General features: G+C 40.3%; 3 protein-coding genes across 7 annotated transcripts; all 3 read right to left on the reverse strand.

Moving 5' to 3' along the window:
- Positions 1–18,423: 18,423 nt before the first annotated feature.
- On the reverse strand, positions 18,424–31,305 carry SMPDL3A (sphingomyelin phosphodiesterase acid like 3A). Of its 2 annotated transcripts, none has more exons than XM_088161866.1 (8): positions 30,877–31,305; positions 29,190–29,403; positions 27,950–28,094; positions 24,915–25,011; positions 23,492–23,670; positions 22,136–22,316; positions 20,102–20,226; positions 18,424–18,937 (listed from the first exon to the last, which is right to left on the reverse strand). In XM_088161866.1, exons 1-8 carry the CDS (start codon positions 30,965–30,967, stop codon positions 18,626–18,628), a joined length of 1,344 nt encoding a protein of 447 aa, XP_088017992.1. In that variant the 5' UTR covers positions 30,968–31,305; the 3' UTR covers positions 18,424–18,625. The 2 variants fall into 2 exon arrangements, with proteins under 2 accessions (XP_088017992.1, XP_014732204.1); XM_014876718.2 differs by lacking the exon at positions 30,877–31,305 and adding an exon at positions 30,605–30,805.
- A 2,191-nt stretch (positions 31,306–33,496) lies between these two features.
- FABP7 (fatty acid binding protein 7) lies at positions 33,497–37,043 on the reverse strand. The gene is made up of 4 exons (XM_014876732.2): positions 36,887–37,043; positions 36,094–36,266; positions 35,338–35,439; positions 33,497–33,874 (listed from the first exon to the last, which is right to left on the reverse strand). The coding sequence occupies exons 1-4, from the start codon at positions 36,957–36,959 to the stop codon at positions 33,824–33,826; spliced, it is 399 nt and encodes a 132-aa protein (XP_014732218.1). The 5' UTR covers positions 36,960–37,043; the 3' UTR covers positions 33,497–33,823.
- An 11,079-nt stretch (positions 37,044–48,122) lies between these two features.
- Positions 48,123–100,194, reverse strand: PKIB (cAMP-dependent protein kinase inhibitor beta). 4 transcript variants are annotated; one of them, XM_088161872.1, is made up of 3 exons: positions 100,039–100,194; positions 52,614–52,788; positions 48,123–48,981 (listed from the first exon to the last, which is right to left on the reverse strand). In XM_088161872.1, the coding sequence occupies exons 2-3, from the start codon at positions 52,759–52,761 to the stop codon at positions 48,896–48,898; spliced, it is 234 nt and encodes a 77-aa protein (XP_088017998.1). In that variant the 5' UTR covers positions 52,762–52,788; positions 100,039–100,194; the 3' UTR covers positions 48,123–48,895. The 4 variants fall into 4 exon arrangements, with proteins under 4 accessions (XP_088017998.1, XP_088017999.1, XP_014732210.1 ...); XM_088161873.1 differs by lacking the exon at positions 100,039–100,194 and adding an exon at positions 99,581–99,709; XM_014876724.2 differs by lacking the exon at positions 100,039–100,194 and adding an exon at positions 99,418–99,538.
- Positions 100,195–116,488: the final 16,294 nt, after the last annotated feature.

Consider the following 116,488-nt stretch of genomic DNA (forward strand, 5'->3'; position numbering starts at 1 on the left):
GAAAGAATTGCTTATATCTGTTGTGCAGGTGTTTTTGCCTCAGGAATGCAACAAAAAAATGCAGAAAATTTTCAGAGTTCAGAAACTAGAAGAGTTATTAATCCTAAAATAAGAACATAATTATATTTAATCTAATGTGTAACTAGCTAGTTTGCATTTCTGTTGTTGAATGTACCATTAGCCATAACTTAGGACAAGAAAAAGTGTCAGCTGAAAAAGCTGAAGATCTTTCTTTCCTGGAAAAGGAAGGCTGAAACAAAGTTCATGGCATTAGGCTCTACACCTTTGTGAGGAAGAGCAGTGGAGCATTCCAAAGAGCAACTACACAAATCATGAATGATGAAGGGGAAAGGGAAACAGATCACATTTGAGAGCTAGACTTGACCTGGGTGTTATCAAAGACCTTTAGGGGCTTCTGCCTTGTGAAACTAAGTTTGGGTTTTCCCAAGCATGTGGCTCAAAAATAATGTCTCTCTTCTAGAAGAGCAAAATTCTGAAAGCAGAAAAATCTAGCAACTGAGAGAGCCTAACTCTTTCACAACCACTGCTGAATATCAGTATATTAGTTTTGTTCAAGCTCCTGTGTGAAATTTCCTAGCTTCAGGCTGCAGCCCAACAAGTCAAAACCACTTCTTGACAGAAAAGAAAGTAAAGCTGCTTTTTGCCAATATAAATCAACTACAATTTGAAAACTTGTTCCTGTTAAAAATTCAAAGAGATTGTAGAAGCAGGATAGCCTAAGAACCCTACAGCTGGAAATATGCATGTTCCCAGTAGAATTGAGGAATCTAATTTGTAAATCATAACAGCAAGATATTTGCATACTTAGAAATCTACAATATCTTCTACACTGCCTTCCAATACATCATAGTCATCTGCTGAGATTCTGGTTAATCTTTCCTGCTTTTCAGATGGAGTTGGAAAGTGTAATGGCTGTGACTCTGAATTCTGTGTGCTGAGACTCTGGTGAGGCACAGGCAATGGACGTTTTTGCTGCTTGCCATTTACTTTTCCAGCAGTATAGAAACTTACTCCAGTTCGGTAAGGAATGCTAATACTACACAATTCATATTATTTCTGGATAAATACAGAATTGTAACCTATCTCTCCTTCCAATAAAAGATGATGTTACCTCTTTCTGGCCTGAGCAGAGATCCAAGAGTCTGAGGTCTTGTGAGTTATTTCAAATGCAGGAGAAACTGCCAGAGGCCAGCATATGTTGGATATAAATTAGCTTATTACAAAAAATGTTCAAAGTCCCCTTTCTTCAGTGCAAGAGAAAATAAACAAAGGCACGTTTTTCAGCAAACAGGTAAAGGTTGTCCCTTTTGAACAACACTTAGAAATCTCTCTCTGCTTTCACCCATGCCTGTTTATAATTGTCTTTTGTAGACTTTTCTCTTGGTTATTTCTGTCACTCTGCATCTCACAGATTTGAACATCATCACATTGCTAAACTCATTTGTGCTGTGTCTTTTTTAGATAGAAACTATTTTCGTTTCAGTTTTCTGAATACCTACAGAAGCACATTCTTTTCTTGCCTTTATCCCTCACACAAACCTGTTGTCAAACCTAGAAGCCTTTAATGACATCTACCCAACTGTAACAACATCCTGGTTTTGAACGCTTAGCAACAGCTACAGAATTTCTCACTGCTGCTAACAGCAGCCATATCCAGCCCTGTGCCCCAACATCTATTTCAGCAAAAGGCAGGTAAAGATAAATTACCCTGGTGTTTGGAGATAAAGAAACAGCAGCATAATAGTTCTCATATGTTTTAGTGCTTCAGTTTCAAAGAGGTGCAGTGACAGAAAAGGAATTGGCTCAGGAGTCACTACGGACAGACAACATAACAGGATAAGCTGGGTGCAGGAGGAGGGAGAGATCACAGTAGTGCTGCCTTTGGAAATCCTGTCAGTCTGTGAATGCTGTGAAATATACAACTTCCAAACAAGAATATGGATATTGAAACATGGTCTTGTCTTTCATGCTGCATTTCTGGAATACTGTTTTTGTTTTGTAACAACACCCACTCCCCTTTTCCTAATTAGGATTCTCTTCTCATATCTGAGAAGAGAATGCACTCTTCCTCTTAGTTTTGAACAACTATGGGAAGACATCTATCTAGATGTCTGTAAGTGTGTCTGCAGTGCATGTGAAGGTCTTGAAGCCTTAATCCTAAAGTGAACTCTATACAGGAAACAAACAAGCTTTTTGTTGGATTTCAACTGAGACACACAATATTTACAAAAATATTTACAAAACTATTTTGAAATTTAAAATAAAACCCATGAGGGATTTCAAAGCAATGTTTAAAATTGATTTGGATAAGCTCAGCTTTTAGGATTACTTCCTGCTACTTTTAAAAATAACTGGATTATCTGAAGGATGAAGAAATCTTTGACCTATATATTCTAGTTACTGTCTCTTTCTTCCATTTACTTGGTTTTAAAGCATATTAAGACAAGCTAACCCATATAAATGTCTTGTGGGACATTAGATCCAATTTTAGTCATGCAAAAAGTACCTGTGTACTATAGGAAGACAGATGGACAGACTCTTATTTTAGCACATATTGCATGGCAGAAGGAAACCGGTGGAAAGCAGGACTTGAATTTCTCTCTACGCCAGAAAATTACAATCACAGAATTGACCCAGAAAATTATAATGAAATAAGATAAAAGAAAACTAACAACAACAACAAAACACCCACCAAACAAACGAACAACCCCCCCCCAAAAAAAAATTCACAAAACCACCTTCATGCTGCTTGTATTGATACTTCTCATATCAGTGTTGGTTACATGCTCATCATAGCTACAAAAGCTACATATTATCAAGGAGAAAGGACAGACAGGAATGTGGCAACTTAATTTATCAGTGAATTCCAATTCCTGCGGGGAAGATGTGACAGGCAGATGAGAGATGACATTAGGGAAAATTGTTCTTTACTAGGAAGGAAATGAGATAGATATTATGTAAGGAAATATTATTGAAGCACTGGTCCAAGGGTGTGAAGCAACAAACTTTCTCCAAGCAAGGACCACAGCTATTTCAGATAACATCTCCCAAAAGTCCAAGGAAATCTGAGTCTCTTGACTGCACATCAAACCTTCTAATTCTTGCATGGGACTGGCATAGAGTAGTACCCAATGAGGATGCAGGGATGTGGTCCCAGGGCAGAGAGGCTGTGGAGATGCTGCCCTGGCTCTCCACAGGGCCAGTTAAACCATGTAAAAGTATGGATGAGGTGAGTTTCCTGCATCTGCACACACATTCTCCTGTACACTGGCTCCACCACCTTTACATTCATTCTTTCTTTGAGCAGTGTGTTGATTTAGATAGCACACATAGCACACCTGTCCTCCCTTTCATCCAGGAGAAATGCACACAATGCTCAGTGCTAAATGACCCACATGGAAGAATATCTGACTGACCTAGAGAGCGATAAGTTTTACTGTTAATTTTTTTAAACTGTTAATTATTTTTTCCCACGTGCCTCTCTGACATACTTCACTGAGAAGTCAATACCATTATGACCCCTGAAAAACAATATGCAGAACAAAAACATGGCACATGCACAGTCCTTTGGTGGTTTTGATTTCTTGTTCTCTGAATAAATGAAATGCCCCCTTCCTCACTTTTAAGACAAACAGATTGATTTGAGAGATAAAACAAACAACAGTAACGTTTCAATTTAGTAATAAACTCACAATATTATTTTCTTAACCATACTTAAACAGTTTCCCTACCAAACACAGGCATTTCCACATTGGGACAGGGGAGGGCACTAAAGAATTATACATAGATCTGAAAGCTGAAGCAATGCTTTGTCCAACATGTAAATTGGCTCAACAATGATTTCAGGCTCAGCATGTACACTTCTTGAATGAAAAAAACCCCTTTGATACAGCCTATTTTAGTTGCTTGAACCGCTTCCTTAATCGTTGGGAAAAGCTGCTGAAGCGGAGCTTTGCTTTTGTACTTAATCTAATCTTTCAGGCAAGTAAGGAAAAATACATCCTAGTCAATAGTTTTCTAAGAATATGTTGGACTCTGAAAAAAGTAGACGTGGTTTGAACAAGACTAGTGTGTTTATGATTTAGTTTTATTTGTCTCTAGTCAATCAAATTAAGTTTTAGGATAAAAAAAAAAGTTTTAAGATCCTTGTTCTACCTGGGCTAATACCATTGCAGAACGGACACAGTTCTTGGATAGTGTCAGTTTGGACAATCAACTGCAACCATTACTGCACAGTCAAGAAATCTCCTGCAAGACTATTTGCAAACTTACTGCACTTGTTAGCTCCTTATGGGAAGCAATGATTCATCTTCATGTGCATGTGTGTTTTATCGACAGAAATTAACAGCATACAACTATTTACATAATTAATTACCATCAAGCTCAGAGTAGCATATGAAGCTGAGACAATTCTTTCCATTTTCTGCCTGTCAGAGTCCACTATCACAGCTCAGAACATGAACTGAGGTCTTTCTTTGTACAAGCACATCTGAACGGAGACTCTTTTAATTATAGCAACTTCTTTTTAATTAGTGGATAATTCTGTAACCAGTGGTAACATTTGTCATGGTGCAAGGCTATAATCAGATCTCATGCACTGGTGGATGAATTTCTCACTGCAGAGATCAGGAAGGCTTTATGAACAGCATTCAATAGCTCAACAAAGTACAAGTTCTATATTTTTCTATAGACCTTTTTTTTCTATTTTTCATACTATGCGACATGTAATAAGGCAGGAGCAAACCTGGGTGTATTGGTCAGTCACGGGAGAGTTATAAGGCAAAGGTATGCAGTGCACACAAGGAAAAGAAACGCTAACAGAGATGGAGAGACATAAATGCCACTTTACAGGTCAGTGATACAGTTCTGGCCCACTGTTCTGGTCAAACCTGATCAAAAATATAAAATTTTAAAAATTGAGCAGAGATATCAGAGGAAGACTGTTAAGCAGCCCTGAAACTTTAGAGTTGATGGATGTCTTGTATGTAATGAACACATATGTAACAAATCCTAGGGTTTGATTATGATATATACATCAAATTCTGCATCACAGTTTTCACTTAGCAACTCCAACAGATGCTCTAGGGTAAAAGGGAGTCCTCTAGCCATCTGGATGACATCCTCCTTATTGACATTTTAGAAGGAGTATCACATGCAGCAGAAACAGAACTAGGGAACAAAGAGAGGCGTGGAGGAGAATGCCAGCCTGGAGAGTCCTTGAAGACAGCCCATGCAGAGGTGTGGTGGAGGAGTCCAACAGCAGAAGTCCTCCAAGAGCTCACCACGCCATGGCCAAGCTCTGCTCTGGTTTCCAGAGAAGGGCAAGCTTCTGCCTGCCTGCACGGTACAGAGAGACAAGTCCCCTAACAGCTCACAAAACTTGTTTTTCTCTCCATGATCACAGTTTCCCATGACAACCGTGTTTTTTCTCCATAGGGACGCTATGCCTGGCTGCCAAGAGATGGACTTTTGTGAGCAACAGAATTTTCACAGAAGCTGGACCTGTCCCCAACAGATGGAAATGGTTCAGGTGCTTATGGTGCCCAAAGTATATACAATGTGAATCCATTTTTCCACCTTTGAAAGAAGCAACAATGAAAACCACATTGCAAACAGAAAAATTAAGCTTCTTTTGAATTTCAAAACAGAGCAAAGAAGGAATCACTTTCTCTTAAGAAAACACCAGGAGCTTGCAAAAACAAGGACAAGCTGTGCGAATGTACCCATCGTGACTTTGTGGGTGTAATAGAAAACTGGAATCATAAATGCACACCATGTGTTACAATATTTTTTTTTGAAAGCGATCTGGCTGCTGTGCTACCATATTGACACAGACTCTCCAAATCAATTGTAAGGACATCGCCATGAAAAACAGGATAAAGGGAAGTGCTTGGTCTTCCCAGGAGCCGCAGCGGGCCCTGCGCTGGGGGTTACTGGAGGTTATTTCCTCCACACACTGCGCTGCCTTCCCCCGTCCTTCCGATTACACACCCGGCTTTTGTGTGTCCCGGCTTGCCGGGGGAGACAGCTCCGTGTGTTTGCGGTTTTGTTCCCTTCATTACCATGCAGACAATATTCGGCTGTTCTCAAGGAAGGTCTGGGATCCCTGCGCTTTTCCCAGGCTTTCTTCTTGCCCATGAAAAGAGGAAAAACAACGAGGAGCCTGTTAGGCTGGGTGTCGCCAAGCCATGGGCTGATGGTGATGTAACCAGCAGCCCGGCGGTGAGTGGCTGCAGCCAAACTGGTCATGCTCTGTCCAGGCATGGCGTGGCCAGCGCCTGGCAGCCGCCGCACAAAGGCTCCGGGGGGAGCATGCAGCGGCCAGCAAAGCGCCAGCCAAGCATGAAGTGGAAGGGGATCTCCCCCGGCACAGGGAAGGCTCCCGGCTCCCAGGCGAGCGCCTGCCCGGAGCCCGCCCGCTGCCCGACTCCCGCAGGGCAGCCTGCCCGGGGCGCGGATGTGGTGGTGATGGTTATCAGCCGGGGGAACGGGATTCGGACAAACCGGGGCTGGCTGGGGGACCAAGCGCAGAAGGAACAAAATCAAATTTGTTCTCGTTTCGCAGGTCTCAACCGATGTAAATCAGCATAGCCTCGTTGCCTCCAGCGGCACATACATAGATCAGCACAAAAGCCGATATCAGATAACTGAAGGCAGCTCATCTCTACGACTGCCGCACAATTCCTTGGGCATTTAGTAAGCTAAATGTCTGCTAGCATACATCTAAACAAAAGCATTAAGGCAGGAGGTTTAAAACCACTTTTCATTTTCTTTGTCATTTTTGAAATTTCATTTTGCCTAAAAAATATTTATTATTCTCAATGAAAAAAAAATCCGTAGTCAATCCTTTGGTGATTGCTTGTCGTCTTTCCAGTTTTAATTTTGAAAATGAGTTACATTATTACAGCTAGAGATAGGCCACAGAAAGACAATGAGTAATTCTCAGGCTTGTTGTGTCATCTTTCCAGAAACCCAACACAGAATGCTAACCCTCAAATATTTGGGGTTTCTTCACAGTAGAAAGTAGTGAATACAGGATTTATCCTTGCTAGCAAACTTGTTACCTGGCTCCAATTTTTCAGTCTTCATTCTGCCTTCACTCTGCCTACTAAAGACTGACTCCTGGGGTGACACATTCAAACACTTCATGTCTCACAATACTTCCAGCCTCTTGACATCCATAAGGAATGAAAAACAGTGGAAGTTTGCAGTGTTTTCAGAGGGGCAAGACACTGAAGGCACATAGCCAAATTTTTATGAGAAAATACTAGACCTAAGTGAAAGAGGAGGATGACGAGTGGGGGGAATTAAGTATTCCATGTTATCCAAAACATCTCTCACCTAAATATTTGATCAACATCCAAAGTACCAGTTGATATACTTTTCAGATGCAACTTCTCAAGACATTGTGGTATCATTTAAACTTGCATAAGAGGTGTCAGACAGCATGCATATTTTACATGTGTTCCAGAGCCTTGAGTTTGAAACCTGCTGTATTTAAATTCAGCCAAATTATAGGTTGTAATTTAAGTAATTGTTAATTGTAATGAAAATAAGTGCCCAGGTAGCTAACCTGCATGCCTTTATACTCATTAAAACACAAAGAAAAAATAAACAAAGAAAAAAGTAAAGCCTTGATTATCACCCAGCAACACAAATATTCATCAAAAAAACCTCTCCCCTCAAGTATGTAATCAGATTTTTTAAGTGCTTCACAATACATTTGAAATTTTCTATCTGCTACATCCATTTCTCAAGAGTAGGCAGGTGCTGCCTGTTTCTGCAGCTCAATGACATACAGTGCATGCACAAAAAGTGTAATGAACATTTTCATCTGGGAGATCAGAAGTTGTCTTGTGGGTAGTTCAGTCTCTCATTGGCATTTGGAGACTGACACATAAAAATATTGGTGCAAAAACTGAGATTTACAGCAAAGCCGTGCACGTACCAGGACATTCAGGGTCTCTGTCTCTTTACCTTGGTCTATCTCATACATCACACACACAGATGTTTATGACAGCAGGAATGTATGCAGTAGAGGGACTACAATTGCACTAGTAAAAGCAGAAATTAGAAGTGCTTGGAAATTGGAAATTATTTCTGTATTTAAAAGTAAAATTAACAATAGCTGGTGAATTCCCTGAGCCTACCACTGTATGTTGTTACAGAAAACTGAACTGGGGAGTGTTTGGGGTTGATTTGTTATTGAAAGAAAAAAAACCTAAACAACAACCTAAGAAATTTCAGTCTTCCCCCAAGCAGTTTTCTTTGCTAATTAATTTGTCTTCATCATTAGATTTTTTTTCTTTCCCATAACAACAAGCTATGTTGTATGACCTCACCCTTTTCCTTCATGATACTTTTCATCTCAGAGCTCTACTCTCTAGCAAAGACTACAATTCACACAAGATGTTACTTGCAGTCCTTTGCTATTAGGATTCTCATTATCACTTGGCAATTCACAGTTCAACCTGATTTTACCTCACTGCCTGTAATTCCTTCCCAAAGCCACCTTTCAAATATGAAATCTGAAAAAAACTAACAATGATTTCTCAAAGGTTAGTCCTGTTCTGGGTGTTATCCAAAGCAATGGCTTCTGGATGTAGATGCTCCATCCCTGGCAGTGTTCAAGGCTGGGTTGGAAGGGGCTTTGAGCAATCTGGTCTAGTGGAAGGTATTCCTGTCCACTGTAGAGGGGTGGAACTAATGAGCTTTAAGGTTTCTTCCGAGACAAACCATTCAGTGACTCTATGATCTCTTGTATTTCTCCAACCACTTCCTTTTTTTACTGGGTCCTCTGAGCAAAGTCAAGAATTGCTTGAGCTATAATTTTTAACATCTAAACATTTCAAGCGACATATAGAAAACGTGTCTAGGAAGAGGAAGGTGAGGCCTGTGAACAAAGCACATTGCTTTGGTTTCATTTACTTTGTTATCATGCTTACAATTGTATTGCAACAGGTTTTCCGAGGCAAAAACTACCCAGTGTTGATACTGATAGTGACTGAAAAGCAGCAGAACAAACAGAAGGTAGTGAAAATATTCAAACCACAAAAGATAACTAGGGCACTATGCCACTTGAGAATCATGGATTGCTTTGACAAATTCATAAATTAAAAAAAAAAAAAGTAAAACCTACATAGCCCTCCAGAGGAATAATAAAAAAGAAGAAGCCATCTATCTGTACTAATATAAATATGTGTTTGGTTAGTTTTGACAGCAGTGAGCTCCATTGTAGGGAATAAGCATATCTAGTTCCAGAAGGGAAACCTTCACACTTCAGAAAGCAGAAGAGGCTTTTCATTCTGCTGTGAGATGCTGGGTTTTGTACTTGTTACGTGTATGGAGACCCAAGCTTTCATGCCCATGGGGAAGTAAAATAGTTCTTTATGGAGTATTTTATAAAGGACTATCAATCATTCCAGTATGAGTCTGAAGCAGAGGGGAAGCAAAGGAGAGGTCATGCACAAAAATGGTTGTGTTTCAAGCCATGCAGTGAAAGATTTGACTGTGGGAAAGCAGATTCACATTCATGCAAACCCTGAACTTGGCCTTACCGAGCGGATAAGTGCTGCTTGTGCCTGCAGTATCCTCTCGCTGAGGTCTACCACCTATAAAATAAATCCTGTAATGAAAGCAGATCACCTCATAATGCAGTCCTGGAAGGGGCTGATTCATCCAATATCTCTTGCTTACAAATGTACCACGGGGTTACCATAGTTCAGGCAGCCTCATTAAAAGCAGTGCAAAACACGCAGAGCCTGAATGGAGATGAAATAAAAGCCCTATAGATGGTTGTTACACATAATCCATTTATTACTATGCTTCGGGCAAACAAAGGAGCACATTGTTTATAGAGCTGCTTTCTGCCAGCAACAGAACAAATTCTTGTATGATTCTAGTGAATATTTTACAACACTCAACAAAACGAAGAGTGTGCCTCCTTCAAATGCTAGTAATTCATAACTGGGAGAGGGATGAAGGCAGAACAGAGAGTGTGAGAGTAAAATAGTGAGATCAGGTAATTTGTAACAGCTGTGCAAAGAAACCAAAATTATTACTGAGCACCTGAAGACCTGCACTGGCAAAGAGATGGAATTTTTAATTCTTTTATATGCATTGCATATAGTATGTATAAAGTTTATAATCTCTAACCACTAAATTCAATGGTTGATTATTTTGCATAGCAATGGGTGAAAATATCTAAGTTCAGAAAGGCAAAAATAAAAGGATATTCTTGAAATAAAAGTTGGCTAGACACTAAAAACCACAATTGAAAGCATTGAATGAAGCAACGAATTTAACAAGTATAGGACCTGTCTAATTACACAATAAGAAAGTTTAAAATATAATTGCTATTTCTAGTTCTATATTTGGCATGTATGTTGAAGGTTTATTTTCAGCTTCCAAATTATTGAAAAACATAGTTTGCAGTCTATGTATTATTTGCTTTCTCATATCCTGGGTTAAATTATGTAGATGATGTAGATGCAGGCTTCATCCTGACCTCACTGGAGTTGCACCAGACTCTAAACATGCCAACCTAGTTGTCAGCCTAACCAATTAGCACTGGTTAATTCACATTTTTCACCACTTCTTATTTTGTTTTTCAAACTGTCTTCAGGAATACACTTTCATTGTTCATAAACGTGAGCAAACAAAAATTCTCAAAGTTGGATTTCTGAAAGGAGGCTAAACACACCTTAGGCTGGCATAAACTGAGAGGTGGGCCTTATACCTAAACAAAGGAAATGTGTGATTATTCTTCAGGCTGAGCATGCAGTACACTATACACAGTGTATAACCTTTTGCAATTTAGGCACAGGACACTGCTTTGTCTCCACACCTACAAACAAAGTGTTAAGAAAATATTATCGCCTGGAAAAAACCTAAGAAAAGGGGTATCAGAGACAGAGCCCCAAAACCCTCAAACCTATTGTGAGGTATTATTTAGCAGCTGTGCAACTGCATCTGAAGCAAGAGATTTTCACCCCTCGTGGTCATAATATAACTTACCCTGCCTTAGAGGAGAAGGGGCAGGTCTCTCTCAAATGGCCCTAGCCTCCTTCGGGGGGGAGGGGAAAGCAAAGTAAAGAGACCCTGAATGCAGTTAGGGGCCTCAAAAAGGGAATCAACGTATCTGCAAGGAAATGGCACACCATGAGGCCCTGGCTGTTAATACTATCTTTGTCCTGTGAAGAGAAGTGGCGGCAAAACATAGCCTGGTGAAAAGACGTGAAGACAGCACTAGGGCAGATATGCAAATTTCTGTGGGAAAACATCCCCTCGGAGGCATTGAGAAGCACTGACATGTTTTCACATAAATCATTAAGCAAGACAGGATCCTATTTTCCATCCAAAAGGCACTCCAGAGGCAGAGGGCCACCCCTCTTCCATGCACTTGCCTCTATCCAGCTGCTCACACAGCAATTGCTTTTCTGTATAACTACATGTAAGTAGCAAATACGATAAGGGTTGCAAGGAGTTGATTGTTTGTGTATGCATGGTAAATACTGATAATTGGGATACAGGAAGAGCCACGTTCAGATTTTTCAATTGCTGATTTTCTGGATTCTAAGTGTCCAAAGTCATTCAAGGCACTATGACACTGTTTGTATCAGTGCAGCTAATATATTCAATACAAACTCCAGTGAGATGGATTTTTGCTGCAGCTATAAGGTATTATGGACTAAGTAAGCAAGTAAATGCAGTGAGTGAGTGGGAATTTTTGGACTGTTTCAATGGATCAAACCTTAATTACAGACATATTCTGAATGCTAGACTCCCCCGAAAACTTGATACTATGCAAAAAAACCCTAACAAGTAATAGCTGACATTTAGCAATTAAATAAAAGAGGAAATATGACTGGGTGAGAGAGAATGTTGCTGAAAGGAGCTGTGGCTACCCCATCCCTGGAAGTGTTCAAGGCCAGGCTGGATGGGGTTTTGAGCCACTTGGTCTAGTAGAAGATGTCCCTGACCATCGCAGGGGGATTTGAACTAGATGATCTTTTAAATTTCCAGCTAAACCATTTCATGAATCTATGACTGGGGAAAACCTAGGGCCTTAGAGAAGTGACTTTAAAATCCTGAGTGGAGGGATGGGCTTAGGAGAGGAGTGGAGGGCTCCCAGGGAGCTGCTGAGGGCAGGGAGCTAACGTTACTGCCATGAGCAGTGGCACCTACTGAGCAGCACTCCAGCCCCAGCACCTGCACCCGATGGAGAACCGCTGAACAAATGTCCTGATGATCCCAGTGAGGGTGTTCTACTCTGCCCTGCTGCCCCACCAGCCTGCCTCTGACCCACTCCCCTGACAAACTCCTTGATCCTAATCCTTCTTCCCCTGGCTAGACTAAAGGGAAAACCCCCCCATTTCCTGCTGATGGGAATGCCTCCATCCATCCCTAGTCTCACACACTGCAAGTAACACACTCTACTTCCTCCCATGGGTCACTTTGATGGGAGCTCTTCACCCATACAAATATTTAGCAACCATTTTCAGCAGAAAATTCCCAGCATCGCATTGGATGAGACTGTGGGCTTGGGGCAGTGCAGTGATTAATGGGTCCTCTGCAGAACAAAACCTCCTCAGCTCTGTCACAAGATAGTTGCTATGGTTTTTTGACATTGCTTAGCAGAAATTTGCTTTGGCCAGGGGATTGGAGGAGGGGAAATATAAAAAAAAAACAACTATAGAAAAGCCCTCCATTGTACGCTGGCAACTATTCTGAGCAAATCCCGTGCCTGTATAGAATTTCAAGCTCTGTATAAATAGTTTCAATTAGATTTAAAAAACAAAACCAGAAAAAACAAATGAGGAGACTTTGCTAAGAACAGACAGCTTGAAACATGCCTTGTTAGCTATCAACAAAGTCTGTTAGAAATGCTAGAAGGTTTCAGCTGGGTTGATGCAAAAACAACATCAAATATCCTGTGAGAGACTAAATTAAATGTTCTTTGCAGTGACTCAGTTAAGGACAGGTAAGAATGCACACTTCATTGCAATTAGCTGCAACAATCTCAAAATTTTTTAGTATAATATTTTACCAAGGTTTCAAATTTCAGCTGGCTCTGTGGCAGATGGCAGCCTTCATAGGTGTAAAATGTTCTAATATATCAGACAAGTTCTGCCTAAAACACCCAACGAAATAGGCATGAGAAGCTGGCCAGGGAATGTTTTTTAATGTGTTTAAAAATTGATGCTTCCCATTTTATACTGCATAAAAAGGCCGGAGAAGCATGCAAGAGTTTTAAGGCACTCTGCCCATCTGGAGAGGAGTCTTTCTGCATATATTTTGAGTGACATAATGACAGGCTTGTATCACCACCCCCACTTGAAGGAAATTCCTGCTAGACTGAATACTGGAGATTTGGGTTTCAAAGCTTATATAAGATCATAGAGAAACTGCTATTCTTCACCAGCCTTAGGCATGCTTAAACTGTCTTGCAAACTCCAATCCACAAGATGCAGAGTGCCCCACCTCCTTAGAAACACTGTATTAGGGTGTTCCATCTCTAGTCAACAAACATCAAACCAGAACATCTGGGAACACAATTCATTTGGGTTTGTACACTTAAGTCTGTTAGTATGTATCTGCATGTCCTAAATCAACATTATACAAGCAAACATCCAGGGTAACTTGGAAGGGAAAGCAGGACGGCTGTATTATCATGTCACTCTGGGCTACAAGGGGAATTATTCCAGGAAAAGCAGTATACTGACACAGATACTATGCTACTGCTACCTGAGTCTGCTTATTCAGTTCCAGGAAGGACTGCATTATGTCACACAGAAATACTTTTTAGGTGTATTTGAAAACCCACTCCTGAATCTCAAATAGCATTGTTCATTTCTTTATGAATTCATCACTTTACTAATTTCAGTGCTCTGAAGTCAGTATTTACCAGCTTATCATCTGATGTGCACAAAATATCATAAATCTTAGACTATTCAGGACCAATAAAGCTGCTGCAGCTTTATTGTCATCCATTGGCATGTACTCTGTTCTGACATGGACAGGCAAGATGTCAAACATTATAGCATGTGGGAGAAGTTTTGAGAAGTGGTTAGCAGTTTCAGTGGAAAATGCTGCATCACTATCAGAATTTTTTATATAAACATAACAGTCCCAATGGAAATTTTAATTTAGAAAGTTGTTCAGTTCCAGGGTAGAAGGAGAAAGCATAGTCAACACCATGACAATGCAAATGCTTGAGGGGGAAGGTGATAGGCTCAGGTGCAAATCCTCACTTTGCATTTCTCCCTGCCTAAAACCTTGACGCAGTCTTGGTTTCATTCCAGTGGGAATACTGAAATCTCAGGATGATTTTCAGGATGGGAGAAACTTTTTCTGCCCAGGTCCACATCTGCCACTTCTCCAGCTCAATTATTCCTGATGAGAGGTTGATTTCAGATCCACCAGAGTTTATAGGGTATGAGAAGGGTGTCCAATTTTCTTACCCCGTGCAAGCTAGAAGGCATGATGGGGAAATATTTCAGTAATTAGCTGTAACATATTTGACAGGTAGATCCAGATAAATTTTGATTAAATTTTATACAAATGCAGGAATAGAAGCAATTTTCTAGATGTTCTATAAATACAGCTCTATCACTGAAGGCAACGTAAGTTGAATTTGAAAAGCTGCAATTTAGCCACATCTGTGCTCTTTCCACTGTTTCACTAAGTCTTTGAGGCTGAGGTTGCCACATTTCCAGTAGTTTTCCTTTCAGCATTTTTTTAGTTGATTCCCTTGTTGTATTTTCAGTCATCTACCTATTTACTGCATGTTCCATCCTACATGTAACCATGCTCCTGGTACCTAATTTGGCAGGAATTCATATGCAGTGATCAGTAGGACAATAGCAGTGTTTAGAATGATGCCTTCACTACTCCCACAACCACCAGAAACTAATTAAGCATACATAGAGTACTTTAAAGTTTTTGTTATTTTTTTTCTCAGCATGTTTGTTTGGATTTTGGTGGGTTTTTTTTGAGGTCCTACCGTTATGATATTCCACACACAGTATAAAAACAGCATTCACCTCACACTGGGGTTCTTTGCAGACCAGGAAACAACTAAACTGGTGGAATTCCTAGGTAGGATGTTCCTCCAGCAGAACAAGAAACCTCGGGCTGACAAATAACAAATGAATCACCTAAAGTGGTAATTTTTTGTTGAAAGCTCTAGTGATAAGCAAATAGAACCTAGTCTTCAGCTTTTGGAAAATAAGGAAGAAAAGCAATCTTGAATGCTCCTTTCTTCATTGACATTGTCATAGTTCCTTTTGACTGGGCATGAGAGGGATTTCCACGAGTTTTATTTTATTCTTAGACCAATGTAACAACTCGCCTTCTTGAGATTGCTTTTCCATGGAGGGAACTTAAATACTGCATTAAACTTGATAGTTATCCTTGGAGATGCTGTGTGCTCATCATTTGTCCATTTCACCACAAAAAAATACATGTACTTAGTTACCTACTTCTGGTTTTAGATTCATTAGTTTTACTGACATAATATGTCACTCACAAATTCTCCAGTCCCATCTCCTTTAGTCATTTCATTTCTTCACACTGATGAGTGAAAACAATAGAAGTGATGAGATCACATCCAGACACTAATGAGTGCAATCTAAAGCAATTAACATGTCCATCTGGATGCACCTTCACTTTGGTTTGGATCAGAAACACACCTTTGTACATAGTTTACTGATCACCCTCACTTACTGTGCCTTTATTCGTGTTGCAGAGTGCTCTTTCAGATGGAGCTGCAGCTGGCAGCTGCATTTCCAGGGTACATCTAACATCCTTCAACTGCTACTGAAATGTGCAGCAGTCAGATCAGCTCCTCAGCACCAACTCTCCTATTAAAGAAGGCACTCCTACTAGGCAGCAGTTCCTGTTAATGTAGACATAAGCTTCCACAGGATTCCCTGTGGAATTCCATTCAGTTCTTCCCTGGATGGGGGCTGAGACCAGTACCTACTGCAGGTAGGTACCAGAATCCATCAAGTGATGTGGCCTCTAGAAGCCAGCAACATTTAATACCCAGAAGAAGTGCAACATGGCACTACTGCTACAAAGAAGTACTTCTTTCCAAAACTAGTTACCTTCAAAAGCTAAGAATTAAATTCTAGAATATTTGAGAAATCCTTGTTTATATGCCTCTAGCTCAACTGCAGAAAAATTAAAACCTTTTTACTCCACTAGGTGGTGTAATTTGTCTTTCTGTCAAATGTAGCCTTACAAATATTCCTCCTAATTCTTCATTTCAAGATGGGCCCATAAAATATCATCTGAAAAGTGAAGCGGGAATCAGGTCTGCAAGAGTCAACTACTTTATCAGGTCATGCTTCTTTGATGTTTTCCATGATTTCTTACAAAAGCTTCTGTCAGCACAGGATAGCTTTCTTGTAGATCATTCCTAGATCCATGAAGGAATAAAGTAGGAACCCAAAACAAAAACATCATGGTCTCCCTCTATTTCCCCTTCTAGGCATGCTGCCTAGATATCTAACCTATCTTGGGGGATATATCCTGGCTAAATGTAACCCTGGTGGCTATAACCCTCTGTCTGAAACAAAAAAACCCAAAAAAACCTTGGCTGGTGCCATTCAATTCAACTTCAAGTGAACTCCACATTTTAAAAAAAGGTATGCCTGGATCATAGCTTGCTATTTAGACATTTGGAGGCATTCATTTGTTTATGTTCACTGACCAACATCTACTCACACATAGACACCAAAAAAAGTCATCTAGTAAGCAGGATGTCCAACATCCCATCAGCAACATATCCCTCTTCCTAGAATTCTGTAGCTGCTAAATCATCACATGGTCCAGCTCTCCCTAAAGTTTAGCAATAAAGAAACCTGTAATGGAAGAATACAATTAGATAATTTTTAGTGTTTCCAGGATGTCTTGTAGGTATTAAGCTTAAATAGAAGCCACAGAACTCACAGAAACAAACCAGCATGGTTGAAAGCTCAAGACTGAACTGAACAAAATCCATCTGGCAAATTGGAGGAAGTTCAGCTATCCTAACAGCTCCAATTGCCCTTATGCTATCCACCCACAAGTCTGCTTGCTTCCCTTGGAAAATGGGTACTGGTAACAGGAATTTTCTTAATAAACATACCCATGAGAATCACAACCAAGGGACACATAGGGAGTCATGAGATTTCAGAATAGAAAATTTATGGCACTTCCGCACAGTCTGTACACTCAGAGTCTGTACAGTACCCATGTTAATTTAGGTTATTTACATATCCAGATCCATTTGAGGCCAGCCAGAGCAGATAGCTCTAAAGAGTTTATACACTCACCATATATTCTCCAAGCATTGAATTTAAAATACAGGACTGCCTGCTGTGCACTGAAGGATTTGTTTCTGAATGCAAATTTAACAAACCAATCATTTCCTCTGTGGATGACTGATGCATGAGAAATCGGAGGTATCTGCATCTACAGTTGCCCATGCTACAGACTCCAAAAATTTATCTGAAATTTTTCTGCTGAATATTTCAAGCTTGAGTAGAAACAAACCCATGAAGTTCTGCAACAGCTGCAGTAAAGGCTTTAATCTCATTATAAAAAAAACCATCAATTGGCTTTGTTTCATAGCTAATTCTACAGCTCATCTTACTCGGGGATAATATAGAGCAGGGTCTTTGTTGTATTTTATTCACCGAAGTTTCCAAAAGTATAGCTCTTTGTGTGGCAGAAAAATGGGTAAAGGTACTTCTTGGTTATACACACACCAAAAAAAGGGCCATCTTAACAGCATCATCTTGTGCGCATATTTAGCCATAAGAAGAGGAAGAAGCAATCTCTGCAATTGTAAATTTGAACATTACTAATTACTAATGTTGATCAGTTTAAACCTGATATATGGTCTGCTTCAAAATCTCATACCAGGACATTCCTTGACAGCTGTATCAATGTAAGACTGTATCTATTGTAAAAAAAAAATAAGCACTCTGTGCTGGGCAAACATATTCTGAAAAATTAGATTAAGCATTTACAGGATCGAGATTTGTGTTCCATTAAGTCACTTTTATGCCATCATTACAAAATGCCCCTAAGAAGTGGGTTTGAGGGATTAACAGGGAAAACTTGGCACAGAGAGATATATAATACTGGCATTGCATCAACAACATAACTGTGCTCAAGTCTCAGCAAATGCAGGTTTTGCTGACTTCTGTTTGCAAATTTTGACACTCGATGGTTGAAACCTGCCCCCATAAAAATCCCATGCCTGAAACGCACGGGCTATGTTTCCACATCCTGAGAAATAAGACTTGGATTTACAAAGACATGAGTGAGTAGCTCCTATTCCCACACACTGGGATGCCTGTTACAGAAGGTACATGACACTTGAGACAACAGTAAAGTATCTGGCCACTGTTACATAGCAAATAAACTTTTATTTAGATGATAAAGGAAAACATATTTGCAAGAAGAAAGATCTAGGGAGTTTTACTGCTCCCCTGAAATGTAGAGAAGTCCCACAGGCTCCCTGTCAACATATCAGTGCTTGAGTGAAAGAACAAGCAGGTTCTTTAAATCACAGGCTGAAGTCATGATCTGCGTTAACTGCATAGAGATTTCATCTCCACATTGCCTCCTGATTGATGCAATCTGTGTATGAGGAGGAATCTAAATATTTGATTGCACATATTTGGCAGGTCTTGCACCCTTCTTCACAGAGAATAGTTTTGTCATAACTCACAATATAGTTACTGTAATACTGCTCAAACAGTGTGCTATGTGGCATAGACAACTGCTTGGCCATTTCATATAGGCTTTCTGGCTTCAAGTCTTCAATACCGTAAGTTTTAGTCAGGATGTATTCTAATTTCCAGTTCGATTCATTTTTCTGATTGGCGTCTCTGAGGTCCAAGTAAAACTGCCAAAGATCCTACAGTTAAAAAAAAAAGAAAGAAAGAAAAAAGAAAAAAATAGGCACTGCTGTATTGCTTTCTTCCCTGCTTCATTAAGTCTCTGGAGTGATATATTGATTAGGAAGCTGTCACTCCTCATTATTCACATGTGAATAGAAGGTCACGTCCCACCCCAAGAGCTGGGCTTACACCCAAAGCTGGTACTTGCAGAGCAGTAATGGTGGGGGGATGGGGAGGAGAAGAAAAAGGAGCCACAAAGGCAGCAGTGGCAGTGTTAGAGGTCTTTCCTGTCCAAACTCCACAACACTCCTGTCTGCCTTAGGAGTGGGGCAAAGGGTGAGGAGCCAAAAATTTCCTTTCTGTGGGCACTACTTGAGGGGAAGAACGGACAGGAAAAGAATGGTCCAGGGAGAAGTTAAGGAAAAGGAGGGATGTCAATGCAGGAGTGAAATCTGCACAAGAAAGGAGCAGCCTGAATTAGCATAGGTCTCCAGAGAGAGACCCCAGTCCCAATCAAGCTGCAGGGTGCATTGTCACTGTACTCGGCAGGGTCAAGATTTTATTCTGAATTACAGAGAGAAAGTCTAAACCATTCACAGCCAAAATAATTACACAAGATTCACTTTATCTCAAAAAATCACATGAAACTACAAAGTAGAAGCCTTCTACTTTTTATTTTTCTTCTAAATTTATCTAACATTTCCTATAAAGAACTCTATATAGGAAGGTGCGTGATTACAAAAGACATTACATGGTTAAAAGTGCTTTCTTCATCAGCCCTTTTACACCCCTTAGAACCATTTCATGGGCTGCATCCCAAAACTCAGGCTATTATCAGCAAACAACATTGGTATGTAAGCATGCTCAGGATTTAGGTGAACCTCTTACACCCTTGAAGAGCTCCCTGCAAATAGATTTAGGATTTTGCCCAGAAAAATACTCTTTCATCCTACATCATAAGAATATTCGACACAGAGCAGAAAGTACTGGGTAGTACTGCAGGCACAGAAAGACTATCCAAGTTCTGTTTCAGATTTCCTTCCCTTTGCCCAGGAAGAAACACTATGAGTAGGCACCAAAGTCCCATCACCAACAGCCATAATACTACAAAGGCTGACGTCTTGCTGTAATTTTTACTGACACTATGAAGTCTTAAACAATGCTTTTAAATCTTTACTTACCAGCAAGCTATAGTCAAAAAGATCATATTGATACAATCTGACACCAGGGTTATTGGATTCCATTTGCAATACACTCTTCACTGGGGTTACAGCAGGTGCCACAAACAAGGAATTGACTGGCTTTTCTGCAGAAAAAGGGAAATTGAGGAGACAGTTTCCTTCCAATCATTTCTTTTTCAAACAAATGATTTTATAAAATACCAACACAGCGAAAGCAAGAGTGACAGGCTTAAAGACATTAGAATTTTTTTTCACCTGATTTAGCTGTACCACTGTGAACTGCCATACTTCCAAGGGGTAGACCAAACCCTGTGTGAAACACTACAGAACCCACTCCAGTGCGTACAACTTAAGCCTGTGTCTGTATTAGAGGCTTCCCAACCAATTCAACTGCCTGTGCAAAACTGCAAAATGGTCTTGCCTATATGTAATGTCTCTGTATTTTGTATATCTCTACTAAAGAAATATTTAGAAACTTTAGCTGCTGTTTCCATCCTGTATTTTACATATTGCTTTATGTATTTGTGATGTTCTTAGAAACACCAGGGTCTGCTTCATCACCTGACCCTGAGTAGCCCAGCAGCTACTGTGTGAACACCCACCTTTACAGCAACTGAAACATGAGGATGTATGTGAGTTTTATTGAGACAGAATGTGCAGGTGAGCACATTGAGAAGTTCCCTGTGGAACAAAAAAGGAAGCCCTAACTATTCCCATTTCTGACAGTGTTACAGTGCTGAAATCACAAACTCAGCCTCCATATATAGGCAGAAGTTTTGAAAGTCTGGAAATCAGTAGATTCTTCTGGAGAAAATACAGCTGAGCTCTATTTCAGTACACTGGTGTTGGCTACAAAATTGCATTTATCTTGAATTTTCTGGAATTTTGTCAAGAGGAAAATGTCCTGAATAGAAGACAGTCTAAAACTGTACAATGTACAAGACAAACACAATGTGTATTTGATTACTGTTTAAATTTTGTCAAAAGATGCAAAATTACTAACATAATTGGAAAGTAGTTACTTGCACATGCAAACTTTAATGACAAATACCAAGATCAGTCTGTTCCCAGTGAAATTTGCAGTAAAGATGATGATTTCAAGAACAAATCAGACAGTGTAAAAAATATAGGTATAAGACTGCATTGAGCATCATTAAAAAAAAAAAAAAAAAGCCAGTTCTTTCACTAGGCTGGATTCTTTTTCACTGGAGATTAACATCATGTAAAAAGGTAAAAATTTGGAGCAGTATTACCTAGTCAACATTTTGGGAATTGCACATAAGAGTTTATATAAATCATAGCTGAAGAGCCATTTAACGTTCGGGTATTTTACATAGATCAAAGCAATGAACTTCTTACTGTTTATGGTGAAGACAAAACTTGTTAGAGTTATTCTGTTATTCTGTTAGAGATGTTACAAGTGCTCCATATGGCCATGCCCATGCTTAGAACTAAGGGATTTTCAAGCAATAAACAAAAATTTCAACTTGGATGATTTTCTTGAAGGGAAATTAGCTGATCTAAGAGATGCAACAGGCAGAGACTTTCTTTCCCCTACCTCCTGCTTACCCTTATCTTAATTAACTTTGAAGCAGCAGGGAACTCAGCAGAGAGGCACAGTAATGATGCAGGAAATACAAGAACATAGAGCATGTCTAGCTGGCCTGAGAACATTCCCTTTGACACATTACACAATAGCAACTGGCTGGTATAATTTGCCCATGTCACTGAGAGAGCAGAGAGGAAAGACTAGAAATTCTTGTCTAGGCATAAGCATTCATTAAAAAAAAATAGGAAGCTTGGGGAGTCTCTGTTGACATCAACAAAAAAAGACAGTAACCCTTGCAAGGTTCTCTTTTGAAAAAAAATTGGAGTGTGTGAGACTTGAACTCTTGCAAATAAATAACAGTATTTCCCAATTTCCTTTTTTCAATTATTATTTTTCACACAGGCTGACTTGAAAGAACATGCAAGAGAGTATTAATTTGCTTTCAATCAGGAAGAAAAAGTTCAGGAGCCAACAAGCATCATTACCTTCTTCATCCAGGAGGACCATGATACTATCTCTATGTGTATGTCCAAAAAACTGGCCCGCAATAACACTACTGTATTTGCGAAAAATCTTTACCAGTCTCTCATTGTAATACTCCCTGATAGCTGTAGTATTCCTTGCATATGGCAAGTATCCTACTGGGACATGACCTATTATATACACCTAAGGAATTAAATACAGAAAGCACAATTAGCACCTTCATTTGAAACTTAAAATCTCAGCTGTATCCTAGAAGTGGTTACCACAGTTTCATAATAATGCTGCCTTTAAAAATGGCATTCTAAAAGCTGTAAATCATAACCTTTTTTTAATATAAAATCCCGACAGTAAGACCTCTAAAGTTCATAGTATCAATTTTGTATCTTATTGGGGAGAAAAAAATGTTCCAATAAATCTATGCACGATTTTAGGCCTAAGGAAAATGTTATCAATTACTTTAAATGAAAAAAATAAGTTACTAGGGGAAGGCTTATAACTTAGTATCTCAAGGGGACAGAAGAAAAAATTTAGGTTTGAGTATTACAGAGTCTACACCAGAGAGGCAGTAACCAGAAACATGGATACCTGGTTAAAACCCCTCTGTCTGAAGTAGAGAATCAGTGCCAACTGCACACACCAACTAACATGTTGCAGGGTTTCCTGAGGAAGGGAAATCTCGCCTTTCTCTTGACTGTAATATAATATTCTAAAATTGCAACACTGTAGCAAAATGTAAACATGCTTCAAATTAAACACTGTTGCTCAGATGATGACCTAATCCCCATACCAATCAATCAATCAATCACTCAATCAATCTATCCGGAGCCAACAATTTAAACTTTTACTTCAAAACCTGTACACTATAAGACAAATTATTATAACACTCAAATCATAGCAATTACTGCAGCTTAGCTAAGTTTTGTGGCTGTTAAACTCTTTTCTAATTTCTATTTTTGATACTTTAAATTACATTATAATGCAAATAAAATATGTTAGTTTTTGTCTTAGGCCAAGAGCATATATTTTAAAATTAGAGGCTATGTGTAAAAAGGTCAGAAACTGACTTCTACAGTATTTTACATGGTAGGAAAGAAAAGGTATTTTACTTTATAATTTGAGAAACTTAATTCAGCTAATTTATTAATTATTGCAGTAAAATGTGTGTATTAAAGGAGGAATTATTAAATTATTAATTACTAATTAAATTATTAAAACTTTGACTTTGCAATATCTTTGGCAGCGTTATTATTCTTCTAGAAGCATGTTTATACTTTCATTATATTTACTCCTTCCTTTTTTTTTTTTTTTTCCAAAATTGAAATGAATAAGCAATGATAGCTTCTGTTCCTGATCCCTACCTTTTCCTTCTTTTGTGAAGAGGTTTCAAGTATTTCCTCCAGCCAGGCAAACTGGTTGGCTGGGTCAGTGATATTCACAGTTACCTTGTTGGGGCTGTAATACAAATTTGTGTTCAGGCTGATTATCCTGAGTGGTTGATGGCTATTACTGGATTCAAACAGCTGCGTGTAGAAGCCACCTGTGAAAATAAGACCAACATCATATGACAAATTAAAGACCTCAAAGCACAACTTCACAATCAAAGTACACCACTGACAAAATACTCATTCTTCCTCTTTCTAAAAGAATATCATGCTTATTCAAGCCACAGTGACCTTGTCATAATAGACATGTTAACAATATTTTCAGCCACATTTTACTAGAAGTTGACACTGAATTATTTATTAATTTTTGCCTGTATTATCTTTGTGTTTATTTGACAGTATTTAGATGCAATTATCTGACACACAAAAAGTGCCCTGTAATCTTTCTTCCACATTGACAGATACAGTAGTTCTTAAAGGTCCATACTTCTTGAAATACAGCAAACATACAGGCTCCTACAGGAAAAACTGTTTGAGCTAAGTAGCCTTGTACTCTGAAAGTCATTTAACTTCAGACTGATGATATAATGAAAAGTAAGGATCATATTTTTCAGTCCCTGCTCCCAGAATTCTCCATGGCTTGCTTCTTCATAGGTATAACTTCATCGTTCATGGACTTCTATGGAGCCATGGCAAAAGAAGCACAACAATATAATTTAACATAAGGTCTGCTTCTTTGAGTTTTATTATCCTTATTCAAGTTTCTACTTCCACTCTTACCCAGAGTTTGCTCTCATTCAGGACACAAAAACGCAAATTAAACTTCCAAATCCCTAATGTCTGAGTGGACTAGAAATTGGGTTGAACTTTTCAGTCATTTGCTAAAAAGAAAAATTCTAATGAGGATATAATTATTCTGCCAGATAAGTAAGTTGCACACAAACATTAATAGCATAATCACCACAGCTATATGCTATCATAACCTGAAATAAAATGCACCTATTAAGGATGCCCTGAAATACATATACCATTTAAACAGAAATGACATTTTAACAGTTTTTTCCCATCAAAGTAAAGTTTTCATGTACATCATATGACCTCATCTAAAAAGTGTTACGAGGTCTTGAAAGCAGAAAGATATATCACATGCATTGGTATAAGGTCAATAACACTAAACATGTTACAAAAAGTGATAAATATTGCATCAGAAAGTAATAAATGTATTCTGAACATAGGCATTGCCATTCAAAAAGATAAGTTAATTCTTCCAGGAGAAGCATTACAGATAATCCATCGTTCTGACTCATCCTATGAGACTTAGCTAAACAAACAGGACAAATCCACAGAAACATTAAATCTATAAGCCCTAGCTTCACAATGTATTGCTGCCATACTTTACCTTTTCTGAAGGTATTGATTGCTTCATCACTTAGCCAAGGTTTCCAGAAATCTGCTACAGCATTGTAAACTTCACTAGTAGTTACAGGAAACTGGTCCTGTGAGAGAGGAGAACCTGCCTAAGTCTTAGTATTCAGACACACAGACAAAAAAACACTAAATGATCCTGCCTGACCTCTTGCATAATGTGTAAGTGTATCCAGTCATCACCAGGAGGAATTCAAGAAAGGAAAAAAACAACTTCTGAATATCCAGTATTGCTGATCAGGAACAAACGCCTAAACTTAGAACTGAGTGCATGGCCTTGCTAATGCATTATTAAACTAATGCCAGAAATATGTCAAGCCTTAAGAATACAGCAGAATGGAAAACCATACATTCTGCAAAATTAATAAATATATCTACTGGCAAGTCAAAGTCTAAAAATAAAGTCTTTTGGATGAATATAAGTTTCTTTTTCAAGTAACTTGGGTTTCATAGAAGCTACCCAAAACTCTACTTTGGCCCTCAGGAACATTCTGGTGAAATTCACAAATGTTTTCATGATGTCCTTCTTTTCTGACAAGAAAGCATTTTAAAATATACAAGAGAAAGTTTTGTCAGTGTTTTCTCCCACTGGCTCTAATTAGGACTGTAGCACTCCTCAGTCTGAGCCACAGCCTGATGAGACCCATGCTCTGATCTGACAAGAAGATATCAGCCTGTCCTTGCCTTTCCTAAAATATCTGGAGTCTTGGTGCTAGAAGGAAAAAAACAGGGGTTGAAAAAAATTCCAGTGCATGTTTTCTTAAACATAAAATTTGACCTTTCTAAGATCTTTAAAACTATGTTATTAGAGGTTTAGGCACTAAGTCTCTGTCTAGGAGCAGAGCAATCAGATGTCTGTTGAGACATTTGCTGATTGCAGTGCCCAGACATGAGTTGTTAGGATAGCTTTGAGACAGAGGTAACAGTCACTAACAGACACAGCAAAAACATGATTCCAGATAAGAGGCCATGTTATGGACTGAAGGTGCTTTGGGCCCAGGCAAGTCAGTGTTCTCTGAACTTCTAGAAGCAGTTTGGGGATTTGTTTTAAGCAGGAGCAAGGGTGTGAAACAAGTAAGACTATGCAGAAAGACCAAGGTCACAATATATGATCTGAAAGGTATCCCAATGCTTGATTAACCTGAGAAGTATTTTAACATGTTTTGCAGGAAAAATCACCCAGGACTGTTCAGCTGTTAAGACAGACAGCTCAAAGCACAAGAGAGCAATAAAATTCTTTGGTTCATGGTGAAAGCACAGCCTTTACACTTGCTTTGGAACAGCCTACACAGTGTGGCTTGCTCCATATCACTTCCAGTCTACAGGACATTTGCCAAGCCTATCCATATGAAAAAAAGAAATGTCATAAAGAGCAAAAAACAAACACTAAAAAATCAAACAAGTTGAAATGACTCCATAGTGGGGATTGTCTGATCCCATGTTTTTCAAACAATAACTGAAAAGCATGCCAGTTCTTCACATTGGTGAAGCATGGCATTTCAAAGTATCACAGAAACACTCCTGAGTGGCTTTGTGCAGGGAGAACTAACAACAATCACCAGTTATTCCAAACACCAGCTTGTTTCAATTTTCTATTTGCTGCCTATCTGCCCCTCCTGAGCATCTTTTCTTTCTGTCTTCAGATTTAATTTCACAAACAAAATTCATATTTGTTGAAGAAGTCCCTACATTCTTTACAAGGTTTTTGTAGGGTTTTTTCTCTGTCAAAGGAGATTGCTGAATGACAATGATTCTCTGCTAAGATATTTTTTTAAATGAAACAAAGTGAACACGAAACACTGCGTGACACTTCAGTTGAGGTGTTATTTATCGAAATACTTTCCCAGTGGTTGCTAGTGAATCAACTTGTCCCCGTGTCAGTGCATATGAAAAGCCGCAGCTTTACTACCACAGTAAGAACACAAAGGACTGAAGTCACAGTTTGGTTTGTGCACTCACACTTCCAATATACATCTAGCTGTTATTTTGTCTCTCACATTTCCATTGCCCTGTCTCTCAGCACCTCTACTACGCCCCTATTTGGAAACCACTAACTCTAGCAATGACACGGGCAATCACCTGCTGCACCAGGTTGCTGTACCAACCCACACCCTGACAGGCCTAATAAATACCACAGAAAGCTGGAATACAAGCCTTGAGGATGTGAAGGGGTGTTATTGAATTCCCACAAGGAATTTTAAACAAAATACTTCAGTTGACCTGCTTCCCATCCCTTCCGATCCCCTCACATCCAATGACAGCTTTTGCTTCTGATCCATTGTGCTGCCAGATTGACCCACAACACACTTTAAAGGACAAGTGAAGCAACTATTTACTTTTGAGTATGCCAAGAACAATATTCAGCACAGTCAAAGTGAAAAAATACCATCCTCAGCTGCACATAACTAGTGAATCGTCCATGTGATTATTTCTAAATGTCCAGTGAGGAAAGAAAAGCAGACATATTTTTAATGGTAGTGGCAAAACTATGCTAACTTTACAAAAATTCTACCATTACTTTAGTTAAAAAACAACAAAATCTAGTGATGCCAGCTGACAGATTTCCAGTAGGCCTTTCAGTAAGCTTTGAAACTTACCACAGGCTCACAGGTCCATTAATGATGTCACTTCTGGTAGATTAAGTTACTGTATACACATGCATGACATACACAATGAGGAAAAGCATGTATGTATTAACTACATTGACACGTGGTGGTTCATGAGAACCATGAGAAGCCATAAGAAATGATTAGCAATAAATATCTGTGACCTCAGGCCATGTATATTCTACCTGGCATCAATGTTTCATTAGGTAAGAGAATAGAGAGTGATGTAGTTTCTGTTCTAGAGTGGAGCTATTTATAATATTAAATGCTAACTGAAAAGCTATAGAATTCTGTTTCCAGAATAACAGTTACACATAATTAACTCTTATTTTCCAGACATGCTTTCCCAGGAGTTAGGAACACACCCAATATGGTGTATGAACAAATTTCTAACTTGTTTTACCTGTGGCCAGTAGTCATGATTGCCTAAGGCTGGGAAAACCTGAAGATCTGGAAAGAAATTACGAATTGTAGAACTCAGATTACCAATTATGCTAATGACCAACTTTGTGGAGAGCTCTCTTACAGGAACATGAGGAGGGCTATCTCTGAAAAAGGAAAAGGTTTGATTAACAAACGTTTGTTAGCAACACAAGGAAGGCAAAAATGTCTGCAAACACATTTACATTCTAGCATGTAACACTACTATACACTTTAATTAAAATCACAGAATGAAAGGCTCTCTGCAAAGGCTTGTTTTTTTAAAAATATGAACAAGTAGGCTTGTTTAGACAATGTCTATCCTATGATTCATATTTATCATAATGAAGATTTCTCAGAAATTAAAGTGATCATTTTGAGCCATTGTGTAGTATGTGTTATATATCTTTCATCAGCTGCGCATCAGTTTCTTTTTTCCCTTTTAACAATATCCTGTTGAAAATTAAGCACAATAAGGTAAGTGAAATAAATTCATTGCTTGCCTTCATATATTTCTTAAGACTCTTTCCCAGCAAAAATAAGTGATATAACATAAACAAAGTTGTTCTCACACTCAAAAATACTAGTCTCTTTGATAAATTATCCATTGATATATGCCTTAAAAAATTGTGTGATGGTAGAATTGAGAATTCTGCTATGGCAAAAGGGTAAATCAATGCTACCTTTTACAAATACCTAGAAAGTAACAAGGCATTGTACTATGCCTTGATAGCACAGTACTATGAAGCTGCTCCCTTTCACAATTCTTTGTCTGGTCCCACTGCTAAGTCACACAGAGCCTCACAGGTAACATCTTTGTGAGAGAGTATTATTAAGCTCACTTTATAATACTGAAGACTGGAACAGGAAAGGTAAATGTTCTTACTCAACAGAGGCTTGCAATGAGTCAGTTACTGCCCTGACCTTTCTTTTTGCTTTTTCTACTTCCCACCCTCCCTGCACCATTTATATTAACTCACACTAATATAGCCATATGCTGAATATCACAATGAACAGTCCAGTAGTTATTGCAGAGCTCAAAGTCTGCTTCTGAGGCCTTGCATTCTCACTCAGTCTTCCTCTTAGTAGCCATACAGACAACTAAAGGGATAACTAGCATTTGAGAGATACTGAACTCAAATCTGTTGGTGCAAATACAAACATGTGAGTTGCCACACTATCTGGCTATCCAGCTTTAACTGCAGAGTGACTTGAACACTTACCCTGTCCAAATCATGAATGAAACCTGCTCTTTTGAATCCTTCATGAATGAAAATGCTGACAAAATAAGTTGATAAGGAGAATCACACAAAAAGTCTCCAAAAGGGCCTGGGTTGGAGGCATTGGCTCCTTTGGAAGAAGAACAAACTTTGGTGCGATCAGGGGTAATGTGGTAAGTTGGATCTAAATGTAGGTCAGATACATGCCAGAATTGCCCTGTTTTCAGAAAACAAAGATGAAAGGAAATGCATTATTTGCATTTGAACTGGATATACCAGGGTAATGCCAAGTTTACTCCAGTTTATCTACCGCTCCTTGTATTTGAAGTTAACAAATTGTTGATTAGCCTGTCTGATAAGTGTGGGCAAGTTCTTCCTGAGAGTCCTTCATGTAGACTGCTTAGAAAAAAACAAAAACAGAAGCAGAGGTACGGGTTTATGCTATTCACCAAAAATGAAATGGAGATCGGAAGGAACTGAAAAATTCATTAATAGCAATTTGGAAACTGGATAGTAGAGGAGGCAAGAGAAGAACTTCTCCCCTCCGCTTGAAAAGAAAGGGACCTGAATTTTAATTATTTTTCCAGACCTTCCCTGGCTGGAAGCTATTGTAAAAGGTGACAAGAAAGATGTCTAGAAAGAAAAGCAAGAAACAGCATGTGTGCAGAGACTGGGCTTCTCACCATAGAGCAGTGTGTCAGCCTTACCTACTCACTACTTTCCAGGCTGACATGGTCTCAGCCACTGTTACATAGCAGTGCACAGATAAAGGAGCTGAGAAGTATAGGAATATACTGAATAAGATGAATGAAATCTCTGTTAGACTATCAGGCTTCAAGTTCCGCGTAAAATAAGAGTAATTTATTTCTGTCAGTTTCAAAGCACTTGGTAAAGGCACATATCTATCTGGGGCAGTGGTTGTGAAATAGGCACAGATATAAATTGATTTTTCACAAGGTCACACTCTCACTCTGTGGCTGAGCAGGCACCACACGACTGTACCCCATGGAGTTTTATAGCAGGAATCAAAGACCGGAGGTGATCTTCGAAATCTGTAAAACTGTGACGCCTGCAAACAGGCGACAAGACAAACGCCGGGACACACCTGCGTGCTTGTTCCGAGGCAAGTGTGAGTAACACGGACGAGAATTCTGTGGGAAACCATTTCGGAGCACTCACCTGCACGCACGCCCCGAGCGGGGATAAGGCCAGGCAAAGCGTGTGTGTTTGCTGCCAGCACAGCCCAGCACAGCCCAGCACAGCCCAGCACAGCCCAGCCCAGCCCAGCACAGCCCCAAATGCGGTGTTTGCAGTGCGTGGCTCGGGACACTGCGCCACAGGCAGGGCAGGGCTCACCTCACCTCACCCGCTGGCCTTCCTGGACAACTAAATATAAACCCCGTGTAACCCCCCCGTACCTGAAAAGAGCCTTGTTGACTGATATAGCAGTCACGTGCGGCCGAAGCCAGTTGATACGGAATGCTACGGCAGCAGGTTATGTGCGGGGAGCCAGGGAAAGGGAAAGGAGCCGCAAGCGGGGACCGTGCAGCCCGCCCCCCTCTCCCCGCCGCGGTGCTGGCAGCGGCCCCCGGCCGGGCCTCCATTGTCGGGCCGCCGCTCACCCGCCTCCCCCGCCCTCCACGGGCGGCCCCGGCCGGGCCCCGCAGCCGCTGAGCCCCGGCCGACTCACCCACGGCAGAGCGGGGTCGCTGCGGGCCGGCCGGCGCCGCCTCCAGCGCGGAGCAGAGCAGCGCCAGCCCGAGCGCCACTCGCAGCTCCATGTCGGCCGTGCGGGAAGGAGCGCCCGGCCCGCCGACGGCTCTACCCGTGTCACCGCCCCGGCGATGGTGAAAGAGGCGAGCCTTGGACGGCTTGTGCAAGCCCCAGGCCTCCGCGGGGCCGCCGGAAACCACCGCGCCCCGCCCGCACCGCTCGGGGCCCGAAGCCGCCCCAGACCGCGACCCCGCTGTCGGACGGCGGCTCGGGCTGTCGCCTTGAGCCGGCCGTGCCCGGGGTGACCTTCAGGAGGTGCCACCCCCGGGTCAGCGCTAAGGAGCTCGCAGGAGCCAGGCCTGGGCGCTCGGGGCTGCGCAGGGCTGAAGTTGGGGCGGCGGCTGATGTGAGGGCGGCCTGAAGGAAGGCTGTGCTCGACACCTCACACCAGTCTCTCTTGGAAGGAAGGTTTCTCATGGTATACATGTAGAAATGGATCCCGGTTACTTATAAGCCTTTAAAAAACAAAACAAAACCACCCACCTTGATGAAAAATACTATCAAGTACACCTTTAATACAGTTTAAGGGGAGTAATGAGGTGTATTGTAAATATAAGCCTCCACTGGCCAAAGCTTTCAGAACTGCTGTTTATTGAAGTCAGAGCAGTTCTATATAGAGAAATAGTACTTGGTGTCAGTTTTAGATGATCACAATAATAATGTCATGGGTCCTATGGCTGCCCTGAAATGTCCCATTGCTCACTGTTCTGTTCCTGTCAGGGCTCTGCAAAGCTGTGTCAGCAGCAACTGGAAGTCCCATGTGTTACTATAATCCTCTCTTTTCCACTCCTCTGAGCAGCATCAGTTAATTCACAGGCACCACTTCTTCACTTTTCTCTCCCTTATTTAATTTGACACTAATAATGTTTATATTTAGAATAGTGGACAGTAGCTTTTGTTTAAAGGGCTACTTTTCTTCTTCGTTTAAAAGTGACTGTAATGCAAAATAGTTATCATTCAGGGTTTATTTGTAAACCAAGTCTTAACAATTTGCCTCTGCATTCATTTCCTAGTATTTAAGAAAAAAAACCTACGTTTTTAAATTCACAACCCCACAAAGCATTTGTTGCACACATAAATTACAGTATTGGGAAGGCAAGTCTGTTTGCTACAGTGAAGAGGGAAAAGCAGCTGCTCCCAACTTTCTGAGAAAAGGTGGCTGGTAAGGACAGTCATGTGGCAAATGCACCCACAGGCAAACAGGCAGCAGCAGAGGGAAGGCAGAAGAAGGCTGCATTGGGTACTGAATCTGAGGATTGTATGGATTGACAAAAACAGAGGGTAGAAGATGCTGCTTAAAAATAACTTGCACTATACCAGTGAAACAGACCAAAGCACAGAGAATGGAGCACCCCATACCACTGGATCATTTCTCTGACTAAAAAAAGATAGCTCTCAGATTTTAAAAACTATCAATGTCTAACAAATAAGATATATTGATAAAGGTTTATAATTAAGGGCTCTGTCTTCTAGACATAGTGTTTCCCACAAGAGAAAACAGACTTGAACGTTCCTCTCAAATTGGTTTTTGTGAAAAAATAGAGCTAACAACATTGAATTTTATATTTGTGTAGGGTAAGTGCTAGTTATGTGTGAACTTTTTTTTCTGATGAGTTACCCATATCCTATATCCAGGGATACAAGAAGCCTCTTCCCATATCGCATAGCAGATCTGAAGGATGAAGCGTGGGAAGCAGGGCAGGATGCCCCTCCTGCACCTCTGGCTGCAGCCACACACACCACTTACAGAGCAATGACCAGCTCAATCCACAGCTCAGCTTTGCCTTTGTTTACAAGGCTGTAGGTAGCAACGCCTCCCGCCCGTTCTCTGAGCCAGTGTGTAGAAAATATGGATGCTCCAAACAATCTCCGTGCTGCCAAAAATTTGTTTCAATTTTCCTAAGCGTAAGGCAGTTTTTCCCACTCTGGTCTTTTAGGGATATATTGTTCAAGTATAAGGGTTTAATTTCTTATTTAAGAAGCATTTTATTTTAAATTGCTCACAGTGCAAATTGTTATCTCTTGTACATCTTAGCTATGAAACTTAGAGGGAAGAGAGAGGGAAGTGCAGTAGGTTCCTGCTGTACTATTTTCCTCCCATTCCTATGGAGACTAATGTAGGAGAGTTTCCATGTTGACCCTTTCTTCCCACCCTGTGAAAGTCTTCAATATTTGCATATTAGCATAAAAATAAACAAACCCCAAACATATCAAAACAAATTAAAAACTCTTCAGCTATTAAAACCAGAACTCTACAAGCTCTGGACAATCATCTGCACTTAGTAACAAGTTCCCAGTGAAGAGCTGAAACTTACATGAACATCTCACTTCTCTGTCTACATAAACACAGTTAACTTTAGATTTCTCCAGCAAAAAGCCAAAGTTAATTTTTCATTTCCTCAAGTACTCTACAGTGCATAGGAAGGCTGCTGCATCATTGTGTACCATGTGCTTTTCTGGCCTTTAACTCAGAAAAGGGAACTTTGAACACCTCCCTCGGGACACCAAAATATTAGCTGATTAAATACAAAAGGAGCACAGGTTTAAAAAATGTTTTAATTCGTTTTATCTGCATTCCAAAACAATTCAAATATTTTTCATTTACTTTAAAAAAAATAAAAAAGAAAGGCGAGTGTTTCAGAAATTTAATGCCAAGTTTAACCTGTTTCACTATACAGCACAAGCATGCCAATTTGATGGCACAGCTTTTTTTTTTATAAAAAACACCCCCCTCCCCCCAAAGAAAAAAAAAAAATCTTTATTAACCTTCCATGCCAGAAATGTGCATTTTAGCTACGATCAATCATGGACAGGACATTAATCCATCCAGCAGAAGTAACATCTGGACAGAAGTCAGGTATACTCTATGCTTTCTCATAGTGGCGAACAGCAACCACATCACCAAAGGTGAGAGTCTGCAAGACCAAGGAAAAGACAGACATGTTAGAGGCTGAACCATTTTCCGTAATGGTTTAACACATTATGAAGTCCATGCTAGATCGAGGTTGGTTTACATTATGTAATCTACAGAAGAACAAATAGATCTAGACTATCAGCATTTTAAAGGAACAAGAAGCCAAGCCTTAGCTATAGTTGCTGTAAGAAATGATACTTTCTCCTTGCTGCTTTCATACCCAAGAAACACATAATGCACATTTACAAGGCAGCTGTTAAAAATTTAACTTACTGTTTAATTTTTCAAATATAGCATTGTTTTAATACAGGCTTAACACTTTTCCCAAAGCTTATCCCACTAAGATGTGTAATCTAAAATTCCAAGGCCTCTATACTACTATGCAAAAATATCAACTCTAGGTGAACCTTGTCTTAAAAAATGCAATCTGTACCCCGTGAAGCTAAAACTAGCAAATACTCTAGTCACTGCAGTTGTGCAGAACACCAACTACAGTGTGCATTCTGGAGGTATTTCCTGAAGTAGAACAGGGTACCTAATCGTATTCAAATTCCAAAGGACAAGATTTTCTGTAATTTTTCTTTGTGAATAGCTGCTTCAAAAAAATCAAAGCATGTGTTTTCCCTCGAAACACTTGCCATGTTGCATTTCAGTATGCTTTAAAGTTTGTACTTATTTGCAAGTCCTTGTCCACACAGATACATTCCGAAGTAATTAGGAAACAAAATAACTGGTCTCCTCCAACAACCAAGTCTAATGGATTCGTATAATTGAAGACATTTTATTTTTGAAAACTATAACTATGCCATGAAGAGTGCTTTCCTGGACATTAGCTATAGCTTATAAAATTCATTCACCCCATGGTCTTGTTTCTAAAAAGTTGGGAAAAGCAGGTAAATTTAAACTCAGAATTTTCTCCACACAATTGCTGTTTATCATAATTTTTAACAAGATAGGAGGGATGTCATGATCCACTAAACCCTTTATTATTAAGTATGAAAATGCTATTAGCTCCTGCAATATTGTCATTTTATTTTCACAGGAAACAATTTGTTCTGTGTAAGTAAATACTTTTTTTTTTTTTATGCGTGCATACATAAATCAAGTTTTTAAAGAAGTCTAAATTGCCACTGGCAACAGATCATTTCCTGTATAATCAAGAACTTTGTATCATTACAAGCTCACCAGGACTTTTTTCTTGGGTATTTACACAAAAGTCTAGAAAGAGAACATACATAGTCTAGAAATCCACAGGCTGGTCTCCTTAAAGGCACTAGCGAGTTTTTAATTGTCAGTAAAACAAGACACAAACCAAACTAAAATATTTTAAAAGTCCCTGCTAGCTTTCCTCACCAATTAGTTTAAGGGTTTGTGTCTAAGTCACACTGTTCACAAAGCTTGAGATAAGGGTAAGTTGGGAGCTTTTGCAGTGCATGTGAATGTTCAAGTGTGCTCTATACTTACCATCACCATTTTGCCATCCTTTATTTCTCTGACAAAGTTTGTCTCTTTGCCATCCCATTTCTGTACGTGCACTAGCTTCTCTCCATCCAGGGTCACAACTGACTGTGAGATACCAAGAAACACAAAGACATGCCTTTATTTAGGGTACTCGGGATTCTGATCACATATTCAGCATGCACTGTTCTATTGAATTCTCTTCAATAGATGGATGTGGATCTAGAATGATAAAGTAGTCCCAGCCATTTTAAAGCCAAGGCTATGAATTATCCTAGTTTTAAGCATGAAATCCACAATTCTTGTTTGTGTCAAAGGATGAAAAAGTTGCTTTCTTTGAATCCCAGTCTCATAAGAACCTGCTTCAGATGGGGCTTGGAATAATACTTGATGTTAAGCCTCCAAAGGTGCAAGGAAAGAGGCATCTGACTATTTTGACTGGGAAAAGTTAGGCCAAATAATATTTAGCTTGTGAGAAAAGCAGGCAACTAATACAATCAATTGACTTTGGAAGACCGGGAGCTGGCAAAGTGATACATTCAGAAAAGGCATGGTGTAAGCAGGCAGGGCAAGCAAGACTAAATCTTGTCTTTTTTTTCCTCTCCTGTACTTCGCGGTGCTGTAACTACTAACAGCAGAGTTTACAGAAGTTACTAGTAGCATCAGAAGTTTTTTTTCTTTAGACCCTACCAATGGCAGAGCCTGCTGGGCGGGGGAGGGAAGCAAAAGGGAGAGGAGACTGCAGCCCCGGAGTTCACTTACTTTGCAGTTTCTATCATCGGGAGTAGTTTCATCAAATTCCTCTCCGAGTTTAAAGCTGATTTCTGTGTTTTTGAAAGTGCTTTGGGTTCTGATCACTACTTTGTCCCCCTCACTGCTGATAATCACAGTGGGTTTAGTCACATTCCCCACTTGCCGTGTTGCAAACCCCACTCCTAGACCAGTCAAGAAAAAAGAGAAATACATCAAACTTCGAGATTTTTTACTTTTTTTTTTTTGTTCTTTTCCACATGTGGAAGTACTGAGATCTTTCACCCCACTCTACAGCTATAAGCTATCCCTGTGAAACGCTGCTTTCTGCTTCTCTCGTGCCCTTGTACCGAGAGTATCCATCGCTACTGTCCTCCCAGTTGTGGCTCCGCGCCCTCCCTCGCCGCCGGGCACGGCAGCACCGCACTCCGCCCGCGATCGCTTCCGCTGCTCAGAGTTTCAATTCCTTATCACTCCAGCATAATGATTTCTTTTTCGCTTGGTTGTTTCAAACTTATCCGCAGGCAGCACGTGCTCGTCTTTCACACGCTTCCCTTAGCTCGGGGGCATTTCCCGGAGCCTCTCCCACACAAGCACACCCGGCTCCCCAGGTGAATGACTCGCATGGAATTCGCTCCATGAAGAGAAGCGCAGCCGCCAAAATCACCCCCTCCATCACCACCACTGCTGCCAATGTCTCACCTACACCTCTGGCAATGGCGGGGAGTCTTATATTTATTTTCTTTTTCCCAGATGGTGAAAAATTCCAAGATTTCCTAAGGCGCCGCCGCCCGGCTATACCTACCCAGTGCCTTCATATACTCGTCGAAGTTGTGGCTGTCTACCAACTTCCAGGTGGCGCAGAAAGCCTCGACCATGGCGGCCGGCTACGTGTTCCGAGCACGATACAGGGGATAGCAGGAACGCCGGTGCCGCCGCGCCGCCCCGCATTTAAAGCCGGCGCCCGGCGGCGGGCCGGGGGCGGGGGGTGGCCGCGGTCCGCCCCCGACGGCCGGTGCGCAGATGCCCGGACCGCCGTGGGAGGGCGCTCCCGCCGCCGAGGAGGGGCGAGGGGTGCCCGGCCGGGCTCTCGGCCGAACGTAGAGGAGGCAGGGGTAGAGGTGCTGCCTCCGCCTGCCGCTCCGCTCCTCGCCTGAGCCGCCCCGGGGACACCCCCGCCCGCCCGCCTCGCTGCTAACGGAGCGCGCGGGCAAAACGAGAAGAGGGCACCCAGCGTGAAAGGCTACTGAGTGAAAACACAGGATCGTAATGCTACTGCAGAACACCAGCTCCAACAGTTTTCCCATGAAGATTTTCAAGGCCGTTTTGGTGCTGGCCGAATGCAGATCCCTTTACCCTCAATGGCATCTGTAGATATACTGTCTGAACTCCTGTTCCTGGCTCAAAACAGCGTCTTGGTTCCATAGTTGTCATCATTTGAAGATTAAGAATGAAGATAAAGGAAAAGAGCTTAAAACTTTTTTCTCTTTTTCTTTTCTGCAAGAAAAAGAATGTCTTCCTTCTAGTTGTTCTTTGAAAATTGTTGAAGGCATTAGGTGGTCATCTTGTGTGCTTTTCAGAAAGCAGCCTGGCTCTGTTGGACATCCCATGATGTCAGCTTTTCCTGACCTATAGCTTGGATGGATTCCAGAATAGTGAATCAAGTACTTCAGCTCTTGAAACAAAACTCAGGGACTGAGCGAAAGATAATTTACTGAATTAGGAACAAAACCTCAACAATTTCCCACCTAGTTCAGCCATACGAAATACAAATAATTAAGAATACTTTTCTAATATTTTTTAATTAGTTTTTGACCATCATTTGTATTTCTTCCAGGCTCTTGTAGTATGACACATTCTATGGTTGTAGGGCAAATGATGTTTCTGGTGGGATTTTAATTTAAGCATGCCAGGTTGGGTGGGGCATTGAGCAGCCTGGACTAGTGGAATGGTGCCTGACCATGGTCAGGGCCTTGGAACTGGATGATCACTTGCAACCCAAATAATTCTGTGAAATTATAAATTTTTAGCAATATCCTCATGAACTGGCAGTGCCTCCTCCCCCAGTACTGACAAGAAAAAGTTATCTGTTCATATAGATTTTGTTTGCAGTAGCCCTGGAGCCCCTGTTTATTATTCTGGTGCAGATGTGTGCACAGAACCTGGGAGAGCTCGTGCTGTCTTTGCTTACTGTATACAACCAGCCTCATGGACTTTGTGATATAAAACTCCTGAAAATTATTCAGTGCCACTCCTGGTAGCTGGACTCCTCAAGGACATTTCTGCCTTGCACCTTCTTCCAGACAGTGCTGCAGCCTGGCCTTTGGGAGGCAGCCTCTTCAGGATCCTTCATAATTTAAGCAGTCATACCTACACTGATGGGACAGCTCTGTTCTGCCAGGATTTCTCAATGTATTTAAATAAGACACATACTTAGTCTGATGACCCGCCCTTAAGGGGAAGGAAGCACATAAGAATTTCTTAAGAAAAATTCTTTAACACTTTGAACCGTGCTTCAAATATAAGATAGGGTCTGTTAAAATGTTCGCATTCCTTCCTAAACGGATAGGTTTCCAGAGTCCTCACATTGTGTTTTATGATGGTGAGATCCCCCCGTCTGCATTAGCAATAATTTGGGACCAGGGTAAATCAACAATAGGAAATGTTACATTATTGACTCCTTTGTCGGGTGATAAGCCACAATTAAAAATGTTTTCCATAGCATCTTATGCCCTGTGTTTGATTGTGGACCCTTATGCAAGAGTTATGCTAACATCAAAAACCAGTACAAGTCATCTTGATCGACATAAATATTTTGTTATGGCTGAAACAGAGATCACAGTGTAAGATATACTGACCTGGTGTGCATTTTAGGTTGCTGCACAAGAGACCAGCTTGGAGTTTCTTTTGTGCTGTCAGCACTTGGATGATTTTAACAGACTCTGTACTCCTGTGACAAATAGTATCTCTGGAGATTCTGAACAGCCAGGGATTCATTCTCTTTTACACTAAACCCTTTGCACCACCTGGGCAGTGTAAGTTGGCACATTTGCATTCCCTATACAAGGTCTGCTTAAAAGATGAAAATTCTGCAGCTAGATATCCTTGTGTAATGAGTAATCTTTGCTTCCAAAGGCCATTTGGTGAGACTGCTCTAACCTTCAGCCTTCAAATACAGGACAGACAACCTGCGTTTGGCTATTTTTTCCCCTGTTATATCTGTGCTTCACATGCCCTCAAACATTCAGAGAATGAGGCTGTCAGCTTCATTCAGCCTTCATTCTGTACTTGAAAGGAAAAAAAAAACTTCTTCAGGAAAAAGAAAAAAAAGAATATGGTGGGTATGGGAGGAAGGGAGCACCACCTCTTGCTACACCAATTCAGTTAAATCTCTGTTTTTTCACCATCTTTGTAGTAAAGTAGCCAGGAATACTATGTTAAGGGGATACTAAGTTATAAGACCTTCAGATAATGTAGTGATGATTGCATTATTCAAATATTTCTGGCAACTGCAGAGCATCTTGTACCCATATGCGCAACAAAGGGCAGCAGTGATACCAGGGCCTAACTCCCCTGGTACAAAAGCAAATGTAGGCATCCAGAGGCCTTTTAGGAATTGAATTCCATTGAAAGCCAACAGGATTCAGAGTCCTAGCTCACTTAGGCATTTCTTTAAATGCTTAATATTATGAAACATATAGGGGGGCTACTTTTGAATTAAGGAAACTGAAAATAATGTGCAACTGAAAGAAGTTTCCTCTACTTATGGACAGCATGCTAGGGTATTCTCAGCAAATTTTAAGCTTGTTTGAAGCCCTGCTGTGAATCTTTGTTCAGCTTTGATCTCACTGTAATAAAGAAATGAACAGAGTTTAGTCGCTATTGTGTCAGATGGGATGATGTTGTTTCAGGGCTGAGTGTGATTTCGTTTTCGGTGCTGCAGAAAAACATTATATCAAACAGGACAGTTAAATGTTCTTAACTAAAATTATTTCATATGTCCTCTAGTTGTCTAAGAGATTTGCTGATCCCTCTAATAAAAATGAATCATCTCAGTGCTGTTGGTGAGTCACAGAAAATACCTAGGTTTATTTACTCTTATCAATGGATAGCTCATTAGAAATCCCAGATTCAGCAAGAGATAAATGCCTCATGGAAAAGACACCCAATTATGCAGCTGCACAAGCAAGTGGTCACAGAATGGCCCCAGGCACAAAGTATCTGTATGAATCCAGTTTTGTGCTGTATTAAATGCCATGGGAAGGGCTTTGCTGGAGCTTTGGACCAGATGATAGGCGAGGTGCAAGGTAATGCAGGCAGGAGCAGGAAAGACATGCTTACGCCATATCCTTCCTAAGAGCATGACATATCTTAGGCAAAATTTAGGAACATGTTCAGCAGGTTTCCTGCCACTGTAAAGCTCATGCAGAATAATGCCAGGACAGGCTAACATTAGACACAAGTCATGTTAAGGTCTAATTCTGGTATTGGTTGCTAATTGGTGAAAACGAAGTTGTCTGTGCTCATGCATTTCATTCTTGTAGACTCTCTCTTACGTTACAAATTGGTGTGACATGAGATTAGGGGAGTCCTGGAACGTAAATACCCACTAATACCTCATTATGAACTATTAGACATATATTTGGATGGTTTAAGCTGTGAGGACAGCTGGTTGACAATGATTTAAAGTAAGCAAATGCTATGAAATATCTCCAGGGTGTTCTCTGCTTCTGAAAGGCATTTGGGAGGTTGTTATCTCTTGTTTAATATTATTGTGTCACTTACATTTAGATGATTCAAGCAGACATTCTCCTAAAAGAATTCACCTGCATTAAAGCTAGACACCTTCCTAGCTCCCAGTTCAATTTATTGAGGATGCAGTTAATTTAATTTTGTGCCATTAGGCCTTTGTTATTTTAATATTTATCTTTGCTTCCTTTTACATTTAAGAATAGAAAAACTATATAAAAGTCTTTAAACTGTAACAAAAATGCCTGATATTGTGTGTCACTTACAATAGCTGTCTAATTACTGTAAAAAATCAATACAAGAAATCAGCTTTCCAGCCTTACAATTTCATCATGGGCATATGTAAGGAAGAAAGAAACAAAGTTGTATAAATAAACCACCTGACTATTTCAGGGGTAATAATGACTCAGAGAAATTTAGAAGGCATGTGAATACTATGAACATACTAAATTAAAATAATTATTATTAGGAGGAATGGAAAAATAGCACATAGGTTTAAGGAGATTAGATGACTTGAATTTGACCTGTTGCAGCTGATTCTGAGAGACGTGTAGATTTGCTGTTCAGGGCAGAACAGTAGTGAAAATTTTAGTAGAGCAGAATGACCCTCTGTATTAAGGTCCAAGGACTCTGTATTATAGCAAAGGAGGGAATGATTTTTATCATCATCAGCATAAATTTTACAGTGTTAAAGGTACAAGTTTAACTTGTCATACGTCATAAATATCATTCTCTCTTTCTATAGCCCTAGAATACACTATGGGAGCTGTCAATAAGCATGACTATTTGGAATTCAGTGTAACAAATCTCAAGCTAATCAGTCTGAAGGTAAATTCTTTCAGCAAAACAAGAAACAACTATGCAATCTGCAGGGTTTGTCCATTCCAAAGCATTCCATTTTCTACAATATACTGAAATCACTCTCAGTACCAGCTGAGATTTAGGCAAGAAGCAAAATCAAGAGTTTCAAGAACTAAAGAATTTAAGAAAACAACTACTGAATCTGTAAAACAGATGCAAAGTTAAAACTCAGCTCATCAACTACCTGCTCCTCTGTTCCACAGAGCTAAGGACTGGCAGGATACAATCACAGCCTTTTGGAGCCACATATGATCTCCCAGATGCAGCTGGAGCCACACTCCTCTGGGTTTGTGCCCTCTAAATCTGAATCTCTCACCCAGAACAAGCTGTTTCTTCAGAAGTTCTAAAGAGCAGTGTTAGTGCAACTGGAGAAACATATTAATTCCACAGTCTTGATAAATAATTTAATTAGGTTATCATTGTCATGGATGAACAAATGCCTGGCATAGATCAGGCATTTGAAATGAAACCTCATGCTGGGTGACCTAGCTAGAATTACATACCTAACTTGATTCATTCAAGAGTGCAACCATATCTCTGCTTTGCATATTGGTTTGTGACCAAGCACTGACTCATTTCTGAGTTTTCATGAGTCCAAATACACAGACTTCCTGGAACACAAAATTTTAGAGCAACTTGAAGATTGCAGGGTTATTATAGCTCATAACTAGCTTTAAATAAGGACTAGTACCAAGACAAACTTGGGGAAAATTCTGGTCATACTGAATGTTGGGAGACAATCCCAGAGAAACAATGGTCTCTTCAGTCTGGAACACAAAAGCCACTCCAACCACTGAAGGTTAAACCCACAGAAATCTATATTAAAAATGAAATGCATATTAGCTGAGGAGAGGAGATTTAAACCTTTGGCCCACTTTCAAACTGCTTTACAAGACTTTTCAATCCTGCAAATTGTAAACTATGCTAACAACTACAGTTTTTGGACATGATGCAGGAAGTAATTCAGAGAAGTTCTATATCCTGGATTATGCAAGAAATCACATGAGATGGTCACAATAGAGAAGTCTATACCAGGAAACTTAAAAACACATCCCACTTGCTAAGTGTGGGTTCGTACTTTGCCAAATCGAGTCTGTTATGGGGAAAACATGCAGATATACACAGAAAGGAAAGCAGACATACAGTCCCTGCCTGGATAATCATGGGACTCACTTTGTGAACTGTAGTGCACTAAGTGCCAGTGGGAAGGTATAGATATTGCCACTATTCCTTCAATTCCATACATTCATGTGTACATGTTATGAAAGGTTTCCCTCTCAGTGTGGCAAGAGTAAACATAAACCAGACCCTCTATGGTCAAAATCATTAACTAATCTTGTAATATTTAAACAAGGCTTCTAATAGCATCTTCCTCTAGACCTTTGAAACTTTCTTGAATGACTGATCAGCCTTGTACCTAGAGCTCAAAACATCCAGAGTCCAGAGCCAGTGGAGGGTGCAGGACCAGGCTGACTTCTTCACACCATGACTGGCTCAGATGTTCTGATAAAAGAAGGGCTGTGGAGAGGAAGCGTGGTGCAACTGTCCTGCCTTTAACTCTACCTCACTGCCCTTTGTCTTCCCTCCCTTAAATATACTCCTTCTAAACATTCCAGCATTTCATTTCATCCTTCATAAATTTACCTAGAAGTTTCGAGTCACAACAGCCAATGTTAAAAAAAAAAAAAAAAAAAAAGAAAAAAAAAGCAGCAGAGTTCAAAGGCTGTCTGAAAGAAGATGCCTGGAAGAAACTTATTTCAGCACTTTTATTAGATTGCAACAGCACTTCTATTTGCATAATGACATGTTATTTGTTTTCCTTAGCTTTCCCTCTCTCCATGTTAGAGACAAGGGCTATTCTGGCCCTGGCTCATGGGTCTCTCATGAATCTGTCTGATAAAGTAAAATTTACCCAGTACTTGCGGAGAGGAACAGCAATGAGTTATCCTCCTACCATCTTATTTGAGCAAATACGGAGGTAATTAAAGAGATTAGTTTCTTGTATTGAGTGTTGAAAGCGCTAACGGTGGATGTTGAGCTTCAGGTGTGAGTGAGGCAAGGGGTGAGCACTGAAGACAGGAAAGGCGTAGATGGATGTAAGCTTTGAACGGAGTAAGACCACAGATCAAGAGGGAAGGAAGGAACGGGACAGCCTGGCCCTGCTTGGGGAGCGGCGGGAGCCCAGGGCCCGTGTGAGGGGGCCGAGCCGCCGGAGCCGAGGCCAAGGGCGCCCTCTGCCGCCAGGAGCGGGGAGCGGGGGGAGCGCCGTGCTCCGTCCCGCGGCGCTGCCGCGGCCCCGCTCTTCCTCACGGCAGCCATCATCCCGAAGGAGACCCGAGCTCCGCCGTGCCCGGGGAGCCGGGAGCCGGGAGCCGGGAGCCGGGGCAGGGACGGGGACAGGGCGAGGCGGTGAGGAAGGCGAGGGCCCGGCTGTGTGGCTGGCGCGGGCTCGGGCGCCATCTCGTGCCCGCCGTGTGGGAGGTGCCGAAGATGCTGAGGAGCCCATCCCTAGGGAATGCTCCTGCACCCTTAGGAAACTGGGTTTGTTACTGGGTAACTGTTTCTGGAATACTGCTGGGCATTGGCAGCAGTTCACATGCTCCTTCTTTTTATGTTTACACTGCTGATGTGTCATTGACAAACGTGCCCGAGGGGTCTGGAAATAAAAGCACAGTAAGTCCTACACAGCTGGGTCAAGCCATTCTCTCACAGATTTGCTTTTCCATACATTGTGTGATAAGCACTGGATTTACACCATCAATCCTTGCACAGCAGAGCCCCAGGACTAAAGCACTGCTAGGGATTGTACAAATCCTCACATCAGGGCCCTTACATTGCAAGCAATTATTGTAAATATGTTTAACACAGAAAAGTCCACAGCACAGAGGCAACCCCTGCCACTACAACAAAGAAACAAACACCACACAAACTGCAACATAAAAACCCCACAACAGCGTCCATCAAAGGTACGTCTTGCACTAAAATGCAGAGATCTGGCATTGGGATATGGCACATGCCAAGATGAAGTGATAGTCTTCAGGCTTCCTATTGCTTTCATCCATCGGGATGGTCCCCACTGAGCTGAAGAGGGAAATAAGCCAAGACAGTAGAGGAAGAGCTCTCAGTAATCATTGTTAATTACTAGCCAAAGTAGAACAACTTCAGATTGAGAAAATGAAACACAATTATCCTTAAAAAAAGATCAAAACAGTCATCTGTGGTGGGACTTGCACCCAAGCCCAAGTCGCAGAGTGGGCACCTAAAGCAAGGTAGGCTGCAAACCAGACTCAGACACCTGTTTTACAAAGAGTTTATGTGTTGAAACACAAGATGCCTCATTTTTGCAATCACACGAATTTCTGTATAGAGAGGCACCAAGGTTCTGGACCCGCAGCAAAACTCCTGCAGTGAACGTGTTGGATCAGCTAGAGACATTCTGCCTCTCACCAGCCCAGTCTGCAGCTGGGTTTGAGGTCTCTTAAACTTGTCTCCCTCCCCTGCCTTGCACAGCCTATCTGGCAGGCTCAGGATCCCACTAGATGGCAGGACAGTTTAAGCCTTTGCTATTTCAGCTTCAGAGCAAGTGCCTTGGGACGCCAGTGGGCTCAGCCCTACTGTTCTGTGCTGCCTGGACCCGAGGTCCCACACTCCCCATCTGGGGCTTATTCTCACTGAACACACATGGAGAAATCCATGGAGATTTGTTGAACAAGTCTTTGTTCTGTTTCATGGGCTTTATCACACACAGCATTAGCAGACAGAAGAGAAGAATATGAGCTAATACTAATCTGCTAGGTCTTGAAGTATTCGTCTTTTATGTGCATGATACATAGAGGATATTTAGGCTACTAATAGTAGTAGGTAAAGCGATACTAGTGGTAAAGTGCAGTTTAAGCCTCTTATAGCCGCTGCTCTCTTGTAATTTTTAAGTAACCAAGTGCAGTTATAATTTCTTAATGACATCTGGAAAACATCAAGGCAAATTTTCTATATGTGCAAACTGCGTAAAATGTTTTGTATATGCACAATAAAATTACAAAGTAAATTTCTGCCTTTTTTTTTTTCCTTAGCATTCTGAGTGGATAAGAATGGATAATTGCTTCATTATGTTCTAAAATATGGAGACAACAAAGTTACCTTTTTTTGCTTGGTACTAACATGAAATTCTTGGCTTTATAAAAGCCCAGGATAATGCTGTAAGATGATGAAAAATATGTTATTACCTGTACCAAACTTATTGGAATGGAAATTAAGATTAATATATTATAATACCAGATTAGCCATAATAGAAGTTTGCTGCTGTCATTTATCAAGGTAATTAAGTATGTACTTAATTTTAGGCACCTAAGTAGTTCTACTTACTCCTGTGAAACCCGTCTGCATTTAAAGTTAAGCATGTTTTAAAATACCCTGCTGATTCAGGGCCATATCATTGTGGCCATGTGAATCAAGAGAATGCACTGTTATCAATTACCCATTAGCTGACTAAGGGAGGATGGTATAGTCTGGATAATGGTTGACACTGAATAAATTGGCTCAGTGACAAACATATTCAGAAGCACTTCTTTTGCTCTTTACAGACTCAGCCAAAGTTTAGTAGGACAATTATCTGTCTCCTGCACACTAACAAGAAAATGAACCAAAGCTTCCCTAACTTCAGCTGTGCTTAAGACAGTAACTCTGCCCAAGCCCCAGAGTACTGGACAGCATGGCATAAAGCCCCCCAGACAGGCCTAAAAGGGTGAGTTCCCTTCTGCCTGAGTCAAGAATCATGCACAACTAATAAACTCTGTTCCAAAGAGCAAAGTTTATACAGTACAATGTCTCCCACATCAGAGTCAGTTTATACTGGTCAGAAAAATGCATTTGGCTCACAGCTGGAGAAATCTAGTAAATTCCAGGCATAACTAAATATTCCTACTGCTACAACTAACTAAAAAAGAGATTCTCATGCAGTCTAGACTAATACTTGTTTAGACACAAACCATACATGCACAGGGAAAAGAAGCAATTCTGTGTTTGTAAGTTGGTTAATTAGCAATTAGATAATGCACATATAATGCATTACAGATTTTTTTAAATGTTCATCCTGCTTTTAATTAAATTGCATTTTAAATCTTAATTTTTACTACTGCATTTTTTCAATTTTGTTGTAAAAATTCTTCTTTCTGTGAAACATATTTTCAACAACAGGTTCATACAGCTCAAGTACAAAGTAAACACCTGAGTGCTTACAATAAATTCCCCAGGGTGTTGAGCATTCTTGACTAGTTGTAAACTATACATTTGTGAGCACTTAATGCCATTTATGTATATAGTCATAGATTGGGTTCTTTTATATAGAATTTAGCACATGAACAATTTGCTAAATTCAGCTGGTTCATAATTGGTGTTTTAATAGCAAATAATTTCAAACTAGCTTAGACTAACAAAGTGCCTAAAGTATCTATTCCTGTAACACAAATTTCAGTGTCTGTATTGTATCAGAGAAGAAACCAAATATATCCAGTGCTGCAGCTGTGAAAGAAGTGCAGAATTCCATATATGCCATGACCCAGAAGAGCAAAGCATCTAAGGACTTATATTTCAGTAATACTCATTTACTTGATTTTGATGGGATCACCACAGCTTCTTCTAATTTACCAATTTTCTGTACTGTGATGCGATAAAGGAGGCTGGTATAGGAGAATGGGACTACAACCCAGTAGTATGTGTGTAGCACAAATACAATTACCTCCTAGTCTCTCTCCACTGTGGTTTCCAGCTCTGGTCCTCCAGTGTCAGCTAGTTCAGTCTCTCAGACTTTCTTAAGCCACCTGTTTTGGTCCAGTGGCGTAAGTTATTTTACCTTTCCAATCTCAAAAAAATGGAATGTTGCACTTGTTAAATGAAAACAAATTTAAGAGGAGGGAACTCATTGTCAGTTCAGTTGACTTAAACTGTATCCTTTATTGAATGGTCTCCAAAAGTCAGGGTATGGGTAAATGAACAATAGGAATGAAAGTTGTGCCTTACAACTTGTCTCTTGAGCTCTTACAGGCTCTCTGCCACATTTAGATTACACAAATATTTCATAGATGGAATACCAGTCACATGTGGGATATGTTATCAGACATGCTTCCTCTGTTTTCATGATGTACATAAGTGGCTTCTGCCCGAGGAATTGTGGAGGTTCATGGCTGTACCTGAATCTTAAGTCTCCTACAATAAGAGAATGAATGCCAAGTATTTTCAGGAGCATGATCTCCAAAACAAAACAGCTCCTTTCAGCTGAGAAAAAACTTTGCCTAAAATCTTTGTAAAAATCACAATGGTTGAAACATCTTCACTGTCAGCAAACAACAAAGCAAAATCCAGATGAAATAAAAGAAATATATATTATTGGGCTTTAAATATTTTCCTACAGGAGAAACATTAAGAAATCAGCCGAAGACAGAAAAGATGATAGATATTTAATTTCCACAGTGAGATTAAACAATTTTCATCATATACAAACATACCTATTTACTTTAGATACACATTAACAGCTACAATATTCAGCATGAAAACTAATGGCCAAAGTGGCAAGGCTGCAAAGAGTGGGAGAACTGAGATGATCATAATCAAATAGAGGTAAGGAGAGTCTGAAAACAAACACTCATGTTTGAGTAGTTTATAAAACCTTCTGGCGACAGGAGTAGGAGAAAATTTTATTTTATGTAATTTTTTTTTCTCACACCCATCTACATATGTCTAATGAGAACAAAAATCTCAGGAGATAAATTACAGATGGTGTCTGTAATCTAATATATACTTTATACCATATTACGGGGAGTGAACACACCTCCGTGTCAGAGAGAAAGAAGCTGGTTTGGGAAATTAAGAAACAAGATTTTTGTTTTGAAACAATGATTCGTTCCTGGTCAGTATATTAATTGGAACTGTCAAAGAAGATTGGTTACAACAAATACTACGACCAAAACAAGAGAGAAAACTGAAAGCAAGAGATACATTCTTTAGTTCTCTTCCTACTTGGATATGTAGAACATTGCTTTTGAAGGATGACAGTAGGAAGAACTGTATGCCATCCACATAATATCTAGGTACAAGTGTGTTGCAAAGTCATGTCTGTGCTGCTAAAGTTGCTACCACACTTCAGATGGGGTGACACAGGGAAACTGGGAAGTCTGTTGATAGGATTCATTAACCCAGAAGTCCTTAGGTGTTAGGAATCATTGTGTTTTCCTTCCTCCTCTTGACTTTCCAGCAAGGCTTTGGATGATGACACTTCTCCACCCTCTGCTCCTGCATCTAAACAGAGACAGATATTTGAACATTTATAGGACATACATTCTCACAGCTTTTTTAATGCAACCAAGTATTTGGGTTCACTAATCATCTCTGTTTGGACTTACTACCACAGTCATGAGTGCTTCAGAAAGAGAGATTAACTCAAGAGAGAAAGAATTTTGAGAGGAATCTTCTAAAAGCCACTGCCTGTTGGTGTTGATTTGCCCAGTTCTTGCACATATTGATCAATGAGCATTTGGCTGTAAAAAATAGATTGAAAATAACTTTGTATTACTGTTATTATTTTTTTCTGGGTCATTTCCAAAATAAAATTAGAATATTGCATTCTTTTGAGCACTGTGTGGTTTCAGATAGATAACATTACAGTTTATGGACATGCCAGTTATCTATCTGACCTTCTTTGACAAGAAATACCTACATGAATTTACTTTGGCTTCACAAGATGGGGGATTTTTTGTTACTCTGAGTTGGAAGTTCACTTTTCAACAGATTAGAGTTGAATGTTTACATAATTGATATAAATAAAAGCTCCCCAGCTCTGGTCATTATGTGTATTTTTCCATGCTGTTTCTTTTGTTCAAGTTTACTCACTTAGAAGCAGAAACTCCTCTTGCCTTGATTTCCTTGCAAACCATAATAGTAATTTTCACATTACCTTCTAGCCCCACATGGTAGTACCAGTGGTAACAGCATACCCAAATCTATGACAGTCCATAGCTTTTGGGGATGAGGAGAGGTCTGTTTAGCACATCTGGCTGTACTGTCCTCCACTTCATACTCTGCCATCTCCTCCACAGTCATAATCTAAGGGGTGCATTTTCTGACTTGCTATAAAATATCAAAATCACCCAATAGAGTTATATATCTCGGTCTCTACATAGCAAATATATAATGCTGTACACAATTCATCAACTAAAGCCCTTGGCAGAAAGGGCCAGCCTTCTGTAGCACAGCACTCTCATGGAAAGGGAGACAGAGCAATCTCCTCTGTTGGCTGTTTCTATGCAGGTTTGACATCTAATACCTGTGGAGTCTTTCAGACAGGGTAGAGGAAAACAGTTTGTTAGAGGAAATCTAATCTCATACTTGGTGGCACTGAGGTGTGCAATAGGTGCTAGTTAAGCTGCTGAGTGTTATCGGCAGAATGGTGCCCTCACGCAGGTTACCAAATGTGGAAGAGCAGTACAGCTTCTTGCTCTCAAACTTCTTGCAGCCTCCTATTCAACATTTGGATCACCAGTGACATCAATCAACTATTCAATGTGGTTCCAAACCACCTGTGGAAAGTCTCAGCGCTCCACAACTTACACATCACGAGAGGATGATCAGACATGATACAGATGGTCTGTATTTCAGAGTTAGGCTCCAAGATAAATAGCTGGTGCCAGAATCTCCTGTTCATCTCATGAGAACATCAACTTTGTGTGTCTTGCAGAGTATGTGAACATTTGTATTATACAGGTATGGTCTTTTTGTATTCATTTAAAAAAATAGAGCTAAGTCTCTTTCTCTTCTAAACCAGAAGGTATTAGCACATCCTGTTCCTGACTTTTCACTATGACAGTAGCTGACAGCATTTTAGAAAGAGGAAATGTATGATCCAATGAGCATTAGCTAAATCTGAAACAAGATGGAGAGAGTCATCATTACCATTTCCCATAATCTTCATTGAATCTGAATTTCAGAGTAGCAACAAAATAGGGCATACTTTATATAGCCACATGTTCCATCTTCTCCACTTCTCTCATTTATCTAATTTCTTTGTTCTGAGCTGCAAATGACTTTCCTTTTTTAAAGACTTATTGTTCAAGTCAGAAATAGGCAGGAGAGCTGCCTGTTAGAGCCCCAAATGTTTCACGAACAAACTGTTTCCCTGTCACATTTGAGCTTCAAAACTGTCTTTCCATTTTGATGAATTTTCCCCTGTTTGCTTGCTGTCTCATCAAAACTTTAACTTACAACATAACAAGGCTGAAATTCCCATCTGATACTTGTGGAATTCCTGTCCTCAGAAAGCACCCAAACTGTCATAGTGGACCTAACTGCGTCCTGTATTCACTTTCTATTATCACTACTGTAAACTGCTAATAACAGAGTCTGTTGCCTTCCAACATGCTTTGGTACAGCTATATGTCAATGACAAAAGCCAAGGACAATTCCATACTCTGAATTGTTCTTCAAATCCTAGAAGTGCTGGTCCTGTATTTCTAAGAAAGCATCAGTACATTTTGCTAAAACTATCATAGCTGTTTCATTTCTTCTTGTTCTTAATGAATTGGATGGAGACCAGGAGAGGAGGACTATTGTATCATCTGAAGGGCTAGATACTTACTTTAAGCCATGCTGTAACGTTTCTTATAAAAAGATTTGCACTCTTTCCTATTTGTTTTGTAGGGACATAATTTCTATATTCATAGGGAAAAATGTCTCCTCAAGACAAAATAGTACCTTCTTCCAGAACCCATTCAGATTCTTATTTTCCTCACTTCTCCTGGTTCTAGACAGGATATGGTCATTCAGCTCTTCTCACTCCTCCAGGAAATGTTCTTCCTACCTGCTCAGCAGTCCTTTGATGGGCCCATGTGGGGTTTAGATTACAGAACCCCAAACACCTGACTATAAATTAAATCACCAAAATAACAATTTGAAATCAAATAAACTCTTCCCCCCAGCCTTTATGGTGCTTTAGGAAGCTGCACACCTAACATCCTGTAATTTCTCTGGGCAATGTAAAAGGAGGATATGCAAGCCTGGAGACTAGGAATCCCTTTAATGATTTACTTCAGATTCATGGACCGTTCACACCTCAGCACAGGCTTGCCTTCCCCTTTGCTGTACTCACACCATCACTGCTCCTTTATGTGGGACCATCTGTTGTAGTGGTACTACAAAAACAATAGCAATGGGCATGAGAAGAAAAGGTTTTCTGAAAAAAATGCTGATTATGATTAAGAAAAGTAGGGACAGACCATGCTCAGGGCCAGTCTATATTTTTTGTTTCTTAGGCATTAGAAATCATATTTTTCTGAATCTAAAAATTTCCCTGAAGTCACTCTGAAAGTAAAAAGAGCTCACAAAGCTGATGTTGATTAGACCTGTACTATATCAACAGAGCAGTTTATCAAATTAAAGAACATGGCAAAATAGGGCATTGGTATCAGATAGCAAAGCTGAAAGCCTACTAAGCAGGAGTAAAATACTATAAACACTTCTCTTAATATATATGCCTGAGTTCGGATAGCTGTCATTGTATTAACAGCACATCTCTGCTGTCTTATGCAAAGTTATCTCAGTGCAGTAGTACACTGGAATTTATAGCTGGAGTGATGTGTTTTCCAAGTTGCTCGGAAATACAACTGCTTTTTCTCACCCTCAAGGGAACTGGAATTCAGTTCCCAGCACTGAACTGTTTCCCTAAGCTGCTAACACTGGATCTGTGGATGGATATGAGTTAATATTAACTTGACTCATCAGGAGGCACAAGTAATAACTGCTTTGGAAGGTTGAATTTAATTCTAAATTATGAAAGTAATATTACTATTGATATCAAAACTGCACGGTGGTGGAAGTCTTAAAAAAAAGGCAAAGGACGACTGCATAAAAATGTCCTTTTCTGAATGCACAGCCATTACCTTCTGAAACAGAGAGCTCAGCCAGTTTGTGTGGCAGGTCTGAAGTCCCAGCACCAGCAGGAGAGCCCAGGATATCTGGTAAGGCGTTTCGGCGGCCTGCCCGTCCTGATGCTGCAAAATCTGTAACCACAGGCTCCACATCAGTCATTGCTGACGCCTTTCCTCATAGCAACATCTGCATATGGAACAAAGAGAAGAAGAAAACAGCTGTAGCCTGATGGTTGCTAATCACCTGCTCAATAGTACAATAGCCAGAGGCTTTGCCCAATGGTTCTTTTGTTATTAAAAGCCATACATTTCAATACTGAGTGTTTAAGCTTTATTTTTTGCCCCGAAGAAGACGGAAGACTGTGCACATCCTTACCGTGCGATTTGCACATCAGACTAACACAATGAACAACTCTGCACCGACAAGAAATCTGTGAATAGGGTCAGCAGCAGCCCTTTCTGCCAGCATCTGTACGTCCTTTTACCACCTATTCCCTCTTTTTAAGCGGTTTTGCCATACAATCACTAGGAAGAGAACTAAAACTGTTGTCAACAGTCTGTGTGAAGTAAAGGATGTTTTCCTTATTATGAATCTTGTTCAGATTCTTATTTAAAATATTTTAGAACAAACATATTTCACAAAGGAGCAAACTATATAAAATGACCTCTAAAAACAGAAACTGAAGCTTTTTGTAGAATTTCTTTATCCTTCATATATCAAACCACTTGTTTTCCTCTGCTGCTTGTTAGCCTGGTTTAACCTTCATTTAAGCATGTGATTTTTATCTAACAAATAACTGATTCCTGGAAATGAGGGAACCAACCGTATTCTGGTCCTGTGATCCCTGTCTCAAAGCCCATTGAACTGAATGGGAAAACTACGGACCACAATGAGCTTTCGATCAGGCACAGAGATGTTTGCATGATCACACCCCGACACAACAGATGAAGTGTGAACACACAGAGCAGAAGCATACTTCACTGCAAGTGGCACACAGAATGTGAAAACTGCCTTTAGCAGTCACAAAAGGCTACAAAACAATAATTTACACAATAATGTGATAATTAACAGAGCAATTTATAAAAATGAGGTATCCATCACTCAATTAAAAACAATAGTTACTTGCTTTATATGAATGGAGTTCTGTTTGTAATGTCGGAGCAGGAATGTTGTCCTTGTGTAAATACTGTCAGTGCTTTGTGTGGGAAGGGATACAGATGGTACTGGAGACCAATCTGAGGGAAGGCTATCAGCTTTTGGTTGACAACTGGCTGTATTTCGACTAAGAACTGGATATGGAGAGTGTCGATCATGTTAGTGCTGTTCATATAAGAAGCAGAGCATTACAGTCCCCCTTTTAAAATGCTGCTGAGCTTGGGAAATATTATTGCTTTCATTTCATGGATAGAAAAAATTATACAAATACATATCAAATATGACATGCTCCCATGTGCAGAAAGGAAGAGGCAGAACTTTGATTACTGATGTTGACCTGCCATTTCTACCACAAACATTTTCTTTTCTCCATCAAAGTGCCTTTCAACGTGTCAATCCAAAACTAAGAAGAAATATTCTTAATCTTTGTATCTCTAAGTACCTTGTAATAGAAGAAATGAATCCTTCTTGGCAGAAAACAAAGGCACAAGTAGGACTGCCAAGTCTGAAAGGTGGCCTGAACATGCAAAGAAACTGCTTACTTTAACCAAGGGCAGTAAGTGAAAGGTCTCACCTTGAGGTTTAGCAGAAGGTTCCCATTCTGCAGGAAAACAGGTCAAATCCAAATAAAACTTTTCCATCAGTGGCAAAATGTAGAAATTATACACGGACAATCAAGAATGACATTTTTCAGAAAACACATAAAAATCATGGAGTCATCTAGGTTGGAAGAGACCTTTAAGATGATCCAGTCCAATGGTCAAACATGCATCAACATTCTCAGATTTAGCATTATACTATCAGAGGGTGAGATCAACACTTAGCATGAAATATGAAAATAAGAAGAGTGAATCCATGTTTATATACACAGTCCCACGGCTTTTGGGGAGTGTTCATGTTTATTAAACTCTAGATATCCTAAATGTTTTTTCTCATATGCTCACCACAGCAAGTAAAGAGATTACATTTCTGAACAGAAAATGCTGGGGGTCTTCTTTTGCTTAGTAAAATTGTTAAAATTACTCTCAATGTCAAAGTACCAGAGTGCTTGCATTTCCTGCCCATTTCATTTCAGCCATTAATACAGTGGAGCCAAAAGTACTGTTGTGAGTAGACTGCTGTAAGATCTACAGAATAACATTACCATCAAAACACACTTTCTCAAGCCTACCTTGTGGACTACCCCCCAACCCCCCTTTTTCTCTCTTGCATGTATGCTTTAACCTAAGTGGTTACTTTTCGGAGACAATGGTTACTAAATGGAGACAATCTGGTCTATAACTCATGCCGTATGAAGCTACTCTCTTCTGAAGTACAGTTTGCAGTACAGTTTGCTCTTTTGCACTTGTTTCAAAGCCCTCCCTTTCCTCTCCAGCACATTTCCTTCTCTGATGTAATCTCCCTTCATGCCTAATACTAGACGACCCAGGAAGATGATGAAGGACACAGTCTGATGTGCCTTCATGTAAGTGAATTTGATTTATGCACTTGACTTAAAAAGTATGCAAATCTAGACAAATCTAGAGCATCTGTCAGACAGAAAATCACCTGATCATTATCCATCCATCTGGTGGCCATAATTCAAATTTAGCTATCTAAAAATACACTATCCTTTATATACATAACATTTACCATTAAGGGTTTTCAACTTTTTTTTTCCTATCTACACTGCACTAGCACAGCATGTTCTCTAAGCATACTTGAATGATGAGGGACTACCCCAAGAGGCTTAGACTTGACATTACAAAACGTAAGTCAACTTATAGGTCCTTACAACCCAAAACAAGCTCAACTCCCATCATATGACAGATATTATTCAAAGCAGCTTGCTGCTGTACTTGAGAGAAATGCCATTTTGTACATTAATATTCTAAGAGATTTCTTCAATTTCATTCTGAGGCTCTCTTACCTGTATTTTCTAAGTCCTGCATCCAAGAAGGATACAGATTTTCTCTGCTCTTCATCTGTTTCTACCTTCACATTTCTTAATACACTTATTGGAAAAAATATCTACCTGTCTAGCATCTCTTTGCATCTGTTAAGCACAGTATTATTCATGCCTCCTCACAGAGTAAACAATAATTACAATGTGCACAGCATCTATTTTTCTCAAACCCACTCCTCCTCCTCCTGCTGCCAACATCTCCTTCAGCTTCACTGAACTCATTTTGCTCTAGTCTCTATCCAAGATAAAGATACTCACATGTTGTCAATGCCTGTGTGCAGTTGCTTCTCTAAGTTCCCAAATTACTATTGTCGTTTTTCTCCTGTGTCACTGCTCACCAGACTAATGGAGCACAGTTCTAAAAGAACAGTGCCAGATTTCCAGATCACAAAGTTCTGTACTTCCCCAGCTCCCTTTCTGCCATAGCAAAAGCCCAGTTCACCCAAAAGTTTAAGGCAACTGAGTGGAAGAGTTGGGCAAGGACGGAGGCTGTCTGCAGAAGGTCAATAGTAGGAAGTCAGGTACATGTTCCAGAAAGGGCTCACCTCCCAGTTAAGACACTAAAGGCTATGACTGGCATCCCAGCTAGAACTCCATCACCAGGACTAACTTTGCAGCTCATTACTGGGCAAAGACAGTGTAAAGGAGGTTTTGGGAGCATTAGATTAATCCTCTCATATATGCCTCTGAAATGCCTGCAGGATCACCCAGAATTCACAACAGACCATGGTGTGCATGGGGGAAGGAAACACTCTGCTTGTGAAAACTGACTACAGCTGAAAGCAAAATTCAATTAATGATCTATCAGATATTCAGGTAAGTGTCCTCAGACAATGGCAGGTAAACTACCAGTGGCATTTTCTCTAAAAGACAGCTGGTTTGTTAATCTTTGACTCTTCTTTTGCTGGCAGCATAGCCATCCCTTTGGGGGGAAATGAGTCACAGAATCAGGTGAGAATTTTTTAAAAATAAATGACAGGAAAAGAACAAATAATTCTCCTCAAACAATTTGTGCTGAGAATCAAGGGAAATAGTGCTTCAAGGTGCTCAGTTGTAGCAGGTGCCACAGCCCACATTTAATGTCAGTGTTGTCTCCTCTTCACTCTTATCTGTTGGAAAATAGATAAATCACCACCTTAAGTATTTGTGAAAGCTATTTTTGCTTCTGATCTTTCCACTGTCTAACACAGACAGAACACCAGATTTGTTCTGCTTGGAAGGACAAACTATTCTTCAATAAATATCAAAAGGTTTCCAACATTGGCACTGTGGCAACTCCATGCAGAAGCCTGGAAGACCAAACACATTGCTCTTTGCTATTCAGGCAATTTTATAAAAAAATTATGAATAGCCTGTGCTGTCAGAGAAAGCTACATTTCCAAAACACTGTTTGTTCTGAATGGCTTTTAGTAGAAACAAACTGGAAAGCATGAAATCCTCTCACAAAACAGATGAAAAATGCAATAGCTTAGTGGTACTTTCAGAGCCATACTGACTGATTCTATGTCTTAAGGGTCTCTTAATGCATCTTAATACATTCATAAAAAAACTTTAGCCTTTCAAGTGGTGTTTAGTTTGTCTTTATTTACTCCATGCCCCTCTACACCAAAAGCCTGTAGGTTCAAAACTTTCTAAGTAAGGAGAACAGAAAATTTATTGAATGAAGTGCTTCCCACTGTGCAACTGAGATGAAAACCACATCTTCTTGCTATGCAGTTGCCACACTTTCACATCCACTTCTGCTGCAGCTGCATCCTCATGTCTTTGTCTTCTCTTACCAAAGGTCTCAGAATAGAACATTCTCATTATACATTCTCACGTAATCTTTATGCTTTGTCCTGAGACATTTCTGGACCATAGAAAAGGGAAAAAAAAAAAAAACAAACCACCTAGGAACATCCATGCTTTTAAGGAAGACAGCCTAGAGATAATGACGATGACTAATAGTAGCCTGGGCAGTCACACAAATTTTGTGAGAAAAATTTCTTGTATGCGTTTTTCCACATCAGGAGCATTTGTTACACACTGTCAACCCTACTGCTGGGAAGCATACAGAAAGATCAGCAAGTGTTCTTTACCAATACATATTTACCATATGTATATCCAAACACAGGGGGTCTCGGTTTTGTTTGGGGCTTAGAACAAGAAATCACACATTTCTTAGTATGCAGAAGCAATATAGCTAACTATATGAATGTTAGAAGTGATCCACCAAGGAAAAATAAGTAAATTTGTTACTTTTCAACTTTTTAAATGTATCACTAAACTAGAAACAGGAGTACTTTTTATTATTTCACCTTAGAAAGATGATTTGGGTTTCCTGCACAAAGCGAGTTGGCCTTTCTCAGAAAAATGTTCTCAGAAAAATTAATGAATTTTTGTTTTCCTATGCAGGGAAACGAATCATATCCTATCTCAGTAAATCTACAGTGCAGAAGCATGTCCTTCGACATCTGTTTCAATCTGTCTGTTACAGCCCATATAATGTGATATTTTTGGGATGATATTTGAAATTTTAGAAAATTGTATAACAGGTTTTCCCTTTTGGTTCTTTGCAGTGTACACAGCTGTACAGACATTTTACACAAAGATCTTGTGTGTAACTTCTGCTCTGAGTGCATGGCCTGCTCTACACTCTTGCACTAGAAGCAACATCCTTATCAATATAGTGCAAAAATGGCTTCCATACATGATCTTCTTAATACCAAAATTGTCAGACTAGGATAATGATTGCACCATTCCTCCATTTTCTGCTTTCAGAAGCACTGAATGAATACCCAAAATCTTGATCCTGTTGTTCAAAAGTCCATCATTTTAGGGCACAGAATCTGAAAAACTTGGCCAAAGCTGTAGGACTTTTTTTTTTCCTCAGAATGGAACTTTGAAACTTTCAGTTGAATTTTTTGATCACTTCCATAAAGCCAATATTATACTCATGGAAAAGACAGGAGGGGAAAAAACAATATAAGATTGATCCTGCTGCCTTTAAGCTTCTGGAGAATGTGTAGATACCAATGGTGCAGTTCACCCTCTACAAACCCTACAGAGTAGAAAGCTTGACTGTGAGCTGTGTCTGACTCTTGAGTATGCACAGTGCTCTGATGCACAGGAGAACACATTACAGAACTAACAGCAGCTCTAAATAATGGCACAATTTTCTCTCTGTGAAAGAAATTAAGGGAGAGAGGAGAAGGGGTCATGATACTGACAACTGACTCAGAAGCTATCTGCAGCAAGTAATAAATGAAGTGACATTAGCTGAAGGCAGTCAATACCAGGCAACCAAGCATGTCACTTTCCAAATGTCTTTGAGTGACCAAGAGCAATCACAGACATAAATGTTAGTCGACATCATGGGAAACACAGCTCAATTCTAACTCATTGGCCATGATGGAAAGAAATCAAACACATCTCCTACTATGGAACAAGAAATGAAGCTCAGTGGTTACAAACCAACCGACCAACCTAATTCTTCCTCTTATATTTTGTCCATTCATCCCCACAGTTTTCATTTCCTGTTGCAAATGCACATGCCACTTTCTGAGTTCAATAACACAGTTCCAACCTGCTAAATCCTGCATCTGGCCTGAAATTCAAGAGAATTTTGCACACTTTCAGGAATATATATGAGGAGTAATTTCAGAATTAGAAATAATTTTTGCCACTAATCTTGCCTTGCAGAGTCCCTGCAACTACAACATTGCAGTTCAATTTTATTTATGATCTTTTACACTGTCAAAGGCACACAAGAAAATGAGTATCCCCCAGCCTCTCCCATCTCCTTTCTCCTCAACCATTCAACTGGGAATTCCTTAGGGAAGCGTCAAAGAAATTTTTCCTTCTGCTTTGATATCTGCTGCCCCCACATCCCCAAACACTTCCTGTAACACAGACAAGTCATCTACATAAGCCAGCATGTGTACGTCAATCTGTATTCTTTGTTAGAAGCAGTGAAGGATTAGGTTCTTTACTTGCCAGCTCTGTGGAAGAAAACTGTTCTGACAAAACCACTGGGAAAGCTGAGGGAAGAAAAGGGCTTGAAGCATTCTGGAGCCCACTTACACAATGCACTCCAGTAAAGGAATCAGCCCCTTGAAATATAAAATGCTTTTGTGAGAAGATGAACTTACAATTTAGTGATATATGAGAACGGAACAATCCCATGCTCGTAACCAACATGGCTGTGTACTCAAAATTTCTCATTGGGAAGGCCCAAAGCTCCTTGAGAGCTTACTGACATGAATGATTGTATGATTCTTCCTTCTTCAAACATAAAAACTGTATTTTTTTTAGCCTGGATCAGACCAGGAGACCATCTCATCCTTTTCACAGACTTCCCTTCTCATCTTAGTTTCACCTGACTGATGTGGAAATATTTGGGTTTAGCCAGTTTTGCAGTCACACCCCCCAGCATTTCTTCACCTGAGCATAGGAGAAGATACTCTCTGTCTTTAAATTATGTAGTTTATATCTGATGAACTCTTTGGAAAACCTAAAGTCCAACCAAATCCAAGCACCACTCTTTTCCCTGAGTAAAACCGTCTCATTTAAGTTTTTAATTTCTGCATTCTGGTTTCATAGTGCCAACACACACAAGGAGGAGTCACAATTTCCAGAACAAGAATTACTCATAGCAGCATGTTCTATTACATTAAAAAAAACCAACAAAAAAAAAAACCAAACAAAAAACCCCCCAAACCAAAAAACCCAAACAAAACAAAAACAAACAAACAAACAAAAAAGAAACTTCATATTAAATTACTACTTATTCATAGAGGAATGGAAACAGCATTTAGAACAAAGTAAGCTCAAATCTAGTCTTTATTGAATAGTAGAAGTACTGACATACTAATAAAGGCTAATTTTATTCCATGGAAAGCTGTAAGAAAGCGTGATAGTCTTTGCCATAAGTGAATCTGTAAATCTAACACCCCAATGTTTTTTATTATTCCTCTTGCTTCCTTAGGCACCAGCCTGACGGGTAAAGCAATTGACAACTTCTGCTGTTTCAGGAGTGCTTTTTGTTGTTGGGAGCATCTCTACCACTCTCTTCAGCAAATATCAATCTGAGCCCCTCAGATGTCTTGCAGACATCACACTAACACTTCTTCAAACATGGCTCTTGGGGTCTCAGCACTCTTTGCTTTTTCCATGAAGCTCTGCATAAACTATTTCCCCCATAATTATTAATCTATTTCTCACTTCAGTTGTGTCTCATACTCCACAAATGATCTGGGCTTCCTGAACTATTCTTCTGGGTCATCCAAGAATACTCCTGGAAATCCAATCCAAAATACCTCATTTAGCATTCTTGTTTGCTCAATTCAAGAAATGTTTAAATAGTTAATAAAATATGATTATATTAACTCAGTACAAGGGCATTAAAAAGTCTTTGGTTTTGCTTGTATAAATAATTATTGCAGGGTAATTTTATAAAGCTATGTCTGCTGATCTGCCCAAAAGTTTTTCCAATTACATTTTTCTAACTAATAAAATATAATTTCTTTCCTTAAAAACTTTGTCTTGACCATGTCCTTGTACCACCACAGGTGCTGGAAAATTCTGCCAAATCATTCTGGTTCAGTTTGCCCTCAAGGGAAGATGAAGCAACAGAGAAGAGAACACTGTACTTTTCAGATTAATCTGGTGACTGTTAAAGTGAGCCCAGGCAGGAAACAGCCATTTGGCAAGTGAAGTCTAACACAAGGAAAATGGAGATAACCTCCAACTGCAAGTCAACCTGGCGCCCCGAGACAGCTTTCAATGAGTTACTCAAGTTTCCTACTGCTCTCCTTGACATATCAGTGACTTTAACATTCACAAAGATGAAAAATCAATAGGACACATGGATACATTTTGAGAAGTTAGATGACTTTGCTGTGCTGTCTTCAACAATTGCATTCTAAATGAGGACCCTCAGTTCCTTGCTCAGTATGTCTCATTTATACTATATTTATGCTTTAGCATATTTTTTTTGTCTCAGAAACAGTATTTCTTCAATATTTAATGAATCATTTTTCATTTTCATTTCATTCTCCAGCATACATTGTGCTTACTCTAATACAATTTCACTGAGGTCACAGTTTACCTGTTCAATCTTGGCAGTAGTCCTATTTACCGAATTTAATGAAATTACTTCTAGGAAAATTTGACACTCCCCCGCCATGGTGACTCACCTAGAAAATAGACTGAGATTTCAGAAATCTGTCTTCTTTTAGGTTTATAATTTAGGTTAAATAATGACCCTGATTCACAAGACTTTCTCGATTATATTTACAACAGAGTTTAAATTGCAAGTAAAAAAATAAATTCAATCAATTACAATTCACTGAGACATATCCTGATAGTACAGATTTACAATTTGACCCTGCAGTTCCCCACGTACCTCATCTAATTGCAAGGCTTGCGTTGCTTTCACTGAAATTTGATAATGTAGCCAGGACACAGTACTAGGAATGAGCGCTTTGACATTCAAGAGCAGATCACTGAGTCAGATTTGTCTCACTCTGATTTGGTGATAAGAGTTATCTCCAGGGGATAGGACACCTGATTATACAGTCTCTGGTTACCTGTGCACCAGAAAATCTGTGACTGCACCACGGTCAGAGACCGCAGGGTATTTACACCCACGGGCACAAAGGATCAGAATAACAAAACCCTCGGATTTAATCCTCTGCCAGAATATTCTGAGACTGGAGGAAAATCTTGTTCCACAGAATAAGGAATACAGGGGCGTAAGTATCTGAGAGCATCTTGTCCTTGAATTTTCTGGAAATGAGGCAGCTAAACACTGCTCTACTGAGTATCACTGATGAAGGAAATTAAATAAATCAAAAATCCACAATCCACAATCTTTGGAGGAGTAATGAAGGAAACAAATAGGCTATATGATTATCCATAATACACATTAAGAATTTTTTCCTTAGAATTTATTTTGGATTAATTTTACACTTCAGGTGAAGGGTTTATCTGCAGCACTATACTTTCTTCCCCCTTCCTATATTTAGATGACTATATGTTTCCTCTGCATCTTTGCTGAAAGGATATCATTGATCACAGCAATTTATAAACCTCCCTGACTTTCATGCTGTTTCAGTGTCTCTTTTTCCTAGGAGAATAGGTCTAATAGGCTAAATTCATAGTAGTTACAAGCCTAAACAAGTCAGTAAAGAACATATGGGATTAATTTGGTTTAATTTATTTAGCCTTTCAATATACTTCTATTTTATGAAAGTATGAATCATCTCTATTACCCTCTGATGACCTTAGCCTGGAACACTAAACCAGCATTCCTATCTTAGAGCTTCAGTTATAGACTAGTTTCATAAAAAAGAAGACATATTTCAATCAAAATTCTACTAAATTATACTAAGGAAATTATTTTACGGTCTCAGTGAGCTTACTTGGCAATTAAGAAAAATTATTGTCTCTCAAAAACTCTAATCCCTAAAAGAAAATCCTTACCTTCAATTATTATAGCCTATCTGTTTTTCAAGAACCAAACAGACCTTTCAGAGCCTGTATGAGGCTGGCAGGCAGGTCATTTCCACACAGTTGAATTAATGTATTTTAAATTAATTCAATTAAAATTATCTTTAATTAAGGCAGATGGCTTTCAAAGAACCCTTTCCATTTTGATAAAGGATCCTTCAGTAAACATGCCATGCTATTGAAACACCTGAATTAAGTGCTTTAAATAGGTACCAAAAAAAGGTGTATATTTATATCTCAAATGATAAGGAGGCTGTAAAATCACCAGTATATATAGGATAATTTAAAAGATGACAGTAGAAAGTTAAAGTGTACTTTTTATAAATTATTTTAATGTAACACTCAGACTTTCAGTACTGAAAGGGAGTATAGCATAAAAACTTTTCAGCAGGTCCTCTTGTGACAGGACAAGAGATAATGGTTTTAAACAGGAGGATCGATTTAGGTTAGACATAAGGAAGAAGTTTTTTACAGGAGGTAGCAAAACACTGGCACAGGTTGCCCAGAGTGATGGTGGATGCCCCATCACTCAAAACATTCAAGGTCAGATTGGACAGGGCTCTGATGTCCCTGCCATTGGCAGGGAGGACTAAATGACTTCTAAAGATCCCTCCCAACCCAAACCATTCTATGATTCTAAGTATGGCTGGACCTTTAAGCTATTTTAGTTGGTGTACCATGATCCACAGAACTTTTATTTAACTTTCTTAATCTCCATGGGCCATTGATGCTTAAGGAAAGTGAAGGAATGAAAACCGAAATATTAACAAGAAATCAAGTCTTGTTCCTATTTGTCATACAAACAACATTAAGTGGAAGTTCCACATACTGAATCCTTTGGATTTAAAAGTTTAACAATCAGCTTGCTTTCCCCTCATATTTTTAGTTTTAATTTAACATTTATTCTGCTATATTCTGAGTGAGTGGTGGGTTTCATTTTGACACGCTAGAGCATTCAAATTCTTCCACGGGTTGCAGAAGCAACAAGCAAGAACTGTCTAAGCAAACATTGCTTCCCTTTGGAGCAGAATTGGATAGGATTTTCATCTTGAAAACTCGGAGGAAAAGGAGAATCTGTGCTTCCACTGTGTAGCGAGGGTACCATGTAAATTCCTGAATCACATCACTTTTAATGAAACTTTTTTACTAGGTCCAGGCAAGACAGGGACCTCTGACTGGAAGAGTGGCTTGCCAGTATTCAGGAACTGGCACATGGTGGGAACACAGTCAGTTTGATTTGCTATGGATATGGTGAGTGCTTTAATCAGCTCTTTGACCTCTCCGAAATTTTCACTTTCTGGTTTCACCCCTGGAAGCCCACAAACACAACTTTACTGGGTTTTCTTGCTCAGAAAAGAGTCCTTTTTCCTAGAAGGTTAAGAGGCAAGGAAATCCCAGATCTTGCTTGGCTTTATCACTGGAGGTTTGTTCCTTTGTGCTCTCATCCAGCCCTGAGACAAAAACAGTCAAACCCTGACAGCTACAGAGGTCATGCAGGAGATGGGACATCCTTCACCTCAACTCCTTCTCTTACCCTGAAAGAGGCAGCACCAGCCCTGCCTCCTGTCTTCCTACTCTCTCATGGCAGCAAATGCCTTCTCTCCTCTTGCTCTGTCCTACAGCAGCAAATTCACATGCTCACAGACATGCTCTCTCCATGGAGAAGGTGCTAGCCTCCCCCACCTGCCCACAGAAGGTGGAGGCAAAAACCTCCACCATCCCTGCAGAGGCTCTTCCCCAGGCAACACCACAGGTGAATCTCCCTGACAGGATGAGCAACACAACCTGCAGAGGGGGAGTTACACGTGCCATTTGGAATTGCTCACACCTGCCATTTCAATCCCTCACTGAAGGCACTCTGCTGCAGGGGGATGAGGAACACGAAAGGACCCATTTCCCTTTGTGTAGAGATTACTGCTCAGCACTGACATTTTGTAGCCTTCAGATTTTATGTTTAACTGGAAATAACAGCCCCCTGGCAAGCTGCTCTAAAACTTTTGCAGGCTCCACAGCATTTGGTCAGAGTGTGTACCTACCTGTGTAATGTGTGATTTCAGGAACTGCAGAATGCTCAGAAGAAAATTTGTCCCATCTGCTAAGCTAATGACCTCTCCTAAAACGCCTATGAGCTCTCAACATCTCTTTTTCTAGTTTTGTCAGCATAATCATATTACAGCCTGACACCCGACAGTGTAAATTAATGTCTTCTTTTATTTTTTTTTCCATGCAAATTCCTCAGAAGTTTTTATTTTCTTTTTCCCCATTTTGTCTTATTAAGCACAGAAAGAGAGAAAAGGCAAAAAACAGATAGGCTTTATCACTGAGTGAATCTTTCTGCAAGCTGATATTTCTCTTTCTAGATAGACTGAAACCAACACCAAGATCATTCTAGAGGACATGTTTCTGCAAAGATGTGTCTTTTCCAGAAACACACAGACCTAAGTGCATTGCTTAATGGGAACTCCATAGGAGGGCTTCAGGCTTTTTTTGTGGAAGTATGAGTTAAACATTTCAGAAGAAAGCCTGGAAGTCATACTGACAAGTGCAGATCATTGAGGGATTATGTTGATGTTCTAGTACTCAAAATATTTACTCCTTGGTTTATATATTGGGATTTAGTTCTGCATCAAGACCTATATATTCAAAAGGTCAAAAATAAGAAAGTGCTTGTCGTGTCTCCCAATCAGTGCATATCCTTAGAGATGGTGGATTCTTTTTCTAAACTTCACTCAGCACTGGAGATGAGTAGAGCCTACATCTCTCTAGAGCCTTGCATGAATCTGGATGGAAAACTGCAGACAGAGAGATTTCAAGGGACTCTTTCTGCAGATGACCTCTTGTCCTTGAAGAGCTACCAAAGAATATAGGCATGATAACATTTTTCTCTGGTCTTCTCTGCTACATCTTTATGTCTCAATTTAAAATGAGCAGCTGAAAGATTTGTTTTATGTCTAACTTGTGTTTTTCTTTAAAAAAAGTGCAGAAATATTTCTGCATTTTCTTGATTTCAGATGAACAGGTAAGACCTTTCACTGAACAGGACATATATGCTAGTCTCATTTTAAAACCATGGCTCGCATTCTGTCCCTTGCAACATCAACCAAACCACTACAGCTTTGTTCAATGAAATGGAGGTTTAGGAGAGCACTGTCAGAAAATAAATCCCTGCAGATACCTCTCTACAAAATCCTTGCTCATGTATCCTGATAGAGGGAAAAAAGTAAGAGCAAAATTTGTTCCTGCCTGAGAAGTTTCAGCACTCCTCCCTCAACCATAGAGTCCCTCACCCTCACATTTGTGATGACTATGTGAAGGCAAAGGACAAGCAAAACCAGCTCTTCTTGCTCAGTTCAGGGCTGTTTGTGTCCAGTACTCCATCTCAGACTGCTCATGGTCACAAATAGCTCCAGAAACCTGGCTCTGATACAGATGTCTCTGCAGGGGCTGACCTGACAGTCTGCATATTAAGGGCCAAATAGTTTCACCCAGTGAATGCCTCTTCTCCTCTGAAGGAGGAAAAGATGCACCCACAGAGAAATTGAACTAATTTCTGTACTTCTCAGCAGGAAACTCCCTAACACACTGATAGTCACAGCCAAAGAACATAATTTTAACATATAATATGAAATTTTTTTTGGCTTTTAATCTAACCACGTTTATTATGCCAAACAACAAGCTATTTCTAGTGTTTCAAAGGAGAGCCTGGAAAGATAAAGATGATCCCCACAGTGTGTAAAACCCAGCAACAGGAGAACACTGGCAAGGCTATGAACATTTAAATAAAGGGGAACTTCTCTGTTTGCTTAGTCTGTTCAAGGCAGTAAGAAAACAAGCACAGCTCGTTAACTTAAATTCTGTAGGAATAGCAAATGCTAATGAAACCCTTTTAAAATGTTTTTTAAACATCTCAGAAGAGGTACAGAACACAATACAGCAAAGGAGAGCATAAGAAAAAAGCTACTTACAGCAAAAGGAGGCTGATGAATACCAGAGACACCCAGAAACAACTGGAAAGTGATCTCAATGTCTGTCTTCTCAGCTGACTACAGCAAAACACCAAGGGGAAGCTGAACTGTTGCCAAGAAGGAAGATAAACTTGCATGCATTTAAAATAAATGAACAGATTACAAATTTACGTACAGGAGAGCATGCAATACAGGTAGACTTCTGGACTTCAGCCTTTTAACTCAGGGCACTTCTGGCACAAAAATAAACCTTTAACAGTGCCATTAAAGGCATTCTCCATCCTCTCATAACGGAAGGCAAATCTCTCTGCACCAGCAGTGCTGTAACATTCACCCCAAAGGTGGCAACTGCTGCCTGGACACCGTGTAAGCAACAAGCCTGGCTGTTCCGTGGCATTCTGCTATCCAAACAGAGAACACGTAACTGTGCCATAACAACTGCTTTCACACTGCTCTAAGATAAATACTGCTTTGCCAACACATTTTCAGCAAATATCTAAAACAGAGTTCATGTTTCAGCATCTAAACACAGAGAGTGTCACAGCAGACGAGAAAATTAGTTGGAAATTACCACATTGCCTAATTATGTATTAGCCATCAGTTTATTTGGATCAAGAATCAAGCAGCCTACAAGAAGAAGGCCATTTAGTATGGCTTCTTGTCAATCTGCACAATTCTGCCCCCCAAAATGCTAAGTGCCTTAATGTTCATGGTTCAGGTATGCCTTCAGCCCCACAGTGGCTTCAAGAGGGGCCAGCGTGACCTAGAGAAGAAAGCCATTGCTCAAGCTGTGCCAGCAGCTCCAGATTCCACTCCACAAAAATAACTTGCCATCACATAACTACCAGAGAAGCAAATTGCCACTGGAAAAGCTTCCCTGCTTGCAAAAAGGCTGCAGCAATTTGAAGCCATACATATCTTGTGTGCCACATATGTCAGCAGCAGGGCAAAAAAAGGAAAGAAACAATCAGGAAAAATTAACTTCTTGATTGAGGAAATGATTCAATGTTCTGTACCAAGTCAAGGTTGCCCCTATTTGACATTTTTCAAAGTCCAGTCACCTACAAACTGGGGGGGCTGGAGGGGAGGTGGGGGTTTATTTACCACTGAATAGGTTTCTTCTAACACAGAAGATCCAAATTGAATAAAATTCAGCTGCTAGGAATCTAAAGCAATCCCACAGGAGTTATGTTTCTCTGGATGTGCATTGGGGCAACTGACATTGGGGTCTTACCATGAACTGTTCACACTAGCTGATTACTTATTTACTAGAGTGAAAAAGGGACATTTCAGTGGATGTCAGTGGACACATAAAGTTAGGTAGCAGAAACAGAAAATAATTTGCCTACATACATATTCCTTTTCTGTGCAGTGTCATCTCTCTTTCAAATATTTAATGTAGACTGGAAAAGAAGGTTAAAAAAGGAATCAATTTCTTTAAATGCTTATATTAATTTAGACTTCAAACAACTTATGTAATAATTTGGGTATTATATGAAACCACGCTAAAACCTATACCAATGTATTCAACAATTCAGCTCTTGGCAAGTATAACCTTTCCTTCCCCAGATTCTCTCTTGGATGAATATTCTTTTCACTGCACTTTCATGTTGAGAAATAATGAAATCACTTCATGAAACGCAGTACAACCTTTGTGAAGGGCTCAGAAAACTCCTGCCTGTTTCACATCTACTAGTTATAAAAATGCTGCTCCAGAAAGTTATTAGAATATTAACAAAGGTCAGCATTTTGAAGTAGATATGGGTTCATCAAAGAGATTTCTGGATTTCAAAATACTTCAAAATAAGTTGTGCTACTTTTCAGCTTCCACCTCAACATTTCTGCCACAGTAGTTAATACAATAAAGAGAGCATAAATGTACAGGAAAACCACAATCTTGCCTGAAGCTTTTAGCACTCTGTAAAATTAGTTTTCTTCTTGTGCGTATCAGCTATGCCTATTTTATTGGTTTTGCTCAATTAACACCATCCAGAAGAAAATTCAGTGATGTACCTGTCCTTGGCCACTAGCTACAAAATACGCTTCATTTATTTTAGTACAGCTGGCAAGGCAAAGCAAGAATGGATTTCTAATTAAGAATCAGGACCTGAAGAGAGTGTTGTGAATACAGGGAGACAGAAAATGCTATCAGAATCACACTACCTGTTCTACAGTCTCAGAAAGGAGGTATGTGTTTGATGCCATGCTGATGCTCACACACAGCCCAGCTAGGGTAATGCAATGGCAACAGCACCATTAGTCCTTTTCCCAAGCTATTGTCTTCCCTCCCATTATCCCCCCTCTTCAGTAAATCATGCCTGGTATCGGCAGGGAAGCATCAAATTGTGAATGTTATCTCAAGTTAAAATGCTGTTTTGTTCCAAATCTATTGCTCACCTGAAAACCAAAACGCATGCTTTTACTACATTACTGGATAAATTGTTAGTACAGCCAGTTCTTTAAACCACATCCTTAGCCCAAAATGCTTTCTTTGCACACATGCCCTTTCAAAGCTGACATTTTGTGTATTGATTTTAGCTGCTTTAGGTAACTAAGGGCTGAGGAGAGGAAGAAAACACCATGCACATACAAAAGGTCTGTCTCTATTCTATTTTGAAGAACAAAAGCTTATATATTACAAATCTTTGTGGCTCTTCAGGGATTCAACTGGATAGATAGGATATAGATTTTTTTTTTCTGAACAATTACTGTCACTTCCAAAACTGTGACTTAAAAAACAAACTTTCACACTTAGATGTTTAGTAAGTGGTTTGGTGCCAGATAAAATAATGATCTAAGAACTTCCTAGCACACAGCAGGAGGCTTTAATGAAAGCTTATCCATTACATATGCAAGGACAGGTTATTTGCTGTAACGTTGGATAAACTTTGCTGGTCTTTCAGCAATGAGTACATTCAGAGTCTCCCAGACAACATAATTGGGTTGTGTAAAGTCCACCTTGGCACATAATCATTTTTGATTTTGTATTTCAAGTAATTTATTTTTCAGATAATACTTCTGAGACTCTTACTTGCTGGCTTTTTCTACAATAAGAAGTTCTATTTATTAATTTGTTAACATGCAAACAAAGTATTCTGAAGTTGAATTTACTGCATTTGAGAAGCTCAGTTAAGTCTTCTTCAAGACCAACCAAGTTATCTTTTATGAAATCTTTAAAGAAATCAAAATTAGACCATGAAATATATTATTGGATTGGTTGTCCAGAATGTTCTTAGGTTTATGAGACACATATAAAGGCATTTCAGCTTATTTGTAACATGCATTTGTTTTGTATTATTAGGTGTGGACATCCCTACACTGATGTCTGAGGACGTATGTCTTCCAATTTCTTTTATCTCAGAATGCTCTTGCTATAGCCATTAAAGTGAGAAAACCAGGGATGAAAAGAAGCTCTCTGAATTTCATTGGCTATAAAACTGGGGTTATCCTACACATCTTTGTCTAAAGTGAATAAAGGTGGAGCTAATCCCAGTGCAAGTAGCCATTTGCAAAGTAAAACCTTTTGTGGACTGTTGTGATGATGGCCCACTACTGTCCCTGGAACTGATCGTGCTTTTTTTTTTTTTTCTTGTTTCACACACCATAATTTTCACAGTATGTGGGAGTGGATTTTCTGCATTCTTCAGCCAAGAACATGTCTATGTATGACAGGTGCTGTGTCACCTTTGCTTGAGGTAGCAGATCTGCGAGGTACAGAGAAGCCAAACCGCAGAACTAGATGCCAAAGTTTCTTCTCCCAAGCTTCAGAAAATTACTTCAACCTACAAATTGCATATATGAAGGAAAAGCCACCTGGAACTAACCAACAGGTAACACCTGGGAGAAGGGAGTGCCTAGGGATCCCACCCATCACAGATTTTGCTCTGCTCTGGATTGCCAGGCAGCACCTGCAGCTACTCACTGCTCACTTCAGCAGATAAAGAAATCGTCACCTCTGCAATGACTCCTTCAATCCACCAGGCACAGTTCATTCTTCCTTTTGAAAACATGCACAAAGGAATACCTTGGGATTTGAAGAAAAACTGCCTAGAGCTGTTGTCTCCTAGGTGAATGCTTTGATCCCCAGGGAAGAAATTAGGTTGAGCAATAGCACTTTCCACTGTGCAGAAGCATTGTAACTGAAATTCTGTTTTTTTTATGTCAACTCAAGTTTTGCCCTAGTCTTTACACTTTAACCTCTAAGGCAATGCTTTAATTGAGTAGAAAAAGCAACATTTCACAAAATCTGGGGGTCAGGACTGGCATTTGTCAGGCCACCACTTCAAATACAAAGGAAAAATATTATTCTTGTAACCTAAAGAAACCTGCTTCTGTAATTTATGCGATGACTATTTCTTATACAAGAAGAGGCCTTGGAACCAGACCAACATTCATAAGTTCCACATTTCCAGCTGAGTACTGCAATGACTGTGCTTGTTTTCTCTCCACAAGCTATGAATTCTTACCTGTCCTTTTCTCCAATTAGCTCCTGGCTAGAAACTGTCAGAAGCACAGCGCTTTTAGAAAGGGTTAAACCAAACACGAGCAAAACCAAAATAAAAACAAACAAGAACATTGTATGCTTATTAAAGTAAGACTTGACACTAATATCATTGACTATGCTGCAAGGAACCGCTGAATGTTTCTCTGAGAGAATATTTTCCTTGTATTGCCAACATTACATTACCAAAATGCTAAAAAAGCCCTAAAAAGGACCCCAACAAGACACTGTTCTCTTGGGTACAAGAGTGGCAAAGCATCTTATGACATTTATATGCTTCTTGCAATTGGAAGTGAATGAGGTCAATCACAACACAGATCTGCTGCTCTGATGACAAGTGTAATTATTTCTCTTTTTTCATGACAGTACAGTTGTAATGATCTCTCTTTTTACATGCTATGTTGACTCACCTCACCTATTTGTTTGATTTTCTGATCTCCCCGAGGGAATGGTTATTAGAATTTGCTCCTGCCAATGAGGAGTTAACACACCTCTAAAGAAAGCAACAGCACTAAAAGAAAGCTGAAGTTTTCAACTGTTTATATTATTTGCATGCACCAAACTCAAACAGTGATTATTTACACTGGAAAGGGTTATTAGATAGTTTTAATACAAGTATACTCAGGAAAAAAAACTTATGCCTCTTGCAAGCCTTTGGTGAAGTTTAAGTGCATGGCATACATTAGTTTGTGAGGAATACTAGAGTTAAAATTCTGAAAATACTAAAGGAGGTCAGTGTAAGCTGTTAGACACACACAGTTCTAGAGATAAAGAGACCACAAACAAAAGAAGCAGAAGTTATTTATGTAATTATTTTGGACCCTCTGGGCATCAATTTTTGTGTTTGTTGTGTGTCTCCTACTGTCACCTCAATCCCCAAACAATGACGAGGCTGCACCAAGTTCAAGAGCTGGATCATCACACAGTGAGGCCTGAACTGATGCCAACATGTCCTTCATCACACAGCACAAAATGCCCCTTGTTTTGTTCCCCTCACCAAATAGAAAGTCGATTTGCACAAGTTCTGAGAAGCCTTGCTCACATGGCTTTTTTGGAGAGAAGTTCTCAGGCACATCCCAAGTTAATCACTGAATTTAAAGTTACTGAATTCTGCAACTGCTACAAAACAGCAAAGACCAGTTCTCAAGGTGGCATACATAACTGGATGAAATGAAGTAACTTTTGGTAGGCAAACTTATCATTTCACCTCTCTGTCAATCCAAGGCCCTGTGTTTTCTGGGAAAGACTCTTTGCTCTCCTTATTGTAAGCCAATCTAGGAAGTTTCCTCTTCAAAGTAACATTTTTAGGGAAAAAATGTAATACCAAGCATTCAACTTGGCCAAGCAGTGGCCAAAAAAAGAAGTGTTCTTGTTATATACTTCAACACAATTTTAGAAACTTTATACTCATTAATCCACACTAGAAATTTGAACTTGCAGCTCTTTCAATCTTAGGAAAGAAAATAAATTCTGGAATTTTCCTAACATTATTTCAGATTTATTATTAAGTCATTATTTCAGACTACTCATAGGCACACTTTGGATGATGTCTTTTTATCTGCCCATTCTGTATGAATTCTGACTCTACTGCTGAAGAAAGGCATGAGCTTTCTGAGCATTTCTCAAAGTCAGCTGAGGAGGAGAAGGGAACAAGTAATATAATTAGGAAGAGTACAAAGTAGTTCAACTTTATTCTGTTTAGTCTTCTAAAAAAGAGTTCTGCATAAAAAAATGAATTAGGGTCACTGCTTCTGGGACAACTAAAAAAAACCCTATTTAAATCAAAGCAAAGAATCCTGCTTGACTTTGCTGAGTACTTCCTGAACAGATGGGGTGCATGAGACATGAAGAAAGGTCTGGGAGGAAGCAGACTCTGGTGGCTTCTCAGAGGCCACAATCCACTGATGCTTGCTTCAGAATTTCAACACTGATAAATTTAGGAATAGACTAAAATGTCTGTATCCTGGAAAAAAAAATAAAAGAACAAACAACTCTTTCATGGTGAAAACTATTTAACAAAACAAAGTTCTTCTGTTCAAATGGGAGTAAATAGATGAGGCAGTCAGGTAGAAATCAGTAGCTTAAATTTCAGCATTGGTCATAACCATCTTCTTCCCCAAGCAGTTTTACAAGGCCATAGGGACAGGCTAGCATAGGTTTGAACTCTGGCACAGAATCAGTCAAGGTGTTGACTGGGTGTGAAATACGTTTTACACTTTTCTCATGCAAGAAGTCGCTCACTCTCTTGCCAATGACACCTGGTTTTGCTGTATGTGGTTTAATTTTTTTTTCCATCTGTCTTCTTGCCTAAATGAACATGTATCCACTGTCTTTGGCTCATTTCCTGCTCCCAGAAATTGCTCCACTTTATTTTGGACCCTGAATACAAGGTCTTTGAACTTGCTTGAGGCTGGAACACTAGACAGTATTATTTCTTCATTTGCTGAAGCAGAAAATACCCTTCATTTTTGTGATACTAAAATACCTCATTTAAGTATTTGTTGGAATTCTGTTCTGCCTTCCTGCTAATTATTGCTGTGGCTTCTTGCCAGCCACCATTTTGAAAAGTCAAATACCAGCTTCCAGATGAGCAGCAATGTAAAAGACAACAAAGAATAATTCTATATAAAATATATGGTAGCATGAAAGGAAAGCAAATGCTTCCTTGCTGGGACAGCTGGCTAAACCTGGCTAAGCAACTCTCTAATGAAGACAAGGCAGAGTTTTGTCAAAATGGGAGTTTCTCTACATCTCAATACCAGCACACTTTTCAAGGTTCACTTGGTGGAGTACAGCAGCCTTACCCTGCATTGCCTGTAGGTCTGAGAGCAGGATAGGAGGAGGTGACTGGGATAGAGCCAGAAGTAGAGGACAAATCAAGGATGAAAACTCAGTGTTATAAAATCATAGAATAATTCAGGTTGGAAATGACCTCAGGAGGTCATCTACTCCAACCTCCTGCTCAAAGCATAGTCAATAACTAATTCAGATCACACTTCTCAGGGATTTTGTCCTTTCAGCTATTGAATATTTTCAAGAATAGAAACTCCACAACTTCTTTGTGCCAGGGTTTCATTGTCATCATGAAGGCTCTTTCTTACCTCAGGTCTGAATCTGTCCTCTTCTAGCTCATAACCATAATCTCTCACCACCATAGTATCTTGCTCTCCTGCTGTGGAACTCTCTAAAGAGCCTGGCTCCACCTTTTCAGCAACATAAGAGAAGGCTGGTCATAGGTCCCCCCAAGTGTTCTCCAAGCTGAACAAGTCCCAGGCCCTCATCATCTCCTCAGGTGTTCCTTCCTGACCAACTCCTGCTCCAGTTTATCAACATCTTTTTGGTGAGGCAGAAGCGAAACTGGACAATCTTCCACACGTGGTCTAATGAGTGTTGCCCAGGATGTTGTTATGCCTCCCTTGGTGAGTAAAGTTTAGTTTGCTGTGGGCAATGCACAGAGCAGGGTAAGATGGTTACAGTTAACAGAGTGTTCAGGTTTAGCTGCTCACCCCAACAGGTGTGAAAAAGATGGGGAACTATCCACTGATACAGCAGGAATCTGTATTCTAAGAGTCTCCATGTTTTGGAAACTGGGCATGGTGACAGATTTCCAGTTCGGCTGTGAGACATATAGAATAGAGCATGTGGTACTCCAAATCAGGCATCAAAAATCAGCTTTTTTATTCTCAATAGGGCTGGCACCAAGTCCGATTTCCAGATGGTTTTCTGTTGCGTGTTTCTGTTGCTGAGAGGAACACAGTAAAAGCAGAAGGGGAAGCCCTTCCCCACAAAGAAGGAAGGAATCAGGAAAACAGAAGTAAAAACATGAAGAATGAGTCAATAATTAGTAAGTTATGTCACTTTCCATGTCACTTTTCTCTACTAAGGAACCACCCATGAAAGCTCTCACTTTTATGCCAAACAATTCAGTGTTTGATTCTGCTGCCTGCAGTAGCTTTGGCTGGCATTTTCCAGTCTTATTTATACAGTTAGATGCAAAGCAACCCATTAAAATGCTTGTTATTTATTAATAAATGTGGTGTTTGAAAGGACAGATGCTCTTGTTTACCATCCCTTTAGATTTCAGTCAGTCTTCATATCAGTGTTTATTCTCTACGCTATACAAAGTCTGACTTCTTTTGTTCTTTATCTGCTTTTGATATTTAATTATTCAAACTGCTCAATGACTGCATTAGGGTCTGGTTTAGTTGTTTCCATATTCGGAAATTTTCCTTACAGTTCACTGATTGCACATTCGTTTATTAATCTAATTAAAAGCCAATGGGAAATTTCAGTTCAAGAATTTGAACCCCGGAGTAGATGTGGCTTCTAAAAGATGCCCAGCACAGCTGCAAGGCACATACTTGGTACAGTATGGAAATGACAACATTGACCTAAGAGCTGCTAACTACACTCACCTTCAGCTATGTGTAGGTGTTCCATTTATTTGTGGTATTAGACCCCAATTAATACCTAGCAAAAGACAACTCAAATACAATATAGGATAATGCAAAATCAATAAACTGAAGCACAATGTACAATCAAATGTCATTTGAAATCCAAGTGTAGCACTACGCACCATTGTACTGCACAGCTCCAGTCTACATGAGCGCTTGACTACATGAAAAGTTTTCATTGCTGCATCCTTAAAAACAAATTCTTAAGCACTCTGAACAACAGAGGCCATAAATACTTATTTCATCTTATTTTCTAATTTTGTCTTTCAAAATAGCAGTTGGAGGCTTAAGAGAGACAACCAGGACATAGAAGGTCCAAATGGTCAACTTTCTGTTCTTAACTCTGCAGAGTATTGAGCACTACTGACATCCACAATTCTCTACCTTTGCTGCAGAGAGGTAAAGCTATTTAGCAACTTAAAGGATCAATCTCTATTAAAATTAAAGAAAAGTGAAAGACTTCATCAGAAAGGTTTATTTAATCGGGGAAATTTACTTTTCTAACAGTAAGACTTTACCCTGCCATCTGATCTCCTGCAACAGACTGGGTCATTCTTGCAGGGCTATTTTGCTTCAGTGGTCTTGAATCCAGACCCTCTGAGGAGGTCAACAGAGCAAAGATACAGCCAGTTATAATAAACAGTGCTCCCAGGATACCATCCTGCATAAGGGCATCTGTAGGAAGCTGAGCCTGGGGCTTTTGGCTGCTGCTGAGAAGCAGTAGCGGGATATAGAGGAATTGGGGCAGGATGCACAATAGCCTCTAACTCTTACTGCTCTAACTCTACAGCCTTTGCCTCTTGACCTCCAGCCCATCCTTACCATTTTCTCACTCTTTACCAACTTTTCTCATTACCTTCCATCTTACTGATGCAGAATTCAAGGTAATAAATAAACATTGCAATCTTATTACTTTGTACTTACTTGTCTTGATGCAGAAATGCAGGCATCTACAGACTGTGGCAGCCAAAATGGCAAACTACCTTTGCACAGACACAGCAGAAAGAGGGGCACCTGTGTCCTTAAGCCTGCAGAAGCTAAGGAAGCTAGAGTGTAGCATTGCTGCCAGCTGCACTGTAAAAAACCAAATTGTGGTTGCAGCATTAGGACACATGAAATACAAGAGTCAGCAAGCAATATTTTGAAGGGTAATGCAATTTTAATCTCTGGTCAGAGATTTGCCGAAGGCAGAGAAAGGATTTCAGGCTGTCTGGAGTACAGCCACACAGACGCCGGTGTGTCATTAAAACACCTTTCTTCACGTGCCCTAGCAGAAGGCAGACACAAGCAGAGCCACATAGACACAGCAGAGCTCCAACCAGCCTTATCTCCTGGCCTGAGACCAGAAAGAGCCATAGACTCAAATGGGGCTGGAGAGGAAGTATGGCTAAAAGAACTTAATCTTTCCCATTATATTGTGGAACCTATTGTGCCTGCTTGTCACTTGGAAAGGGAGAGAGAAAAGAAATCTCCCCCAAACATCAGCATACAATCTTCTGTGGCTTGCAATCACAAATCAGCAAATTCAGAGACAGACTTGTGTCTGAGCAAGGCTGCAGCTTATTTCCGTGCAGGTCATCATACTGTGCGCAGGATTTTTAAAGCACAATTATAGCTGCTGACATCCTACCTAAAGGAGTGGAGTGGTCACCATGGTAACACCTGCAGCACATGGCAGTGAACACCTGATACCAATCAATCTTGAAAACATCTTTTTAAAGAAACAGCCTCCTGGAAAACTGCAGATGGAGATTTCTTGCTGAAACTAAGAAGATGCTTGCTTTCTTATAACAAAAAATTAAAGTTTTACCTTGCCACCTTTTCATCTGACTCTCCCTCCATTAAATCCTATTCTGTATCAGTTTATAAAAGTGACAGAAAAAAAAAAAGGGTAACAGTTCTGTGTTGAGAAGAGTGACAAACATCATAGTACAGCTGGAATGTAAATGATACCTTGTATTTTCCCCCAGAGCACAAACTGTGACTTCTGAGAATATGGTAATGCTCTGGTTGCTAAAACAAACTAGAAACGTGCCTACTGTAGTGCCCCCCCACCTTCCCAGTACAACAGATTTCCCTCAAATGTTAAAAAAACCCAGAAATGTCGTCAGTTTATTTCTCCCTTTTTGCTTTCCAAATCTGCAATTCAATTTCATTGATTAGAGTTGTATTCTTTCATGGAGGTATAAGGAGAAAAATATGTTTAAGGAAGTGATGTTTGCACTCAGCTTGGCACTGTGGGTTTCTGAAGTGCATTCTGCCACCAGCCCTCCAGACACATCCAGCAGCCAAAGTGCAGATGTAGTTGCTAAAGTCTGTTGTTTTTGGCAGGTTGGTTTTTATTTCAGCTCTGTTCCACCCCTACAGCCTTTGGGTTCTCTGTGCTGTGACTGCTCCTCTACCTCTTTCAACAGTCTGCTGTCTCTGCCTCTTATCCCCATAAGGGCAAATAATCCCAGAAAATACCTCATGCACAAAGTTCAACAGCCTCAGCATTATTTCCAACATAGTCTTGTTATTTCCTATTTAATTCTATCTCAAGTTATTGATACTTTCATTATTTGAAAGTTTGCTTCTTAATTTTCCATTGAAAAATACTTTATTTTCAGATGGCTTCCATGTTTGTCATCTTCCATTTCCTCTACATTCACTTTTTCAAGTAATTCAGAGCTATAATCATCTGTTCGACATTGCCTCTCCTTTACCAAATATGATTTCAGAACAGGAGAGCCACTGAATCTGCAAATATCATTGACTGACAAAAGCTGGATATGCAACTGCCATAGAACTGGTAACAAATCTGCACAGAAATTCTTTCAGCATCCTGGAGATGTGTGGAAAAACAGCAGCAGTTGACACTGCATGAGTCCAAGGGGTTAACTCACTGAAGTCACTAGAACAGGCTCCCCTCTGCCATGCCCTCCTCACTGCTGAGCAACCACAACAGATTATGTGCACAGGAACTGCTGCCACAGGTTGTCTGAGCTCATGTCTACACTGTACACAAAAACTGATTAGGAAAATGCTTCCAAAACTTATTTCCAGAGTTCTGGTTATATCCAGAACTAACTGCTTAACTGGCCACTTACATAGAAAAATGATGTGACTATTGCTGTTCAAGAAGAATGCTATCAGGATTTTTCTGAGAAAGAAAATGCAGTAACTGGGTGGTTATGACACATATATATGTCACTTTGCATGTATCCAACTGAAATGTCAAATTGAAGTTTTTTAGCGCAGGTAGGTACAAAAATCCAGTTGTCTCCTAATTTAGTATATTATTGGCCTCTACCTACAGGTGTGTTTCAGGAGAAAAACGAGGCATGTTGCTTTGAAGCTAGAAAAATAAAGGGAATTGATGATATTTTAAATTTGTAGGAGTTGTTTTCTGCCCTCAATATGTTATGCAAATAACTCCCAGCAGCTGTACCAGGTATTTATACTGTCTGTGATGCTCTACAAGTCAGCACTAGCTGTCATGCAGTCTTGTTATATATGAGGAAGTCTGACTTTAAATCTGCTTTCATAGTGTGGAAGTTGCATTTATTCAGCTGTGGTTTGACGTGTGTCTCACAGTAAATGGCATATTGCTCAACAGGGCAACAGACTGCAACAATAGAAATATAAAGCTCCAAAATCAAAATGAATCAAAATGTCCATAACAGTGTATTGGGTTTTAATCTGTGGCAGGGCCCGATTATGGCTTTCAATCTGCACATAATCAATGACAGAAGAGATCAATTGATTCCATTGATTTTGACCAGGATCAGAAACCATACTTCAACTATGTCCAATACCTTTTGCAAAGGTAAGTGGCAAGGGAATATCAGGCAACTGCAAGAGAGTTGTTGCAGGATCCTGTGCTTAAATAGCCTGTAAAACAGTACTCAAAACTTGCCCTTCCCAAATTCTTGGTTTAAAGACAACAACATAATCCATGCAGTGAAACACACAGATGCAGTCTACCCTTGCTCTGAAAGAGCATTGTCATAAATAACTAATGAACTACGTACTTCAGCCTGGAAGCTGAACCTTATACTTACCACCACAAAATGATGATTCATTTGTTTCCCATATCCATTTATAAATGAAGGGTCAGCATAAAAAATTGGCAGTGAGGGTCAGAACTGCCATGAATATTTTCATTACCTTCTCTATCAGGTCTTTTTTGCTTTTGCTGACAGGAGGATCAGAAATCTTTCACCTCTATGCAGCCAACTCATCAGTGCTGTAGGAGCTGTCAGTACTGTAAATTTTGAAATATGTGCTAAACTGATGCATTCTGATAAGGCTGCTGCTATCCTTATGTGTATGAACTTCAAATACCATATTCCAGATAGTGAACATGGTATGTGCCTTTTAGGCTGATGTCTATTTTTATTGCTCCCTTACAAATACAATCTTTGTGTAGGCACATTTACACTGGGAGTCTTTTTTATCCCTTGATGCTGTGCAGTAGCAATAACTAAAGAGTTATTTATACAAGTGCAAACACAAACACACAAGGTTTAATAATAAATTTTCCTTTTGCACTCGTGTAAGATAAAGTGAAATAAAAACAACTTGATGAAAATTTGGCCCATAAAGAGAAAACAGGATGGGAACAACAGACCTTTCCAGCAAAACAAGTCAGATAGTCTGCCTTTCAAGTTCCCCTTTCAGATTCAGACTTCTATTCCTGGCACTTATGGTAAAGGTTTTTCCCCTTGTCCAGTTACAATTTCTGAATCTCAGTACTATCACTCAGACACATCTGATGTCTTTTTTTCTCCTCCTTTCAGTGTCTCAAAAAGCAAAAGGCAAAGATAAAGCCTGAATTCTCTGACAGGATTTTTCTTCACACTGTGATTAATGAGGTTAATGTGCTTTACTGAATTTTCACTCAAAAACATCAAAACTCAACATCCCTCTGAAGCAGTGTGGAAGAAAGGCACAAATTCACCTCCTTGCTGCTGGCAGCATGGCCTGAAATAGCTTAAAAAGGCTCAAAAATATCTGGAGACAGATGGTCTACTCCTTGTATTTTCCTATTAAATCCTTTAGACATAAACCATTGACCAGGAACTAAGACTGGACTCAGCTGCACCAACACTCCAATAGGAATTTAGAAAGTGAGAGGGTCCTCTTAGAACCCCATGACTCATTGGAATCATCTTCCTCACCTTTTCGATCTTTATCCTTTTTCATCCTTGTTCTCCATGTAAATAATCTAAAATTTGGTACTAATCCAAGTTTGGTCTGTATGCTTTGTCTGTGTAGCCAGTCATAGAATGAACCTTGCCACTGAATTTTGTCAAGATGCACCTTCCTAAATTCAGATTAAACCTGCTGCTGCTATTACCCTTTGGCAGCAATTCCTTAAGTGACCTAAACCACTCATCTGTGACAGTCTCCTAAGAGAGAATTCATGGTAACTGTTGCCTCATTCTACCTAAAGTTGAGTTTCCATCTGTCTTAGGAGCAGTCTCCTAAGTACTGACCTCTGCTAACAGGCATTTTATACCAGTTGTTGAGAGGCACAAGATTGCTGGCTGAACTCAGCTCCACTGCAGGGGAGGGACCAGAATTCAGCCTTTATGCTTCCTGTTTCCATTACTGCAATTACAGCATCTTATAGGCTGGAAGAGGCAAACTTGCTCTTTCTTCTGAAATACACAAATATGGCACCAATTTAGATTGTGCACTGTGTAATTGTATTGATCTGGAGCACTGTTTCCCCACTTCAGTGTGGTGCCCCATCTCTGGAGGCTCTGAAGTAAAAAAAAAGGTATCTATGTTGAAGAAACAAAGATGTGATGTTAAGGTGAACTGAATACTTTATCCAACTCATGCTTACGTCAGTGGGAACACTTCCAGAATCTCAAATGCAGGACAGAGGTCAGAGGGGGATTTTGTTCAGGTTTGGACTAGCAGCAAATAATTCTGCCTTCTGTGAAGCATCTTTGAAACCTGAGCATGCACAATGACTTAATCCTCCTCACACAGCCTCTGCTGAACATGAAGGATATTGGCAGGCATGATTTCCACATTGTAAACCCATATTTGAGGAGTTTATCTTTCAAAAATGGATGGAGCTTATCAATTTGCACGTTTTTACCATTCCCATACACAGAGAGAGGTGGGCTCTACATCCGAAAAGATATCGGAGGTCAATTCAATTTCTGAACCTGTTGTTGCAGCTATTAAGCTAACAACTTCTGCCATAAGCATCAGCAGCAGTAAAATATGTAAAAAAAATTATATATCATGTGTCTTTTTATCAAGGTTAAAAAAAAAAAATCTATAGCTACTTGTTAGGTTATCTTATGCTTAAGCCAAATCTGCTCACAGTTGCAGTTCTTTCCTGTACCAGCAACTTGCGTAAGGACATCCTACTACTTTCAAAAGAAATTTTCACGCAGGGGAAAAAACCCCCAAACCTTCCATACACAGTGTTGTTAATATTTATTGATAAGCGTTTAAAACTCTAAATCTGTTCTAAACATTAAAGAATGAGGAATAAATGAAGATTGTTTTGAGCAGCAGGAATTTTTTTTTTAAACAAATCTGTCAGTATTAATGAGGCTTAATTAAGCAACATTTCCTTAACAGTCCTGTCTGTAAGTACATACTGAATTACTTACTCATTTGCAGAACTGATGAATATCTGCACTTCTCATGTGGAATCTCTAAGCATTTAAGTTAAATGATAGAGTGTAAAAATAATCTGCTGTAATTAGACTTTAAGCATTAATTACACAAATTCAGATGTTTTGTTAACATACATTTTCTTCAGATCTTCAAATACAACAACGAGTAACTCTGCTCTCCTCTATAGAACAGAGTTCCTGTTTCTTCCAGGGTTGTAACTAGTTTCTGTTCCATTTTTTTCTTCTGGGACATCTCAATGTAAACCACTGGTATAATCAATAGACAGATCATCTGAGGGGTGTTCACTGCACACACCACTTCTCACCTCACACTATTTCTGTGTGTGCTGAGAGGCACAAGAGCAATGCTTTTGCCTTCAAAACTGGTCAGCCTGCAGTGCACTGGAAACATCTCTACGTACCTGAAATGGACAAGGAAGCAAAGGCTGCAGCTGTGCTAGGGACAAGGAGAGAATCCCCCCAGATGGTGAGACAACAGTAACATCCAAAAGAGGGGTGAAATATGGCAGCAATGAGCCTTGGCTTTAGAAAGATTGTGCTATCATTCCAAATGTCCTGTCATTTGGCCAGGATCTCTGTCAGAAACCAACACTCTGCAAATTCACACACCTCCACAGATTTATGCTTTGCTTTCCATTACACATAATCTTAGTATTTCAAATATTCACAGAGTTAAGAAGCAACAGATATCAATTGTTTCCAAGACAGAACCTGCTTGATGTCATGAAGGTGGCTTCAGAGAGCAATTTCTGGATGTCTGTGGCAAATCTACCCTGGATTTGAAAACTGTGTTCAATATACAGAGCTGAGTGAGAGGTTCCGGAGGTAATCGATAATGTTCAGGACATAGTAAAAAACCTGAAGGACGCAAAATCTATCAAAAACTATTAAACACAAAAATACTATGTCTCACTCAAGTAGCCCATGAGCTGCCAAGCACAGGACACATGTAGACTTTACAGTGGGAAGCACTTTCATGTGTTCATAATGTTTTCCCTTATTTTTGACCTCTCTCAGCAACAAGATACTACACACTAAACACTCAATTGATAGCAACCAGCTCAACTGTTCCCAACTGCTCTGGACAAAAGTATAGAAACAAAAACAAACTCCCCAAAATAATTCCCCATTATGTCAGTTCTAAGCAAAAGAAAAACTTCCTTTCCATACCAAAAAGAAGTCCAAGTCATTCTTAAACACTGGTTTAAGAAAACCCATTCCTTTCTGTAACAAAGCAGAACATCTAGTTTCTAACAAAGAGAAGACTACAAAAATATTTTCCGTTTTGATTTCAACCTCCAGAAGCTGGTGTGTGAGATAACCTCCAACTAGCCCCACAACAATCTCCTGCAGAGGAGAAGGACTATACTCTCCTATGGCAAGAAGGAGAGAATACTCTACTTTCTACTGTGTCTGCTGATTTTGGAGAGGTAGAAAGCAGAATCTGAAAGTGGAAAATTACAAGGGAATTCTGTGCTAATAAAACATCAGCTTTCTGATGGAAATGGGAAGGGATCTTATTAACTGTTCATTCAGTTTAGGGGTTTTTTTATTTCAAAGAAGCTTTAGACAATGAAAAAGCACTCTAAAGACTGAAAGAGCTCAATCAGACAAGAATCTAAGATTATCAATTTTATCTTCCTATTGAAATTGTTACCCCTCCACTTGGGTTAAATGCTGCTTGAATGGTAAAATGGAAAGTTTCACAGTGCACAAAGAGATGAACACACAGTTTTTGCCATACTGATCACCCTGTAAGCCCAGCAACTCTGGGCTGGTGGCTGCAGAGGCAGCCCTGCAGTGCTGCAGAGTGCCCTTCTGAAAGGGCATCAACACAAGTAACCAAACCCTGTAACAGTGCCCTTAAAAGCAAGGTGATGATGAGGAAATTTAAAAGTCAAATGCCCCAAAGAATCAACAAAGAATCTGCTTTCCTGTCTACAGAGAAAGCTCTGACATTGGGCAGTCAAGAGCAGGAGATGACAATTTATGTGATGTCTCTACCATTAATAAAGCCATAAGCATAGATATGAGAGCTGAAGTCAGCAGTTCCAAAACTAAATCCCTCTTTAAAACCTCTGACAAGAAGGAAAAGGGGTCAGAAGCCAGACAGACCCCCAGCTGCAGGATGTGGTCACTTGCCAATGTTTAACTAAAGCAATCTGCTCTCACACTGGGGGTCTCCGAGGGCTGAATGTCATTTGGACGTGAGGGGAAAGTGGTCCCAGGGAAGACAATGAGCCATATCTGATCCCTAAAGAGATGCAGAGGGGCACCAGAAGTGGAAAGGGGCTTTCTTCATCTTTATTCTTGCATTGTGCAGGCCAGACACAACTGGAGACCAAGGGGTTCCATGAGGGTTAGGATTGCACATCTTAGCCCCCCTCCTTGAACAGCAGCATCTCTGCAAAGAGCAGGAGAAGAAAAGCAGGAATCATTAAACCTCAGCCCTAAACTCTGCATACTTCATTATAGCTTCATTCAATAAATGGGATTTTTACAAATGCTTTGCAATCCTCCCTGCAAGATTCCTTGCTGCTATCAGTAAGAAAATGCAATTTTACATGTCATGAAAACACGGTGTTTATACCTGCATGCAGCAAATAACAACAACAGTAAGATGCATAGCTGATATTAATAGCAGAATGATAAGTCTGAAGCTTGGATGAAAGGTCTCAAGAGAAGTGTCTTCCATCACTGCAGCCCTCTCTAATTTCCTGTCACATTGTCACTGCACCTTCTCCTGCCTTGTCCCCATGCAGTGTCCTGCACAAGAACACCCATGTCTGTCAGCACAAGGGTATCCATCAGACAGGCTCTGTAACTGCATTTGCCAATTCTTCTTTTGACCTAACAGGCTGTGACTGCCCACGTGATATTCCACGTCTGGGGTCACAGAGCTCAAACCTGAAATAAAACAATGGAAGAAAGCCTTGGCTCGCAGGGTATCACACGGGTGAGAACTAAAGGTCACCTCCAGACTCAGTGTGCTGTGACACCAAACCTCAGGCAATGTCCTTGCTCTTCTCTCTGCTGTGTATTTACACCACTGAGACTACCTGTGCAGCTTTTAGCAGCCTGAGAGTGAATGTAATTCTGGTATTAATTCACCAGGTATTTTTCCTAGTCCATCTCTCTGTCAGGTATGCACAGCAACAACATTCCCTCTGCTCATTCCAGGAGTGAATTCTTCCCTTCACCGATACTGAGGAAAAGGATGAATGCACTTATGCTTATTCTGAACACATTTAACATGTCAACGCTCTATATAAACATTTGGTCAGGCCACACATCAATTAACCATGCAGCTTTACAGTGACAAGCAGGCAGACCTATAGATTTTTTTATTTGCCCTTGGTATGGAGGACACCCACCAAAAAAAAAAAAAAAAAAAAAAAAAAAAAAAAGCAGAGCAGGGCCACTGCATCACGGTGCTGCAGAGATCCATCTGCGAGGCTACTGTAGCCAGGCATGATTTGTAACAGATGTTCTGATATATATTGGAAGCCAAATTCACCCTAATTTACCTTCAACTTCCACAAGGCAGAGAGGTACCAACACAAAACTCTATCCTTCAAGTCCTGGGTGGTCCATTCCTCAGGTCTTGATGCGTTGTGGGTCTAAGCTGGCTAAAAATACCCTGTGAGGCAGGAAACTGCTATTTCATGAGCTGTTAAACAGTTCTTCTAAGGACACACTGCTTCCAGACAATTGCATAAAATCCCCTTGAAATAGAAATAGGGCAGGATACATCTCACAGAAAGGAAGAGACATCTCATAAGGCCTCAAGATTCTCTGAATTCAGCCAAGTTCCTTTCAGAGTTTTATTCAATATCATAAAATATTCATACATAGAATTTCAAGCATGTCCATTCCCGCTGAAGGATGTCCAGGCTCTACAGTAAGATTATCATAAAATGCTTTGAGTTTTCTCTATTTGTCCTTAGTAATGTTTTGCTTTTCCAAAGAACCCTCGTGGCAGGCAGCATGAAGGAGAAGAGACACCAGGTATTTAACACAGCTATCATGTCTGTTAGTAGCACAAAATCTACTCTGCCCCAAATACCATCAGTCAGAGGTTTGTGCCTAACCCTCTTCCTACCACATACTCTCAGGATCTATCAGTCAACCAGTCCTACACCATTCTCTCAGTTTTCATGGTCACTGAGTTTCATGAGCCAATACTTGACTCCTTAGAGATCTGTACTTTGATCACGTCTGGGATCTGATTGTCAAAATACTCGATATTTATATGAAAATTGTATCTACATGAAGAAAAGGAAAGCAGCTTCTACAAATAAACTACTCTCCTGAAATTTTCATCTTTGAGCTACAGAACTGGAAGCTGAAAAACAGGTATCAGATACCACAAACTGACACAAATAAAATAACCTAGTCAAAAGAGAGTGAGCTGCAAGTTCACACTGTCCTTTACCAGTGCAAGTGGCAATTTTATCTGAAATTGTAAATGACTATAAAAAGAAAAATCAAAGTCAGGATTTACTAATAGCCTTTCTGAGATTTCATGCAACAAGAAAATGTGCTGAACCTACATATCCAGGCGAGCTGTATTTAGTAGAGTGTGGTTTCAGATTACTTACAAAGTGACCAGAAATAGCTGAATGGACCTGGAGTCAGGGGCTGGTAGGGAAAAAAAAAATGGAGTGAAAAAATATTGCCCAGTCTGTGCAGTGGAGCTTTGTGCAGCATGCCAGTACATGTTTCTGGGATCATAAACATTTCACAATGGATTTCTATTATCATATGGTAGTCACAGCTAAATCCAGGCCACATCACTCATTTGCCTCACTAGAATACACGAACTGCTCAGTCTTTCAAGAAGCCTCACTGGTGACACAGTTGTCTGTTCTGTGCTCTGAAGGCTTCATCTCACAAGTCAGAAGGTAATGTTTTCCCATTTTAGCAGGGACAAGCCGGAGATTCATGAGAAAACCTGCTCCTACCACAAAGATCCCCAAAGGAAGGATGGCCTCCAGCCACAGAAGAACACTTCCAATGCAGGATGCCCCACAACCATCCATGCCACCAAACCACACAGTGGAGGGAATCTTTCAGGCGCCACAGCTTAGACTGTGGCACAAAACAGCTCTGACAGCAAGATGTGGCTCATCATCAGGCTGAAGCAAAGGCTGACAATGAGCAGAAATTGTGGCCACAAATGGCCACAAATCCACCAAACCAAGTGGAGGTGTGAGCCCAAAGCCAGTGGTGTTTATATCCTTGGATAAGGTGGCACTTGCTATGCTGCCTAGAGGCACTGTGAGCCCACACATCTAGGCTTAGTTGAAGCTCATTCTGGATTGGCTGGATAGTTGCCCTCACTACCCAGTCCCAAGGAAAGAAAAAAACATCACAGGAAAAACAAGAGTTACATGGTAAAAATGCTTCTTCAAGATCAAATTATGAAAAATAAGAATTGCTTAAATTAATTTCTGAATTAGAAGTAATCAACTTAGTAGTGTAATAGAAAAGCTCTTTTGATCTGTTTGACTTTTTTGTTTCTAGGTGGGTTTTTTCTTTTTTTTTTTTTTTTTAATTCTGAACCATCCCTCTAAAGCTCTGAACAATTTTTGCATTATCTCAGTAGGGACTGCTGATTCAAAGCAAGGATTAGTCACAAATCTGTGGTACCCCAGAGCCATTGAAACATCAAGCTGGTGGATGGGAAAAGGGCGTATGTCTCTGATAACTAAGATGACCTTTCCTACAGATATTTGTGTTCCATTACCAGCATCTTTTCTGGTTATACAGTTCCACCAGTACACTGTAACATTCCAGCTCTTGTTGAATTGTGGAGACAAAGATAAGACAGTCTTTACCAGACCACAACAGTGTTGCTTATGTGGTGCAAAATCACCCGAACTATTTAATTCTTCCAAATAATGAAGATACTTTAATAAACCCTATTAAACCCAAGCATCAGTACCAACTCCAACATTAAATTCTTGAATACAGATCAGTTTTCCTATGGGAAATTTATGACTGAAGGAAATATTCTAGCCTTGGTGTTTTTATAGCATCCATTTATTTTTTAATGGAGGATGGAGCTACCCAAGATTTAAATGCTGTTTAAAGTGTCTTCTACCTTGAAGAAGAAAAGTAACCTGCATTGGAATACTGTGCCACAGCCCCCAAAAGATGACACAACATCTGTGTGCAACTGCTCTTGCCAAAGCACATTAATTTAGTAAGCCACCATTTTCCTAAACAGACATCTTGCACATTTTGGTTACAAAACAAAACCATCCTGACCTTTTATCTCACTCCTCTGCCCAGTAACATTGATGCTCATTGTCAAAGTGTACAGACAGGGGTCCTCAATCCCTTTGCAGGTGCCACAGACCTTGTTCCTTGAGCTCTCGCTGCTCTGTCACCTCGGCTCTGCCCCTCTCTCCCACAGGTGGCTGCCTTTCCCATGGCTTCCAAGTAAACATCCTCTAAACTCAACACCCAGGATGAGAAGCACAGATAGTTCATAAGCTGTTTAACAGTGACTTATTATCAAGTGCCCCATGACCTGAGGGGGGGAAAAAACAAAACTGTTTTTTTTGTTCCTCTAATTTAGAAAAGGAGGGCACAATTTCCTCCAGAAAGCAGATGCCATAGAATTATTAGTGAGTGTTTCCTGGTATTTTGTTCACAGTTTAAACATTCAAATTGGAGTTGCAATAAGTGTCTGTTGGATGTTTAGCACAGTTAAGCTCTATTTTTATCTAGAGAAGTATCACATCAGATGTTACAGTTCACCAACAAATTCTGAACACCATATTTGTTCAGAGTGGCATTTCTAGGATCTACAACTCCAGAGCTACACTGAAACATAATTAACAATATAACACATCACTGCAGCTCTTCTGCATCTTCCACTCGCAAGCAAACTGGTGCTGAACTGTCATATCCCAGCAGCGCTCTCTTCTCAGCTTCCCTTCCTCCTCACCTCAGCTTCCCTTCCTCCTCATCCTCCCCATCCAAATTCAGAGACACAGATCTACAGAAAACGTGCCAAGATACTTTCTGAAGAGATGTGAAAAGGAGAACAGCGTCGTGTATATTCCTCACCCAAAATAAGCTTATGTGACTTCTATACAGTCCATATGCTTATTTTCTTAACAATTTTTGAAACTCCCATACTGCTACCAGACATGAACATGCCATAATATTCCTTCCTCAGTTTCAGGGCTTTTCCCCCCGAGGATTTCACTCCTCTGAACATTTCTAGAACAACTCCAGCCTGTCCCAGGTTCAGCACTGGCTGTGCTGGCACTGTGCAAACACAGCTCACAACACCACTGAGCTGTTTTTAGCTTCCATGCTGCCTGAGGCTGAGCATCTTCCCCCTCATCACATCCCATTTAGTGATGAGCCATCTATCCTCATGCTTTTGAATGCTACACTCTCTCTTAGGAGATGGAACCTTAAAAAGACATGCTCCAACAAAAGAGCATGTCTCTATGTGTTCTGCTGTCAAGGCTTTTGCCCCCAAACCAGAACGAGGTCTTATGCTGCACCTCTTTTGTTCAGTTGTATAAATAGACTGGGGCTGCTGCTGGAGAAGTTCAGACTGGCATAGCAGGAGTGAAGCCAGATCCCCCTGCCACCTCCTGGTAAGATATCTGAGCAAATATCCCCATTTTGGGAACAGCCTGACTTCAAATGGTAATTACGTCTCACCTTCGAGGGGCTCCTGCTTTTCCAAGCCTGAAGGCTGGACCGCCTCCCCTGTCACAGACACAACCAAGGGATCTGCTGCCATCCATACATCAAATGTGACTCCTGTCAGATGGCAGCTTGGGCTGTCAGCTTCGCTTCTCTTCCTCCATGAAATACTGACGCTGGAAACTGGGATTACGGGAGATATCCTTTGCCCCAGAGATGGCCCTGCCGGCTGTTATCTCTGCTCTCCAGTTCTCAACCAGGAATAGAGCAGTAACAAATGCACTGAAAGGCAGCCATACAGAAAGGCCTGGGCTGGAGATCCCAGCTTTTTGGTGGCTTTAATAAAATAGAACAGCACTGGGAGGAGAAGTGAGAGTGGGGGTGGGGAGGTATTGAGCCACTCAAATTAAAATTGACCTTTTAAAATTTGCTTTGATTCACCTCTAATCTTACATGCTTTTCCTGGATTCTGAAAAGGTACAGAAATGACTCCAAGATACATATTAAAAAAAAAAATACCATTCCCTCTCAAAATGTATGCCTAGAAAAATTGCATAGTTAAAATATTTACAGTAAAGACTAATCAAGCCATTAAGCCATAAAAAGCTTCATTTAAAAAAAAAGGTGCATCTCTAAATCTCATCTTTCAGTTCTTCCAGAGTATTTATTTAATTTTAAGCAATAAAACTTCATGTTCTAGGTTTTACAAAAATCTAAAGAACAAGCAACTTTTAAAATCATTAAGGTGCAAAGTTTTAATTGACTTTTTTGGTTGCCAGGATCATGAGGCACTCCATGTGGATGTGCAAAACTGATCAGCTTTCTTTTACTTTCTGTAGACCACCAACTGCTACTAAAGAGGCTTCCAGCTTTCTTCGTTCTCCCTTTTTATGACAAAATTTAACTCTCTTCAAAGGCTGGATAGTTAACTAGTCACTTAATTAACACAATGAATGTACAGCTGAATGTCTCATTACATCCCTTCAAGATAACTAAGTTTCTGTAACAACATTCAATTTCCATGCTAAGATGTATGAATTATTATAGTTCACTCAAGCCAAGAAATTGTCTCTCCTTAAAGGGGATTACAGCAAGTAGGTTGGTTTCCATTTGGAATTATTTTAATACTCAGTAAAGCTAAATGAATTAGTATCATAATATTAGTATCAAAATAAAACTAATTTTTTTTAGCTTCAAACTTGCTAGAACAGAACACACTGAGTGTCTTGGGAAATCTGTTTGAGAAACACATCATCCAATTTATTCTGTTTTACTTTGGAGTGTTACTTCTAGCTACCTGTAACTAATGAGAATCCAGAAAGAGAGAAGGAACATAAAAGTGAGTTACTCATTGATAAAAGGAACTGTGTGGACAGCATGTACTCTCTCTTCACACTGTACATAATAAAACTACCAATTCAGAACAGAAAAAGCCAGCATTGCCTTTTCAGTGATGCTTTTCCTAAAAGCATCATGCCTTATGATAAATACCTTCTATGTTCAAGTGGAGACCTTCCAATCACATCAATAATAGGTTGTTTCCATTAGAAAATGGCTGGGAATTATTTTTGTTCAATTTAATTCCTTCCACAATTCTAGCTCTTCCAGCAAACAAATGCAAGTTCAATGGGAAAGAAAACAAATATTCCTCCAACCCTCACACACTCATCTTTTTCAGCTTTTTCAAGCTCTCTGAGGTAAACAGCAAGCACTTTTAGTGACAGTTTCTGAGTAATGATGGGGAAGAGAGGGGAAGTGGTTGAAAGCACCACTGGCTTCTTAATGCCAACTCTTTTATGTTACTCAGGGAACACATGTTCAATCACTGCTTATGAAACAGCTTTGACAATATGGAAAGGAACTTTTTGCTTGATGTTTGCTTAAATGAAACTCTATCTATTGCAGAAGCAATTGCTTGTAGTTTACTTTTTGGCATGGTTCTTTAGAATTTTTTTTTTGTTAAACAGAAGCAACTCACAGTCTTAATAATGGACTAGTCAGTGGCTGTCTTCTCTAGAGTCTTTGTTACCAAGAGGTTTCACTGTAATCCAGCTCATCTGAGAAGAAATTTAGAGAAAATATCAGAAGAGTGGTAACAACAGAATGTCTAATACCTGACCTTTCCAAGAAGATAAACAAGTGAGACACATTAGAAGAACCCCATCCTCACTTAGGGACATTTTTTTTAAACATCAAAGTCACACCATTGCACATGATGACTACTTCCAAGAAAGCAGTAGGCTCAGTGTTTCATTTCTGAACACAGAACTTAACTATCCCATTAAAGCTTTAGCAAAACATGTTTACAGAAGTCTCTGCATTTTTATTATACTTTATTGTGCCTTGCAGAAAGCTTTTCTTAAGTGAACAAAAGCTGCAGCAGACTGAATTAGACTTGAAGCCTGAAAGAGATCACATGCAGTACACTCAGAAATTGTTTTACAACACTGAATTTAGCCATATCTAAGGCAGACTGTATTAGCAAGAAATTTTAAGGCAGGGACTGCAAGCCACTATGCTGCTGTTAGCATCTGTTTGTTATTTCTTACTAAAGGTACTGTCAACTGGCCCTCTTTCAGTCTGCTAAATAAGATTCCCCTTCCTTGCTATGTTTTCCATGCATAGATGGTTAACAAAGTCTTCACAGCAGCTTTTCAGAGGCTCAGCTTTGAGCTTGGAATGACAGGGTCATGGGACAACTCAGGCAGGACTCAGGATTCCCTGGTCCAGCCCAGCACCAAGGTCAGATCATGGCTGTGCTCTCTTGGGGCTGGAACTCCCCAGAGCAGAACTGGCACAGCCACCGTGGGCAGCCCACACCTCTGCCTCCTTCGATTCTTTTCCTTGTGCACCCTCTGAACCTCTCTGGCTGGTCCAGCTGATGCCCCCTGTATCTTTGGCTCTCGCTTTTTGACCACCTCCCTCCCGTGGTACCAGGGGCTGCTGTCAGCACCTCCAGATCCATCTCCTTCCAGACTGAGCCAGCCTGTCCCTCAGCGTTTCCCCACGGGGCAACTGCTCCAGCCACGACCGTCATGCTTTTGATACTCTAGAAAATGTCTCTTTCCCTGGAGGAGAGTGTATCCTGTTTTGCAAGGAAACAGGAAAGGTGAACTACACTGACACACCCCACAGTCTCATCTGACTCCCTGTGTCCAGGCCTGGTTCTGCTACAGGCAGGGTTACAGCTAAATCAGTGTCTTCTCATTACAAGCTCTCTCTCTAGGAGCATCCCATCCATCCTCTGGAAGAAGTGGCAACAGAATTGCAGACCTCTGCCCTGCTCTTCCCTTCCAGGGTGGCTTTCATTTTTTTTTTCAGAGCAGTTTATAAAGCCAGTCCTCAACATTTCTATTCATACAAATGGCAGAAAAACTTCAGCACTCTCACTGTATTGTGGACTTAAATCAAGATGAAGTGCCATATGATTGCTTAACACCTTTTTGTGTCATCTGCCAAAGCAAATAATGCTATTCACAACTGGCAAAGCCCTGAGAAATACATTTACTTGAGGCAAACCATATCCTTCTATTTGATACTGTGGGGGAAATTCTAGTTCAAACATTATTTTCAGAACTGCTTGTCCACTTAGAGACAGAATTTCTAGATATCATCTTCCCATCTTCTGGTGCCTTTAGTCCTCTTACCCAACCAAACCTCATCCACATTAGATGGAAGAGATATACAAAGGCCTCCACATATATACTTCCAGGACAAATCTTACCAACACTGTTTAATGGAAACTCCCTTAATCAAGGACTATAAAATCCACCTTTGTAGGTAGAAATTGCTTATGAACAAAGCATACCTTGTATTGCCCATGAACTAAAGCTATTTTTGATGAGGTAGAGGAAGGGTATAGAATCATCCCAATGATAATCTCTTTGTCATCACTCAGTGAAATACCACAGAGTACTTTTATCAGTTAGTATGAAATATTTAAGAGCTGCCAATGTTTCTGCATCTGTCTGAGCAAGACCAAGGTACCTTGTAATTAAGAAGATATAAAATATCGATGGGTCAGGTGCTCAACTAAACGATACAAATGACACAAGATTCCAAAGTAGGCAAAACAAAAGTTAAAAGGGATGTTGAGCCTGAGCAAAGGGCAGTATTTATACAGAGAGAACACCAAGTTGTGTGGTGTTGAATGGTGTGCATCTTCCAAGGGCATTTCAACAACTCCAAAGCTGCATTACTAATCAAAGTTCCACGTTTTGGACAAACTTCTAGATTTCCAACAAAATGTTGTGAATTAGTCGCAAAGGTAATTGAAAAAGGCTAAAATAAAAGGCTACCCATTTGTCCATGGGGGCTGGAAAGTAGTATAAATTATTCCCTCTGTTCTGCCTCAGCAGGTGTTCAGAACTGCAGGCATAAACATCACTGTGTACTGTAAACTCAGTTCATCTTCTTCTGCTGGATGGATGTGGATAGGATGGGGAAAGACGACAGAGATAGCTTTGCTATTATTATGTATATAGTAAATACTGCTTAATCTGTAGATTAAAAGAAGAATAAATAAAAAGAAATAGAACAAGTGCTTCCTGATCTGCAATCATTTTTTCTGGGATCTTCCTAGGGACACAGAAAATGGAAGATTTTTAATTCAGAGCTGTATCCTTGCAGCACAACCCAGCACAGAAACTGCCCTTACCTCTGGGTTCAGCTCAGAAAGATGTGTGCCACATACCAAAGCAAAGACATGCAAAAAACTTCTGCTGTGTATATTCACTGATTTTTGTGCTCGGGGAAACCAGCTGACATCCTCCTGTCAAAATGTTTCAGCCTGGGTGCATCTGGCCAGAGTTCCACACCCAAAGGCTGCCCAAGGTCTGTCTCCCCATGTATAGAGCAAACCTGACCCTGCTAAAAGCATCACCTCCCTTTGCTGACAGTGGCTTTTTTGGCTGTAGTCAGATGAGCTGCCTCAGCCACAGCTAAACCACGTGAAGGACTCCTGCCCCCAGCCCACACCCTGGTCTCTGGGCAGAGGCCACACTCCCTCTCTGCAGGATGTCACTGCCCTTCTCTACGCTGAAAAGGTAAGGGCACAAGTTTGCACATCCTACCCAATTTTTCACCACAGCACAAATTAAACACTTCCACTGGCAGGGCTTTAAGATCCATCCCTTGGATGCATTGGAACTGAAGCAGACTGGGTAGCTCCTACGTATGATGCTGCATCCCACATTTCTGGCAGCGATGCAACCACAGGTGAGAAACTGCTGTGGGAGTTGTCTGTGACACCAGCTGGAAGCACTCAGCCCAGAGTGTGGGGTGGCAGCTACCTGAGCACAGGTAGAGCTGTGTGGGGCTGCCAGGAGGCCAGGTCCTTGTAGTAGGGAAGGATGTTGGGCTCCATCCAGGTGCAAGAGGATGAGGAAGGGCAAAACACTACATAAGCGTTCGTGCTTGTTCCCAGAAAACAAGACATCACTGTGCACCTCGTCCTTCCTCTTGCTAATATCAAACGAGAGAATAAAGTCAAAGGTAATTGCTATGCAAGCGTGGTGGTGCTCTTTCTTCAGTGGGGAATGAAGGCTTAAATGTATACAAATGATTGTAAAAGATGTAGAGAGCTTTGTGCAATGTAATGCAGAACAATATTTTCGAAGAAATCAACATTATCCAGTGAGCGCTTTACTAAATTAATTTCATTTATATATGTACATTTATGCCCAGATAGCAAGGCCAGTTGGTACAGTTTCTACAACAGGAAAAAAGCTAGCGAACTTAATACACTATTAAATCTTTCTAAAGAAAAAAAGAATTAAACATTTTAAAAACCCCAAAATAAACAACCAAACCAAACCACCTCAAAAAAACCTACCCACAGTAATTTTACAGGGAGATAATGAAAGAGAAAAGACAGACAAGTATTGTGAGACTATTAATGTTGGTAAGAAAAGGAAGGAGAAAATGGGCAATTACCTGTAAACACAGCTCCTCAGTTGTGTAACAGAACAAATAATCAGAACAAAAAACACCACTTAAAAGTCAATAAAAGCACATGTATTCATAAAGGTCTTGCTAGATAAACTCACAAAACCTTTCATATTTCTCCTCCATTATCCTTCTCATGACATGGGGACAGTGTTGCAGCATCCTGCTGTGCAGAAAAAGCAGAAGAGGACGTTCAGATGAGGCCTTAACCAGAAGAAACAGCAGTGGCAGTAGGAAGCAAATTAAAGTCTAATGAAAAACTTGTAAGCAATTGAGAGAAACTGACTGTGGAAGAAGCTAGATTTTATTGTGACCACAGTAATCAAGTGTTTGCACTGAGTCAAGATAACAAAGAAAATTACTGCACCACTGGCTATCAACCCTCTATCAAGAAGTATTAAATTATGGACAAGGAAAGCAACACATCAGCTTATGAAGTTGAGGAATGACAGTGTCTGTATTCATAACTCATTATCAGAAACATCTCAGACCTATTGAGCTTATTTTGAGAGGACTATGGAGGAAAAAAAGGCACGATCAAAGCTTCCACAACTGTGCACTCCCACGGAGCAAAGAAATTGAAAAATATAATCACCAAGCCTTGAGCAGCAGAAGTTATAAAGCTCAGCATCCTATGGAGCACTTGCACAAATTTTCTGAAGTTAAGAAGAATGCTTGCTACAGCTCTTCCTTCAGTGGGGGCATCCACCACATCTCCCTCATCTCCTGGTCACCAGAAGTCTTGAGGTTTGTAAGATTTCCTCACTTTGAAATATCTGCTCTTCTGTTTGTATTGGCAGAAATTAATCCCCAAGGGTAAAAAAATTACACCAAGGCAATGAGAGGAGCTATAAGTCAGACAGCATTATTATTGTTTCAGTTCCATCTCCTTAGGAAACCAGACAAATTAATATAGTCAGGGCAGAAGGGAAGAAATAACAAATACAAATCTAAAATGGGAAAAACTTCTAAAACCTGAATTTTTAAGTCAAGTACGGAAGACATTTCACATGAGAAAAGACAGATTTGGGAGTTTTTCACAAACAGATCACCATTTCTAACTTTCTAGGATTTCTGCTAAGCCATACTCTTAGGCTGCAATGAAAATCTGGATGATCTCCTTGTAAAAACGCAAACATCAGAATCTTAATCCATTCTAATACAGATATTTGACTGTCTAAATACTTCTACCAGACAAGATCACTTGGATTTACTTTTGTAATTCTCCCCTTTCACTGCTGGGAGTGATCCAATGGGTCTGAGTGGCCAGCCTGGACGTCACAGAGTGCAAAAAATAATCCAAAATCCTGAACTCTTCCACTGCTCATAAAACTATTTGAGAGAACGAGGTGCACCCTAGGGAGATGCTGCGGTGCATGGAGGCTCTTTGGGCATCAAGAAGTGGAGAGAGCACAACAATTTCCCTCACTTTCCCTCGAAAGGCAGTCAAGGGAAAGCCACGCCCAGAGAACCGAGTGTGGTCCTGAGGCATCTTCACCAGGAGCAGAAATCAACAAAGTACAGCAAAAAGGCCAGCAGGAGTTTGGGGAACATATGATCTTGAGCAGGTGGAAATAACTATACAAATGATTCCTCACATATTTTCCATCCCAGATTTTAGAAACTGAAGGAAGCAGTTACATTCTGAAAGGCTAATTAAAAACCCTAATCAGTATACTAACAGAAAATATAATTTGTTAACAGGATAGTGAGTGAATGGACACAAAGGAACAGTTTTGCACTTTCAGACAGATTAAGAACATGAATTGACTGAGTTTCTATCTCTCTGCATTTCATGATTTGCAACAATATTTTTAAAATTTGTCATAATTTTCAAGTTCATGTATACTTTTATAGCATACTGATGTGTTATGCTGTTTTGCCTTAATTTGTAACTGTCATGACATATCTAATTAAGAAAAAAAAGAAAAGAGATTGGTCTCTGTTCCAACAGGGTGTATTACAAAAGGTAAACAAAGTGTAATTTTCTTTCCTTCAGCTGTTTTTAAGCTTTATGTTTTGATCAAATTTTTCATCAAGAAATGTTTTTGGTTCCTAGATACAGAAGGTGATGAAGTTATACTGTGTAAGTCAATATGCCCTATATATTTCCACATTAACCAATTCTAACCACAATGCCCCCAAAGGTGGACAGTAATTTTACCTATTGCTTCAGGAATTCTTAATACTCTTTTACCTTTCTCTTTGCTAAAAACACTTGTCTGCTCTGCAGTCCACAAATAACTTCAACAAATGCTGAGAAGCATCATTTATAACTGGATTAAGAAACAATTCTCTTACTGCCAAAATTCTGTGACAATCAGAAAAAAAAAGGAAAAATTTCTGCCTCGCGCGTGATCTAAGTACAAGGATATGCCTTGCAAACAGAAAGCTGAAAGTCAGTGATGTATTTTAGCTGATTTTCTAGGAATATCTTTTGCATCCACAAACTACACGTTAGTTGTTCATTATCCTGTCCGTGCAACTTAAATTACGGACTTAATGCACAACGGTTATGTTATAAATATGTGTTGTAATATACCTAGTAAACTACTCTCTAGCCTTCGTGTTGTCACCACTCATTAATCTGACCATCTAAACATAATTTCAGGAAGGAGACGTGCTTAAAAATCGCACCTGGCGCACTTCTAATTGCTTTTCTGCCGGAGAAAAAGTATTGCAGTTTCCTTCCCGATGAGAGGCAGCCTATGTATGACACCGATTAGCGGCTTCCCCTATAGGTTAATAATGCCTAGGGCTAAGAAGCATTAAACCTGGAGAGTCCGGAAGCATCCAGGGCAGGGAGGCATCGGCAGATCACCCGTGACCTATCCCGAAGAACCCCTGGGACGCGGTGGTCGGGCACGGGACATCGCGTCCCCAGGACCACCCTCCCCAGCAGCTTCACCGCTCCCCGCCCGGAGCTGCCGGGCCGCCCGCCCTCCGCTCCAAACTTCTCCCCGTTCTCTTCGATGCCCGAAGCGCTGCCCGGGGCCGGGGTGCCCGGGGCCGGGATGGACGCGCACGGTACCTGGGCACTCCGCGTCGCCGGGAACGCTCCGGTGTGAGGGCGCAGGGGGAGCGGCCCCGCCGCTCCTCCGGGATCTTCCCGACCGGCAGCCGGCCCGGGTGGCCGATCCAGCCCCGGCAGCCAACCCCGCCCGGCCCCGGCTTTCCCCGCCCGCCGCCCTCACCCGGCGCCGGAGCTCCCTGCCCTCGGATCGCGCTGTGCCGGGAGCCGCGGCGTGCCCGGGAGCTCGGGATGCGGCGGAGTGTCGTGCCGGGAATGCCGTGCCGGGATGCCGTGCCGGGATGCCGTGCCCGCCCCCCCGGCGCGCCCGTCCCCGCAGCCCGTCCCGGCGGGGAGCAGCGCGGGGGGCCGGGCCCCAGGAGCTGCCAGGGCTGGAGGTGGCGGGCGTGGGGCACCATTCCCCAAAATACCGGGCGCGGGCTGTCTCAGGCTGGCGCTGCCGCCGGGAGAGGGGACCCGGCTGGGACACCCCGTCCCCTGCAGCCAGCGCGGAGGGACGCACTGCCCAGGGTCCCTGTCCCCCGCGGCTCTCACCGCGCACAGAACTGTCCCGCTGCAAACTGATATCGGGGAGAAGAGCAGGTCCCGGTGACCAGAAACAGCAGGGAAAACAGCTCTTACCTGGAGCCTTGGTGACTTTACTCCCTTTTCCTTCCCCTTTTTTTGGCTGCAGTCCCTCAAACTGCACCAGCAAAACGACACAGGACATCCTCCCACTCCTGCCCGACGCAAGCAGCGGTCGTGTGACAAAAAGTTGGCACCTGGATGTTGCCATACGTGACCCTTTTTGGCTCCGAGCCTTGTTACGTCGCACTGGGAGAGGCCGTGGTGCAGCTGCACGCCTCTGTCAAGGCTGCTGGCCTCTGGGACACGCTTTCATGCAGGAGTTTGGAAAAATCCAACCTTGGCCTGAAATCGGCAGTCTTTGCCGTTTTCCGCTTAAAATGGTGCCCTGTGAAGAATGCTCCAAGTTCTCTATCTTAAACACTGTGTTTCAGTGGAAACAAAATCAGCATCTCCAGGCATATTCTACCACATTATACCAATCCAGCTTTGAAAGTTTTTAAAAAGATTTAGACATTTTGAGCATAGCATAGATTTGTTGGTTGTTTTTTGGTTTTTTTAATGGTACCAAATGTACTCTAGACTACCTATTTTGAAATCACTTTAAACTGTTTTGAAAATCACACTACTATATATATATATTTATATATATATAAGACTTCACCCAACCATTTCCCTAGATCCAGTCAGAGCCAAATGAAAATCTGCAGAGAGGTTTTCCATTTATACCCAGAAACTTTCCATTTATATTCTAAGAACTGGATAAATGCAGACAAAGGTGGGTATCTTACCTGTGTTTTTCAGTGCTTACACTACAAACCATGTCAAGCTTGTCATCATATTTATTTATGATAACAAATAAAGAAAAACAGAGGATTAGAATTGTATTCCATTTTGAAAATGAGGTTGACTTTCATGAACCTAAAATCCCTTGGTTTTACTTCTTACTTAGTTCTGGCATGACCTAGAATACTTAGGATCTATTTTTAACATTATTTAAGCCATGTTGTTAAAGTAATCCTATTACAATGGGAACTTTAAACACCAAATAACTCAGGTGATGGCCTAGAATTGGTTGATTATGTTGCATTTTTATTAGATCTTTCCAAATGTCTTCTTAATGTACAAGAGCTGTAGTTTGGAGTCCTGCCAATACTCCCTCTAAAATATTTTTCTTAGAATATAATTTGCTGTATCTCCTTTAATGATTAGTCTCTTTGTCATTTATTTCATTATTTGGGCAGATGGCTTGGTTTCTCAAAAAACCCTCTTATGACTACTATTTTTAGCTTAATGATAAAAATAACTGCTAGGAACCTTTCCTTTTCCAGGTTATAAGGAGGGTTTAGTCAGAAGAATGATCCTGCAGTTATTCCCTCACAAAACTAGTATTTGTACAATAGATTTACATTCAGCAGCTCCTTTTTCCAGCAGAAAGTGAAATTGAGTGTGCTGGTCACCTTCAGGGATTTGTTTGTGTGAGAACACATGAGCTAAGGAGAATACACAGGTATTAGTGCCAAGCTCCTGTCTTGCACTCAGCTTGGTAATGTGCAGGTCTTTACACCCTTCTAGCCCGCCTGTACGCCTTCTGAGGGAAGATCCAACCTGTGTATTCCTTCAGGCTGAGGCAGTGGCAGGAGTTCTGAGGTAGCAGGAGATGCTCCTCGCCTTTCCTGATGTAGCTGGCGCATGTTATGTGTATGTGGGACTTTGTGTGTGGGTTTGGAGGGGAGCACTTCAGACACCTGCTCTGAATCAGACCCAACACGAACGCCTGGAGGAACCACTGATGCCTATGAGTGAGATGATTACTCCATGACAACGAGTTCTTCAGGGATGTGCGTGTTCCCAGTGTGGCACTGAGAGAAAAATCCTTTCTGCAAAGCAGTGAATCAGATACCTTAGTGGTGTTCAGTAGTGGAAAGCTGCTTTGAAGCAGCTGGGATCAACTTATTTTCAGCTGTGGGCATGCCTTGAGAGAAATGTGGAGCTTCCCCACTTAGAGCCACAACTGCATTTCTCTTTCATTTCTTTATTATAAACTGCTATTTCTTTATTTTATTTTATTTTCTCCTTTCTTGTTGGAAAATCAGTGTCACTTGAAACAGAGATTTTGTATTTTTAAGTCTTGCTGAGAAACTTTTCATGTTGCAGCCCTGTGCAGTTTCTATATTTTTAAATATCTGGAAGATTAGGGGAAAATCCTAGTGTACTTTAATAGTATTCATGCCAAACCTGTCTTTCTTTATATTATATTGGACATATTGTTGGGAGTTTCAGATTCCCAAAGATGCTTCTAATGAAATTAGTTGTTATCACAGGAAACAAACCGGTGAGGAAAATACTGTAGATGACTGTTTTTGAATTCCAGTTACAAAATTTATGAAGAATATTATGGTTTAATGTGGTGCTTGGGAGACAGGGAATGAAGCCAGTGGCCCAGATCCTTCCTAGTCCTGTGACCATGTTCCATGTTCCACTTGACATCTAAAATTTTAAATATGAACAGGACAAAAATAAAGGAAAAATGAATCAAAACCAAAATTCAGACTTTATGACAGTTTTGCTCTCTGCAGCAGGCACTGGCAGTACAGCCAGGGGACGAAGGGGATTACACCTGGGGAGCTGCAGGAGCACCATCCTTCTCTGTAAGCCACCTTACTGGATGGGCCATGTAGAAAACATCCTGCCAGTGGCCCATCCCTGGGGATTGAGCTTTGCTGAGTTGGGTTTTTATAGGATCTGAGCAGCTGTGGTACTGGATGTAGCAATCTATCAGAGGCTGAGGCCGCCTTTGAAGCTGGAGGCAGAATCCTGCCACAGTAAAGGCTTCTGAACTCTCTCCCTTCTGCTAGAGCACTGATTTTAGAAAGCTGACATTTTGGACTCCTTAAAAGCATCAACCTAAGAGGTGCAAAATAAATTAATATTCCTTGGGAAATTAAAAAAAAATATATATTCTTTGATAAATAAGATGACAAAGTTAAATAGATTTTATCTGAAGGTATAAGACATTTTTCCAGAAGTGGAAGTTATGTGCAAATAAGAGAGCTTACATGGATCCTAAAACTAAACCAATTAGGCTTAAAAATATCAATGAAGAGTTTGTAGAACAACTTGCTAAAGACAAGTATAAAAGTTACTCATAAAACCTTAGACCACAAGAACAAGGAAGTTCTTCAGAGCTGAGGGACCACCAAGGAGTAGTAGGATCATAAAAAAGGCCATGAAAGGGTGCTAATGTAACTTTTTCTTTGCAGTTTCTCTACCAAAGAGCTTGGAGACATTCATATCTATCAATTTTCTTTACAAAAATCAGATCTGCAGAGTTATCCCATATTGAATGGTTGGAAGGAGGAAAAAAAGCTCATTTAAGGAAAACAGATAATAAAATCAGCTTGCCTGAGTCCTATTCACCTGGAAGTATCTTGAGAGGTCATTGAACAACTGTCCTACTAAGTTTGAGGTAAATTTACCATTCAAATACTTTTTGAACTCAGTCAAATAGGTACAAAATGTTGAGAAGGGCTCCATAGGGTATTTGTATTTAGACACATGTATTTAAGACAATCCACTTAAAAATAACCTTAAAATAGTATTACTTGGCATATGACTAACTCTGAACTAATACCATCTTGGCCTGTATCAGCAATAGTGTGGCCAACAGCACCAGGGCAGTGATTATCTCCCTGTCCTCAGCACCTCAAATTCTGTGTTCAGTTTTGGGCCCCTCACTACAAGAATGACATTGAGGGGCTGGAGCGTGTCTAGAGAAGGGCAACAGAGCAGGGAAAGATCTGGACCACAAGTCCTATGAGGAGCAGCTAAGGGAGCTGGAGTTGTTTAGCCTGGAGAAAGGGAGGCTCTAAGGGGGGACCTTATCACTCTCTACAACTACCTGAAAGGAGGTGGTAGCCAGGTGGAGTTTGATGTGTTCTCCCAGGTAACAAGTAGTAGGATGAGAGGAAATAGTCTCAAGCTGCACCAGGGAGATTTAGATTGGATATCAGGAAAAATTCCTTCACCACAAGTGTCATTCTGCATTGGAAGAAGCTGCCCAGGGAAGTGTCTGTGTCCCCATCCCTTGAAGGTGTTTCAAAGATGTGGGGATGTAGTGCTTAGGGACATGGTTGAGTGGTGCACTTGGTAGGGATGGGTTAATGTCTGACTTGATGATCTCAAAGTTCTTTTCCAATGATTCTCAATGATTCTGTAATCCTGTCGTATCATTCTATTGTATAATTCTTATGAAGAAGCTGTGCCTCTTCCCATCTCCTGGAGGATTCATCAAGCTCCTTCATATGTAAAATGATCCACTTTATATAGACTTTTAAATTTCATTAATACTTCTGTCTAGGTCTTCCTGGAAAGAACTGTGAAGGCCTTTATAAGGAGTCTCAACTACCTTGAGATTAAAAAGATTAAGAATTACTTAAAGGCCCATCATAGGATATTAAAGAAAGCCATCCAGATTCAACTTCTGTCTCACAAAACAAGAAGAGAGTCACTGAATGAAAACCTTAGGCAGTGTGTTTGAAATAAATAAAAAGAAGTACTTGTTCTATGCCACATTTTATTAAATTACACTTTGCCCACATGATTAGAGAATAAATCATAAATTGGTAAAAAATAATATGGAAGAAATATTTATCAGGTTCAATTAAACACAAAAATTGAGATTCCCAGTTCTTTATATATATGAGGCCTCTAATAAATGATCCAAAACAACAAGGTACAGAAACAGAAAAGCAAGTGCATCATCTGTGTCTCAGCTTCTTGCAGGTTTAATACCTGTGGTATTTTCGTGAGGAAAGCTCAGACTCTGGAGATATTCAGAAATCTTCTGAGAGAGATTATTAGTTGGGTCAGGTGTTCACTAGGAATACTAGTTTTTTAATTTACTTTTTTACCAATATTTCCATTAAAATACCTGCAGAATGAGCACAGCATGGAGCCTTCCCTAGTTTGCATAGCACAATTACTATAAATGACAGCATCTTATTCTTGTTACCATCACACCCTCACATTGATCAGAAGCAGGACAGGGCCTCCAACATGCTGGCCTCCACCAAATGGCCTCTGAATTAACACAAAACAAGAGTGAACTCCACAGAAGTTGAAAGCAACTGTGAAGCACAAATCAAGCTTCTGATTCATGAGATTGATTACATGCATGCATCCAAATACATGGAAACTTCCACGTGCAGGCATCCTGTCGGCTGTGATGCAGCATTAAGCCTCATGCCTTGCTGCGACCTCGAACAGAACTGACAGCTCTAAATGCACTTTGAGTTAAAGCACTCTAAGGAGAAGGGAGGAGATTACATTGCCCAGAGGATCTGCAGCTGAAATGTGTGTTTGTATCAGAATGACAAATCCAGGGTTTGAACAGAGATGCTGCTTTTTCAGCCCAGAGTTGGCCCTGACAGGTTGCATGTGAGATGTGCCTTGCAGATATCCAGTTCCTGCCTTCTGCCCCTCCTCATGTCCAGGCTTGCACATGAATTCATAAAAGCCTTAGAGGATTTAAATAGCCTGGCTACAAAATTGTATTGAAACATAGATACTGATGCAAATTGTGCAGCCTGTTGGCACTGCATGAATCATGCTGGGCCTAGAAAGAGTCTACATTAATTCCAAGTGTGCTCTATTTCCATTTCCAAACTGTTCTCTTTTCATATTCATATTGTGTGTTGCCTTCATTTAGATTATTTTCTTTCTTTTTTTTTTAGTTTTCTTTTGCATCTGTTAATGTTTTTGCCAAGTCTCTGTATACATATCTAATTTCCAAAGCTTCCCTCATCCTGTTTTGTTTGATCTCCAGTTCTTCCAAAGAAATATATACAATGGCAATCAGAAACTGAGATAAAGAAGCGTCTCTTGAACTAGATGTTACAAACAAATTCCTATTATAAACAAAAGAATAAGGAAAGGGTTTTTCCCACTATAAAGTTGGGGTTTTTTTGCATCCCAGATTTACACACAGTGGACTGGTGTCCTAGAATTTTGGTAGGATCTTGGTCATCTTCACTTTTGGATGTGAAATTTGTGCTACCCTTTGAAGGTTGCTTGTGGTTTCCAAGAGAAAGTGAGCTGCTCCCAAGTCACTGCCATGAGGAGCACAGGCAGCCAGGCAGCCTCACCAACAGCACAAGCACCGTGCCACTGAAGGCACTCTGCTCTTCAAAGGATGGACACGAAGGAAGCCCAGTCTGGCTGGTGACACTGTCACTGAGCTCCTGGCTCCTCGCTGAGACGGCTTCGTGTGATGGGTGGCCCTGTTCAGGAGATACATTTGAGAGTGGCTATAAAATTGCCACTAGGAGTCTGCATTTACAAAGTCAGACATAACTTTGGTGAATCTGATGCCTGTGGTGATTAATGGGCAAGACATGCAGCTCTGTGTGCTGCAGCAACTGTCATAAAGTGACGACACTGTTGTTCGATATTTGCTTCCAAAAATTACAGAAGCACTTCATAAAGTTGTTCATGTATCCCTGGAAGAGCCTGCTGGGTGAAAAGTTCATTAAAAGTCACATTCAATTAACAAATGACTGTCACAGCCAGATGTGTATATCCTGAGGTACAGTTTAATATATGTCAGACACAGACAAAATGACAGGCTAAATGATGATTAATGCTTAGCTGACAATTTCACAAAGCATCACACTAAATAAAGGAATGACTCTGAAATCCTAATTTACATAGTGTCAGCTAACTCGGGTGAAAATATGAAATAAGGAAAAATAGATGATATCCAAAAAAAGGGAGAAATGCAATGTGCTTGCAGTCATTCCCAGTCTATATTTCTGTTTGACCCAGCTGGGGAAAAAAAAAAATTCAGGTCAATAATTAGACAAAGCTTTTGTTTGAAGTAATGAACCAAAATAACAGAGCTGAAAGTGCATTCCCTAAAAGACAAAGAAGGCAAGGTAGGGTGTCAAATGTGACTGACTGGGCTTCTGAAGAAAAGCAGCATCACACAGGGGCTCAGAAGACCCAAAGTGGAGGTGTTCATGGGCTTTTCCAGAGCTTTGTGAAATATCCTCCAGGCCTGACACATATTATTGTGATGTTACAACAGAAATACAGGGAGCTGAGATTGTGCTTTCATTATATGAATGTGCTGGCAACAACACCAGTTAAGGATTTCTCGTGCCTACTTCACAGATGGTCACTTTTAGCTCCATGTAAAGGTGCATCACCTCCCACAAATGGCTGTGGGCTCATACTGGATCCAGGAGCAGCAAACGGAGCATACGGTGGGCCACAGGCACTAGTGAATATTGCCAGAGGGTTATCATGAAAGCATGGTCTTCACTCAAGCTCTGCTCCACTGCAACCATCAAAATGTTATCTCATGTTCCTTATAATGAACTTGATATTTCTGTAAGTGCTTTGCAATATTACTGTCTCAATTTTTACTGTTTTCTTTTTTTTTTTTTTTTCAGTAAAGCAAATCATAACTTCTCTTTCAGCTATAAATTCTCAGCTCTGGGAATTGGCTTAGGAGAACTGCTCTTTTCAGATGGCAGGCCCAGCTAAACGTGTGGCATGTTAAGGTACCCAGCTCACCCTGGTCATCTTGAAAAAGCCAACTTGCTTCTCAGACTTTTGTTAAGTAGAGAGGAGTCTTCAGCAAGCAGTGTGTAAAGGAGCTGGAGCTTTTGAAAGGACACATAAACAGGAATCTCAGTGGTTGCAACAGCTGGAAGAGCAAAGAAACCTCGAGATGTGTCAGTGAAGAGTGAAACAAAAATCAGTAGACAGAGAAAAGACAAAAGAAACAGCACTGGGGAGAATTATATGCTTGTCATCACAAGGTGATTGGAGAACTGATACTAGAGGCATACAAGTACATCACTATCTATTAATTTGATGTCAGTTGTCATTTAAATTTAGAATCTGAGTAATCTGGACTAAAATTTCCAGATATAGAAGACAATAAATGAAAGTAATTTGGACTAAAAGGAATCAGACAACAGAGTGGACTTGAATCTGAGTTCCCACTTCAGATGTACGGATCATTATGTCAAGAATGATGTAAGAGGTAATAAGTTTGCATTGTGTCTTCCTGGGAGGTACTGATTTCATGGCTGGCTGAGAGAAGTCTCCAGGGAGAGAGCATGTGCATACTGAAAGGCAGAAATAGGAAAAGGAAATAGTGAAAGGACATTTTGTCTTAAAAAAAAAAAAAAAAGTCAAGAGAAGATGTTTCATGAAAGAACCTCTCAGAATGAATCAGCTCTTTGGAAGGCATAAAGTCAGCTTTACAAAACAGACTATTTCTGTGTATTCACCATTCTTAGTGCTCCTCCTAGGGTTAGGGTTACACCTAGGGCTAGGGTTATGCCTAGGGTTAGGGTTCAGAAAACCACAAAGCCAACAGCTCCAGGCACACTGAAGCTGCAGAAGTCATGTCAAGGGGAACACAGGACAGCCACAACAGAGTTCCCTCCTCACCTTTCCGCTTGGCAGCAGCCTCACCTTCAGTGATTCAGTGAATTAATTGCTTTCAGGAAGTTTCTCAGAAGTTCCTCACCAACATTACTGGAGAATTAATCTTTATAATTCAGTTGTCAAGCCGTGTGACTGATCACCTATAGTCTAGTTCTTGCTCCCTCATTAAATGGTCTGCGTTTCAAAAAGACATTTTCCTGTAAAAAAAAGATTATCGCCTAGTCACAAAATTAATCTCAAATTTAAGCAGCCTTGAATATCAAAGTTCATAACTTTGTGTTTATTAGTTTCGGGAAGTGGACATGTCTAGGTCATAGACAATGGATTTGAAGATACAGTCTGACCCTCTTAAATAACCTTGTATAAGATTATCCAGGCTTTCGTAAGATGAGAGAATTAATAAATCAGAAAATCTTTAAGATCTTTAAGAGAATGATGGATTTGGAGGTCCAAAATATCATACTAGGTAATGAGACTGTAGGGGAAGAGATTAAGGACGGAAATACCTGAGATTTGATCAGTTCTGAGATAGGCAGTTTGAGCAAGAATCTATCCAACAGAAAAAACATCAGTGAAGAGTTGGGGAGAGAGATGAAGTTTTAGAAAGCAGAACTGAAATATGTCTCCCCTGATGGTAATGAAAATGTGAACTGTCCAACCAAACCTACCACAAGAGCTGCAAGAGGAAATCATATAAATAAAATAAAAGTTGGACGTGATGAGATGGTGCCTACTGCTGCCAAATCATGTCCTTATCCAGAGCCACTGAACAGGCCTATCTCCAAGTTATTTACACCTTATTAGGCTGCCAGAGCAGCACCTCAGTTCCTAGGCTCTCCAGGATTGTGAGAACAGCTGCAATGATTCACACAAATGGTCTGTGCCCATTCACAGAAATGGTGCATGGGTCTTTCTGTAACTCAAACTTACAATGAAGTTCCTTCCTGCCACAATAATTTCGCAACAATAAAGGGCTTGGTTACTGTGCAATGCAAAATTTTCAAATCATCACTATGTAAGGGACACACAGCCTGAGGGTTTTTTGGTTTTTTCCACTTTCATAATCCCTGAAAGACACGTTTCCTCTAATTGTCCATGAGAAAATATTATTTCCTCTTCAGACTTGTAGACATACTATGAGACAGCTTACAGTGTGCAGAGATAGCTGGTCTTCTACATTAAGAAACCATTTTTTTTGAGGGGTTGTCACTGAAAAGTTCATTTGCTATATTGTTTAGAGTTTATGCAATGTTTACTCACTTGCATGTGCTTTTAAATTTAATAGAGCTGCTACTATAATTAAGTCTTCACATAGAGGACAGACAATGTGGTTCTTGCTACATGGAAAGTGCTAAATATTGACTTATATATATTTTTTCTGCTTTGGTTTCATACAAGAGAACAGAAATTTCCTCTGCTACACTACAGATGTGAAATATGCAGCAAAAAAGATTTCTCCCAATCAGAAAGCCTGACACTTTTTTCCCAGTTTGTGTGTGTGCATGGGGTGTTTTGGGGTTTTTTAGTTAGTTAATTTAGAATAATACAACTTGATCATGAGAGAATAATGTCTGGAATCAGATGTGAAAAGAACAAAAGGAAAAAATGCTTTTCATTGAAATACTGAAACAATGTGAAAAAAAAATTTCCAAACTTTAGTTTTAATTATCACTTATTAAAGTTCAGCCCCACATCCAAAGCAAAAGTTTGACAACATCTTATTCCAAAAAACCCTAAATGCTGATGTCAAGATATAACTTCCATAGGGGTTTTCTCCATTTTAAGGAGCTTCTAAGGATGCTTAAATGTGAATTAATCTCCTAATAATTTTGCTCCTAAGCATTAACTGGATAACCAGGTAATGTGACAGATATCAGGAGCAAAGAGTAAAATATATAGTACTAAACATAAACAGTTCGAAGGTGAAACTACTTTAGACTTGGTTGTTCATTTTTGTTGTACATTCTTATTGTAGATAGCTCTCATTCAAATTCAATATATTCCTATTTCATCTAGGTTTTCTTTCTCTCCTAGATCACATAGTGCAAATTGAGGAGGCATTGCTGCCTTAAGACTCCCTTCCACAAAATCCCCATGAGATGGTCACAGATGTGCCAGCGTAGGAGTACAATGGATCTATAGTTTGCTCCCTTTTATTCATTCCCTGGAGCATGAAAGTTTCTGGGTCTGATCTTTTTCCTTTTCTGCAGTCACCTTTAAAAGCCCCACTTTTTCTGATAATGGCATATCGAGTCTTGACATGAGAAAAACAGAATAATCCACAAAATGGTGCCAGCCTCCCCAGCTCAACTATCTGTTGTGCTTTCTTTAGGAAATGTGCATAAAGACTTGTATAAACATTAGTTCCAGCATTTATACTGTTGCATAGGAAAATACCTGCTACTAAATGGAATGCTAGGAATGTTACCTGGGGCTCAGGACAGCAGCTGTCACTAGCAAAGCTGACAAGGATAAAAACATTACACTGTCAATTCAATTTATAGGCATGGTATAAGGGAAAATATTCATTACGACTTTAACATACTCCTTTTGTGCTAATGTCTGTGTTTTATATGCAAAGATATGCTGCATATTTATAGGCCCAAACTACATCACACACATTGAGACACCAGACTGTGTCTGCTTGATGTGCAAGTCCAGAGTCATCACATCCCCATCTCTGGAAGGCTAGGCTAGATGGAACTCTGAGCAATCTGGTCTACTGAAAGGTATCCCTGTCCATGGCTGGGAGGTTGGAACTAGAGGATAGTTAAGGTCTCTTCTAACTGAAACCATTCCATGATTCACTCCAACTGATCGTGCCCTTGTAGACAGCTCTCCACTTTCATTCTCCATCATCTGTCTTAGGATATATAGGCAGGAAAGAGATTGTCTGCTTCCTGAAACCTGCATCCAGTCCTGAAACCTGGGGTCCTGTCACCAAGAGTCTAAAGCTGTCTTCCCCAAGTCCCCATCTTTAAATCAACAATAAACATATCAGTGGGTTAGCCACCATCTGCTCGCTGACCATGTAGGGTGGGGGGGCATGGAGAACCAGATATTTATCTCAGGCATATCATTTAAGAAAGCATTGGGAAAGCTTTAGAGTTGTCTTCTATTTGGTATAACACAAGAGATAGATGGGGACATCTCTGGGCCTGTAATTTACCCAAGATGATGGACGCTGGATGGTGACCTTTAATCCAGCACCATCTGGATCTTTCTCCTTCACCATCTTCTCTGCCCTAAAACTGTACCAGACCTCCATCAGACCTGTTATATCATCTGCCTCACTTGACACACCGCTGTCACAGGTTTTTACCACTCCAGAAAGAAGAAAAATTCCGTTTTATTCTTTTTCTTGGAGCATTAAAATTGAAGTCTGCCTCTGTTGTTGAGTAGCTTGGAGCTGGCTCTTCTTACCTCGATTTCAAGTGGGTAGGCAAGAACATTTTTGCTCTCAAGCTCTGGTTCACTGCTCAGAGCTGGCAGAAAATCTCATTGCCTTTTTTACTAGACCTTGCATGCCCACCTGAAATAGGTTTGCTGCAAGGAGATAGGCAATTTCTGTCTTGGCTTAAACCCCAGAGTCAAATACGAGCTAATCTAGTACAGCATTTGGAAGGTTCACGTCAGGGTACGTGTGAAAACAGTATGGCTGCTTGTGGTAAGACAAAAGAGTGCAAAGAGGAACTGGCAGAAAGTCTCTATTAAGGAAAAAAAGAAAATTACTGGAGTCCTGTGTTTCTCATACTGAACCAGATGTGTGCAACAAAACCTTGCTGTGCTTGGGTAATCTCACAGGCACAGAGAGGAAATCAGTGCTGAACATATTCCAAAGCAGTCACAGAAGTACCAATGCTTGTGAATGCTTCCGCTAGCCCATGGCTTTTCCATCATTGCTACAAAGTGGCTGCTCCAGTACCATTATTCCAGAGCAGAACACCATAAATTATGAAATTCAGATTTAGCAGTTAAAAAACACTGTTCCAGAAACCAACCTGTCAAGCCAGGGAAGAAAAATGGCAGAAGTATGTTTTTTTTACCAGTGTGCGGTTTTTTTTGTTTCATGGCATTAAATCAGTTTAACTTTGGTTTCTGCAAAATAAGTAAGTTGTCCATCATCACAAATAAGCAACAGTTGAAAGAGAATTTTGGCTCTAAACATTCTTTCAAGGGTTTTTTTTTTTTGTGGAAACAGGGTCTCCAAATTAGGCATGATTGGCCACAGTGGTCTGCTAGCAGGAGGTCTGGAGAACCAGACAGTTCCGCTGAAGTTAACAGGACTGCAGATGAATTGTTAACAAATTAATTCAGGCATTTATCACTGAAAACATTGATTCTTCTCCCTTTTTAAAAACTGGTTCCATATGAAGTGAAAGCATTCTGCAAATAAACTCTGATTTATTTCCTTGAATGACTTGATCAGTATGTCTATGGTGTGTTTTACTATTAGGCTATATTTGCACACAGGCAATTTGTTCCACTCCAAAAAATAGCAGCAAACTGTTACAGCTTGCCAAGAGATCATACCAGCAGCTTAACAGATTGAGAGAGCAATTTGCCCATTTAGTACACAGACATAAATCTTTACACCTAACAGCTTTGTTTAAGGGCCAGGACTGCTTGCTCCTACCCCTGAACCTGCCACCAACACATGTATGGTCGTGCTGGGAAAGAAGCAGCAGTGAGGAGGAACACTTGGATTTACAAATGTTGACTTGAATAGTGTTGCTCTCTCTTACGTGAGTTTACACACATGCAGAGCTCATGGAGTAATCCAAACTTTTTATATTCAGTCCTCCAGTGCTTGTGGCTGAGTGAGCCATACACGTACGAAATTCAGCTTTGTCTTTCCCACACAAGTGCAGCTCTTTGGTTGAAGGATTATGGTCAGCTTGTGTCCCTGATGGTTTCTCAGGATTCTGCAGACGAGGGATCTTGGTACAACTTAGCAAACTGTAGGTACCATGTTCCTTTCTCCAAAATCTTCTAAAAACAAGAGCAATGACAGATTTCAGCACTTCCCCCCACAAATATGCTCAGAGGGCTGGAGCACCTCTCCTACAAAGACAGGCTGAGAGAGCTCAGGTTGTTCAGCCTGAGGAAGACTCCAGGGAGACCTAATGACTCTTTCAGTACTTAAAGGGAGCTTATAAAAAGAAGAGAGAGAGGCTTTTTATATGGGCAGATAGTGACAGGACAAAGGGCAATGCTTTTAAATGGAAAGACAGCAGTTTTAGGTTAGATGTAAGGAAAAAAAATTTTTACTCAGAAGGTGGTGAAGCATCTAAACAGGCTGCCCGAAGAAGCTGTGGATGCCCCATCCCTGGAAGTGTTCAAGGCCAGGTTGGATGGTGCTTTGAGCAACCTTGTCTAGTAAAAGGTGTCCCAGCCTATGGCAGGGGACTTGGACCTAGATGATCTTTAAGGTCCCTTCCAACCCCAATCTTTCTGTGACTGTGTGTGAAAATTACTGCTCTATTTTTACCTAGAATTATTAAGTTACAAAAGGAAGAGTCCTTTTATCATTAAAAAGAGAAAACTACAGATAGTTGCTACAACTCAGTGCACAGTAAGACACTTAGCTAAGAATATCAGGAAGGCTGCACTAGGTCAGGGTAAGTATCCTCTTGCCCAGCATTATGTCCCCGAACAAGACCAATAGCAAATGCTTCAGGAAAGAGTGTAGCTGAAGGACAAGCAGGTGGTGATAGCTTTGCCATTCCAGTTCCAGCAATTACCATTTTAAGGATTTTCTGAATAGAGATTGGAGCTGGACAATTATGTTTAACAGCCCTTGATGGATCTGGCTAGGAGCTATTAATCGAAAAGGGGGCCTCTTTTGTCATTTTGTGACTGATTAGTTGCTTTGAAAGCTCTTAGTGAGGACCTTGTGTAAGGCTTTTTTTAGAAATCTAGGTAACTGCAGAAGCCAAATCACCCTTATTCATACAGAATGCTATTAGGTTTCTGCAGCATGTGTTCCCAGGGGGTGAGGCTGCACAGGTGCCTCCAGAGCCTTTGTGGCACCACATTTGTTTCTCCCTGTTTTCTGGGACAACTCCCACAGCCAGTTAAGTAACAGCTAGTGGTTCAACATGTTCACATTTTAATTTGTTCAAAATAGCTGGTAAGCTGCATCTGATCTCACCAATGTTATTAATGTCTTCAAAATTAGCCACAGTGCCCAAAGTATCAGTCCTAACAGCAAAATGCTCCCTAAGTTCCTGCTTTCTTGTTCCAGCTAAATGCTTTTATGGAGCAAATACTAAAATCCTACATCTTTACTTCCACATGATTAACTTTTAAGAAGATCAGAACCTCCGTATTGCCACTCCTGACTGGCAAACTTTATTCTTAGCTGAAGCTCTTAATTTCAGAGGGAAATATATCTTAACTGCCTTTAAGAATGAAAGAAATGTCATTGACAAAACAGATCACTAACAGCTGGTGTGAATCAGTGTAGCTCCAATAATATCCCTGCAGACATATAAAAATAAATAAAAACATTATCTTCTCTTAAAATACATAAATTTTCCCTAACAGTTCTGCTGGCTGGCTGGCTGGTTGGATGGATGGATGGATTTTAAGGGTTATTAAAAAAAAACTTACTTCAGTAATGAACTTCAGATCTTGGCCACCTGGGCACACACACTGGCTCACGCCCAGCTGACTGCTGACCAACATCCCCATGTCCTTTTCCACCAGGCAGTTTTCCAGCCACTCCTCTCCCAGCCTGGAGCACTGTGTGGGGCTGTGGCCCAAGTGTGGGACCCGACACATTGTCTTGTTGAACCTCATCCCACTGGACTGGGCCCATCAATCCAGCCTGCCTCCTCTGCAGAGCCCTCCTGCACTCCATCAGATCAAAACTCCCACCCAACTGTGTCATCTGCAAACTGAGTGAGGGACAATTCAATCCCCTTGTCCAATTGTTGATAAAGATATTAAACAGGACTGGCCCCAGTACTGAGCTGGGGGGACACTACTCGTGACCAGCCTCCCTCCAAACTTGTGCTGAAAGCTGCCTTCAGCAAGGCCACTGTGAGGAGGTCTCTCTGGAGACTGGAACCTGCCTAATGCAATGCCAGTGATGCGTCCTCAGGTACTCTCAGGCATCTCACCTGAGTGAACCTTCCAATACACAAGACAGGGCGATTTTGAAGAATACAGATGGATTCTAAATTCTTGCTGGCTGGTGAAAAATAAGGGTAATAAATCATTTCTTGATGAATTCCACTTGTTTCTTTAGACTTATGCCCAGGATAAGTGATATAAACACAAAGCTTCTCATGGCTGGACCGGTAGGGAAGATGGGAATAGACTGAAAGTTGTCAGTATTGGGTTTTAAAGGCATCCATCACACCCCGTTACTATGCTAGCAGCATTCTCCAAAATGCCAATTATTTAGAAACACTGAAGCATACTATGCTATACAAATTGAAGGGGGCTGATTTTATAACAAATATTTCTGTCTATTCCAATTAAGAATGTAGCATTATGTAGTGATGTGAAACTGTCTTGTTAATTTACCCTCGGAGAACATTTATTCCAGGCACACAATACAGTTACAAGAGTAACGGAGTAGAAATTAGTTTTCCTCTCTCACTTACAATGACTGTGATGGGTCTTAATAGGAACGTTAATAACAATCTTGACCCAATCTGCATCTAATCTTCTGCTGCTATAAATGGAGTGATAGCAATTTGCACAATCTGATGGTATTTTGTTCTTTGCTTCATGACAGTAGCTGTACAAAACAGTTTCAGATTATTTACTCTTTTCTAAAGAAGGATCAAATCCATACATATTTACAAAAAAAATATGAATGTTGTTAATCAATTTCTACTCAGTCATGTATTTTTCAGGATGATAAAACATAATTTTAGAAGCGTATATGATAATGCTTCACAATTTCAATCCATTGCATTGTTTGATTTTTGAGCTACATAAACAGGTATTGCTAGAACAAAAAAATTACAAAATCCACAAACTTGTAAGAGAGAGATAAAGAGGACCATTTATTCTATATTCCTATATA

The sequence above is a fragment of the Sturnus vulgaris genome, chromosome 3, assembly GCF_052056855.1.
Source record: "Sturnus vulgaris isolate bStuVul1 chromosome 3, bStuVul1.hap1, whole genome shotgun sequence".
Taxonomy (NCBI): domain Eukaryota; kingdom Metazoa; phylum Chordata; class Aves; order Passeriformes; family Sturnidae; genus Sturnus; species Sturnus vulgaris.

Bases quoted from the DNA above. Each gene is read 5' to 3' on its own strand.
- FABP7 (XM_014876732.2), bottom strand. From the start codon at position 36,959: ATGGTCGAGGCTTTCTGCGCCACCTGGAAGTTGGTAGACAGCCACAAC. The intron at 35,440-36,093 runs GTAAGTGAACTC...GGTATCTCACAG, and splicing joins CCGATGATAGAAACTGCAAA to TCAGTTGTGACCCTGGATGG. The intron at 33,875-35,337 runs GTAAGTATAGAG...TTGGTCTTGCAG, and splicing joins AGGATGGCAAAATGGTGATG to ACTCTCACCTTTGGTGATGT.
- PKIB (XM_088161872.1), bottom strand. From the start codon at position 52,761: ATGACTGATGTGGAGCCTGTGGTTACAGATTTTGCAGCATCAGGACGG. The intron at 48,982-52,613 runs GTAATGGCTGTG...GTCTCTGTTTAG, and splicing joins TGAGCTCTCTGTTTCAGAAG to ATGCAGGAGCAGAGGGTGGA.
- SMPDL3A (XM_088161866.1), bottom strand. From the start codon at position 30,967: ATGGAGCTGCGAGTGGCGCTCGGGCTGGCGCTGCTCTGCTCCGCGCTG. The intron at 28,095-29,189 runs GTAAGTGTTCAA...TTCCTTTTTCAG, and splicing joins TCATTCATGATTTGGACAGG to AGATAGCCCTCCTCATGTTC. The intron at 20,227-22,135 runs GTAATGATGCTT...CTTTTTCTGCAG, and splicing joins GGTCCTCCTGGATGAAGAAG to AAAAGCCAGTCAATTCCTTG.